The 109,751-nt window shown below is 44.4% G+C and overlaps 2 protein-coding genes across 2 annotated transcripts in view; both read right to left on the reverse strand.

Moving 5' to 3' along the window:
• Positions 1-14,956: 14,956 nt before the first annotated feature.
• Positions 14,957-100,383, reverse strand: SLC13A1 (solute carrier family 13 member 1). The gene is made up of 16 exons (XM_081211645.1): positions 100,218-100,383; positions 64,863-64,987; positions 56,669-56,797; positions 55,595-55,731; positions 46,538-46,725; positions 46,369-46,426; positions 46,223-46,280; positions 42,191-42,354; positions 31,918-32,037; positions 30,098-30,196; positions 29,898-29,999; positions 23,346-23,449; positions 21,775-21,884; positions 19,158-19,319; positions 18,243-18,380; positions 14,957-17,194 (listed from the first exon to the last, which is right to left on the reverse strand). The coding sequence occupies exons 2-16, from the start codon at positions 64,959-64,961 to the stop codon at positions 17,057-17,059; spliced, it is 1,806 nt and encodes a 601-aa protein (XP_081067771.1). The 5' UTR covers positions 64,962-64,987; positions 100,218-100,383; the 3' UTR covers positions 14,957-17,056.
• An 8,703-nt stretch (positions 100,384-109,086) lies between these two features.
• The window catches only part of LOC308596867 (V-type proton ATPase subunit S1-like), a gene marked incomplete at its 3' end in the record, with an annotated part of 59,007 nt that continues 58,342 nt past the window's right edge, over positions 109,087-109,751 (reverse strand). Inside the window, exon 10 of the mRNA XM_081212173.1 lies at positions 109,087-109,296. Within this exon, the coding sequence (XP_081068299.1) occupies positions 109,087-109,296 (210 nt within the window). The remainder of the gene's footprint in view (positions 109,297-109,751) is intronic.

Genomic DNA, 109,751 nt, shown 5'->3' on the forward strand with positions numbered 1-109,751 from the left:
CCAGAATTCAAAAGCATCCATTCTTCGGCGATCAGCCTTCTTTATGGTCTAGCTCTCACTTCTATACCTCACTACTGGAAAAATCATAGCTTTAACTATACTGACCTTTGTCGGCAAGGTGATGTCTCTGCTTTTTAAGATGCTGTCAAAGTTTGCCATCGCTTTTCTCCCAAGAAGCAGGCGTCTTTTAATTTCGTGGCTACTGTCACCATCTGCAGTGATCATGGAGCCCAAGAAAGTAAAATCTCTCACTGCCTCCATTTCTTCCCCTTCTATTTGCCAGGAGGTGATGGGACTAGTAGGAGACCCCTATTTTCATTGGAGAAATGGAGTTATGAGACCCCTGAGCCAAGGAGATAAGTAACTATACAACGTTTAGAAGACATCTAAAAGCAGCCCTGTATAGGGAAGGGTTTTAATGTTTATTGTTTTATTATCTTTTTAGATATGTTGGAAGCCACCCAGAGTTGCTGGGGCAGTCCAGTCAGATGGGTGGGGTATAAATAGTATAATTATTTATTGTTGTTGTTATCCTTGTTATGGAATAGGACGTCCCTATTTCTGTCGAAGAAATGTTGGAGGGCATGCTTCCTTTCCTGTCAACATATAGCTCCCTGGTGAGTCTCTTCTACCCATTCATCCATCACAGATCTGTCATAACACCATTTTGATCCACTAATTAATTGTTCATTTGAATAGTCATGTTGAAGCAGCCATGCGTCCCTTGGGAAGTTCTCCTCTCCCCTAGGCCAGAATGGAGAGGGAGTGGTGGGCCAACTGGCATGGGTCTACAGTTTTAAAGTGGCCTATTCCAAGTCCCTCTGGTAGAGGCAAAGGGGGACCCTTTGGTAAATATTACTGAAATGTGGTTTACATTTCCCATCTGGCCTGGGCCTATTACCAGCTTTGCACAGTCATGCCCTCTCCACCTTTAAATGCTGCTGCTGCACCGTCAAACATGTATAAAAATAGGGCATGTGCCTTTGGTGTACCCTGGCATAGTTTCTTATTATGCTGCTGTAAGTCTGAATTGTGAAGGTGGAGGCGAACATTGCATGACAGCCCGAAGAAGAGATTCAGTTGTGTCTCCAACATAATTATGTGCAGAGTGCAACTTGCAACTTAAAATTCCTTGGATTATGCTGCCCCTGCTACTAAATTTCTTTCTCTTACCTTTCCAACAAATTTAACGGCTTGGCTTTTTTTTTAAAGCTGCAGTACAAATTGACTCATTAGAACTGGGCAGTATATGTCAGCCATCATATCTGACAATTCTATGTTCCTCATATTCATCAGCCTAAACGTGAGCTGGTGTTTGGCTGCAAGCGTGACGAGTTTTCCAGGACTTCAGTTGTATGTTCAAATGTCCATTTTCTTTGTAAAAGCATTGGGAGGGAAATAATAGCGGCAAGTGAAGGAAGAGGGAAGGATAGAAAAAGCAGAAATGAAGGAAGGGACAGAATTGCAAAGCTTATCTTAATCAGCATTGTCCAGGGCAGGGCTTTTCCCAGCGGGAACTTGATTCTATCCCTCTCAGGTGGGTGCCCATTGCCATTATAAGGGAGCAAGGGAGATATTCATGGTGAGTTCTGGCACCTCTTTTTCTAGAAAAAGACCACTGGTCCGGGGTATATTTCTTCATATGATATCACAGATTGCCCAAAGCCATTTCACACATGAGATCTTTTAGGTGCACCCATAAAATGTTTTGTTCCCTTATGCCAGGCATAGGCAAACTTGGCCCTCCAGATGTTTTGGGACTACAACTCCCATCATCCCTGACCAGGCGTCCTGTTAGCTAGGGATGATGGGAGTTGTAGTCCCAAAACATCTGGAGGGCCAAGTTTGCTTATGCCATAGAATATATGGAAACACAATGCATGAACACCACCAATCTGTGTTTAAAATGTTGGGTATTATACAGGGTCAGGGAACCTCTAGCCCTCCAGATGTTCTTGGACTCCAACCCTGTTCATCCCATACCATTGCCCATGCTGGCCAAGGCTGGTGGGAGCCTACAACATATGAAAAGTCACAAATTCACTATCCCCGCTAGGTAGTACATTTACCGGAGAACCTGGATTGGCAAACACAGCTTTTGATCAAGGGCAGGGCTGTCTTACCCATAGACACTAGGGGTGCAGGGCACCCGGGTGCTGGGCTCTCAGGGGCACCAGGTTGAGAGCCCGGGGCCTGAGAGTTGAGTCCGGGGAAGAGCCCACCCATCGGTCAGAGCGCTGTGGCAGGCTCTTCTGCTGCGGGCAACTCTGTGCCGCGAGTTTGGCGGCGACCGAGCCCGCAAGACACCGAGGTGGCTGGCCAGCTCCGTCCTCCTGCGCACCTGGGACTGGGCAATCTGGGGGTTGCACACCGGGCGGATCTTTGCACCCTGGCACCGCATATGCTTAAGACAGCCCTGATGATGGGTCACAGCTGGTATAGTGGTCGGACCAGAAGCTGAGAATTGCCTTGTCCCAGTCATTAGGCTCGGCTCTTAGGCAAGACTTAATCTCTCAGCTTCATTCTACACTGTTCCCTGGATCCATAATATCGTGATAAAAATGAAACTGGACTATCTTACAGAGCAATTTGAAGGATGGGCAAGATTACATCAGAAGTATTTATAATATTCCCTGGGGAACAACAGTGGGAGTGGGCTTTTGCACTCTTGCTAGCAGGCTTCTCAGAAGCATAGCATTGGTCACTGGGTGCTAGATGAGACAAATTTTTGATCTGATCCGATAGGACTCTTACATATGTATGTATATATATGTATATATGTCTATCTATCTATCACTATCTCTACAAACAAACATGGAGTATTGTTTTAATATTTCCATGACTGTTGAATCATAGGAAAATGACAAAGATTTCTGTAGCACATTAAAAATGGACAGAATATTGTGACATAATATAAATTGGTTTTAATGTTCATTAAGTGGCAGATGTGAGGGAAATTAGTGGTCCTATATAAAAAAGCAACACATATTTATTTGCAATGGAGCCACAAATTGCAATTTTTTTTACAAGAGATGCACCACCACCCCTAAGAGAAATAAAATCTTCAGTGACAATTGGTTTCAACACTGAGTGACAGCACCAGGTTCAAGTAAAGGACAGGATTCCTTTTTGCCAAAGGAATAAATTTTAAAATACACTTGATACTGAAAGACAAGAATGGTAGATACATTTTTACTAAAGGGACAAGGAATGATAATAAAAATTAACTGTTGGACATGTATATGCCACAAACTTGGAGCAACTTGATTTTATTCAAAGTGTATTATGTAGATTCAGTAAGGACTCAGTTATGCAGCTGCAAATAAAATGTTTTAAGTACATTCTACAAATGTGACACTAGATGGTGATGGTGAGCTATGGCAAATTCAATATGTTTTTCAAAAAGTTTTTTTGAAAAGCATTTTCACAATGCTTCTTATATGTGTCTAGATTCCACCTAAATTTGCAGAGGGAGAACCCATACTAGGGGGCAACTTCTACCTTAATATACGAGGAGTCTCTCTATAAGACGTGAGAAAGGGAGGAACTTTTTAGTGACCAACCAACTATTTACAGAAAGCATAGTAGAAACCCTACAATTCTATCTGAAGAGAAATGACAATGACAACACCAATTTTACCAACCATTGGGATGCTATGAAAGCAGTGAAAAGAGGTATCCATATTAAAGAAAAATCATGTATTAAAAAACAAACCTCTACAACATTTCCAGACTTGAAATGGAAATTACTGTTCTACTAACTAAATATAAAAGTTCAGATTCAAAACACCTCCTCAGAGTGATTCCAAGCAAAACTACGAGGGCTCCTGATAAGGCATTTAGCTATGCAATGGGTGGTGCTGTAGTCTACACCACCGAGCCTCTTAGGCTTGCCAATCAGAAGGTCAGCAGTTCAAATCCCCGTGATGGGGTGAGCTCCCATTGCTCTGTCCCAGCTCCTGCCAACCTAGCAGTTCGAAAGCACGTCAAAGTGCAAGTAGATAGGTACTGCTCTGGCGGGAAGGTAAACGATGTTTCCGTACGCTTTGGCTTCCATCACGGTGTTCTGTTGCGCCAGAAGCAGTTTAGTCATACTGGCCACATGACCCGTAAAGCTGTCCATGGACAAACGCCAGCTCCATTGGCCTGAAAAGCGAGATGAGTGTCACAACCCCATAGCCGCCTTTGACCAAACTTAATCGTCCAGGGCTCCTTTACCTTTACCTTTTTACCTTATCTGTTAACATTATTGTTCCGGGGTCACATGGAGGGGGTAGTCAAGGCAGAACAGGGAAATCATGGGAGTATTTATTTATTTATTTATTCATTTCAAGAAACTTTATATACAGCTTGATTATAAGGGGTTTACAAAAATATAAAATAAAGCATGAAAATTCTCGATCTAAAACAGTTTGGTATTTAAAGACATTTGGAAGGTGATTAAAGTCAAGGGTAGCTGGAAAGAAAAATGACATAGAAAGAAAAGAAAAGAAAAGAAAAGAAAAGAAAAGAAAAGAAAAGAAAAGAAAAGAAAAGAAAAGAAAAGAAAAGAAAGCAAAAGGTGGCTATTGCACAGTTGATGCCCAGTGTGGAAGCAGCCCTGATTACTGCAATTTCAGTTCAACCTTTGCTGACCTTTTCCTGAGTACCAAACTCCCTATCGATTTAAAAACTAGTCTTTGCTCAGTAAAGTTTACCGGCTTAGGGACTGAGTTGTGAAGTTATGGAACTGAGTGGCTGATCATGGTGGTTTAATTTGTCCTTTCCCAATGAGATAGCATCAGAGCCTCAATTATTTCTCCCATATGGGTAAGCAATCAGAGTGGTTATAAAGGAGCCTACAGACCTACATTAAAGCCCTGCTTTCTGCTGAGGCCACACAATCTAATGTCAGAGACTGAGGGAAACATTAACAAATGTATCATTTATGGACATATTTAAGCACCGTATTTTTCGCTCTATAAGACGCACCAGACCACAAGACGCACCTAGTTTTTGGAGGAGGAAAACAAGGAAAAAAATATTCTGAATCTCAGAAGCCAGAACAGCAAGAGGGATCGCTGCGCAGTGAAGCTGTGCAGCCTGCATTCGCTCCATAAGATGCACACACATTTCCCCTTACTTTTTAGGAGGGAAAAAGTGAGTCTTATAGAGCAAAAAATACGGTATGTCTCTGATCTTCTGGGGCATGTTAATAGTTCATCCGTTGGATTGAAAGAAGCCTCCAAATTAGTCAGATAGTAAACCTAAATGAGAAATCCACCATACAAATGACTCCATCTTTCACAAGCTGCTTAAAAGCAATGTGTTGAAATTCTCACTAAGGATTTGAGCTGACGGACATTATCCACTTTTTACTGCATTTGTTTCAGGGAAGTAAAATACCTGGCTGCCCATGTATGTGGAAATATCTTCATGTGATGGAACAATGAAAATATATTGTACATCTTGCAAGACAGTATGTCAGCTGGGGACACTTTATTCACCTGCCAGACAAATCTCATTTTTTAAAAAAAAATAAAAAAAACCAGCAGTTATTTGTTTAAAATTCTGCTCACTGGGATTGCCTGTTGAGATAACGATTTCATTTGGGTGATGAGAGATGTGCTTATATTTTTCACTGCCAGGAACTATCTAGACAAACAACAACAATAATAAACATACAGCTGAATAATTTGCAGGAGGAAAAATAATAACAGTTGACATTATACCATCCCACTGTGGGTCTTTGAGGATCAGCTGTCTGCTTTGCAGGCCCTTTCCACCTGGCCTGGGAAGGTGGAACCCTGACCATAGGAACCAACTGCTAGGGGCCGTGGGGGCATCAGTCCCCACAATAAAACATTTGAGGGGGCCACAAAGTTGATGGGCATTCCCATTCAAATGGTGTGTGTGCACTGTGTCGTGTGATCAATTACCTAGCCCCCTACAATATTTTATTCAAGTTGGCACCCCTGGCCATGACTGACTCCAGCTGCAAAAAGTTTAGGTGGCTGAACAGGCTCTTGCATTGGGGTATTGATTGACAGGGCATTGTTGTTGGGGGGGGTTTGCTGTTTTAATTGCCCTGTTTTAATTTAAAATGTTTCAAATTGTTTTTCTTTTTCTTTTGGAAAAGTTTTTATTGTTAAAATAATTCAGCGTTAATACACACATATTGCGAATATACAAGCATACAAACATACATTTCATGCAATCCTTAAAAATATTCAAACATACCTACACTCAGTCCCACAGATAATTCCTTTTCCCATCACCATCCACCACCCCTCACCCCACCTTTGTGTTAGACTTCCAATCTACTCAATTGCAATTTCTTTCCATTTCTATTACAGTGGTACCCCGCAAGACGAACGCCTCGCGAGACGAAAAACTCGCAAAACGAAAGGTTTTTTCATTTTCGAGTTGCCTCGCAAGACGAATTTCCCTATGGGCTTGCTTCGCAAAACGAAGCTTGCCCCGGGGACAGCGGGTCTTCTCTTTTGAAGCAAGGGGCTGGGGGGAGATAGCGATCTCCCTGCAGCCCCTTGCTGCAAAAGACGTCCGGGGAAAGCGGGGAAGCGAAGCGCTTCGCTTCCCGCTGCCCCCGGACCTCTTCTGAAGCAAGGGGCTGGGGGGAGATAGCGATCTCCCTGCAGCCCCTTGCTGCAAAAGACGTCCGGGGGAAGCGGGGAAGCGAAGCGCTTCGCTTCCCGCTGCCCCCGAACCTCTTCTGAAGCAAGGGGCTGGGGGGAGATAGCGATCTCCCCGCAGCCCCTTGCTGCAAAAGACGTCCGGGGGAAGCAGGAAGCGAAGCGCTTCGCTTCCCGCTGCCCCCGAACCTCTTCTGAAGCAAGGGGCTGGGGGGAGATAGCGATCTCCCCGCAGCCCCTTGCTGCAAAAGACGTCCGGGGGAAGCGGGGAAGCGAAGCGCTTCGCTTCCCGCTGCCCCCGAACCTCTTCTGAAGCAAGGGGCTGGGGGGAGATAGCGATCTCCCTGCAGCCCCTTGCTGCAAAAGACGTCCGGGGGAAGCGGGGAAGCGAAGCGCTTCGCTTCCCGCTGCCCCCGAACCTCTTCTGAAGCAAGGGGCTGGGGGGAGATAGCGATCTCCCTGCAGCCCCTTGCTGCAAAAGACGTCCGGGGGAAGCGGGAAGTGAAGCGCTTCGCTTCCCGCTGCCCCCGAACCTCTTCTGAAGCAAGGGGCTGGGGGGAGATAGCGATCTCCCTGCAGCCACTTGCTGCAAAAGACGTCCGGGGGAAGCGGGAAGCGAAGCGCTTCGCTTCCCGCTGCCCCCGAACCTCTTCTGAAGCAAGGGGCTGGGGGGAGATAGCGATCTCCCTGCAGCCCCTTGCTGCAAAAGACGTCCGGGGGAAGCGGGAAGCAAAGCGCTTCTTCCCCGCTTCCCCCGGACGTCTTTTGCAGCAAGGGGCTGCGGGGAGATCGCTTCTCCCGGTGCTCCGAAGCCGGGCGGGGGGCAGGGGACACCTCCGGCCGCCGCGGGGACACCTTTTGAAGGCAGGCGGGGGGGGAGCAAAGACTTTCGCCCCCCGCCCGCCTTCAGAAGAGGTCCAGGACCTCTTCTGAAGGCTGGCGGGGGGCAAAAGTCTTTGTCCCCCCTGCCTGCCTTCCATGGGGCTTTTAAATCGCCCCGGACAGCGGAGAAGTCCTCCGCTGTCCGGGGCGATTTTAAAATGCCGCCCGCCAGCATTTTAAGATCGCCCGGACAGCGGAGAAGTCCTCCGCTGTCCCGGGGTTTTTTAAAATGCTGGGGGTGGGAAGAAAAGCCCTTGTCCCCCCCCCAGGCTTCAGAAGAGGTCCGGGGACAGACTGTCCCCGGACCTGGTCTGAAGGCGGTTTCCCTAGGAACGCATTAATTGATTTTCAATGCATTCCTATGGGAAACCGTGCATCGCAAGACTAAAAAACCGCAAGACGAAGAGATTTGCGGAACGAATTAATTTCGTCTTGCGAGGCACCACTGTACTTTCTTTCACACACCTTTAACCTAATTTCATGCTTCTTTTTCTATTACACATTGTTATCCGCCTTATTTAGTATTTCAGTATTCAAAATGGAACTTGTTTATTCTAATAGGAGTTCTGATTTTTCGATATGGTTTTGCAAGTATCCTTTAAACACCTTCCAGTCCCTATCTATCTTCTCTTTTGAGATCCTTCCAATTTCTCCCATTGTTTTGGATATATTGTAGTACTCCAATAATTTGGCAGGCCACTCTATTTTTGTTGGTATAATACCACATTTCCAATTTTTCGCAATCAATAGCCTTGCGGCTACTTTTGCACACAAATATAATGTCTTGTCTTCTTCCTTTAGACTTCCTGGTACTATTCCCAATAGAAAACCTCCTGGTGTTTTCCTAAATGAATATCTAAACATTTTTTTTTCATTTCGTTATATATTGTTTCCCAAAATTGTTTGATGTTTAAACAATTCCACCATATATGTATCATAGTACCTTTTCCAGTGTTGCATCGCCAGCAGACATCGCTACAATTTTTATTCATTTTTGCTATTCTTTCAGGTGTTAAATACCATCTATGTTGTATTTTAAGGTAATTTTCTTTCAATATATAACACATAGTGAATTTCATATCTTATTTCCACAATTTTTCCCATTGTTTTCAAATTGTTTTTCAACTTCTTTTAACTTGTGTGTTTTTAAATTTGGGGTTTTAGTTGTTTTTACATTAAGGGATGTAGGATGTTCCTGGGAAGAGAGGAGATCAGAGGTGACCTTGATTGCAGTACTTCTGGGCAAGGGGAGGTATGGTGTGGGTAGGGGTGGGGCAGGCTGGGTAAGGGGCAGTGACTGTGCTGTGTGACAGCCCCTCTTCCAATCTGGGGAATTGCGGTTGTTCTTTCAGCCAGCTCTCAGGTCTGCGGCTGCTGTTGCTGAGTGCCAGGTCAACTCAGAGTAAGACCTCTCTCATCCATGATCTGATTATGGATTGCCAGTCTCCCCTTCTTGGGCAAGATGATGGTGTGGTCATGGACCAGATCCAGCCACCCTTGTAGGAAACTGATTTTCTAGATCCATTTCAATTGGGGTTTAGGCATGGAAACTGCTTTGGTTGCCCTGTATGATGAGCTCCCTTGGGAAAGAGACAGGGGAAACGTGTCCTTGTTCATTCTCCTTGACCTCTCAGGGGCTTTTGATACCATCAACCACAATATATTTCTGGAGTGGCTGTCCAAGTTACTGTGGTTCTAGCCTTACTTGGATGGTCATTTCAGGAGGGTGATGTTATTGGTTTCAGAACTCACAGGGTTAAGGAGTTCAGTGTGACGTCTCTTTCCTGAGACGTGGTTAGAAACACTTAAGGGAGTGGTTTGACGCTAAGTGTGTCAGTCTGGTTTCGCTTTTGCGGAGAGAGGACGCAAGATGTGTGCGTTGTCACCGGGAGAGATTTAAGACATGTTTTACTTCATGATTAAAGGCTAACAAGATAAGGAACGCCTTTGTGTCTGCTCTGAATTTATTATCCACATGCTGCAATTGCTTTACCGCTGTGTTTACTCTGCTACCGGCAAGAGGCAGAGGCAGGAAGGATCTTGGGATCAGCACGGACAGACAGCAGAGCTGCGCAAAGGGAAGCATGCTGGACTCCAAGTTTGTTTTTCTTGGAACTCATGGCAACTTCGGCCTCTCCGTTGCCATAGGTTATGGATGCTTGCCAACGCTTTGAAGCATTGCAGGAACGTCCCACATGTGGGGGATGCCAGCAGGAAAGTTGCTGGGGCCAGCCGGAGCTGTCTTTGAGGCTGGAAGGAGCTCGCTGGGAGGAGAAGCCGATCTGCCAGAGGCTGGAGGAAGCTGATGCTGTCGTGAGTAAGCTTACCCCGGGGGAGAAGGAGATGGCTCAGTCCCAGGAACATGGCTTTGAGCTTAAGCTGCCATGTGCGAAGTTAACAAGCCAAACGTGGTTGGAGTGGAGTTATTTAACAGAGTTGTCCCTAGTTGGAGCCAAGCTCTGGGAATTGGTCCAACCGATGTCTTCGTCAGCTGGGGCGGTTGCAAGCCAACGTGAAGCTGAGGAGCGTGTGCTTACTTTTCTGGCTGAGAATGTAAGTGCTGATTTAAGGCCTATAGTTCTGGATGCAAGGAAACCTGCGGTCGCTTGGCTAGCTCTCCAGGAAGTGTGCAATGCTGGGGGCGGAAGCAAGGGCCGGGAGAGGGCTGCATCGAAACAGGGAAGGCAAGAGGGCACTGACCACCTTCGTGGAAGCCGGTGCACAGCTGGGAAAGGCTGTGGGACCCCTGAGGGGGACGAAGGGACTATTGCCACTGCTGCTGTTGCTGCCAGTTTTGCAGAGTCTAAAAGCTGTGCAGGTGATGCAACGTGTCTGCGTGAGGAGCTTGGAGAGAGGCAAGCTGCTGGGGGCCCTTTACCCACCACTGGGGGTGCAGGAAAGCGTCCTGGGAGCCCTGGGAGCAGTGGGGGGGCGGTGAGCAGTAAAAGCACAGAAAAGCCTCTTTTTCCAAAGGCTGCCAAGAGTTGTTTGCGTCGTAAGTCGAAGCCTGGGAAACAGGACAGAGCTAGATGCTCCAAGGCCAGCCATCTGCTGCAGAGGGAGATAACGGCTGCAGAGTTGTCTGGGAACTCTGAGATAAGTCCAGTCTTCGGAGCAACGGAAGAAGTTGCGGTTTCAGAGGCTGCCAAGGACAGGGGCGGCAGCGGGACGTTTGTTGGCTTGGCAACGCTACAGAACAATGCCAGCAGGGACACAGCTGTGAGGTGGATTGTTGATTCGGGAGTGAGTCATCACCTCATTGGGGCGCCATCTGCTGGGAGGCTGCGGAATTGCAGGGCTGTTTCTCCTGAAATGACTGTTACATTAGCTGATGGCACAAAACGGACAGTTTCTAATGCTGCAAATGTATATGTTTCTGTTTTGCAGGCGGAGCTGGAGTGTTTCATTGTACCAGGGATGAAGTGTTGCCTGTTATCGATACCTGCTCTGGTGAAGCAGGGCTACAAAATTTGTTTTGAAAATGATAACTGTTCCATTTTCAGAGGGGGGAGACAACTTGTCAACGTGGAATGCAAGAACAATCTCTTTGTTCTGGAAACACCTCTGGAGGGTGGGGGGAATGCTGGAAAAGCACAGGCGCAGTGTGCTAGTGTTCCCAGCCATGATTCATGTGTTCATATATGGCACAAGAGAATGTCTCATGCTTGTTTGGAAGATGTTAAAAGATTGCCCGGCTGCACCAAAGGTTGTAAAATCACACCATGTGAGGGATCCCTAGTGTGCAGGGCATGCAGCAAGGTTCAAAGGTGCAGGTTTCCCGGGGTAAAGAGGGTAACCACAAAACCTTTTGAGTTGGTTCACACAGATCTTACAGGACCCATGAAGTGTGAGAGTCTGGGTGGGGCCAGGTTTCTGCTGACAGTGGCAGATGATTTTTCTCAGAATTTATGGTGTTTTTCTCTCAGGTCACAGAGGGAGGCGGCACAACTCATCCAGGATTGGGTTGCGGAGGTGGAACTAAGGTTCTCCACCAAGGTGCAAGAGTTCAGGAGCGACCGTGGGTCACAGTTCACTGGGTCTGCTCTGAAGGAATTCTTCAAGGAAAAGGGAATTCGTCACCAGGTGACGGGTGCAAAGTCTCCTCAAGAGAGAGGCGTGGCAGAGCACAGGAGTGAAGCACTGGCTGAAGTTGTCAGGGTTTTACTGTGTGACTCTGGGCTGCCTCAGAGCTTTTGGAGTGAGGCTTGGAAATTTGCCAGCTTTGTTTTTAACAGGTCCTACAATCACACTGTAGGTGACACACCGTATTCTCTGTTGCACAAGAGGAAGCCACAGGTGCATTTCTTCCGTTCGTTTGGTTCCAAGGCTTCAGTGCCGATACCAACAGCGCAACGGAAGGAGGGTGGTCCAAGGTTCCAGACATGATCTTCTGTGGGTATGATCCTGCAACAAATGGGTGGAAGTTTGCATACCCAGAGGGTGATCAGACCAAGCTGCTGGTCAGCAAGCATGCTGAGTTCTTTGAGCAGGGTGGTTGGTCACGGCCTAAGGTTGGTTCTGATTTTCTCTCAGAATGCTTGTCCGATTCTGAGGGGGAAGAAAGGGAGGAAGGAGAGGCAGAGGCGGAGCCTGTTGCTGTAGTTGCTGGTAGGTTTCTGGATGAAACATCTGCTTTGGATCCATTCCAGTCTGGCTTCCGTGCTGGTCATGGGACCGAGACGGCTCTGGTCGCCCTAACAGATGATCTCCGCAGAGAGCTGGATCGAGGCGGGTCGGGGCTGCTGATTCTTCTAGATCTGTCAGCAGCCTTTGACATGGTCGATCACGAACTCCTGGACCACCGCCTTGCCGACGTGGGGATCCAGGGCACAGTCCTTCAATGGCTGCGCTCGTTTCTCTCTGATCGGGGACAGAGGGTGGTGCTTGGGGGGGAATTGTCATCGCGTCACTCCTTGGTGTGTGGAGTGCCTCAGGGTGCGATTCTCTCCCCGATGCTTTTTAACATCTTTATGTGCCCCCTCGCCCAGCTTGTCCGGAGTTTTGGGCTGGGTTGCCATCAGTATGCTGATGACACCCAACTCTATCTGTTGATGGATGGCCATCCTAACTCGGCCCCAGACACACTGACCAGATGTCTGGAAGCTGTGGCTGGATGGTTACGTGGGAGCCGGTTGAAGTTAAATCCTTCGAAGACAGAGGTCCTCTGGCTGGGGCGGGACGATATGGGATCGAGGGGGCAACTCCCATCTCTTGCGGGGGCGCAATTAGTGCCAGCACCGTCCGTTAAGAGTTTGGGTGTAATCTTCGATACCTCCCTCTCTATGGAGGCGCAGATTATAGCTATAACAAAGGCGGCATTTTTCCATCTCCGCCAAGCTAAGCAGTTGGCCCCTTATCTCTCTCGCCCTGACCTAGCCACTGTGATCCATGCGACGGTCACCTCCAGACTGGATTATTGTAACTCGCTCTACGTGGGGCTGCCCTTGAGACTGACCCAGAAACTCCAGCGGGTGCAGAATGCCGCGGCGAGACTCCTTATGGGGTCTTCGTTGCGAGATCACATTCATCCAGTACTATACCAGCTGCACTGGCTCCCGGTGGAGTACAGGATCAGGTTTAAGGTGCTGGTTTTAACCTTTAAAGCCCTATACGGCCTAGGACCCTCGTACCTACGGGACCGCCTCTCCTGGTATGCCCCACAGAGAAACCTACGGTCTGCAAATAATAACACCCTCAAGGTCCCAGGCCTCAGAGAGGTTAGGCTGGCCTCAACTAGAGCCAGGGCCTTCTCGGCTGTGGCTCCAACCTGGTGGAATGCTCTGTCACAAGAGACTAGGGCCCTGCGGGACCTGACATCTTTCCACAGGGCCTGCAAGACAGAGTTGTTCCGCCAGGCCTTTGGTCAGGGCGTAGCTTAACTCCCTCCTCTGGCAACCTGCACAGAATTTTGTTTAATCGGTTGCCATCAATTTGATTTTAACTAATTTTATAATGAAATATTTTTAGAATGTGTTATTATTTGATTGTTTATTTGATTGTTGTTAGCCGCCCTGAGCCCGGCTTAGCTGGGGAGGGCGGGATATAAATAAAATTTATTATTATTATTATTATTATTAGACCAGGTTGCTGTTGATGGTCAGGCACAGGGGTGGGTTTCTCCACAGGTTAAGATGGAACCCAAGAGTGAGCCTTCATCTCCTGTTAGCCAAGTGCAGGAGGCCCGAAGACGCAGCAAGTCAGAGGGGGAGTCTTCTGAGCTTGCTGGAGACACACTTGCTGATCCCAGTGGGTCAGGAGGAGCGCCCGAGGTTGTGCTCCGGCGGTCAACTCGGACCACAAAGGGGATTCCACCTGAGAGGTTTCAGGTCACCAGTGCGTGGGTTGGTTTCGCACAGTGTGATTCTGGGAGTGTGGAAGGGATTCAACAATTGCCTGGGATAGATGCCAGTGGGAGGCAAAAGGCAATGGGAGGTGAGTTGAACTCAAAGAGGTCTGTAAATAGGGGTTCACAGTTTCCCTCAGGATTCGTGACGAGAGGGGGTGTTATTGGTTTCAGAACTCACAGGGTTAAGGAGTTCAGTGTGACGTCTCTTTCCTGAGACGTGGTTAGAAACACTTAAGGGAGTGGTTTGACGCTAAGTGTGTCAGTCTGGTTTCGCTTTTGCGGAGAGAGGACGCAAGATGTGTGCGTTGTCACCGGGAGAGATTTAAGACATGTTTTACTTCATGATTAAAGGCTAACAAGATAAGGAACGCCTTTGTGTCTGCTCTGAATTTATTATCCACATGCTGCAATTGCTTCACCGCTGTGTTTACTCTGCTACCGGCAAGAGGCAGAGGCAGGAAGGATCTTTGGATCAGCACGGACAGACAGCAGAGCTGCGCAAAGGGAAGCGTGCTGGACTCCAAGTTTGTTTTTCTTGGAACTCATGGCAACTTCGGCCTCTCCGTTGCCATAGGTGATGCTTGAGGAGTCCTCTTCAGCTTCATGGAGCCTTCAATGTGGTGTTCCTCAGGGTTCAATTTGATACCCCTATGCTGTTTACATCTACATGAAACTGCTGAGTAGGGTTATTTGGAGTTTTGGAGTACGTTGTCAGCAATATGCTGATGACACACAACTCTTCTTCTCTTCTACATCTGCAGGTGTGGCAGTGGCTGTGCTGGACCATTGTATTGCCTCAGTAATAGACTAGGCGAGAGCCCACAAACTAAAGCTCATTCCAAACAAGACTTTTAGTGGGCGGTTCCCTAGACCAAATGGATGGGAGGTTTCCTGTTCCTTATGGGGTTACACTCATTGGTTTGTTTTTGCTTTGGTTCTTGTTTTTATTATGCATTTTGTGTCCCATTATGTATTTTTATGTTGTGAATTGCCCTGTGATTTTGGATAAAGGGCAGAATACAAATTTAATAAAGAAGAATACACAATAATAGTAATAATAATAATACACAACACTCCAATGACATGTAACAACACATTTCACTTGAATTTCCACTTTTATTGTCATTTATAATTTGCTCTGTTCATAAAGGTAAAATGGCACATAAAACGTTATCATACCCAAACAAAACAGCCAGTGAAAATCCTCCCCATCGCAAGTTGCAAGTTTGGTCCATTATAAAAGCCCAAGTGATGCAACAGGACTTTCTGATATGACCTAAGATGACAGGGCTCCTGTTGTTTGTGAACTCTTTTACCTGGTGCAAATTAGCCTGGAGAGTTGCAAGATTAAAAACTGTTTGAGTCCACAGTATTCAAACCACTTCTTCTCAAACAGTGAGGTCAGGGTGTACACAGATGTAATAATAATAATATTAGCAATAACAATAATAAAAATAAAAATATTCACATGCATGCATTATTCCACACACCACATCTTTGTTGCAGAAAACACCAGTGTGATCTTGACATCAGTTGCAATATGAAGTTCTGCTTTGACTGCCTTGCACAGATAGAGTCCTACGGGGACACAAAAGCTGGTCCTGATTCTGACTCTGATCTGGGTGAGCAGAGCCTCAAACCAGAGATGCTTCACATCTGCTGCAATGCCAACACCCTCATGTATTGAAAGCTACACTTCTCTTTGCTGCCTGCCCCATTAACAGTGGATCGATCTAGTCCAGCAATCCCATTTCCCATGTCCCCACATACTACTATATGAATGCTATGCAGAGCTCCCATCTCTGCTAAGGTGCCTTACACCAAGTTGGACCAAGTCGATATTTTCTATTCTCCGGGGTTTTAAACAGGTGTCTTTTCCAACCCTAGCTAAAGAGGTTGAGGGATGAGCTTGGACTTTTTGTGAGTAATGTATGCCTTTGCCTCTGAGCAACAGCCCTTTCCCATCATTGTGGAGGCAATAGAGGGGAACCAGTCTAAAAAATGATACCTGGGCAGGTGATGGATAGATACAGTATGTGTGCCCTACCCAACTTGGTTTTTGTGTGGCTGGAATGTAGTCTACAGCACAAGGGTAAGTGTTGCATGAATTGCTGTGCCCACTCTGCCCCCCCCTTCACTAACATGTTACCCACAGCAGAATGTGCCCCTCAAGCTAAAAGAGGTCCCACACCCCTGGAATAATAGAAAAGGTGCTTAATATTTAGCTCAAGAAATACAGCAATAAGGATCCTATTGTCTCACACTTTGGCACATTTATTACTACGATTGATTCTGGCAGAACTAATTCAGACAGAATCAATACAATGTGGTAAGCTCTTCTGGTTTTAAAATAATAATACATAAACTCCCCATTGGATCATGATGGTTTCCCTCATCATCTCATGCCCATGACTGGATACTGTGTCTAGCTTCCAGTGCAGAACATGCTAGTTACCACACCTAGGTCTTCGTCATTTAAAATAGTTTAAAAAGTTTAAAATAGATTGCAATGAGCACACACGCGATTCCCAAACCCACATATCCCAGCAGCTGTGAGTGGTACGGAGGCAGAGAGGCAAGCTGCCTCTTCTCTGGCCGATGGGTAGTTCTTCCCACAGCATGATCATCTGAAATTTCAGTCATTCATTGATCGTCTCGGAAAAGATCTTCCTATCAGATTCCAGCAGCAACCATCCCCGGGCAAGTAGGCTTACGTGGAACAAGTGTATGGCGCAACATGCTCCACATGAAGTGATCATGTAGCTCTGACTTATAAGGCACTCATAGAATGCTTCAGTGCACATGTTGGGACTGGAAGACACATTGGCCATAAGCTTGAAATAATGGCCTTCCAGCATTTTAAAATCTATTGATCCAGCTATCTGTCCACCCACCCACCACGCTCTTATCCCAGCACCCCTATAGTCATAAACCTATATTATTTGGTGACCCTAAAAACAGTGGCAAATCAGCATTCATAATGAATGTGCATAACCGCCGTTGCAAACTTCCCAACCCTGATGAGTGAAATCCAGACTGATGGGACACTTGCACAGACTCGCTTGCCATTGCAGTATCGAGACTGCAAGAGTCGTGGTTTACCGTCTTCAGTGCAGATGTGTCGATCCTTGGGAAGAGTAAACAAGAAGCACGGCATGGGAAGGTGGATCGAGAAAAAGAAGCTGCTACTCCATTCTTAAAGTCCGGTTCTGTTAGCAATAGCAGGTGCCCAACTAGGATATGTATTGAGTTCAAACATGGGCACCCCCCATGTCATGACAGCAAGCATGACAACAGCAACTCCGATGATATTGATACCCAAACCAGCTTTTACCTAAAAGAAAAGGGGGAGGGTAAGGAGAGAATCCTTTTACCAATTGAAACAGAAAGCCGCAGTTTGATCAAGAAATTTTGCAAACTACAATTCGCACCACAGTTACGATCTGCAAGCTAGAAAATTCCAGGTTCAAATCTCAGAGTGGTCACAAACCCATCAGGCGGTTTTAGACAAGCCACTAGGTCTCTCATGAGGCAAGGATGTGATACAGAGGATGTCCTACAGAGCCAAAAAGGTTGCAGACCCCTGGATCAGAGTGATGGACTAGTATTACAGAGACATGAGTTTAAATTGTACCCAACCATGCAGCTTACTGAGTGACCTTGGGCCGCCTAAACCTCAGCCTAATCTCCCTCACAGGGTTGTTGTGACAAGAGGACAAGAGAAACAGTGTCATGCAGTGAAATTTTCCGTAGGGGGACAGTTAGGGTCAGAGGTGCCAGCTTGCAAGTGCAATTGTGGTGGTGGTGGTGGGGAGACATTGCGTGTGAGCATCGCACCTCCTTCCCAAAGCTGGACAGGCTTTGAGAAGCTGGCAGGAGGGCTTTTGGATCCCCTTGGAGCACCGTGCCTCCTTCTCTACTCTGATTTACTGGGAACTTTTAGGGGACTATCCTAGTCCACTCTCCGCAAGCCACTGGGGAGAACCATGTACTCTGCCTAGAGTTGCTTAGAGGAAAGGTGGTGTGTGTTAATTAAATAAACATCCTAGATGGTTTTTAAAGAGCATTAGACAAAATGGGTGTATGAGTGGCTGTAAGTCATGATGGCTGTGCAGAACCTGAATACTAGTTTCCGGACAGCAACAATAGAAAAGGACTATTGTCTTCAGGTCTTCCTCATGGGCTTTCTAGAGCCACCTGGTTGGTGTCTGTGGAAAGCAAGACACTGGACAAGATAAGATTTCTGGGCTCTTACTTCCTTAAGAATAAGTGAGATGGTGTATAATAAGGGTTCTGAGCACGCTGGAAAAGGATGCTATTATTATTACTCTTATTATTACAAAAGAAGTCAGCATGGTATGTGTTATTTGCCCTCGACTTACCATGTCGATAACTTTCAGGTGACCATATGCAAATACAATGGCATTGGGCGGATTTGCTACAGGTAGAAGGAACGCGAACGAAGTGCAGAGGGTGGAGGGGATCAATATATACAGGGGGTTCACATGGATGGCTTCAGCCTGTTAGAGGAAGAAACAGAAAGTCATGGTTCACATTCACGGAAAGAAGCACATATCTGAGACAGAATTAAAATGCAAGCTTAGAGCCAAAGGCTGCGATCACAAAAGCAGACATGGGGAACCAGGTGGTGCTAGACTACAATATCCACCATCGCCCCTGGCCATTGGCCATGGCTTCTGGGGCTGTCAGGAGCTGGATCTGCAGGTCCACAGGTTCCCTGCATGAACACATAATGTTAACTGAAGTATTTAAAGGACCCTGAACATATATACATACTTTACTAGGCTGAGGAGCAGAGCACCTTACAAGAGCCCATAGCTAAAATAGCCACGATGACCCCAATGATCTGTGGGATTTAAAGTCTTTAAAAATAAAATTGGATTTATAGAGGCAAAGTGAATACAGGCACGCAGAAAAGAAACCCGCAACCCTGAACACATAAAGATCCATGCAGTATCACGGTTTGTGCATTGGGACACATGCTTCCTTGAACGCAGTGGGACATAATTACTGATGCTTTATATTTGATTGCTATCCATAGGAAATATGCATCTTTTATTATTATTTCCTTGCTTCCATAGAACACCTATACACAACATCATACTCTTTAATCTAGAATTAACTAAACTACCACTCTCTGGTTCGATATTCCCAGCTCACTAAGTCAAACACACAGACACCCAATTAAAGCACATTTTGAAAGGGTGGAAACTCCATCTTTTTACTTATCTTTAACCACTTTAATTGTGAATGGGCAAACCAAACCAGTTACTCACCAATGGGGCTAGGATAGGCAAAAATATTGTGATAGTGGCAGGATTGCTGGCTACTTCAGTTATTGTGGTGACAATCAGGGATGAAATGAGGATAGTCAGCCATATGGGCAGTGATCCCAAAGGAGTTAATTTACTTCCTATCCACTCTGAGAGTTTTGAGACCTGTGAAAAGGAACGTTAGCACAGTTATCCGCCAATGTAATTTAATGCATACATATTTTTTCACAAGTACGGCATTTGCAGAATCTGTTAGCCTATCAATACACAGGATCGATACCTGTAACTGAACTCTAATAGGATTCCAGGCCCCCTCAATGTGTTTTCCTCCATATTAAATGAATGCCAAGATGCTCAACTTCTGGCAGATAATACATTTTCACCATGTAAATTGGGACTAGCCGTCATAGTGCCATCCAGCTGTTGTTGGATTCCCATCAGCCCCAGCCAATATGGCCAATGGGCATGGAAGGTGGGAGTTGTAGTCCAACAACATCTGACTACCCTTGATATAAATGGCTATGGGTGAAAGCCTATACACATTTACTATGGAGTAAGTCCCATTGAACTAATTGAGGCTGGCTTCTGAGTAGCACAACCTTGGGTATAAGTAAGCTGCATTCATGGTCAACCATGCTTTAGTCTTATGTCTGAACTTACTGTTGGTTTGTGAGGGGCTGCCAAACAGGATATCAAGCTACAGGCTGAAGCTGGTGAGTTTGTGCCAGCTTTGGTTTGCTGTTGTGTCTGAATTCACAAACCATTGACAAAAGAGTTGAGGCGGGGGTTCAAAAGAGGGCCCTCCAAACTGGTATTTGTGTGTGTGTTGTTGTTTTTGTGTGTGTGTGTTTGCAGATGTATTCTGTAACATGCCTTTGACAGAATAATAGTGCATTAATGGTGGAGTCTGTTTTATTAGTTCTGCAATGCTTTCCCAATGTTACCACATTATTTCCATCTGGATGGGCACTCTTGCACTACAGAACTATCAGGAAGTTTTTAATGTTTGATTATGTTTTTACATGTGTTTGAAGCTGCCCAGGGTGGCTGAGGCAACCCAGTCAGATAGGCGGGGTATAAATCATAAAATTATTATTATTATTATTATTATTATTATTATTATTATTATTATTATTATTATTTCTACTACTACTACTACTACTACTACAGGTAAACAATGCTGGTGGACAACAACAGAGGTTTAAATACACTATCAAGGCTAATCTCAAAAAATGTAATATAAACACAGACAACTGGGAAACACGGGCCTGTGAGCGCTCCAACTGCAGAACTGCCTTCACCAAAGGTGTCATGGACTTTGAAGAAACACGAATTCAGGACAAAAGGGAGAAATGAGCCAAGAGGAAGGAATGGAGGACAAATCCTTACTGTGATCAAGTCCCGCCAAGAAACCTATGTCCCCACTGTGGAAGGATGTGCGGATCCAAAATTGGCCTCCACAGTTACTTATGGACAAACTGTTAAGACCACATTCATGGAAGACAATCTTACTCAGCTACAAGTGATTGCCAAAGAAGAAGAAAAGTTAATGGATTTTAAAAGGAAACTATGGGACATGCACTACTGCAAAAAAAGCAGCAGTCACTGCCCCAAAACATTTTGCAGGAGCAGATGGTATTGCAAGTGTGTAACCACCCTGAAAACATCATAAGCACAAATCATATTAGCCATAGTTGCCATTTATAGTTATGGTTGACTATGGCTTCAAGGCCTATTTGGTTGGTTGCACAAAGGGAGAAGTGAACTGGGAGCAAAGGGGCTAAATGTTTGTGCAAGAAGCTTGTCATCATCTTGGCTTATGAAGCTAACTTTGTGCTGTGCTCATGGTCCAAGCAAGAGGCCACAACAAAGTCCACGCTACACGCACTCATCTTGTGGAGAAGAAGACATGTTGTAGGACCAAGGCACAAACCCTCCAGATGCTTGCTGAACTACAAGTTCCATGAGCATTAGTCAGGCTAGTTGGGGCTGGTTGGGAGCTGGAATCCAACAACATCCAGAAGGTGAAACTTAGTCACCTTCGGTATAGGAGATGGTCCTCTAAGCTACAAACAGCCAAAGCTGTTTGCCCAAAGCAGTTGAGACTATTCTTGACTTCATTGAATAAGGCTTAGCACACCACACTTCTGTGCATAATTTTTCTTTTTTTAAATCCTGATCCACACCTGGGTAATTTTATGGTCATATTTAAGAACAGTTTTATTTTAATGCTGCCAATTGTTTTTACAGCTGTTTTAAATCTTGACATGCTAATGCTTTATTTTATGAATTTGTAGCAAGCGGCAACACACTCCAGAAGGTGGACTAGGAATCTATTTAATGATAACGGTGATAATAACAGTCAAAACGAAACCGTTTTCAGAGACAACATTTTACCTAGCAAAGGAACTAACCCTCCGAATTCCCCCTAACTTCTCGAACAACAATTCCCTTCAATTTCTCACTTAACTGTTGTTCCATTAGACGATAAATATTACTAGTGGAATAACACTGGACAACTTTTCAGCTCTTCCTCTGCAATTTTCTTGCAAACCAGCTACAGCTTAAGAATATTGTTGTTATAATTGTTGATTGAATATGTTGCAAAAATCTGTATTACCTCGCAGCCATCTGCCAGCGCAAACCCTCCACCAACGAGGATGGCAATTTCCCAGGGCATGCAGGCTTGAAATTCTTTCCAAGTTATCAGTGGAGTGTAATCAAAAACAACTAGAGGAGGGGGAATAAAAAAAAAGAATGTTTGTAAAGATATGAGGAGGGAAAGCCCATTGCACTGTCTTTCTACTACTGTTTCACACAGAGCTATTCTGAGTCATCTGACTCTCATGCCTTTGCATTGCAGGAGCTGGTTCATATGGGGAGGGTGCTACATTTGGGCTTCCCATAGGCATCTGGTCAGCCACTGTGAGAACAGGATGCCGGAGCAGCTGGACCACTGGCCTGATCCAGCAGGCTCTTCCTGTTTTGGAATTGGCAACCATGATGGAAAATAAATGATGAACTCTATGAACTTCTACATGCTTATGAGAAAAAGGGACACGAGTGGCGCTATGGTCTAAACCACAGATATGGAAAAGAGGAGGTTTTTGACCTCAAGCCGGTGTCAACTACAGCTATATTATGGGATGCAGGTGGCGCTGTGGTCTAAACCATTGAGCCTCTTGGGCTTGCCGATCAGAAGGTCGGCGGTTCAAATTCCGTTGCTCTGTCCCAGCTCTTGCCAACCTAGCAGTTCGAAAGCACGTCAAGTGCAAGTAGATAAATAGGTACCGCTCCGGCGGGAAGGTAAACAGTGTTTCCATGTGCTGCTCTGGTTCGCCAGAATGCGGCTTAGTCATGCTGGCCACATGACCCGGAAGCTATACGCCAGCTTCCTTGGCCAGTAAAGCGAGATGAGTGCCACAACCCCAGAGTCGTCCGTGACTAGACCTAATGGTCAGGGGTCCCTTTACCTTTTATGTGATTATGAGAGCTCCACATCTGCTCTGCAATGTACGCAGAGCTTGGGATGCATCGGGATTCTGCCTGTAATTGTTTTCTGGAAGCTAATTCTTTTCTCCTGCTCTGGAAAGTAGGACTTGAACCAATGGCTTCAAGTTACAAGAACTAAACATTGGGAAGAACTTTCTGACAGTAAGAGCTGTTCAAGAGTGGAACTGACTCCCATAAGAGGGGGTGGACTCTCCTTCCTTGGAGGTTTTTAAGAAGAGGTTGGGTGGCCACCTGTCATGGATGCTTCTGCTGAAATTCCTGCATTGCAGAGAGTTGAACTAGATGACTCTCAGGGTCCCTCCAACTCTACAGTTCTATGATTCAAGTCCATCCACCCAACAGCAGAAGTCTGGATGATTTTGAAGAGAAGCTCAAAATATCGCCATGTTATAATCTGCTCTCATACAATATTAACTTAGGGTTTATATCCACACTTCCTCTTGTCTCGCTACTTCCCCCCAGGGAAAACTGCTCTTAGTGTTCAATTGGAGCAAATGGCAATTCGGGTTTTCAGTTTGTTCCACTTTATCGCTAAAGAGCAGGTTTTTCCCTGGGAAAGGGAGAGAGGCCAGAGGGGAATTGCTCGTACCCATGCTTTCTAGGCACAGGATGAGAAGGAGTGTGGACGAGCCTTTATACCTGTGCTAAGGAGGAAAAAGTCATGGATGTATACTCAACTGTTTTCTCCATTTGAAGTTCTAGACAATGTTTTTGCTGGAATGATGAAGAAGAGGAGGCCAATCATTAAGGCAGCTGTTGAATCGGTAGCAAATCCTGGGTATCTGGGGAAAGAGCCAATGTTTCAGTTGGTCCACAAATATCACACTAGAAAATTCTGATTCTTTAGCAATAATATCAGACATTACCAGTGTTTGGAAAGATATTTTGAGGTGACGGTAAACACATTAAATTTCTATTTGGCAGGGATGGGAAACATCTGGCCCTGCAGATATTGTGGGGCATGTTTCCCCATAATTCCTTGCCATTGGCAGTGCGAACTGATGAACTGCACTGTGACTCTCTAAGCCATGGTCTAGTAGGGTGGCACTGATCCAGCAGAAAGGCAGATTAAAGCTTCCCTTTAAAAATAACCATACAAACATTAATTTCAAATGATATGCCAATTTGCAATTATATTTTAAAATAGCAATGATTAACAGCATGAATTAACCATGACCATAGTTGAAATTCAACCAAAGTATGCTTAATCTATTTATTTTTGTTTTCCACATTTACAAATAATGCTCAATTTGACTAACAATAAATAACCCAGCAATAGCACAATAAAACCATATAAAAATAAATAATAAATAATAGCAGGTTTTATTCTGAAAAAAGACAGGCAATTAATAGACAATAAAAGCAAAAGATATGAGACCAAAGCACAGAGCAGCTGAGAAAAGCAAGTCACCTCAGTGGCCAGAGGTTTATTTAAATAAATAAATAAATAAATGAGGGGTCGCCTATGGGTGAAAGGTCATCATGAGCCTTCCTTGGTAGGGAATTCCTATCTGAGTAGCGTTACTGAGAAGGGTGTTCTTTGAGATCAGATTGGGTGGGCCAGAGAGAATAACCTCTCCAGAAGAACTAAACACCTGTGCAGGTAATATAGCTGTAAAGGTAAAAGTTAAAGGACCCCTGGACAGTTAAGTCCAGTCAAAGGCGACTATAGCATTGTGGCGCCCATCTGGCTTTCAGGCTGAGGGAGCCAGCGTTTGTCCACAGGCAGCTTTCCAGGTCATGTGGCCGGCATGAGTAAATCACTTCTGGTGCAACGGGACACTGTGACGGAAACCTGAGTGCACGGAAATGCTGTTTACCTTCCTGCCACAGCGGTACCTATTTATCTACTTGCACTGGCATGCTTTTGAACTGCTAGGTTGGCAGGAGCTGGGACAGAGCAACGGGAGTTCACCCTGATTGGCAAACCCAAGAGGCTCAGTGGTTTAGACCGCAGTGCCACCCGCATCCCATAATATATCTGTAGTTGACACTGGCTTGAGGTCAAAAACCTCCTCCTTTCCATTTCTGAGGCTCAACAGGAGACAGAAGTGATGAAATGCAACCTTCAAGAGGGTTAACAAACTGAAGGACACTGTCTCTTTCTATGTTGCTCCCGAAGGAAACATGCTGATGGGGACAGATACAACCCTGCTTTAAGCCGTTTATATAATGTCTTCTGTTGTACAGTGGTACCTCGGGTTGCAGATGCTTCAGGTTATAGATGCTTCAGGTTACAGACTCCGCTAACCCAGAAATAGTACCTCGGGTTAAGAACTTTGCTTCAGGATGAAAACAGAAATCGCCCGGTGGCTGTGTGGTGGCAGCGGGAGGCCCCATTAGCTAAAGTGGTACCTCAGGTTAATAACAGTTTCAGGTTAAGAACGGACCTCCAGAACAAATTAAGTTCTTATCCAGAGGTACCACTGTATATTATTTACTACAAAGCTTGATGACTAAGACTTTTGGGGATGAAATGTCTGATTACTGGAGTGGCGTCCGAACACTGAACAACTGATATATCACAAGTGGACTCTTTATTACTGCGTTTGCAATTATTTAAGATAAAATCTATTTTGGAAAGAGAGAAAAACGAACACCGAACCACTGATATATTACCAGTGGGCTCTTTATTTACTGCATTTGAAATTATTTAAGATAAAACCTATTTTGGAAAGAAACTAACTTTTGCCATCTTATGGGCGTTTATTGTTTGTTTACAGATAGTTGCCTTGGCGATATTATCTTGCGTCTATTGCAGTGACATAAAGTTATCCGAAGCATTTGTGGTTAATGAGTTAATCTGAAATGCCCACAAGAAACAGGAGTTGTGGCGAGCCTCACATGAACTATTCTGTTCAGGTTCTTACCATCTCAAGTGTTGCTATGGTAACTCTATACTTTACAGGAGTAAATGTAAATAACATTTAAAAATGAAATCAGCAAACGATATGTTTGTGTGTGATGTTCTTAATCAGATTTAATAATATATGTAAACGTGCCAAACATTTGAATGAACTTTCCATTTCCATGCAAAACTTTAGCTTGCAGACAAAATATAAAGGGTATTTACACAGTGAGGCTAATAAAATGAAAGCTCATTTAGATATTTTGAGGAAAATTAAAAATGTTAAGTGTAACCACAGGCATATGGATGCAAACAAAATCTAAATGGCAAAAAAGAAAAAGAAAAAGAAAGGGAATGTCCATTTGTTATATCTTGGCATCATTTATTTATTCTCTTGCATTTATTCCCCATCTATAATGGATCTGAAGGCTGCAAACATGTGCATTCTGGGTGAATACCAACACTGCCCAGGACCAGACTCCAGACTATGCCCTAGCATTATAATTAAGTGCTTCTGATTTTATCAGGTTAGGCTGGATATATTATGCTATAAAAATGGTTTATTTTAAAGTAGAACGATACATGCTTACAATTAGTCCCAAATGAAAATGGACTTGGGGAAAACATTGGCGTAATATATATATTACGGTAAAAATGGACAGAATGCAATAATAAATATCTGCTTTTTCATATTAGCAGCATCTGCTTTGTTAAAGCCCATTTGCCATGAGAGCTTTTTGCATCCATAGTCAGCTACAAATGTTATGTGAGATGACCAAGTCAGTGACTTCTTCGATCTCAGAATAAATCACTAGGACTTCTCTCTAAAGGCTCTGCTTTATAACAGGTGAGGATCGTACACCTCCCATACTGCTTTGCTCTTACTTAGCAGAAATGAGGATAGAAGATAAAATAATTGCAATGCGCCAGTCTGTGTGGGGTTTTTTTTATGGTCCCTAAATAATTCACTGATACTTAGAAATAAGATGGCAACAGGTGCTGAAATCCATTCTGTTAGGCCTGAGAATCAGCAATTGCAAACTGAAGAGAAGATGGGTTTTCCCACTGAGAGAATGCGTAGCAATAAACGACAACAAACAGAGACAATCTTCTATGCTTCCATGAAACAAACCATAAAATACATTAATTTCTGTTTGTCCGTCCCTCTCCTTGTGCCCCCTGCCCAGAACTGCTGCAGAAGGTTGGGGGGAAACCCAGAATGTATTTAGGGGGCATGGGGGAGGTACATGGGGAAAGAAGAATGAGGGGAAGTTCTATTTTGCAAACAGAAGTTCTTGAGGTAATGGAGCTATTCATTGGCGTCTGCCCTGACCGACAATATAGCAAATATCAAAATGCCCAGCTGGAGAAGAAGAACTGGAACTATTTCTCTGTCACCTCTTAGGCAAAGTGCTATATCCTGCCTCAGCCACTTTCCCCAGCCAATCATTTTACTCAGCTGAGAAAAGTTTCAGCCATGAATGAGCAGAAAAGGGGAAACTGTTGAAACCTTCCCAACTTATTCAAAGGTTAAAACTTTTTCAGGCCAGGTGCCTGGAAAGTTACGCTGAACAGCAAATATGTTTGAGCACTGTAGGGTCTGCCAACTTGGGGTGAATCTACACACGGGTGGGGGTGGGGAACTTACATATAAATACTGTAAGTCATAAATTAAATCGTTATAACAAAAGGTAAAAAATGCTATGTAAAATCGCACAGAAAAGTTTTGTGCTGTGCAGCGCCATCTGGTGTTGCATGTTTGAAACTCATTCAAAACACTGTTTTTTGACTAACGTAGCTGAGTCCCCAGTAAGTGCAAGAAATACAGTCACACTACATATATAGTAATGACTGCTCCCCACATTAAATGGGGGGTGAACTTTGCGTGGTCATGCACAGCCCCCTTGACCCTATGTGGCACCATTAGCACAGGCTTGGCTTCGCCTTCCCCAGGTGGGATACCTGGAGGTCTCCGCCTACCTCAGCCAGTTGCCCAATCCCGCCTGGGGAGGTGTTGCCAAGGTGGTCAGGCCAGGTAGGGGGAGGGACCACCTGCCCACACAATAGGGGGAGGATCTTACCTGGGAATCGTCAGTTGGCTTCTCCCACCCTACCCACCCTCAGTTGAGACTCCTTTTGCAGGAACGCGGGCGCTGCTACGTCAAGGTCGCTGTTGAAGGGCCGGAAAGGAATTCTCCTGCATTGGAAGGTTTGCCTTCCCCATCGCAAAACGTCACAACTTTGGCGGTATCAGGCCTTGGGCGGGATCCTTTAGTCTATCTTCCCTAAATGGGGGTGGGGGTGTAGCGGTGACCCACACACCCCTGCTCTTTGTGGCGGTGATACCAGGGTTCCCCGTTGAGGAGAGGCTTTGGCCGTACACCTATAGGTTGTCATTGCTCTCCCCTGCGACAGCGGCGTAATGGGGGCGGGCTCTCTCTGCTTGAACATATGTTCTCCAAAGCCAGTCCATCCCCCCCCCCACTGGATAACCCTGATGTTCCCCAGATCCCCGGCAGGACACTGGGAGGGATAAACGCCCAATGCCTGAGCTAAGGTCTACCCACATCTGAAACATAATAAAGTTGTGGACAATTTTAATCCCATAGCACGTTGTCTTGAGTCGTTATTCCACACGCCCAGGGTTTGGGGGACTCCGCCTGTCCATGCAATGATAAATTTAGTACTGCAACTTCCTCACTGAAGCACTCGAAAACAGCCCTGCCCAATGATTGTAATATCTAAACAGCAGGTATTTGAAACAACTGAAGAAGTTATGTGTGCTACCCAAGCAAACATTACAAGGAGACAAGAACTGAGGATATTTGAAGGTGTGATTTATGCTCCAATCCCGAATAGGTTTAACTTGAAGTAGAACTGATTTCCACGTACAGAGTGGAGCCTTAGGCACACATCGCTGTTCATTATTTGAGGTACGGCTTCTTGGGTTTTCAAAAATGAAATATAATGGTGCTTCGGGTTCATTATGGATAAATAAAAATCTGTCCCCATGAGAAGCGGTGCACTAGTTGTGAGGCTGAGTGGGGATGGCATAGACTGAAACAGATATCAGATATAACCACCATGGCTGTGGCTGACTTAGGTAAAAATGGTAGGCACTATTTGTTATGTACTGAAGTTCTCACGCTGGGCCAGCAGGGGGATACTGTAGATAGTTTTCACTCAGGTCCACATATGCAAATAAGGGGTTGAAAGTGACGTTCAGTGATTGGATAGCTATAGAAAATGGTTACTGTTGCGTTCTAGTGGAGCTCTATATAAGCAGGCTGGCTGAACCCTTTAGTTCAGTTCTGTTCTGGCCTGTGAATAAACAAGAGCTGTTTGAAGAATCACTGTGTCGTCTGATATGTTCACCCACAACTTAACACTATTACTGATTGTGGTGCTGGGTGGCCTAAAAAGGCGCACTAGGGGTTTTTTCTTTGTGGGTGATACCTCTGTGTGGTGTTTGTGCTGTGCGTTATATGTGTATGTGAGCATGTACATGCATGTGTGGAATGTGGAGTGGCCAATGTCTAATTCGGGCCCGCTGCAAATTCCTCACTTCTCTGCAATTTTGCAGCTCTTCCTACTCTGTTACTCAGGGGAGTCTGTATGTGAGCATGCTGTATAAATGTGTGTGTGTACAAGAGAGAATTCTGGCCCCGGCCACTTTTGTTGCAGTGCTGTTTCGGTGCATTGAATACCCTCCAACATTTATTTGATGAAAATAGGGGTGTCCTGTTCCACCACAACTTTATTATTTATACCCAACTGGCTGGGTTGCCCCAGCCACTCAGAGGTGGCTTCCAAAATATATGAAAACATAATAATGCGTTTTAACCTGAAGGAGCATCTCCACCCACATCGTTCTGCCCGGACACTGAGGTCCAGCGCCGAGGGCCTTCTAGCGGTTCCCTCACTGTGAGAAGTGAGGTTACAGGGAACCAGGCAGAGGGCCTTCTCGGTGGTGGCATCTGCCCTCCCATCAGATGTCAAGGAAATAAACAACTATCTGACTTTTAGAAGACATCTGAAGGCAGCCCTATTTAAGGAAGTCTTTAATATTTGATGTTTTAGCGTGTTTTTAACATTCTGTTGGAAGCCGTCCAGAGTGGCTGGGGAAACCCAGCCAGATGGGTGGGGTATAAATATGTTGTTGTTGTTGTTGTTTATTTTTAAAAACCCTTCCCTATACAAGGCTGCCTTCAGATGTCTTCTAAAGGTTGGAGAGTTACATCTCCTTGGCTCAGGAGTCAGATATTGTCAGCACATCCAGTACGATAGCTAAACAAATCTTCATTACCATCAACGCAAATTCGTTTGCAAGCAAGAGATAATGCCAACACCTCAAAACTGGACAATGATGCTTATAAACTCACGCTGAAAATAATGAAGCCCAGCCGGAGATGAATCCAGGGTCTCTAGTGAACCATAACAGGGCCATTAGAATGAAGAGGACAAGAGTGATGATTTCTGGGTAGCTGCAACAGAAGAACAGCGAGTGTCAACATTGCCCTTTCAGTATGTTTGCTTTGACATCATTGTAACATTGTGCCTGTGGTTCAGCCGTCTGTCTTACCTCATCGGTCCAAGTTTATTGTATTCCTCTTTAATCACCTGTGCGGAGGCTTGTTCCCTGGGCGACTTTTCCTTGCCACACTTGAACATTTCTTTGAAACTAAAATGGAAATAAGAATAACCAGTAAAGGGGTTTTTACATTTAAAATATGGGTTTCTCTTCCTGTGGCTTGGATCCAAAGGCCTGAACTCAGTGGGATTTTTTTGGCTTCCTTCCTTTGACCAGGAGGCGACTCCCCTCCATTTTATATCACAAATTGCTTTGGAGATTCTGTTTGTTTCAAAAGAGGCTTGCTATGTGGGGATCTGTTTTGAAAATGCAGTTCAAAGCTCCTTTTTGGCAGGAGGAACTGGTTACACATCTCTCTGGATCCAAGCCACAGTCCTTGGAACAGAAATAACCAATGCCTTGTAGTTCAGAAACGTAATGCTTTATGTCAAACTATAGTATCATGTATGGTATGTGTATTGTAATGTATTGGCAAATTTGGTGTTTTGGTGCACATACTTTATAGCAGAGACAGTAAATGGCATGAAGTCAGGTGGGCTTCCTTTATATAAACTAGAGTAGCTAGGTCCCATTTCCCTCAGCCAAAATAGCCAATGAACAGGGATGATAGGAATGATAGTGGACACCATGTTGAATACCTCAAAAGCAAAATCCCTGCTGAAAATCTTGGAAAATATGCTCTCTATTCTTGGGGGGGGGGGGAATTATACCACCTAGTGACATTTGTATGTGAAAAGGGAAAGCAATGTTATGCTGAAGGTCAAATCTGATGTGATATTAACTGTGCAACTCTCAGTTACATCGTTTTCTTTGGTTTTTTGGTTTTTTTGTTTAGTAAATAGTAGCTGTGGGTTGGGGGTGGTGAGGTGGTCAAATCAGGACTGTGGTGTGATGGGCAGGGGATTTAAACCCATATTCTAATATGTTCCTCATTCAGATACCAATTCTATCCGTATCTGCTATTTATTAAACAAAAGCAGCCATGCAACCTCCAGCTGTTAGGATGAATGTCACTTATTATAAATCATTTGTTGTGACTTATTGGTGCTTAATTACAATTAAGCAGTTTATAAATGTTTGGCCCACTTCAGCATAAGGCTGAATTGTGAGCAAACCATGGTTCCATTACCACATCTTTTTGGGGAATGGTATCTGGAATTATAATTCCTCTTTGGGGTCCAAGCTACCTCTATCTTTATCCCTTTAGTTGAGGGATAAACCTTATCAACCCAGAGCATTGAGAAGATTATTCACTGTAGCAGCTTTACAATAGGACTTTTCCACCCGAAGGTGTGTCGGAACAAATATTGGTTTCACCCTATGAGTGTGGGTTGCATATGCAGAAGTCCTGAATGATGACCACCATCAGTCCACATGCAAATATTATTTTGGACTGGGCTGGTTTTGAGTTTCCAAAAGCATGCCTATTTCTATACCACAGGGTTGAGGAACCTGTGTCCTCCAAAAGTTGTTGGACTCCAGTTCCCATAATTGGCCATATTGGAGGGTCACAGCCAAATGTAGCCAATGTAATGCCATCCAGATGTTGTGGACTCCAACTTCCATCAGCCCCAGCTAGCATGGTCAATGATCAGAAAGATGGGAGTCGTAGTTCACAACATCTGAAGTTCACAACCACATAGGCTACCTTTGGCCTTCATGAGTGAAAGGGTGCCTCTAGTAATTGCTGGTGAATTTTCATGAATGAAACCACCCATTCTCATTCTAAAATATGAAATGATTTTCTACAGTATACTATTCTCCCTGCCTCAACTGTCATCACATGGATTACACTGGGCATTTATACTTACTTGAAACCCAGGAAAAGCCACAGGAGCCAAACCCAGGAAAGGGCCAGTATGATAAGAGTGATGGGGATGCAAAGAATAAACCATGTTCCAAAATTGATGCACTGGCAACCTGGGTACCGCCTGAATAAAAAATGAGAAAGAAAATGAGGTTAAGACATCACTATTGCATATGAAAAGCAAGACACCAGTTAAGACAGGATCCCTGGGATGAGCTGAAGTATTGATACACTTACACACACCCTGTCCAGTTTTAGATATGAAAACCAGCTCTATCAGGAAATGAAGATGGAATATGACTTCACCTCAAATGTAGATTTGAATGACAACTGCATTATTTCACATTTAACAACAATAGTGTGAACTCATTGGCCCTGTGTCACTGAGTTCCTGATCTCACTGCTTGACTTCCTATGGTGTCCCTTTTATTAGTACCACAGGTATCTAGTGTGACACTGGGTGGAGCTGGTGGTCTCCCCCTTTTTATGGAAGGTTTCAAAATCATATTAAAATGTCCCCCTGTTCCCCAAGAGCTATTCATAATATGCTGCCTCAGCCTTCATCAACCTGGTGGTCTCCAGAGGTTTTGTACTACAACTCCCATCTGCCCCAGCCAGATGGACAAAGGCTGTACTACATGATAGGATTCGAATGAGGTTCTCAATCATGAGATTTGCATGAGTACAGGAGCCCCCCTACTTCATAAGTCTGCCCTTCAACTTGTAAAGGCCTTGTACAGTTGAGGAATGTGAGGCACCAGTGAAGGGCTGGACTTGCCAGTTTTCCTCTCCTCTTTGCTACATGATTACGATCACATAAAGGAAGTGGATGCTCAAATAGGGCTTATAATGACAGCAATTTTCTTTTGTTCCGTCATATGAGCAAAGTTACATGATAAATACATGGAAGATGTACATATACACATAGATATATAAATATTGAAAAACCAGACATTGTTTCAAGGTTGGATATTTTCTCGAGTCTTACTACACCAGAACATTCCAAAGCTCCACTATATGCTTCATAACCCAGACACTGATGTTGGGTCACCATCTTTTCTTCAGCCATAGCATATGGCTATTTGTGTGGCAGTCAGCAAGTGAATTACCAGTTCCATATCCACTGATAAGATCACGTCTTTGACTTAACCATGCAATACAACCAATGGATCAACTGATGCATCATATTCTGTTCTGAGTTTTACCTCCTTTACTATAAGCTATCCAGAATGTTTTTATTTTATGACAAGATCAGAAAATAGGATTACAATTATCAAATATTATAATGCAAATATATTGGTATAGTGGTACCTCGGGTTACATACGCCTCAGGTTACAGACTCTGCTAACCCAGAAATATTACCTCGGGTTAAGAACTTTGCTTCAGGATGAGAACAGAAATCATGCAGCTGCGGCGCAGCGGCAGCAGGAGGCCCCTTTAGCTAAAGTGGTGCTTCAGGTTAAGAATAGTTTCAGGTTAAGAACAGACCTCCAGAACAAATTAAGTTCTTAACCCGAGGTACCACTGTAGCTGATTGTATTGTATTCTATTGTATTGGGGTCACACTGAAGTTTCTACCAGGTTCTGAAGAGCATTGTTCTTTAACAGTAATGAACTCTGAAGCTAAGGAGAAAACTGCCAATTTACTGTGTTGTTTAATTGAAACTAAACAAGATATTCAGTATTACAATACTCTGCTAATTTATTTAGTATTTATTTATTGAGTACCACACTCTTTGTAATATGGTCTAAGCTTTTTATTGTGTGAGGAACTTCAGCTTTATGGAGACTGAACTGAGAGACTGAAGAGATGTTTACTCTCTTTATGTCACCATACTGCTGGTCTAGAGCTCTTGTTTGCTACCAGACAACTAGGATTGCAAATCAACTAGGGAGCATGAAGCGATCCATCATATCACAACTGCTATACCCAAAAAGAATGTGATAAGACTCTGTCACAAAGCACTCACATAGCTCTTTTAGACATCAGTCCGTCCAGACGATGAAATGAATTCCTGATCCACCCTGGCTAAGGGAATTAGCTCTAGTCATCAGAAACTACCCAATGAATGCTGAATGTACCATGATAGATAGGACCATGAAGCACTTCAATGGGCTTCATTCCAGCTCCATGTACATAATTGATTGAGCTCAGTTAATTGAGCAGTATAATGTTCAACTGACGGGATTTAATGTTACAGCATTTTACAAAAGACCTCCTCCACCTTATCCATGTAACAGAACAAACCACTTAATAATTAAGTAATTGTTAATTAAGTAATCCATAAACCACAGTTTGAAGTTCAGAGGGCCTTCTCGGTAGCAGCACCCACCTTGTGGAACGCCCTCCCATCAGATGTCAAGGAGATGAGTAACTATATAACCCTTAGAAGAACTCTAAAGGTATAGGGAAGCTTTTAAATGTGTAATATTTTGTTATGTTTTTATATATGTTGGAAGCCACCCAGGGTGATTGGGGCAACCCAGTCATATGGGCAGGGTACAAATAATAAAGTTATTATTAGTATTATTATTAGATAGCTTTGTGAGGGGGAATAGGGGTCTTCTAACAACTCTCAGCTCCCTTAACTACTGTCCCCAGGATGATTGGGGGCCAAACATGTGGTATAAAAGTGCTTTAAATTTATAGTGTGGATGGGGCTCAAAGTAGAAAACATGTTGCTGACTGTCTCCTACAGTTCTCTCAACATTTGCAGTGTAACCTCCTGAGGCAGGGATGTATAAACAAGGACCTTGACACAAGTTACACATTGCAAGTTCCCTTGAGTGACAGAACCCTCTCTGCATAGCAATAGCCTGAACTCGCCACATGTCAAAGTCAGATACAGATGCGCAGCTTAACAAACATAAAGAGTTTCTATAATGAGGAAAGGTTTCATTAAGACAAGAGCTTTGTTTGATTTTATTAAGCTCTCTCTGGGACAAAGGTGTCAGACTTGACTTGAGAGCTGCAAAATAGGCAAGGCAATTTCTTTGATGGGACCCTGCTCCTTTGGAGAATCTCTGTGTGATTCTCCCAGGGCAGATAGCAAAAGTAATGTCATCCGGAATGCCAAAATCACCCAGCATACCAAGGTGAACTTGAAAGCATCCACCGTCAGGCTGCAGCTTCCATGAAACAGGCTGAGAGAATTGGCTGCAACAGAAAAAGTCTGGTCTGTGCTAATACTATTTCCACCTTCAATGAAACAAAAACTCATTTCACTGTCGTTAGTTGGCCTGGTAACAAGGGCCCATTGATCATGCCCAACCTTACTGTGTGAATGCACAGGTGGCCAAAGCAAGTGACATCTCCTTGGGTATGGGGGTGGGGAAATAATTTGCTTTCCTTCCTCATTGCTCACTGTTTCATGTTTGAAATGGTAAAGCTACTCTGATGTGACTTCAAGCCAACACTCCTACTGCTTGACATTTCCTCTGAAATGTGCTTTCGCAGTGTGGGATCAGAGATTTACAGTGTCCTCCTGATCTAGCAAAAACTAAAGTCCTTTAGGGCACAGTAAAGGTGTCAGCATTCAGAGAAAATATTCATTACGGTGTGAAAAACGAAGGCACAACATGTTGTGGGGATGAATGCACCGGCTCAAAATCAGGAGGTTCACTGGCCCTGTGTACTTGAAAATACAAAGGCTGTGCTACCCAGTGATGAAGATGGTTTGCAGCGTAAGCTTATGTAACTATAACAGCCAAACTAGGATTGTTCAGACAGCCTCTTTGCCCAAGAAAAACACACTTTGAAGATGATCTGTTTGACCTTAGAGATTTGGACTATCATACTGATAGTAAAGGTAAAGGGACCCCTGACCATTAGGTCCAGTTGTGGACGACTCTGGGGATGCGGTGCTCATCTCACTCTATAGGCCGAGGGAGCCGGCGTTTGTCCACAGAGAGCTTCCGGTCATGTGGCCAGCATGACTAAGCTGCTTCTGGCAAACCAGAGCAGTGCATGGAAATGCCATTTACCTTCCCGCCGGAGTGGTACCTATTTATCTACTTGCACTTTGACGTGCTTTCAAATTGCTAGGTGGGCAGGAGTAGGGACCAAACAACGGGAGCTCACCCCGTCACGGGGATTCGAACTGCCGACCTTCTGATCAGCAAGCCCTAGGCTCTGTGGTTTAGACCACAGCGCCACCCGCGTCCCTTATCGCATTGATAGGATCCTACAAAAACAAGACTGCATAACCTGTTTTAACAGCTCCCTTCTATCTCCACCTTCTTCCTCATGGCTGTTGCCATGCAATCTGCATTAATAAATGTTTGAATTTAAGTGATTTATACCTGCAGTACTGACCTTGACCAAGCTTATCAGGACAGACCTGGGGATAAGATTGTTGCTCTGCAACAGGGCTTTCATTATCTTAAGATCATTCTTAAGGTTTTGTATATTATGTTAGATTAACACACAAAACCACCATGGAGAGTGGCTCTGAATCATAACCAAATGGAGCTTAGAAGAGCAGCTGTAATACGAAAAGCTGACGATATTAATGCCTTTTGCATTTTGATAGTTCTTTACTCTGGCCTCTGTCATGTTCCCTCTGTTGATTGGCTTGTGTTTATGTTTTATGTCTCTCCCTTTATTTATTTAGGGGATTTTTAGCTCACTCTTCATTAAAAAATAATCTCAGAGCAGGGCGCAGGATAAAACAGGAACATATAATGCACAATAAAATCCTGGTACATAAAACCAATAAAGCAGTACACTCATCAGCACAATGAACAACAGTACAAGCCAGAGCGGGAAGCCTACCCAAATCCACATCCAGTTCAGTCAAAGGCTTGGATCAATGTGTGCTTTGGCGCCCAAAGCCCTGCAAGGTCAGTTCTAGATGAATCTGTGAGAGGAGGGCATTCACATGCCCACCAAGTGCCCCCTTTTTTCCAGGGGCAGTCCTGGATTTACAGAAGCTGTCCCAGTTTCTGATTTGATCCCAGAATGTCCCCTTTTCCTTAGGACATCCCCTGTGCTCCCCCCCCCGGGGGAACGCATACCCCTAAACATTTTGTGAATCTAAGTTTGACCTCATTGAGGGGCAGAATTTCAATATGAATAGGAAAATGAGAGTACCCCTAAACATTTTTTAAAATTAAAAAAGCACTGGACATCCCTATTTTCATCAGAGAAATGTTGGAGGGTATGGAGTTGTGGAACCTCGAGCCAAGGGGATAAGTAACTATACAACCTTTAGAATACATCTGAAGGCAGCCCTTTGTAGGGAAGGTTTTTTTTTAATGTTTAATGTTTTGTTGTGTTTTTATATATGTTGGAAGCTGCCCAGAGTGGCTGGGGCAACCCAGTCAGATGGGCTGGTTGTGGTTGTTGTTGTTGTTATTATTATTGAATAGGACACCCCTATTTTCATCAGAGAAATATTGGAGAGCTATGCATTCCATAGCCCTTTTCACATGTTGCTGCGTCATCTGGCTCCAATTCAGCTGCTTTCTATGATTCCCTTTCACCTTCCTTGCACATTTCATTTCACTTCACTCAAGTGGTTTATTAGATTCTGAAAGATACCATGGGCAGCCGGCTGCAACTAGGAAGACTCGGGGATTTGGTTCAGTCCACATTTTCTAAGTGAACTGACCTGACTCACACCTCCTGAACTATTATGCAGCTCAGAATGCAGTAATCCTTCAGCTTTCTTGCAACTCTGAATTTTGCGAGATGGTGCTCAACTAAAAAAAAAAAAATTACCGTGGTGTATATAAAAATATACATTTTAGATTAGAATGCATGTTTTGGGAAAGGCCTATTTTGTGGAGGGAGAGGGAATAAAATGCATACAAATAGGCCTATTTTTGTGGGGAGGGTTCTTTTATTAAGAAGAATTAGAGATGGACACAGAAGCAGGAGGGCATAAACTTATGAATGAAAACATGTGAAACTGACATTGATGCTGAATGGGAGGGCATGAATGAAACTCTGTGAAACTGACAGGAGGTGGCTGATCCACTCATCTCTAATTACAACTCAGAGAATGCACAACCACCTGAAAGTGAGAGGTGAGTTAAGTAATTTTGGACCCTGAGACGACCCCATCTCTTCTCCAACCCTTGGGGATGGGGAATCTCAGGATCGTGGGTTTGAGCCCCACATTGGCAAAAGATTGCTGCTTGTGTGGGCAGGGTGGTCCCTCCCCTTACCTGGCCTGATCACCTTGGCAACACTTCCCCAGGCGAGATTGGGCAACTGGCTGAGGTAGGCAGAGACCTCCAGTGAAAGCTGGATCATAAAAAAGGCTGATCGCCGAAGAATTGATGCTTTTGAATTATGGTGCTGGAGGAGACTCTTGAGAGTCCCATGGACTGCAAGAAGATCAAACATGTCCATTCTGAAGGAAATCAGCCCTGAGTGCTCACTGGAAGGACAGATCCTGAAGCTGAGGCTCCAATACTTTGGCCACCTCATGAGAAGAGAAGACTCCCTGGAAAAGACCCTGATGCTGGGAAAGATGGAGGGCACAAGGAGAAGGGGACGACAGAGGACGAGATGGTTGGACGGTGTTCTCGAAGCTACCAGCATGAGTTTGACCAAACTGCGGGAGGCAGTGGAAGACGGGAGTGCCTGGCGTGCTCTGGTCCATGGGGTCACGAAGAGTCGGACACGACTAAACTACTAAACAACAAAAAGGCTTTGGTCTGATCCAGCAAAGCAGCTCTTATGATCTCCAACAAAAACAATGGTGTTGCATGTCAGTGCCAAAATGATCCTGGAACTGTAATCAAACCAGGGCTCGTAACAAAATGTCCATCTATAAACAAGAAAGAGTTTTGTAGCGCAATTCCAGGCATGCTTCCTCAGAAGAAAGCCCGCACTGTTAGTTGTTCAGGGTGGAATCACATAGGTAATTAGTTGGAGATGTGTTTTCCTCTGGTATGGTTATTATTCCCTTGCCTTGCTTGTAATGAAGTTTGAAGGCTTTAATGTGTCCTTGCTTATTTGATTATATGTATGCTTTTATTTTATTTGCTTTAAAGTAACTATGATATATTTGCCTGTGTAAAATGCAGTTTAGGATGATGCAATTTTTAGCAAATTACAGGTGGCAGATAGACAATATTCCAGGGAACTAGAAATCGCTTTAACAGATTAGACATATTTGGGACGCAGAGTGAAACTGACAGAATGATCCTTGATACTGCGGTTGTTGTCAATTAGTATCAAGTGTAAAAATTGCAGTTGCCTCAGAAATAGCATGAAGTTAAACATCATATATCTTCAGCTGTGAGAAAAGTTTCTTGGGGCCAAACTGTGCCACCATCGTTTATAATTATAAAACATTTCTAAGACAGCCTTGTGATTTCAATGAGTTTGTTAAAAGGAGGGAGAGCAAACCTGCAGAATAATGTTTTTAGACATTATTTTCCTTTTTTCCATTCTGCATTTCTGGCCTGTGTGAAGTGTTCCAGCTGTAATATTGTGTCTATTTGAATGCCGTATTGTCCTGTGAGTTCATGGTGGTTGGACAAGGATCTTTGCGTCTAAATTCCCTTCCCCTCAGCTTCAGTTTACTATTTCTGCAATGGAAATACAGTGGTGCCTCGCAAGACGAAATTAATTCGTTCCGCAAGTCTCTTCGTCTTGCGAGTTTTTCGTCTTGCGATGCACGGTTTCCCATAGGAATGCATTGAAAATCAATTAATGCGTTCCTAGGGAAACCGCCTTCAGACCAGGTCCGGGGACAGTCTGTCCCCGGACCTCTTCTGAAGGCTGGGGGGGGCAAGGGCTTTTCTTCCCACCCCCAGCATTTTAAAAAACCCCGGGACAGCGGAGGACTTCTCCGCTGTCCGGGCCATCTTAAAATGCTGGCGGGCGGCATTTTAAAATCGCCCCAGACAGCGGAGGACTTCTCCGCTGTCCGGGGCGATTTAAAAGCCCCTGGGAAGGCAGGCAGGGGGGACAAAGACTTTCGCCCCCTGCCCGCCTTCAGAAGGTGTTCCCGCCCCCCCCCGCCCCGCTTCGGAACAGCGTTCCGAAGTGGGGCGGCTGGGGCAGGTGTCACCGCCCCCCCTCCCCGCTTCGGAACAGCGTTCCGAAGTGGGGCGGCTGGGGCAGGTGTCCCCGCCCCCCCTCCCCGCTTCGGAACAGCGTTCCGAAGTGGGGCGGCTGGGGCAGGTGTCCCCGCCCCCCTCCCCGCTTCGGAACAGCGTTCCGAAGTGGGGCGGCTGGGGCAGGTGTCCCCGCCCCCCCTCCCCGCTTCGGAACAGCGTTCCGAAGTGGGGCGGCTGGGGCAGGTGTCCCCGCCCCCCTCCCCGCTTCGGAACAGCGTTCCGAAGTGGGGCGGCTGGGGCAGGTGTCCCCGCCCCCCTTCCCCGCTTCGGAACAGCGTTCCGAAGTGGGGCGGCTGGGGCAGGTAACCCCCCCCCTCCCCGCTTCGGAACAGCGTTTTAAAATGCTGGGGGTCGGCAGCGAACGCTCCCGACCCCCAGCATTTTAAAATATCCCCGGGACACGGGGAGATTTTAAAATGCTCCCGACCCCCAGCATTTTAAAATATCCCCGGGACAGCAGAGACTTCTCTGCTGTCCCGGGGAGATTTTAAAATGCTGGGGGTCGGCAGCGAACGCTTCGCTCCCGCCCGCCAGCATTTTAAGATCGCCCGGGGCAGGCGGGGGGAAGGCAGGCGGGGGGGGGGGGAGCAAAGACTTTTGCCCCCCGCCGGCCTTCAGAAGAGGTCCTCTTCTGAAGGCCGGCTGTGGGCGAAAGTCTTTGCTCCCGACCGCCAGCATTTCCCTATGGGCTTTCGTCTTGCGATGCAAGCCCATAGGGAAATTCGTCTTGCGAAGCGCCTCCAAAACAGAAAACCCTTTCGTCTTGCGGGTTTTCCGTCTTGCGAGGCATTCGTCTTGCGGGGTACCACTGTAGTGCATAGTCCAGCAAAAGTTGAATACTTTAAGTTCCATTGATTTCAGCAGGAGGGATTTAAGCGTGTGTTTATGACTCCCATTGAAATAACGATGAGCCTTAAAATTTCTGGATAGATATTGACCACTGGGACATCAAGGACAAAGACAATGGAATTGCAAAGCTTGGAATACTTTATAGAGCCTGGATGGATAGATAGTGATTGTGGTTCAGAAATTCTCTGGCCTTCTGCTTCTTTGTTTACTGCACGGTTAAAATATCATTGATTTGTAAAGTAGAAGTTGTGGTGGAGTGTTGTTGGCAGCTAAACTGCAAGAGCATCATCATGTGACTCACCTGAATATTTAGCTAATCTATGAGACATTTATGTGACCCAGCAGTAATAAGGTCAACTAACCTACAATACCATCACATGGGTAGGCTCTTAAGTATATTTGGGGGACAGAGCTGGATTGGGATATAAAAACTTTATGTGGGATCATCTTAACAGATGGTCCTGGTTGTGGGCAGGCCCTCAACTCAGTTCCCCCACCTTGGCATGGGTGGAGCTATTGCCCTCACACCAGGGTGGCACCACGATTACCCAGGGCTATTGCCCAATCAATTTAAACAGGGTGATCATGGGGGAAAGTATAAAAGTGGCTGCTGAACACCAGCCCACTCTCCCTTTAATTTAGGTGTCCTCTGGCCTTGCTTTGGACATTGGTTGGTGGCCCGTCTTGGGACGGGGACCGGGTAGGAATTTTTTCCATTTGGTGAAATGGCACTGGCCACTTGGTTTTTGCCTACCTCTTAGCAATCATCACAACTTTGTAAGGTTTGGCAGTTAGGCATTGGCTTATAGTTGAGTGGGGGAGGGGAGGTCTCCCCCCCCATTGTCCAAGGGTATTCCATTAAAGGAATCTGGGGCCTGGATCTTGTCCGAAGTCCGCTTGAGGGGCTAGGGCCATGCCGGGCCTCTGGGAACACCGGGGGAGATGCAGGCGGGTTCCCCTGAAGCAGCTCCCCTTTGGGTGGTTTACCCTTACAGACTTTCTGCAAAGGGGGCAGGAGTCCGATATAGTCTTTTGCCAATGCCTAAGCCAATACTGCTCACATTCCCTGTAATCAGTAAAGTTGTGGCCAAAAAATTGTGCCCAATAACCTTAAACAAAAATTCCGTGTCTGTGTGTATTACTTTATTCTAATGGGGGTTGGCTTGAGGGTCTTGACACTCAACCCAGTTGGTATCTGTCTTGGATCTGAACTGATTTTATGTATGTGTCGATCTTTTAAACTGTTTTTTTTATTATTCCCAGTTGTTGTTTGAAGTGCTTTTATAAAAGGAAGGAAGTGAAAACAGGTTTCAGATTTAGAGAAACTTGTTTTTGTCTCTTTTCTTACGTGTTGAAGTGCTCAGCAAATATCAAGTTGGTTGAAGTTCCAGTGATGGTCGTCAGTCCGCCAATAGTTGACGAATAGGCAATGCACAGGCACATGACTTTACATATCATGTGGTCCCTTTTGTTTCGGTATTTTCTTCCGGTATCACTTGGTTCTGGAGTCTCCTTAAATAAGAAATGAAAAGAACAGTAAACATTTTCATTTTCGCCTAGCGACGTGTGAAACCTGCCCATCTTTGTTCAGAAATTGAAGGGGCTGAGATTTTTGCAAATCTTTTTGGAGGTTTTAGATAAAACACATTGTAGAGTGAAGAATCTTTGAAATAACCCATGGTGTATTTCTGATGCGTGTAGGTTTTCAAAACTTGTTGTTATTGTTCCTGGTTGATGAATCAGGAAGAATAGCAAATAATACATCCTAGAGTTCAAGTTGGCAAGAACAGCTTGGCCTGCAGAAACAGAAGCAGCCTCAGCTGCTCTTTCCCCTCCTCCATATTCGCGACTTGGTAAGTTTGTGAAAACATGAGAGAGGACAGAAGAAGGGGAAGAGGCAGATGGAAGATGCTGACACTGAGCCATAATGAGCAGAGGCAAGATGGAAGGGGGCTTGGCTCAGAATGCCTTGGGGATTATTGAGCTAGGAGAGAGCGAGAGTTTCTAAACCGTGCCATTTTATAAAATTCTTCTTCATCCGTAAGAACAGTCTCACTGTGGTGGGCTCCAGCACAGGTAGTGGGAAAACACTCACAGGAGATGAAAATCTGCATTCATCATGGAAAAAGTATTCACCATAGAAGGCTTATTCTTCCCTCTCTGAGTGGTGCGAGGCTGTCACCATGAGCATCTGCCATTATGTGCAGGATTTGGCTTGGGTGTAGTGATGGCATGCCAGGGCTGAATCCTACGCATGCTTGTAACTCCTCAAGATGGCCTTATTTATGAACCCATGTAGCTGGAAGTCACAGTGAAATGTCTTCCCCACCACCCCATAGACCTCATGAGAACAGGTCCAGCTTGGTTGACCTGTGGGCAGGAGGAGGGGATATCCTTTTAAAAAAAAGCCTTGAAACATACTTTTTATCAGTGAAGCATTGACATACTTCTGCCGCATCTCAAATGCTCAGTGATGCATTCAAAAATAATAACTACATCACTCAAACTAAGCTCAAATACATGCATGGTAATTGGAAGAGGCAAATTTAGCTCACTGTAGCTCAACATCTCTCTTGGCTCCAAGCTTTGGGGTCTGATACTGATATCCAACCCATTCTACCCCATTTTTGTTTGATTTGAATGATCTCACATGGAGACTAAATTATGGAGCATCTCAAAGGGATCAAATATTTGATAAGGTCTGTTAAAAAGTCTGTGTGATTCACAGGTTTTCACACCAGAATACTGGTAAATAGAAAGAGAAGAGAGTCATGGTTTGGTTGTAGCAAAATGGCGACAGACGTGTACATTTAAAAGAAAAAATGCATTGATCTCTTAGGTAGGCACTCGTGGATGCTGTACTTTTGGTCCCCACAGCCTGGAGTGCAGGGAGAAAAAGAGAAGGAGGAAAATGTATGGACACACAATTTTAAGACCACCATCCCCAGACTTCAACCACTAATGTCCCAGGGCTCATGCACACTTTTGTTTGATCTGCATTTTGATCACATCGTGTGCCGATTAATTCATCTGGGTCCGAGAGGTTTTCTCGTCGTTCCACAGCTGTGCCTTGTGAAAATCCCACCGAACCAGAACTTATCAGATGTGCAGAGAATTCAGGGGAGGCTTTTCCTTCGCTGAGCTTCAATTCAGCAGGTAAGATTTACGCAAGGCGCAACAACGAGAGAAGCTCTCAGACCAGGGGGAATTAATCAGGGCACAATACAATCAAAATATGGGCCCAGTGAAAAGTGTGAGGAGCCCCCAGGCTAAGAACTTCAACCAAACATGGATTTCTGAGAATGAATTCATATAATTAGTTGGGTTTAGTGCAGTTCTCCTTCCCTGTCATGTCCGTTTACTGAAACGTGTCAGGGAACGACTTTTCATCCATGATGCACTTTAAAGACTCCAGTTACAGGGGGATGGCTTAGAGCCAGGGGTTAATGAAGCTGATTTGAGTCTCGAGATAAGAATTCACGAGTAATCATTACAAAGCAGAGTTACAAATTGCACCACAATTCTTGTTCCAAGACTTGCCAGCAACTTCACAGTCAGACTAGGGCCAGGGGTGAACTGAGTCCAAAGAGGAAGATCTAGGGGAAGGATCTCAGTGGGAGAGAATCGGTTTGGCATGCAGAAGATGGCAGATTCTACCCCCAGAAACTCCAGGAAGGGCGGAAGAGCTGCTTTCAGTCAGACAATACTGAGCTAGATGGACTTAGTGGTTTGCCTCAGTTTAAGGCAATATTCCCACAAGACAAGAAAGAACATGGACGCAGAAACCAGTGGAGAATATTGCAGCAGGAACCATTAGCGGGATGGATTAACAGCTGGAGATACAAGGGTAGCAGGCGGGGCTCAAGAAACCTGTCAAACCCAACAAAACCTATAGTATGACAACACCTTTCTTAGGACCAACTGAAAAGTCACAAAGTCATGAGCAAGTTCTAACATTTGCTCCTGACTTATTGGCATTTCATTGTCCCTAATCATCACCCTGTAGATTTTGGATTTCATCAACATGGCTAGCTGCATCCTTTTCTTTAATTTGGAGACTTCAAAAGCTCACTCACAATTTTGTATTATACCATATTGCAGATTACCCGAAAGGCAGGATATGAATAATTTTAATAAAGAAATAATAAATGCGTAGACTTTGGGGTTTTTTGTCCAGTGGACCAACAAAACCACCTCCTTTTTTAAAAAAGTTATTTGGAAAGCCAGCAAAACATTTCTCATAGTTGGAATTCAACTACATAAAAAGGGAGATGTCTAATCAGGATTTTAAAGCTAAGGAACATTTTGCAGCAGTGGAGACTGTAATAAGGGGCACCCATTAGGCTATGTTTTGAAAAGTTTCCACAATCTTCTATGAGACTCTGATTCCCTCTTGCAAGAGATCATTGTTTAAAATCATCTGGCAGCCCGACACAGACACAGGACGTAAAAAAATAAAATAAAAACAAAAGAATGAGAATCTCAGCCGGAGTAATTAAAACAAGTTACCGTATTTTTCGCCCTATAGGACGCACTTTTTCCCCTCCAAAAATGAAGGGGAAATGTGTGTGCGTCCTATGGGGCAAATGCAGGCTTTCGCTGAAGCCTGGAAAGCGAGAGGGGTCGGTGCGCACCGACCCCTCTCGCTCTCCAGGCTTCAGGAGAGCCGCAGCGCCAGCCCCACAAGGTCGGGGGACAGCGGGGAGGCGGAACGCCGCCATCCCACTGTCTCCCGATGTGGTTTGGAGGCTGACGGAGGAGAGACGCGTGCTTCTCCCCGCCGCCAGCCCCGCAAGCTCCGGGGACAGCTGGGAGGCGCAGCGCGTCTTCCCGCTGTCCCCAGACCTGGTCTGCAGGCGGGCGGTGGGGAGAAGAGCGCTTCTCCCTGCTGCCGGCCCCACAAGCGCCTGGGGGGGGAATAACTTTTTTTTCTTTATTTCCCCCCAAAAAAACTTGGTGCATCCTATGGACCGGTGCGTCCTATGGGGCGAAAAATACGGTATGCATCTGAATGGGCCAAAAGGGCAAACAACAATATAATATGTTGGCTGCTCAGTCTGAAACGGATCTCCACAGGGACTCTTCTTTAGCTCATCCTTCTAAAGAGAATGACCTGAAGAGAAAACCAGTTGCTGCAACCCAAAAATTGGAAGGAAGAGTAGCACTCTTTCTCATTTCCTCTTTCGGCTTTATGTGCTTTTCAAGGCTCAAATTAATTCTGTTGGACCTGAAAGAAGTGACCAGAGAGGGTGGTGCCCACAGCACTCTCTCCAAAATCCAAATGTGTCAATGGACCTAGAGAAATTAGTGACCCTGACCTACTAGGCTGAAATCAAACCATAATTTCAAAATTAAAATGCCACGATTGCTTATGAAATACCTTTTCCTTCTCAATCTTGCACACAGTGTGAACCGCATGAGCAGGCCCGTTGCTATATCTGGAAAAAAGAAACATGCAGTGTTTATAAGTGATCTGCTGTGCTTGAGCAAACTGATATAATATACGTGATCAAAAATAAATTTTACCCATTAATTTCCTTTGTTTTCTCTTTCCAGCCAACTGCTTTGCATTCATCAATATCTTCTGTTTTAAAAGAGAGAGGGAGAGAGGTGAAAAGTTGAATAGGAGGGCTTCAGTTTAGCTGGTCTTTCCCCAGGGAAGGTAAAGGTGGAAAACGTCCAGCATCCTGCGTACCATCGAGTTCCAGCGCGTGATTGGTGGCTCCATTCGCGTGAGTCATTTCCAGGCCATCCACTTCCGCTTCAGCACTGATGATTTGCTGAGCCACTGCCTCTACGATGGGCATCACCATAGCAGCAGCGGAGGTGTTGCTAAGCCACATAGACAGGAAGGCACAGCTGATCATGAAGCCAAGGGTGAGCCTGAAAGGAGAAGCACCTCCATGTATTACTCTACAATCAGCCCTCAGCTTAAAACAAAGGAATGGTTCTTTGCCATCAGAATGAGACCGAGTTATCATCATCTTCATGAAAGAGCTTGAGTTAACACGTTTGCTACCAAATGAAATTTTCCACAATGTGGAACCACTTGAGCTCAGACATGTGCCAACCACGGCTGGCGTTTTGGTGCCTTTCAAAGATTTAACTGTGTTCTCAGGCTTCCACTGATGCTTAGTCCCTGATTAATGTTAATTTGCCCCAGATTGCTGCTGTATTATTACTGAAGAAGTTATTACTTGAAGAATATTATTATTTGAAGAAGTTATTATTATTATTATTATTATTTGAAGAAGTTATTACTGTTTAAATGTTTTAACTCTTTTAAAATATCATCAATTCTCTTCTGATGTGCATTTCCTTGGGATGCTATATGCAAGGCGGTGTGAAAATACATACACAAATAATTCCCAGAAAATAAATCCAGACACAGCACACCTTTAGTCAACAGAGTATACTGTTGCTTCAGGGGGTAAATAATATACTCCAGGCCCACCAGTTGCTGTGACACACACACACACACACAAACACACATGAAAGGCAGGTGAATGAGGCAGGGTTATTAAGTTCCTTGCAACACACATGTGTTAACATCGCATTTCCAGCCACTCCAGCATCACAGGAGTCTTGTAAGGGAACATTAGAGATAACTGTTTTATCTCAAGTCAGACCACTGGTCCATCTAAGTCAGTCTTGTGTTTATAGTAGCTAGTATTGGCTCTCTAGGGTTTCAGACAGAGTATTTTCCTGAACCTGGGTGCTTCCGCATCATGTGCTTCTCACTGAGCTGCAACCCTTCCCTATGCTCACATGGTCAAGCTCCAGAATAACCTTCTTTGCCCTTCCGTACTCAGGAACCAGAGATTATGCACCCATCCAATTAAAATCAACAATGGGAGGAACAACATAATAAGATGTAGGGCAGGTGTAGAGAACCTTTGGCCCTTCAGATGTTACTGAACTACAACTCTAATCTTCCTTACCCATTGGCTGTTGGGAGTTTTAGCTTAGTAACATCTGCAGAGAGGCACCGTTACAAAGAAAATGGATGACAAGACCTCAAAGGACCAGGCCACGGAGCTCATCTTTAGGAGAGATGGTTCAATCTATTCAGACAATAACAAAAATGGTCTTGTAAACTTTCTCTGGTAAAAATTCCCTAGATCACACCCCAACTAACTGCATAGTTATGGAGTACATTCTGGTAAAGGCAATAATTAAAACAAATTATGAAAATTTATAAAATTGTAGTTTCACCAATTGATGGTTTGTTTGTTTTTTGCTGTGAAAAAGGCTTTTCGAAGGACAGCAGGTTGTACAATGGACTCCTCTCGTATATTTCGACACTCTGGGACCAGGGCTGTGTCTTCATGATTTATGATGTGTAAAATGCATGGCTACTTGGACAAGTCTCATTAGAACATCCTAAATTAGTTCAGTGCATCAGATTCCCAATTAGCTTGCTGGCTCAAAGTCCTTCCAGGTAAGCTGATGTTTTCTTCTCTAACCAACAGACAGTTTATCTCCACACAGGTAGGCACTGAAAAACAGTTGCACTGAACCTGCACTCTCAGTTTCCAATTGTATGTGTGACAGCAGTACACTGCTAAATGGGGATCTACTTTACTCCCCAAACCAGTGCCCTGATTCATTCCTTTGCAATAGTCACTCCACATGTGCAACTTGGAACTATACTTTCACTGACTCCATGTTCTTGCTGTGTAACAGGGTAGGGAATCTGTAGCCTTCATAAGATGCTGGAGTTCCATGATTGCTAACCAGCATAGCCAATGACTAGGATTTATGGTTGTTGTAGCCCAGTGGCGCTGTGGGTTAAACCACAGAACCTAGGACTTGCCGATCAGAAGGTCGGCGGTTCGAATCCCACGACGGGGTCAGCTCCCGTTGCTCGGTCCCAGCTCCTGCCAACCTAGCAGTTCGAAAGCATGTCAAAGTGCAAGTAGATAAATAGGTACCGCTCCTGTGGGAAGGTAAACGGTGTTTCCGTGTGCTGCTCTGGTTCGCCAGAAGCAGCTTAGTCATGCTGGCCACATGACCCGGAAGCTGTATGCCGGCACCCTCGGCCAACAAAGCGAGATGAGCGCCGCAACCCCAGAGTCGGTCACAACCAGACCTAATGGTCAGGGGTCCCTTTACCTTTTTAGCCCAGTATAAGTTTCTTTTTCTATTTTGTTTTCCTCCTGCCTGCTCTCTGCTGCTTCAGCTTCTCTCCTCCTTGCACCCCCATCCAAGCAAGCCTTTTCTGGAAAGATTCTCCAGCCATTTCTATTTTATTTTTAGGCTGCTTCTCTGGGCAAACTTCCAAAACAACAAAAGAAAATGAGCATCATTTTAAAACTTTTAACAATCACTCCACACACACACACACACACACACACACACACACCTGGAAACAGCAAAACTCAGACCCAGACTCAAAACCCATCTAATAAACATCAATCTTGGAAGGGGTGTGGGTATGGTCTTCAGGGCCAGCCCAAAAATCTGCAATGTAGAAATTTCACACTGGTCCAGTGGAAGAGAATTTCATCACCATGGGGCCACCAAAGAGGAGGCTCTCCACCTTATTATCTAGGGGGTGAACATACCAGGAGAGACTCAAGTGGATATTAAAGGGATCGGCTATCTTCAGCAATGCTATTAGGTCTTCTGGATAGATTAGTATCCGTTCCTCTTTCCTCACCAAGATTTCACTGCCAATTCCGTTCTGCTGCCATGTGCCCCAAACCATTCCAAATGGGATACTCATTTCTTTGACGCTGCCAACTTGGTAACCTTGCATACTTCGTTGAAGTTGCTCCCACAGCACAGTGCTGGAGATGGCGAAAAATGATTTGGTCAAACTTTAACTTGTGAAAGCACAACCTTGTCTACGTAAGAAACGACTACGAGGTACATGCATCACCTACACCATTTTTACTTCGTAACAAGTGGTCCCAGAATGGATAATTTTTACAAAGATTGCAGAGACCTTTGGAATCAGTGTGGATGGAAAGCACTGCATAAATGTTAATGATTACTTAAGGTAAGGGCAAGCTCCTTGAAAAATGAAAAAATGACTTTACAAGTTATTTGGGTGGCACGACCCACATCCTGGCTGATGAAATCTCGTCTCCTCTGAAATAAAGCTGCTTGCTCCTACATTATAGGGGCACCAAATTGTGATCAGGTTACATTTCAGTTCTGGATAATTTCTGCCTATTATGCCTACCTCTTATTAAATGGATGATAGTCATTATTGCAAAAGGCTCTAGATGAGCCCAATTGAAGGAGTTTATTTATTTTAAGGTCAGACTAAACATAGACTATTAATGGTAATTCTGAAGTTCTGAATGTGATGGTCAAAATGTCCTGCAAATAAATTTGAGGCACTTTCAATCCTCCTACAAAAACTTTGATCTGGAACAGAGCTCTCAGCCTTTTGCCAGTTTAGCAAAATCTTGCCAGAGGCAACATCCTTGCTTCTTCCAGGAACGGGGGAGAAATCCAACCCGTTCGCTTCTCCAAATGATGTATTTATCCAACCAAACAATTCATACTTCTTTGTTTTTTAGCAAAAATAAATTTTAAAAGCCACTTAGAGACCTAAATGACGTGAAAAGTGGGGTATATTATTAATAACTAAAAATTTATATTATCAGGGGACATGGCAAAAATGCAGAAATTAGGCAAAATTACATACAAAAAAGTATGTATGGGGGGCATACAAAAAGCCATACTTTAAATATAATACAAACTCATCGTGTAAACTGAACTTAAGATTTGAAAAGTGAGAAACACAAAGGTGCTGAAATTGGCAGATCACCTGTCCGTGCTTCTTCCACTTTCGGGATAAGGTTATGAAATCCAGTCCTTCCTGGGATTTGTAATTTCTAGAACTAGGCAAAGGCAACTTTGCAAATTCTAGTAGGTATCTGGATATGACCAGATTTCGTAAGCAAGGATAGGGGATGTAAACATCTCGTAAGAAGGCAAATTCCGTACTTCTCCTCCCCTTCTCTTTTGAGGGGGGAAAAACACTACTGCCGTGTGTATGTAACAAAAGAATGAAGGCAAGGATGATTTACAGCAGTGGAATGTGATGCTGTGATGCTGAGATGCTGAGTGGAGTCAGGGTGAGTAAGAGGTGGAGAAAGTCATCTGAGAATGACAGTCGAAGAGGAGGAGTTTGGATTTGATATCCCACTTTATCACTACCCTAAGGAGTCTCAAAGCGGCTAACAATCTCCTTTCCATTCCTCCCCTACAACAAACACTCTGTGAGGTGAGTGGGGCTGAGAGACTTCAGAGAAGTGTGACTGGCCCAAGGTCACCCAGCAGCTGCATGTGGAGGAGCGGAGATGCGAACCCGGTTTCCCAGATTACGAGACTACCGCTCTTAACCACTACACCACACTGGCTCCCCAGACTTTGCATAAAGAGAGGAGTGAGTGGATAGGAAGGAGAGAGGAGAAAAGACTGGTGGGTCAGGATAACTGCTGAAGAGGGAAGTCAGTGTGCTTTGTTTTGTCAGGGATGGGGAACCCGTGGCCCGCCAGGTGTTGCTGGACTCCAACTCCCATCAGCCCCAACCAGAATGGCCAAAGATCAGGGATGATGGGAGCTGTAGTTCAGCTACACCTGCCTGCTCTGCATCCCCGGGCAAATGTGTTAAACTGAAGCATTATTTATTATTTTGCATGCAGCAATGCCTTGTTCTGTGCTATTTCCCCTACACACATAAAATGGGGGATTCTAGGAAGCCATTTCTCATTGCATATGCTGGTTTGGGCTTTTTGAAAGCAGAGTCCTGCTTGTCTCTGCCATTCAATAGATGATGGTAGTAGGGCATTTGTGGGGGAGTGACCTCAGTGACCTTTAGGGGCCAGGGCCTTGAACAGGAACCTGGTAACCTCACCAAATATATGAATGAACTTGTTGGCTGTAGTGGAATGGGAGATTCTAATAAACTGATTTTTATTTTTTAAAAAAGGTGGGGAGGGGGAGGGACAGAAAGTGCCTGCAGAGAAGAAAAAGAATTCTTCAAAAAAGAAAAAGGGGAAATAAAGGAACTGCTTTATTGCAATCTCTTTTTGATAGCAAACAATTTATAAACCAGCATTCAAATGATCATTATGTACCCAAGAGTGTAAAATTATTCCCAATAGATTTGGGAGTTGAAAACTGACTGACGATCCCTGTTCTAAAGCGGATTCCAAAAGACTATTTCACCTCAGTTTCCCTTCATCTACTCTGCCTACAACCATTTGAAATCCATGCAGATGGCTTCATTTATCACTAGGAAAGGTTTCAGTACTGTTGGCCCAGGTAAGCTGGATGTAAATTCTGAGCAGAACTGGGCTAAGACATCTACAAGATCTGAGACATTTCCCTCAAAATCTCTTGCTATTTCACAAATGAGAAGGATGCTGCCCTCTTGGATCACATGCCATTATGATGTGACTCTGCAGGGAATTTTTGGGTGCACATATCAGGTTACTTACTGCTTTAATGACACTATGACATGAAATGACATAACCCGGCTGAACAAACACAGCAGCCTTCCTCTGCCTGCGATATTGCTGGGCAATAAAAACCGATGTGCACCAGCCAGCATAAACAATGCTTTGGAATTATGAGAGTTGGAGCCCCATAACAGGAAGAGCACCTGGTTTGGGACAGCAGCTATAAAGAGCGAAAAACAATCATCTCAGAAAGTGATAGAAAACACTTTCTTATCTTAACTTGACATATTATCTGTCAAGATAATATTGCTGTTTCAGTGCAACTGGGATAACACCCAGCTCAAAGGGTACTTTTGGAGGATCAAAAATTACCTGTAGGAGGAATTTACATGGAGCCACTAGCTTATTTAACATCAGCATTGCATATTTTGCATGCCATTAAACATCATGCAGATGTTAAATTAAGGGAATTGCTGTTTGACTTGCTTCTTGGTTCAAGTCTGAGGCAACTCTTGAGTACCGTTGCTTATTTTAGGGTTCCAGTATTCTTAACATTAAGGGACGTGGGTGGTGCTGTGGGTTAAACCACAGAGCCTAGGGCTTGCCGATCAGAAGGTCAGCGGTTTGAATCCCCACGACAGGGTGAGCTTCTGTTGCTCTGTCCCAGCTCCTGCCAACCTAGCAGTTCAAAAGCACAAAGTGCAAGTAGATAAATAGGTACCGCTCCGGCGGGAAGGTAAACGGCATTTCCATGCGCTGCCAGTAAAGCGAGATGAGCGCCACAACCCCAGAGTAGTCCGCGACTAAACCTAACGGTCAGGGGTCCCTTTACCTCTACCTATTGTTGGTATTGTGTTATAGGAGAATGTCACCAAGTGAAACTAACTGCACCACCATTTCAGGAAAAGCTTCACCTGCTAAACTGCTGTCTGCCACACAGGTGGCTTTGCAAGCGGTGAAGATAACAAACATTCTCAGTCTTCATTTTCCCTTTTAAGCCAAATGGCAACAGTGGCCTGCCTGATGAAGTAGTAATAAGGATAATTATTTTGCTGTTCTTGTTTTTTAAAAACAAAAACAGTGTTTGCGTATTAAAGTACAATATATTATTCCAGGAGGCCAGGTGACCACTGGGTGGCAGGCAGGCATGCTTACAAAATTCTCCCCATCCAAATTTCTTTCTGGTTTCTGGGTTTCTGAATCATCTGGTCTAGTTTGCAAGCCACACCAATGCCTAAGGAAGCCGCCATCTTCTATTTTTATTTTCAGGCTCCATAGAGGCCACTGCAAATGCTTAGCCTGCCACAGTTTTAATTTGTTTCTGTTGGTTCTTTAATCTTCTTAATTCTCACCCTACCCACCACTTGTGCATATTGCTAACACAGTGAAAAGGGGTACTCATCCATTGGATTGCTTGCACAGATCAGTAAGAAAGACGGAAAAGCGATGGAACAAATAAAAAAAAATTAAAGCTTCAGCAAACTATGCCCTTTCCAGAATTAATTTTGGAAAATGCCCATGTTAAATCATAGAATCATAGAATCATAGAGTTGGAAGAGACCACAAGGGCCATCGAGTCCAACCCCCTGCCAAGCAGGAAACACCATCAGAGCACTCCATCAGAGGAAAGAATGAGGAAATCCATGAGAGCAGCCTGGAACCAAGGTAATCCACTCATCATTTTATGGGCATGTTCAGTTGCAGAGACAAAATCTGGAGCAACCGTCTACACCCTCCTTACAGCACTGTTGACATCTTGCTGTGGGCTTAGAAAACACACACACACTGTGAAATCAGCCTTGATCTGTTCATGGGCTGGGCTTTTCCCTGGCTTTCCTCTGCCCTCCCTGCATTTTGTGAAACCAGCCAGACTATCGATGAAGAGGTTAGGTAAGGTATATTTGTGGATTCCATATTTACGGAACGGATGGCTTCATCATCTCTTTCCCATCTCCTATCTTAGCTTTCTAGTTACTCCTAATGGACAGGTTTGGCTCTTTGGCGCCTTACGATCATGATGAGATCTTATTAGGTGAAGAAATAATGATACTCCAAACCAAAACTGTGATCAGTCTTGCAGGCAGGGATGTACACACAAGCATGGTCCTCAGGGTCTCCAAGGTTCACTGAGGTTTCCCACTTCACCCATTCTGCTTTCCCTAACTGTGCTAATTTACCATCATCAAGTGAGAAACTGACAACTCCTTGCTTCCCCTTTCACAGCAGCATCTGGCAATTCAAGAACCAAAAAGCCTGCAATGCTGGCAAACTGCTTTTGGGCTTGCTGATTGGATTGACAGGGGCTACCTGACCCCTTACGAACAATAAAAAGGAGCACAACATGATATTTCATTTCTCCTGTCTTCTCGTTTGTAACAGCTGTCAGCAATATTTTGGGGGGTGGAGGGGGTGGGCTTAGTCTCCCTATCTGTCTGCAATAAAACTGCTTAGCACTACCTCAGCTTTGGATGGAATACTAACGATGAGATAATGTATGAAAGATCTCTCAGTTGCTTAATACCAGTCATTAAGAAGTATGAGTCAGAGCTGTTCACAAATTCATCTGCTATTTTGTTCTGAGCCGTGCGCCACTATTGCCAATAACAGAAGTGTTTCGTGTAAAACTCGTCTTCTCATCCCAACGATATGTATAATTTCAATTTTGGCAAAAGGCTGGCCCTTAGCAAATCTCTTTAGCAGCCAAATAAAACTGTAATTATGGCTTGTAAATGGCAGTGGTGTAGCATGGGTTGCCAGTGCCTGGGGCAAGGGTTAGGGTTCCTGTAGTTGCTGTCAGGGCCGGGCTGCAGTGATGGAGGTGGGGAAGGGTCTTCCCAGCAGTGAGAGTAAAGCTGGGGATGGGAGACCAGTGGTGGCCATTTATTTTATTGTTATTGCTTATTTCATGAAATTTTTACACTGCTTGATTGATTTAAAAAACACACCCTCAAAGCAGTTTATTTTTCTTTTAAAATTTTGCACACACACCCAAAATTTTGCACCTGAGGAAACAGCCCCTCTACTCCTCCCACACACACACCATATACTTTGTGATACTTTGCACACAAACCCACCCAACTTGCCCAAAAGTTGCTACTTGAATTGTTGTGCTCCAATCACAATTACATAACACTGAAAATTCCAACAGGTGAAGCTTCTGTTATTGCCGGAGAGCTACAGTGCTGGGGAGAGTAGCATCTGCGGGATTTCTTCTTATTGTGCAGTTTTATAAAGGATAGGTGAAGAAAAGAGCTGGCAAGTCTACTTGCATAACAGAGCCAAAGGGGTTTTCAGTGTATATCAGTTTCTTTTGTCAGTATGCTACATACCATGCAGGGTTAACACCCACCAGCATCACCATTTTCAAGGCAATTCTCTTGTGCAAATTCCATTTCTCTATTGACGTTGCCAAACAAATCACTCCCGTTAACAGCAGATGAAAATCTTTGAAATAAGCCGATGCCACCTAAAAGCAAAATTCATTTTGTTTAGCTAAATGTGCGCTATTTAGCTACCATGATTCCATCTCAGGAAAATAATGAGCTGTACAATTTGTGGAGGAAAATCGAAACGAATGAAGCCACCTAGATGTATAAAGAGAAACAATAGGGACTTCAGTCCTCACAATTGTTCTTGAAACCAGGAGTTGCTGTTGCTAGAGGAATAAAATTAAACTAAAATTTAACATGGGGTGTGTTTCAAGGGAGGCGGGCATTGACAGCACCATGCTGAGGAACACCTGAATTCTAGCACCATCTCTCTGTCCCAGCAGCAAACCCAAAATATGGAGTTCACCCGCCTCTCTGTATTCTCTAGCTTTGCCCACTCAAGATGTCTATAAATCTGGTGCAACAGTTGGACTTGGATGGGTCTAATGGGAGTTGGTGGAAGGCATGGGAGTTGGGAGCCAGCCTGGTGATGGGCCATAAGAAACTCAGAAGAACGAGAGGGGAATGAAACCAATTTCTCCAGTGCAGAAAGGGTTCTGCAAAGGAGCAGGCCATTTCCATAAAGAGAGTGGTAGCCAGTGCTTGGAAGAAAGTTGGAAAAGCTGAACTTTTGGCCCAGATTGTATTGGGTTTCAGGGGCAAATGGGATGTGAAATCAAGTTTCAGGTTTCATCACTGCTGTCTCCTGTGTTTCGAAGTGGTAGCAAGAGGCATAGTGGTTGTGATTCCCTTGCTGTACTTCTAGACAGCACCAGTCTCCCCAGCCCACCAGAATGGGCTCAGTAGGGATGCTTTGAGTGTGTCCAAGGCCTCGAGGCATTAGGATTTGTATAAATTCACCGTTAAAGAAAGCAAATAAAGCAAGCAAATGGTTTGATGTTTGGGCTACCAAATATATGGGCAGTTGGAGTAGTGGAAGGGAAAGGAAAGGAACAACAACAACAGGAAATTTACCTGTTTGGAAGCCATAATTCCGAACAATGGGAACATTAAAGCAGGAAGTAACGCCGAAACGGCCAGGGGTAATGCTTCTGTGAGCCAAAAGATGGCCACCACAAATAACGTGTAGGCACATTCTGCTTCCTAGAATTGAAAAGAGAAAATAGAAGGAAAGAAAATCAGATTCAGATTTCTGTAGTACAACACGAGCAATCAGACAGAAAACATTATAACCCCTGACTGGAAAGGACGATAAGATATAATGGGGAGACTCTCCTCTTCAACTAGAATCCAGCGATTTCCCAAGTCACATTCACAATGTTGCTGATATAGCAGAAACTTCTGTTCTTTGAGTCATGTTCCAAGAAGGATCACCTGAAGAACGAAATAATAGCTATCTGCCATGGCCATTTGCTTTCAAATTCTAAATATTATGTTTTATTTATTTATTCGTTGTTTTCCACAAACTGTCAATGGAACAAAATAAAAAAATTCCTTCCAGTAGCACCTTAAAGACCAACTAAGTTAGTTCTTGGTATGAGCTTTCGTGTGCATGCACACTTCTTCAGATACCAATGTCAATGTCAAATGTCAATGTCAAATGTCAAATGTCAATGGAACAGACATTTGAGGGGAGGCACTGCGTTGCAAAGGGGCTGCATCTCAATGAAAGAGCAGGGTGCTTTGAATGAATAAGGTTCCGGTTTCGATGGTGGACACTGCCAGTTAAAAGGACCAGGTAGCGAAAGACCTCTGCTTGAAAACAGAGTAGACAATACTGAACTAAGATAGAGCAACGGAATAAAGTTGATTCCTTTGTTGGCCTCACGTGAGGTGGAAGACTGTGCTTTGTCCAAAGAGTCTTGGCGCTTTGTCAAAAGCTATATATCCATTTCCACTCTCCTTCCACCCAACTTTTATGGCCAAAAATAATGATACTTCAGATTCCTCTGGAGGAACATGGTGGGAAACACAACACCTGCCACCTACCTGAATACCTCAGAACAATAATAGCGAGAAACAGGGATCGTTTCTCTGTGAGGAGACTGGCAATTCCGCTGGTGGGCAAATGTCACAATATTTTGTAAATACACTCATGCATAGCCTTATTTTGAATCAGCAATATTTTCACCCAAAATGAGACATCTACATTTAACTTTAAAACGATATGAAAAGATGTTAGGACATCCCTATTCTCATCAGAGAAATGTTGGGATGTCCCTCTTTTCATCAGAAAAATGTTGGAGGGTATGTTTCCAGTCCAGTTGCTGGTACAGCTGATACAGCTGGAAAAATAATTATTTCCTCCTTTCCCTCTGATGACAGCCCTTTAGAATAGGAATTTTCTACTGAGATTCAGGGACATTGGAACTTGATGTTCCCATGCTCAGAATTTCATCTGGTGAAAGCCACATCCATGCCAAACACACAAACCTAGAAAAATCTGTGCCAGGTATGAGTTTTCCATTAACATATATATTTCATTAATACCAAATCAGCACATCAATATGAAAGTTACTGATCCTGAACCATCTGTACTCGTTTATTTAAGGTGGGGTGTGGAGGTCAACCATACAGACTGTCATAGCCATCTCTGAATTAGCGGGACATTTCCCCACATTTTGCCTCAAGATATTTAAATGAAATGCAGAAGCCAACACAGAGTTAAATGCAAAACTGATTTTGATCATCTGCCGGAGCGGGGGTGGGTGGGTGTGCGTGCAGAATCTGGGAATGTGGATTGTTAGAGGCCAAGGCTTTCAAAAAGAAAAGAAAAGAAAAAGAAAAAAGAAAAGAAAAGAAAAGAAAAGAAAAGAAAAGAAAAGAAAAGAAAAGAAAAGAAAAGAAAAGAAAAGAAAAGAAAAGAAAAGAAAAGGAAGTCAAGATATTTATTAACTGAAATTGAGTCTTGGCCAAACTACGCATCACGTTGTGCTTAACGTGCAGTGTTTAGTTAAGTTTTGGTTGATTAAATAACAGGCATGGGGGAAGGTGATTCCACTGTAAACACTTATTTCTTTACTCTTCACCCAGAAAGGAAATTCCCCACAACAATGACTTAGAATGGAAGGCAAGAGGTGGGGAAGGCACCAAATTTTGGCGTTGCACAGGGGGCTGCTGAAATTTGAAAGCCCGCCACTGTGTACACAGAAGCCCATCTGAGTTCCTCATGCTTGGGGAGTTTGGTGACACCCTTTGGTGTCAATGGGAACTTTTCCCTCAGGCTTCAGTCCACAAGTGGCGGGCAGATTTTCATTCCATTTGTGGCAGGAGGGTAAAGAGATAAGCCTTTGGTTGCCGTGGTCCAAGGGCCTCTCTACCTAGCCCTCAGCACTCTTTCCAGGCCACACTCTTCACAAATAATACAAAGTGTTATTTGTCAGGCTGGAATGGGCCCTTGGACTTGGGTCATGGCTCTCACTTGCCTAGTTGGAGGAAATGGTGTGTAAGTTTGTGTAGAAACTAGCTGATTGTAAGGCAAAATTAACATCCCTTGTTCCATACCCTCCAACATTTCTCTGGTAAAAATAGGAACATATCCTGGGCTTCTGACTCTGCCCACCACAGGGATGTGGCCCTGGGAAGGTTACCCAGAAGGGAATGAACATCGTTTCCCACCCCTAAACAGCAGCATTTTATTATGTGGCTGCGTGGTCTGAGACTATTGCTACCCAAGCAATGCAATTGCTACCCAAACAAGGCTGAGAAGAAGAAGAAGAAGAAGAAGAAGAAGAAGAAGAAGAAGAAGAAGAAGAAGAAGAGAAGGAGGAGGAGGAGGAGGAGGAGGAGGAGGAGGAGGAGGAGGAGGAGAGGAGGAGGACTTTGGATTTGATAGCCCGCTTTATCACTACCCTAAGGAGTCTCAAAGTGGTTAACATTCTCCTTTCCCTTCCTCCCCCACAACAAACACTCTGTGAGGTGAGTGAGGCTGAGAGACTTCAGAGAAGTGTGACTAGCCCAAGGTCACCCAGCAGCTGCATGTGGAGGAGCGGAGATGTGAACCCGGTTCACCAGATTACGAGACTACCGCTCTTAACCACTACACCACACTGGCTCTCTCAAGGTCATGTAAGAAGGGTCTGAGGTGCATCGTGGCAGAGCAGCTTTCAAGAGGAGGAATAAAAAGCCACACTATTTCAGCCAACTTGCTGTGCTGCTGACACATAATCATTGCACACTGTTTCCCCATTTGATTGCTCAACAGAAGTTTCAGACAAAACATCCAGCCAGCACATATATGGCAGGGACAATTTCAGGTTGGGTTTATTTTTACTCAAGCACTGGGGATGCTTAAGCCCTACTGTGCTGGATTCATCACAATCTTAAGAACTCCTTAGGGATGCGATTACCTCCCCCAGACATGCTGTGCTCTTATCGAGAATGTATAGCCTCCATGACTTGCCACAGGAAATATTTTGAGGGGCAAACTGTCTTTGTGTATTCCAAATCACTCCTTCTCTCCCCCATCTATTGCATCCGTTTCATTGGAGAAATCCCTCATTTGCATTGTAGGGCAAAGTAGATAGATAGATAGATAGATAGATAGATAGATAGATCACATCAATTTCTCCACATACCTCAGTAATTGAAACATTATTAGGACCAACCATAATTGTCATATAATATTGATCAAGCTTTTGTGTTTCCCAGTACCTTTCAACAGGCTTGATGTTATGCAAAGCAGTGGTGCAGAAGGGAGGAGTAAGAAAGAAACAACAACAAAAAAATGCAGATGTAAACGTCTTTAAATGATGAACGTGTGATATTAAGATATATCTGCTATAGCGCTCTCTCTCTCTCTCTCTCTCTCTCTCTCTCTCTCTCTCTTAAGTAAAGGTTAATAAAAATGCCTCTTTGTATGGTTGAAAAGTGCCCTTTTCAGTTCATTCCAATCTAGTGAAAATTATTTTGAAGAAGCTTTGACGTGTGGAAAACTTGCCATATCTTTAATCTTGCTCTTCTCTGCATTTTTCAGACTGTGAAACATTCTGAGTTGTTATTTTACTGATGCGGCAGGTGGAAAGAGGCCCAACAGATCCATCCGATATCAGAGTGCATGGAATGTCTATCACTTCCTCACATTTACAACCTGCATCAACTCTCTGATCGTCATAAAAAAGTAATTCTGTGGACCATTGATGATCCATAATGAACCTTCCGGTGGTCCGCAGAACCACAGCAGAAATAATGGAGGAAAATTCTCAAGATCTTTTCGAACTTCTGGTGCAGCTTGAGTCTATGTGCAGGGCAGAAGCAAAGGAGATGGATTGCTATATAGTGTAAAAAAAATTGCTAGGTGTATGCACACTCCACATCACAGGTACGTTTGTTGATGAGATACGACAGTTTGGGCCAATTCAATGGCCTTGAATCTTGATTGTGACAAACACAAGGGTAGCCAGCTTCATCACAACTCCATCAGCCCTAGCCAGCATTTTCAGTGGTCAGGGATAACGAAGAGTAGCATTCCAACAACACCTGAAAGGTACCACATTGGCCATCCTTGCACAAATATCTCAAATGTCAGGGTCCTGTCTGACTAGGACCTTGGGGAGACTTCCTCAGAGGAAGAGGCATGGAATCCCACAGAAAACCCCCAACTGGCAACCTGAAAGAACCTGCTCTTGTCCTATGACAACTCAAAGAAGCTGGTCTCATAAACCTCTCACCTGGCCCTCAACAACCTCTCTGATCACCATTTGCACTCTACCTTGACCCCACTATTTCTTCCTGTTCACCAGCTGGACCTCAAGAGCAAAAGCAGCAACAGGCCTGGTGGGTAGTGCAGAGTCAGTGTAGAACCATTCATGTTGCCAAGAGATGTTATCACCAAAGATCTCCTGAAGAAGAAGGGTCTACTTGGGAAAAGTCATAGAACAAGGATGGGGAACCTGTGGCCCTCCCAGATGTGTCTGGACTACAACCACTCATGGTACCCCGCTGATATTGTAAACTCCAGCTCCCATCAGCCTCATGGCTAACGGTCAGAGATGGTGGAAGTTGCTGTCAAAACATGTGGAGGGCATCACAGTGGCTAGTCCTGCTCTGCAGTTTAAGAGATTACTGCGTGTTTCCAACTTCAGACTTTGGAAACCTCAAAAGTTCATTGATCTAAACCCAGTTTATATGTAGGCCTTCTTCATTTACACCAGGCTTGCCCAAACTTGGGTCTCCAGCTGTTTTTGGACTAATATTCCCATCATCCCTAACCACTAGTCCTGCTAGCTAGGAGTGATGGGAGTTGTAGTCCAAAAACAGCTGGAGGCCCACTTTCGGGAAACCATGATTTACACCCACAGTCACCTGGGAGCTTCTTCTTCAAGCTGGGATCATAATTGGTTGTGGTCTGCAACCTTATGGGTTGCAACATTTTCTATCTGATCATCGCCTTTCTAATGATGTATCTTTCCAATCCGATCATTACCTGGCTTCCAAGAGCTGTTTAACATCCTGGGAAACTGATTTCTCCACAGCTGTGTGGCATGAGTGTGATGGAGCAATAGATTGGGACGGACAGCTCTGCCTACTTTTTAATGTTCTGAGTCATCCGGAATAGATTTTGCCATGCAGTAATAACCACAAAGAAGATGTTATTGCCCAGCTCGAGCTATCATTAAAGTCAGAAGCCAACTGCAAGCAAGACAAAACCGAGACACATTATATACATATTAAAGGTTCTGTAGCCAGTCTCTCTTCACCATTTGAAGGATGCCTCAAAGGATCATATTGCACATATGCTATGGTGGTGGGAAGTTTAGCACCAGGATTAGTCATTAAAATAACTGATTGAGCAGAGTTAGTTCTCTGTGCCTGAAACTATATTATCCATCTCTTAGGCAGGGCTACATTTCAACAAGGCTGTAAACAAGAAAAATTTATTCACCTCTAACTTTTATTGCTTGTGATTTATTTCATCAAATCTTTTCATATTCAACCACATTCTCACACAGTTACATAGCCAAAGAAGAAAAAGGAGAACACAGAAAGGCCATCTGTGAACTTATCTCAAATCTTGTCCTAGATGTGAAGTCAAAGTCAGCTATAGCCATGCTGTGAGATGCTAGAGTCTCACAGGTTTCAAAATCATTCCCTTTCCTTTGTAATCATTCACACATAATTCTAGAGAGTGGCCAAACAGTGACCAGCCCTGAAATCTGCTACACACTTTCATGTGTTGAGTTGTAAGGCAACCATATGGTTCTATGAACCATAACTTTGCTGTACTGACAAGTAATGCTAAGGGTGAATTTGCTTGAACGTCATCCATTTTACAAATCTCATCATTCATTTCCCCTGCGTTCTGCCACAATCAGAAACAGAGTGGGGAAAACTTTCCAATGGACAAGAATGGCCAGTGTTCTGCTCACGGTAGCCCCCTTTAATAGAAACTTGCTCTCTGGCTCTCTCTGTTCCTCCATCACATGGTGCAAGGATTAGAATATCCATCCCATTTCTCCTGTCGCATTCCTGGTTGTCCTCCATGACTTGGGAGGTGACCATCTGTAGCAGGGAGCTTGCACTACTTGTGTAGGCTCCCCTGTGCATTTAAGAACCCCGATTTTCATTCACCATATTGTATGTAAATGCCTGCCAATTTCCATCTTTTGGGTAACCTAAAAAGACCCAAACGTTTTAACTCCAGCCTAGGTGTGGCTGCCATTTGTAAGCATCCATGCTTAGCCTGTCAACAGCATCTAAGTCATATTTTCTTTCGACTTAAGATGATTTCAATCAGTGGCTGGAGACACAAACAACGTAACAACACCAGTTTTCCCCAAATATAGAATTGGATTCTCTGCTTCACAGAGATTTAGATGTGCATTATCATGTTAAAGCAGGATGTGTGTTGATTTTCGAAGTATGCTGGTCTGTGTATAGATCAGCATGCGTGCTGCTGGACAGCTATCACATACCTTTAAAAATAAATATTGCTTTCCAGTGGTGTGTATCTTAGTGCCAGACAGTACATATCACATACTGATGCTGGAGGACATGTATCTATCTATAAGTGGTGTGAGCTACAACAGAGGATGGAATCAATTGGATGTCATAGGTTCATCTTTGAATCTGCATAGATTCTATTATTCTCTGTTCTGAAAAGAAATACTTCCTTTGAACATGACCTTGAATGAGGACAAGAAACCACACAATAGTAACAAGAGTTTTGTTTCCTCCCTAAATGAGAGGCGGGGAGTGGGGGGGGGGGATACGATTCTGTGTGTTTGTAGGCAGAGTAGCTCTGTGAAAGTACACTGACATCAAAATTGGCACCATTTCTGAAGAAGATGAAAGGCGGCAGATCCATTGAAATCAACGAGAGTTTTGCCTTTGCCTTTTGTGGAGTCAATACTTCACCCATTAATACCATTAACTTCTGACATATGTCTTGATGAGACAGCAAGATAAAAGGCCATGTTTCTCTGGTGACAAAGAAATAATGAATTTCTGCTCACTTTGGCCTTCTGTGATTAGTCAACACGAAGGCCTTTAATGTAAAATACTGAATTTACGTGCAAGTACAGGATCCTTTATTAAAACACACAAAAGATTCATGACTACTTGCTATGTGGAAGCTGCCACACACATTGATCTTAATCTGTTGGCAGCACAACTGTCATGTGCCCCTCACAATTTTTTAAACTGGTATGACACCGGTTTAAATGTATAATGCAGAGCAATGGAGCAAATGATAGCAAGAACATAATTGATTATCAGCCTATCAATTATTTCATTCCATTCATCTGGGAATGTTGACATTCTCTCTCTTGTTCCAGTTCTCCAAATACTGCAGCAAGTAACTGTCATTACTGAAATTATATCTCCCATAAAGCTAGCCACAGATTCTCCCTCTCAAATTAAAAAGGCAATTAAAAGATAGATCTTCTTGACACCTTGTACATATCTATAATGACAAAGCACACTAAAGCTATACTCCTGACAGTGCCCAGGGTTTGGTACGGAAGTGAAATGTTTAAAATATTTAAAACTGTCTGGGTGACAGCCTATCCATTTTATCTGCTAAGAACACATCAGGAAGACTTTGCGGAAGATTCTCTGTGATTTTTTTTAATCACTTTCAATCTGTATCGCGCAGCAGAGTTTTGTGAAGAGACCAATCTGAGGAAAAAAATAACTGAGAGGAAGATGAAACATTTCAGTGAGGCTTTGGAAACATAAAGATGCAGGGCAGCAGTTATTATTCACTTACTTTGGTTCTGATGACGAGAGGCAATGGGAGAAGCAGGAGGGGAGTGAAGACGATGAGAAGAAAACGTCGGTAGACCAAGAGTGTTTTGATGACCTTCATGGCGGTGGGCTGCAGGCTCTTCTTTTCTGTGAAAACCATAAACCAAAAGGGAAAAGAGAGATCGAACCTTAAGTAGAAGTGTCTGATTAATATTTCTCCAAACTATCACCTTTAGCCTTTGCAACAGAGCCTTCAGTCAAGCCAAGTTAAAAATAAATATAGCTCTTGATTGTTTTAGTGTCTTACCATTAGATAAGAGGTGCCTTTCCCAGTGAAGATATGAAATACTTTCTATTCTGACTGCACTCTTTTTTATTCTTCCGTTATACCAGGAGGAGATCTAGGAACCCACCCAGGCCCCGTTGAGAAGCCTTCTTCTTCACCCTGCTCTTTCTTGAAGCCTGCAGACAAGTTGGGTGGGGCATGTATTCTGAGTCCTGAAACTTCGTGAGGGGGTTGTTCAAGTTTCAAAGCTACTTTGGTTAAATTCAGAAGTACAGTGGAAAGTGAACTGAAATGTAAATGTTCAGAACTCTTGCTTCGTACTCTGATAGCACCATACCGGTGTTCCTCCTTACTGTGAGCGGTGAGAAAGGGATAATTTAAGCACAGTGTTCTTGGATGCCTCTGAACCACAACAGTGTTGTGACCTGTGCCAGAGTGCAGTCACAGGACCTCTCAGGTGGGCGCCATTACAGGCCAGAGCTCCTCCTGCCCTCTTCTTGCCTTTATGTACTTCTGAGAAGCGCAAAATGAACATTTCAAGTCAAAACAGAAACTGGCCGGCGTGTGCGATTCTGCACTTTTTTATCTATGAAAAATAATAATGTGGCAGTCTTTAGCTGCTTCCCATGTCTATATGTGTTTTCTCACCCTGCTGCCTGTTGACAGTTCCCATTTTTAACTGTAGCCTGGGGAGTGCAGGGTTCAGCTGTCTGAGTAATGTATGAAGCATGCTATGATGGCAGAAATGCTGAGTCAATCAATATATCCCCATGATGTGCAGGAATCGTCTTGCTATGATGAAAGCATAGGAGTGGCATCAGCACCCAGGGCCTCCTGGAGGCGCAGCCCCATTATTCTGCCCTCTTCCTGCAGCTGAATTGAGTCACCATTTCCCACAACACGCTCAACCTCTTAGGAGTTGCCAGGAAATCAAATGGTGGCTAAGCCCAGGTGCCCAACACTGCTTGGAATACTGTCACTGCAGCCAGGAATGTTCCTGCTCACCACAGCCAACTGACAGAAGAGGAGAGGGACGCATTGCTCAAGACCCCCTCAGACCTGGAGCCAGCCTATGAAACTGGACCCGCTAACCCAGGGTTTCCCAAACCTGGGTCTCCAGCTGTTTTTGGACTACAACTCCCATCATCCCTAGTTTCCAGGACCCATGGTCAGGAGTGATGGGAGCTGTAGTCCACAAACAACTGGAGACCCAAGTTTGGGAAACCCTGGGCTAATCTGTGGTCCTCCAGATGTTGTTGTACTCAGCTAGTATGGCCAATGGTCAGAGATGATGAGAGTCATAGTTTAGGGACTCAGACAACACAAACTTGTGGCATGGGCCCCTTCCACACATATACAGTGGTACCTTGGGTTACATACGCTTCAGGTTACATACGCTTCAGGTTACAGACTCCGCTAACCCAGAAATAGTGCTTCAGGTTAAGAACTTTGCTTCAGGATTAGAACAGAAATCATGCTCCGGTGGCGTGGCAGCAGCAGGAGGCCCCATTAGCTAAAGTGGTGCTTCAGGTTAAGAACAGTTTCAGGTTAAGTTCGGACCTCCGGAATGAATTAAGTACTTAACCCGAGGTACTACTGTATCACAATCCCATCCCAATGCAGAAATTCTCTGGAGTCATGAAAGGGAACTTTCTGTTTTAATTCTGAAATGACATTTTCGACATTTCTGAAACAACCCCATGGCATGCTCTGAGGGGTTTTTTCCTACCATGCCCCAAGAAACACACACATGCACTCCATTGCACTTGACCCAGAAGGCCACAGCCCACTTCGTATTTATGTTTGATCCAACCTGAAGAAGAGTCTGACAAAGTTTTTGGACATGCCTTAATAAGGAGTGGGGAACATTTGGTCCTGCAGATGTTGCTGAACTATAACTCTTATCAGTCCCATGAAGCATGCCCTCTGTACAATTAATTATTATATTGGGTTTCAATCCTTGAAACGCTTCACGCTTTGCAGTTTTTAAATGTGGGAGTCACGTAGATTTGTTGCCTATGTATCTTGTTCGACAACTAGAAAAGGAAAAAGAAACTGTACAAACCATCCCTGGCAAGTACCCCAAACTAAAGGAGATGCCAGTCAGCCGATTTCAGTTTCCTCATCTTGCTAGTCCACTCTCCCCACCCTCAGTCATACATTGCAGAATCAGTTGTGCTTCAGTCATCAAACTTTGGATCAGCCTGCCAGCTGATCCAGATTTTAATTACCCTGCAAACATGCAACCTCACTGACCCACGACTATTTGCCAACCATAGCCGCTGATGTAATTTTCTTTTGTACTGCTGAACTTCTCGTGCTCCTCTGAAGGAAATGTACTGCAGTGAGTACACAAAGCAGTGGGAAGTGAAAAAGTTAATTAATCTGATTAAGTGCCCATTTCAGCCAGGGTAGCCATTTCCTTGTGCTGCAGTAGTTTGCAGTGACCCAGACAAGCGCGAGGCTAATAGGATTAGCATCTTAACCTGACCAGTCCTGCTCAGGACAGATCGTACGAGTGGTCTTTCGGATGATTTCGGATTTCAACGTAAGAACATAAGTGCATGGACACTGAGTTCCAGCACCGAGGGCCTTCTGGTGGTTCCCTCACTGCGAGAAGCCAAGTTACAGGGAACCAGGCAGAGGGCCTTCTTGGTAGTGGCACCTGCCCTGTGGAACGCCCTCCCACCAGATGTCAAAGAAATAAACAACTACCAGATTTTTAGAAGACATCTGAAGGCAGCCGTGTTTAGGGAAGCTTTTAATGTTTAATAGGTTATTGTATTTTAATATTCCATTGGAAGCCGCCCAGAGTGGCTGGAGACCCAGCCAGATGGGCGGGGTGTAAATAATAAATTGTTGTTGTTGTTGTTGTTGTTGTTGTTGTTGTTGTTGTTGTTGTTGTTGTTATTATCACCTGCTGGATCAGGCCAATGGTCCTTCTAGTTCAGTATCCTGCTCTCACAGTGACTATATGAAACCCACATGCAGGACCTGAACACAAGAGAACTCTCCCAACAACTATCTGAAGAAGTGTGCATGCACATGAAAGCTCATACCAAGAACTAACTTAGTTGGTCTTTAAGGTGCTACTGGAAGGAATTTTTTTATTTTGACTATGGCAGACCAACACGGCTACCTATCTGTAACTCTCCCAACAACTGATATTCAGACACATACTGCCAACTCCCGTGATCCCCAGCCAGAAAGGTCATGGGCCAAGGATGTTGCAAGTTTTAGTCTAACAATATTGGGGGTGGACAGGTTCTTTTATCCTGCAGTGTATTAAGGGCTCTGAACGATGCCACAAGCATCAACCCAAAGTCCCTTCCTCATGTTGCACCATTCTGGGCGATTCTACGCTCACTGTTTTACACAGTCATGCAGTTCCTTCATCATGTATCCAAGCCACAATGTTTTCACTGAATATATGGTGGGTCTACACTCATGGTTTTTAACGTTAAGGAGGGGTTAAGGAATGGTTTTGCTAATGTACATGGACACATGACGCCCTACTTTTTACATGCACAATGCGTTATTACCTTGCCTTTTTATCGTTCAATGCTTAATAAATTTAATGCTTAATGACTGATATTTTAATGTATTTTTAATCTCCTGTTGGAAGCCGCCCAGAGTGGCTGGGGAAAGTAATACAGTGGTACCTCGGGTTACATACGCTTCAGGTTACACACTCCGCTAACCCAGAAATAGTGCTTCAGGTTAAGAACTTTGCTTCAGGATAAGAACAGAAATCCTGCTCTGGTGGCGCGGCGGCAGCTGGAAGCCCCATTAGCTAAAGTGGTGCTTCAGGTTAAGAACAGTTTCAGGTTAAGAACGGACCTCCGGAACGAATTAAGTACTTAACCCAAGGTACAGTGGTGCCTCGCAAGACGAAATTAATTCGTTCCGCAAGTTTTTTCTTCTTGCGAGTTTTTCATCTTGCGAAGCACGGTTTCCCATAGGAATGCATTGAAAATCAATTAATGCGTTCCTAGGGAAACCGCTTGCCAGGCTGGCGGTGCGGAGAAGGGCTTTTCTCCCCACCGCAAGCCTTCAGGACAGGTACGGGAACAGAGGGGAAGGGGCGCAGCGCTTCTCCTCTGTTCCCGGGGCTTGCGGTGGGAGGAGGGTTTTTCCTCCCCACCACCAACATTCAGAACAGCATTCTGAATGTTGGCGGTGGGAAGGAAAACCCTCCTCCCACCGCAAGTCTTCAGGACAGCCTTCTGAAGGCTGGCGATGGGGCGGAAAGACCTCCTCCTGCCGCCAGCCTTCGGAGCAGCCTTCCAAAGGCTGGCGGTGGGGCAGAGAGCCCTCCTCCCGCCGCCAGGCTTCGGAGCATCCTTCCGAAGGCTGGCGGCGGGAGGAGGTCTTTCCGCCCCACCGCCAGGCTTTGGAGCAGGCTTCTGAAGGCTGGTGGTGGGGCGGAAAGACCTCCTCCCACCGCCAGCCTTCGGAAGGATGCTCCGAAGGCTGGCGGCGGGAGGAGGTCTTTCCGCCCCACCGCCAGGCTTTGGAGCAGGCTTCCGAAGGCTGGCGGTGGGAGGAGGTCTTTCCGCCCCACCGCCAGCCTTCGGAGGAGGTCAGAGGACAGTGGGGAACCCTGTCCCAGAGATTTCCCTATGGGCTTTCGTCTTGCGAAGCAAGCCCATAGGGAAATTCGTTTTGCAAAGCGCCTCCAAAACGGAAAACCCTTTCATCTAGCGGGTTTTCCGTCTTGCGAGGCGTTCGTCTTGTGGGGTACCACTGTACCACCATAAATTGTTGTTGTTAATTGTTTTATGCAGCTATACAGTGGTACCTCTGGTTGCGAACGGGATCTGTTCCGGAGCCCCATTCGCATCCTGAAGCGAAGGCAACCCGCATGTGCGCATGTGCAGGTCGCCGCATCTGCGCATGCACATGATGTCATTTTGAGCGTCTGCGCATGCACGAGCAGCGAAACCCGGAAGTAACGCGTTCCTTGGAAACGCTCAACCTGAAGCATATTTAACCCGAGGTATGACTGTAACGGTGAAACACTGCTCATATGTCCCTATGTAGTGTTTTACCTTTCTTTACTGCATTCAAACTCTGACACCCCTCCTATGGTATTCAAGCAAGGAGGGAGGGAGGATTAAAATGTAACACCAGAGGGTGGAGCAGAGCAAACAGCTACCAGCAGCAGGGAAAGAAACAGTGTTTTGGGAAATGGTGTGGCCAGGTATTACTTACCTTTGATGGGAGGGAAAAGGTAAAAAAAATTTAATTAACCAGTATGCCCTGTGATGTTTTAGAACAATATATCTAATATTAGTCTAATAATGGGAATGACCACTCCCCACATTAAACGGGGGGGCGCCCTTTGCATGTTCGCGCGCAGCCCCCTGGACCCTATGCGGCACCATTAGCACAGGCTTAGCTTCGCCTTCCCCAGGTGGCATACCTGGAGGTCTCAGCCAGTTGCCCAATCCCGCCTGGGGAGGCGTTGCCAAGGTGATCAGGCCAGGTAGGGGGAGGGACCACCCTGCCCACACTATAGGGGGAGGATCTTACCTGGGTACATTTGACGGGAGGGAAAAGGTAAAAGACGTTTTATTTAACAAGTATGCCCTGTGATGTTTTAGAACAACATATCTAATAATATTCTAGTAATGGGAAATAACGTTAAACAGGTCGGCGTAGATCCAGCCATTGCTGGCAGTATTTAAACGCCATTCCCTCAGTTTTGGTGTGAACCGAAAAACACCTACAGTCACTTTTCATGTTACACTCTCCCAACCCACAGCTGTAATGAATTTGCTTCCCCAAATTCTCTCTGCAAACCAGGATGTCAAACATTTGCCAGATGTTCTCTGCATCTTCAAACATTTGCAGGATATTCACTGAATATTTCATAGCAATAGCACATCTGATGATATTTCAGTTTGTTGTTTGACTTTGATACTTGACAATATTTAACATCCCCTGATCATATTGTAGAGGGTGAAGCTGGCACCCCAAGTTTTACACGTTTGCTGTAAATTGATCCGCTGCCAACACTTGCGCGGTAGTTTTGTCAATTTATCCTCTACCCTTTTTCGGCTGGTGCAGCTAGCACTGAGCCATAAGAACATAGCCAGCAGGGTTAGTCGCCACTGCCTGCCTGTCCTCCCATGAATTTGTCTAATCCTCTTTTAAAATCATCCGGGTTGAAAGTCATTGCTACTAGTTATATTTGTCTGAATTGGTCACTTGATTCCCAGATCTTTCATATCTATGGATAAAGGCAAAAGTGTTTAAGATTCCTATCAAAATAAAATTAGTTATTCTATGTGAGAAATATTCAACGCAGCTCCTCCAAGTGTCCCTATTTTCCAGGGACAATCCTGGATTTACAGAAGCCATCCCAGTTTCTGATTTGATCCCGGAATGTCCTGCTGGTCCTTAAGGGACCCCTGACCATTAGGTCCAGTCGTGGCCGACTCTGGGGTTGCGGCGCTCATCTCGCTTTATTGGCCAAGGGAGCCGGCATACAGCTTCTGGGTCATGGGGCCAGCATGACTAAGCTGCTTCTCGCGAACCAGAGCAGCGCACGGAAACGCTGTTTACCTTCCCGCCGGAGCAGTACCGATTTATCTACTTGCACTTTGACGTGCTTTCGAACTGCTAGGTTGGCAGGAGCAGGGACTGAGCAATGGGAGCTCACCCCGTCGCGGGGATTCAAACCGCCGACCTTCTGATCAGCAAGTCCTAGGCTATGTGGTTTAACCCACAGTGCCACCCGCAAGTGCCCCTATTTTTGTCAGAGAAATGTTGGAGGGTATGGAATAGGACACCCCTGTTTTCATTGGAGAAATGTCGGAGGGAAGGTCTCTATTTTCATTGGAGAAAGACGGGAGGGTATGTCAACATTACTCCAGCGCTGAACTTGAGTGGCCTGTGCCAGTCACTATGAGATGAAAGCCAGTGTCATACAAGGCACTACACACCAGGGAGAACCCTTAGTTATGAAGAAGTAGATAAAATTCAAGCCACCATAAGTGGCCAAACACACACACAAGATAGAAAGTGACTGCCCTTGTAGAACTTTGGCTACCTGAGACCAGAGCAGATTCCGCAGCTCAGAGAATTATGGGGAAATCTTCCTCGCTGCCACCCAACCTCAAACACCCTTACAACATGGGGAGCCCATTCCCTGCTTTGTGAGGTTATCTGAACCTGGGCACCAGGTCAAGCAGATACTCCTGCTCTCTTACTGGCACAGAGGAAACTCTTGGAATCCTTCCTTGTTCAGAGGTACACTGCAACACTTTGTTACATGTCTTACTGGTATCTTCTGATTAATGTGGGTGGTGGTTGTGCCATCGGCAGCAAACATGTCTTTTGCCCAAGGCTTCTGTGGGATCTCTATGCAACATTTTGGCTCTTCCTATATTATCACTCATAGCTGTAACTCATAGCTTTGGCTACCATCAGAATATCTGAAGAAGGTGAAAGAGAAAGCATTTTGCAATGAGAATTTCCAATCTATGTTTTCTTAGTCATGGTAATAGATGCATGTGTTTAGTGATTATCTGCATCCCTCTAAAAGAAATATCTCTAGTGTGCTGGTTGAAAAATTATATACTCATGTACATATGTACATAGAATTACACTAAAAGAAATGGCTTTGCTTAACTAAGTTACTTTGGGAAATCACACTAAATTCAGACATAAAGGCAAGCCATGGTTTACTATTCCAAGAATGATTAGCAGCAAGGCTTGAGCTCAAATAATTCCTTCTTCCTCTTTCCCTTCCTTCATGTTTGAGTGATTTAGTTCGCCTCCTAATTTGCCATTTCATCAGAATGCCAGAAACTGTGGTTTGTGCTAACCTTTGGTCACCCTCAAGCTAGGGGTCAAATCAGGATCAAACCATGGTTTGGAATCTGGTTTTGAAGGCAAACTACGGAAAAGTTAGTGGAAACCATAGTCTGTCACTTTGAACAAAATAACAGTCTATGGTTTACCACAAACAAGAACCAAAAGCTTCTAAACTCCTCCCCTTATGTTCAAAGAAAGGCAGAATGGAAGGAGGAAGTGTTTGCTCTTGTAACAGTATTTTTTTCCTTATAACAATTTGTTGCTACATGGTTTGTTGTTGCATTAGTCTCCCAGTGCTAAACCTGTAATGTGCTTCGGGACGTGGGAATGAAATCACAGCATATCATTCATAGAACATTTCCATTCCTGGGATAGGCCAACGCAAGCAGCCAGCCAGCTTGAGCAGAATGTAGGAAAATAAAGAGATTGTTGCCTTCAAAATATTTTTTTAGAGGATCACATTTCTGTGGATAGTATAAATTGTCAACATGTAATGAAAATGTCTACACTAAACTATTCACTCCCCATCCCCCAGATTATAAGAAGGTTTCTAAAGTTAGATTCCTATTAGCCTGGTGATATGAAAAATCTAATGGTCTGTCTGTACCAATTTGAGCTATTGTGCAAACAAGTTGGCACCAAAGAGGGGGGAAATCTTTCTTATGCAAAGCAGAGACTGTAACCTAGATCACACTGCTCTTTCCTCTCTCCAGAGCTGTTTTACTTGCTGTCACAATGAATGAACTCAGCAATGTATTGTGTAACAGGTTTCTCTGTATAATTTTGATATAGCAGCATTAATTTTGGAGTGTCAAAACAGAATAGAAAATGAATGGGTTCCTTTTGCTATGGTTCAGTTCTTGGAAACCTAGAGAGGACTCTTTTATTAGATAGTAATTTGCAATCATGGGGAATGAAAACAAAGAATCTAAAGCATGGGGTGTACAAAAAGCTTGTGCATGGAGATTTCAGGCATCTGCACCGAAATGCACAAACTTTTAGTGGCCTGGAAGTGTACTGAAATTGTTCCTGGGTGAGCAGATAGACCTTCAGAGAATTCAGGGGAGATGGATTTGGACTGCAAGCCCTGTTCCTATTTCCAGGATATGAAACTGAGTCTTTTCAAATAAAACTGTACAAGCAATGAGAGATACTGAATTTTCTATAGTTCCTGAACTATACACAGGAACTTGCATGCATGTAGCTCTGCTGAGACTTTCATGCAAATGCTTGGGAGTCATTCCTGAGACATTCCTGGAATAGCATTCCCTATATCTCTGCATAATCTAGCGTTGTGCTTGCACATTAATGAAACTCACATTTGCTCAAGAATAGACTTGCACAATGCAGTTTCTCCCTCTGTAGAGATATACCCAGAGATAGCTATAGGTTCCTGGGTGGCATCACAGAACAGACAGGGAATACAGGTTTTCTGGCTGACTTCCTGCTCATCTTCTTGAGCAAGTCATTATTAGGCTCAGCTTCCCCATGCTTTCAGAGGAATTATTTATACAGGTTCCTTGCACAGACAATTCCACTGAAACGGTGAGGAACCCTATAGTAATAATAGTGATGAGCCAAATGCACAAATATATTTTTGCCTTCTACCTTTTGCTCTTAGAAGGTGCAAAGAGCCACATTTCGTAGAATGGAAAACTTGTCTGAGCAAACTGGAATTTTATTGGCCTCTCCTATTGCAGGTCTCCCTGTGAACCTCACCTCTTATAAAGGTTTCCTCATATTCTGTGACTGGTCTGTACTTCTAAGCTGGCAGGATGACCCTAAATCACATGTGGAGGGGGGCAAAGTGCTTTAGCTTGCATTGGTTTATAGCAGTACAGACAGTTCACTTCAAATATGGACAGGATATGTGGACTAGTTCATTTTATATACCTGGGACCCCCATCGTGGCATCCATGAACCCCATGAGACCTTCAGGCACTCCCCTTGGTGGCATCAAGGACCCTTGTCTATCTCATGTTTTAAAGTCTTTTCAATTGATTTCGTTTTTTACTGTTCGGGGCACTGGCTGACAGCCCTGCAAAAATCCAGAGCAGAGTCTCTAAGATGGTTGGATGGCACTTTGTATGTCTCCTTCCATCAACTCCTGCAGCCAATCTGGTGCCAAACATATTGGTCTGCTTCCTTTGGACCACATCAGCAAGGTTGGGGGTTGGGTCGTGTTGTCTCGACAGCCCAAGACCTCCATACAAATTGCCCAGGCTTGCGCCCTGGAGAGGTCACTTTGGTGCTGCTAGCACAGTGGTTTGACTTCATTCCTGGAGGCGCACACCAGACAGATGCCAACAACAAGACTGAACTTGCCCCAAAGCAGGTATATCAGTTGCGGGAAACCTTTGGCTTTCAAGGTTTCGCTGAACAGCAATTCCCATCAGCCTCAGCAGGCACAGCCAACTGCCAGGGATGATGGGAGTTGTAGTTTGGCACCACCTGGAGAACCACACCTGAGGTATGTGAATCCATCCCACTGATTTATTGTGCAGAAGGTTTGGAAAGAAGCTGATCTGCTCATTTTCCTTTTCCTTTTCAATGGATTTATATATAAGCTAAACAAGCTATAGCTTAGGGCCCCATTCTCTTGGGGGCCCCAAAAAAATGTAAAGGAAAAAACCTGGATGCACTTTGATAAAATGCATATTTTGTTATGTGTGAATGGCTTTAGATACCTATGAGATCCATAAATTACCATATAGCATACATTCAACACAAAAAACAGTGACAATTGGTTGTTTACAAGGACAGCTGGACATATAAAGGGCCCCATTACCTTTAGTAGCTTAGGGCCTCATCAAACCTAAATCCGGCCCTGCTCACATGCGTCATAAGCAGTGTTTATGAGCTACAGATAGGTTGTCTCTTCTGCCTATGTTTAAAAAAGATGCAGCCAGAAGATTTAAAACAAACACACACAGCCCATTTCAGGCTGGGTTAAAGTTGGCCAGATGGCAACTGCAGCTAGTTAGCCTCAGCTGGTTTGAATAGTAAATCATCCCACATGCAAAAATATTTGCATGGAGGGGAAGAGGCCCAAACAGATCTGATGGACGTGTTGGAAAGGAATCTTAAATCTTTGGCTTGGCTTTTGGGGATTCTGAGGCAATAATTCCTAGCATATGTGGCATCCCTCTCAAATCCCCTGAAAATCATCTAGGGCTATGGAAATAATAATAACAGAACTCTCCCAGCCACCTCTTTCTCCCAGAACAGCTGGCCATAGATAAGTTACCACATGGCAGCTCTGCTGTCTGGGGCAAAAGCCTTAGGAGGTCAGATATGAGCTGTCATAAGGCTAGAAAGCCTTTTATGTTCCTCACCCCAACATAATTTGAGCAGGTCATCCATCTGGTGAGGTGAACAGTAATTCTGTGGCCTCAGATATCTGAAACCACAAAAAACTTTTCTACCAAGCCGTCTCAATATTTCTGCAGTTGTTGTTTTTTAAAAAATATCGTCCCTTTTTATATCTTTGAAAACTGTAGTGATGCATGGAGCAAAATACATGGAAATATCCTCATGTTTGCTGTCTGAGCCTTTCAGAAATACTCTGCTCTGATTTCCATTGAGGAAAGTTAACCTCTGCATGAACTGCACCACTTCAGACTGGGTATGTGTGCTCACATCTGGGTGCTTCTAGATCCCTCCATACGTAAGTCTAGAGGAAAAGGGTCCTAGCCTAGCCGGACCACTGCACCTCTTGGGCTTGCTGATCAGAAAGTTGGCGGTTCAAATCCCCATGATGGGGTGAGCTCTGGTTGCTCTGTCCCAGCTCCTGCCAACCTAGCAGTTCGAAAGCACACCAGTGCAAGTAGATAAATAGGTACCACTGTGGCAGGAAGATGGCATTTCCATGTGCTGCTCTGGTTTCGGAGTCCCATTGCTCCAGAAGTGGCTTAGTCATGCTGGCCACATGACCTGAAAAAACTGTCTGCGGACAAAACGCCGGCTCCCTCAGCCTGTAAAGCGAGATGAGCGCCACAACCCCAGAGTTGTCTGTGACTGGACTTAATTGTCAGGGGTCCTTTACCTTTACCTTTCCATATTAAGTTTATACATGCAGGGAGAATGCAGTCAGTGTGACACATTCTGAGCTATTTCTGACAAAATAGTCCTTGCAAAATCAATACTGAAATGCTTAGAGTGGGACAATGCTTCCCACCCCTCAAAGCCAGACTAACTCCTAGGTCACATTCACACTTTATATTTAAGACACTATGATAGAACTGTAAACAATCATGGCTTCCCCCAAAGAATTCTGGGAGTTTGTTAAAGGTGCTGAGAGTCGTTGGGAGACCCCACTATTCCACTCACAGGGTGACAGTTCTTCGAGTTCCTCGGGCAGAGGTATTGATTATTAAACAGCGCTGGAAATTGTAGCTCTGTAATTCTCAATATTTTTTTTGGAATTATAGGGACAGAACTACCTAAATTGTATTGAAACTTATTCATGTATGCTACTACAGCAGCAAGAATATTACTTGCCCCAAAATGGAAAGAAGCAGAAGTCCCAGCAAAGGAAGAATGGATACAAAAACTTATAGAATATGAAGAAATGGCAAAACTTACTGGAAGAATAAGAAATCAAGATAACAAACTTTTTTAAATAAAAGAATGGAAATGGTTTATTGAATATTTACAGATAAACTGTAAACAGATAAAAACATTGGCAGGATTATTGTAAGAGCCTGCAGTTTCATAAGAGTATATATTTTAAGAAGATGAATAAATGAGCAAATTAGGTTATGGTAATTTGAATATGCAGAAGATATTAAATATAAATTTGAGGAACCGCAGAAAGAGGAGGAAGTCAAGTTTTGAAATGTCAAAATGATTGTAAAATTAATGAAATGTATAAAATCAGTGAAATGTCTAAACAAACCAGAACTCGCAGAATTATTGGGGTGGAGAACCATAACTTTAAAGTGGTATCATAGCACTTTAAGTGTTAGTTGAGAATTTGGCCAAAGTCTCTTCTGAACCCCAGTTCCATCATATCAAAAATGCTAATGAATGCCAATTCTGTGACTACATGCTAGAGCTCTCCTTTCAGATGCTGTTGTTGAATGATGGTGATGTCAAGGCTGGCAGCAAAATGCCATGTCACAGTTTTCTGAATATTATCTTTTAAAAAAATGTCTGGCCTGCGTGCATTCATATTAGGATCCTGCATAAAGCCTGCCCTGTTGATCAACATAGACAGAGTAGACAGGTATTTCTGACAGATGATGGAGTATCACACTGACAGATGTGGAACTGAATGAGTCTTGATGGTATGGCTGACGTTTTCCAGTCCGGTTCTGTTTGGGGAGATGTGAGGACAAAGTTGCTGCAGGAACTTGTTGCCAGTTTGTGCCTTGCTTTGCTAGTCTCCCAATCAAACCAGGCCATGAGAAAGAATTTGCTGAGCATGGACTCTGAGGGTAAGTTATTCATTTCCTGGTGAACATTTCCTTACCCCTACAATTGTGATTTGTGGACTCCCACTTAATTTTATTCTGATTTTAAATGTGATTTAGAACTGTATTTTAACCAATTGTTTGACTGGGCTGGATGAATCCCAAACCGGAATTAAGACTGCCAGAAGAAATATCAACAGCCTCAGATATGCAGATGACACAACATTGATGGCAGAAAGTGAGGAGGAATTAAAGAACCTTTTAATGAGGGTGAAAGAGGAGGGCGCAAAATATGGTCTGAAGCTCAACATCAAAAAAACGAAGATCATGGCCACTGGTCCCATCACCTCTTGGCAAATAGAAGGGGAAGAAATGGAGGCAGTGAGAGATTTTACTTTCTTGGGCTCCATGATCACTGCAGATGGTGACAGCAGCCACGAAATTAAAATAGGCCTGCTCCTTGGGAGAAAAGCAATGACAAACCTAGACAGAGACATCACCTTGCCAACAAAGATCCGTATAGTTAAAGATATGGTTTTCCCAGTACTGATGTATGGAAGTGAGAGCTGGACCATAAAGAAGGCTGATCGCCGAAGAATTGATACTTTTGAATTGTGGTGCTGGAGGAGACTCTTGAGAGTCCCATGGACTGCAAGAAGATCAAACCTATCCATTCTGAAGGAAATCAGCCCTGAGTGCTCACTGGAAGGACAGATTGTGAAGCTGAGACTCCAATACTTTGGCCACCTCATGAGTAGAGAAGACTTCCTGGAAAAGACCCTGATGTTGGGAAAGATGGAGGGCACAAGGAGAAGGGGGCGACAGAGGACGAGATGGTTGGATACTGTTCTTGAAGCTAACCAGCATGAGTTTGACCAAACTGCAGGAGGCAGTGGAAGACAGAAGTGCCTGGAGTGCTCTCGTCCATGGGATCACGAAGAGTTGGACACAACTAAATGACTAAACAACAACAACAATATTTGGTGTTAGCCGCCCTGAGCCCGGTTTTGGCTGGGGAGGGTGGGCTACAAATATATTATTATTATTATTATTATTATTATTATTATTATTATTATTATTATTATTGAATCATAGAACTGTAGAGTTGGAAGGGACCCAAGAGTCATCTAGTCCAACCCCCTGCAATGCAGGAATCTCAGCTAACACATCTATGGCAGATGGCCCTCCAACTTCATTAGATGCACCTATGCTATGGATGGGGGAGAAATATGGTTCCATTCAGATTTTAATGCGAACCTACCTGATTCTCACTTTCAGAAGTAATGTGCAAAATGAGGCACAGCTATTCTTTGAAATTTGCACTCTTCTGAATTTGGTGTTTGCAGTTCTCCAACCCAATCAAATGCATATAGTCATGAAAAACAACACCTAAAACGCATTGTGCTAGGGAAATTATGTGCAAAAATGTGTACACCAGGCAAAATTGCATTAACTAACGTGTATATTGGCCCACCCCCACTGCAAATTGCAAAAGGCAGATCAAAGACTATTTATGTATGCAATGACTGCGGCGAGAACATTATTAGCCCAAAAGTGGAAATTACAGGAGTTACCAACGTTGGAGGAGTGGCATACGAAGATGATGGATTATGCGGAACTGGCAAAACTGACCTGCAAGATCTGAAACCAGGAAGAATCAAAATTCCAAAGAGATTGGAGTAAATTTATTGACCACATAAGTAATAACTGTAGGAGTTTGAAGAAAAAAAGCCAATGCCAATGCAATTCTGGGCCTCATCAATAGGAGTATAGCATCTAGATCAAGGGAAGTAATAGTGCCACTGTATTCTGCTCTGGTCAGACCTCACCTGGAGTACTGTGTCCAGTTCTGGGCACCACAATTCAAGAAGGACACTGACAAACTGGAATGTGTCCAGAAGAGGGCAACCAAAATGGTCAAAGGCCTGGAAACAATGCCTTATGAGGAACGGCTAAGGGAGCTGGGCATGTTTAGCCTGGAGAAGAGAAGGTTAAGGGGTGATATGATAGCCATGTTCAAATATATAAAAGGATGTCACATAGAGGAGGGAGAAAGGTTGTTTTCTGCTGCTCCAGAGAAGCAGACACGGAGCAATGGAGCCAAACTACAAGAAAGAAGATTCCACCTAAACATTAGGAAGAACTTCCTGACAGTAAGAGCTGTTCGACAGTGGAATTTGCTGCCAAGGAGTGTGGTGGAGTCTCCTACTTTGGAGGTCTTTAAGCAGAGGCTCGACAACCATATGTCAGGAGTGCTCTGATGGTGTTTCCTGCTTGGCAGGGGGTTGGACTCGATGGCCCTTGTGGTCTCTTCCAACTCTATGATTCTATGATTCTATTATTCTATTCTAAGACATTAGCAGGACTGAAATAAATCTTACGACATGGATTTGTGGAAAGGAGAGGAAACTGTGAGATGTAGATTGAAAAAGAAAGCCTGTGGCCGGGAGGGAGGGAAGTCATTGCTCAGCAGACCTGTGGAAAATGAGCTGTGTAGATGAATATGGAAATTTATTGTTTGTTGTTTAAAGTGAAAATTTAATAAACATGTATTTAAAAAACAACAACTAACATGTATATTGGGGAAAATGTGCACTAAAATCTGGCAGATTTCCATGAGAATGTAAATTTCCCCTCCCCAAGACTGATGCAGAAATGTGAGGACCTTAATGTAAGGCTAGAACAAAATGAGAAACTGGGAGAAACTATCTTTTCACGTTCATGTGCTTGGTTTAAATCAACGCTTTAAAAACCTTGGCTGGTGTGAGCTGGCAGGGCTTATGAACTGGCAGCCTCTCCACCAAGCAATCTTCACCCCTCCATAGGATCACTTCGTTAATTCTAATAAAGCTAGAGAGACTACAATGTGATGTGTTAATGGCCTTGGCAGATATATATAGCCATTAAAAGGGGCCTTAGTGGCCAAAATAATCCACGTGTGTCCTCCTCTATTCCATAACAATAAAGATAACTGCACCTCAAGGAACTCTCAGCATGATTCATTGCTGGGAATCGCCAGCAACCTTAATATATATATTTTCCCCGGAAATGGGTTTTACATTAAGGACTGCATCTGCAGTAGGAATGGCAAGATTTCACAGATCCAGGAAGTGAGAGCAAGCGTATCTTGCCAACATCTCTCTGATAAGATCAATGTCAAAAGATACGTGCACATCTGAGAGGGAGCTTTGCTTAGCAAGACTAACCTTTGGAACTATTTGTGAATACATTTGCATGCTCTTTTATTGACAAATTTCACACCCTCCAACATTCCAAAGTTGAAAATAGGGACATTTCTGTCCTCCCCAACTGACCTTCTCAACCCTGCATTTACTCCCCCCCCCCCACCTCCTGCAGAACATTTCCTGTCAGGGACACAGCACTCTCCACTCTTCTGAGAAAACCTCATAATCCCGATTATATTTTAATAATATAATTTTTATTATGTATACCCTGCCCATCTCGGCATAGCTGTCAACGTTTCCCTTTTTTTAAGGGAAATTCCTTTATTCCGAATAGGATTCCTCACAAGAAAAGGGAAAGGTTGACAGTTACGATCTGGGCGGCTCCCAAAAGAACACTAAACACAGAATAAAACTTCAAACATTAAAAGCTGCCTTCAGATGTCTTCTAAAGGCAAATAGTTGTTTGTTTCCTTGACATCTGACAGGAGGGCGTTCCACAGGGCAGACGCCACTACCGAGAAGGCCCTCTGCCTGGTTCCCTGTAACCTCACATCTCGCAGTGAGGAAACCACCAGAAGGCCCTCGGATCTGGACCCCGGTGTCTGGGGCTGAACGATGGGTGTGGAGATGCTCCTTCAGGTATACTGGGCCAAGGCCATTTAGGGTTCTAAAGGTCAGCACCAACACTTTGAATTGTGCTCAGAAACGTACTGGGAGCCAATGTAGGTCTTTAAGGACCGGTTTGGTCAAATTATAAAAAGAAAAATGCACACCAATGAATATATTTTAGAAAGGGGCAAGATTAGACATGGACTCACCAAACCTTTTTGAAAATAAATTATCAAGACTCCTCGTGCTCCACTCTGCTCCCCCTTTGTCCCTGGCCAGAGTGACCCTGCCCTCTGCCTGCCCCTCAGAGCTGGTGCATCACATGGGGTTGTGGCAGCAGCCTCGTCTCCTCCTTGCCTGTGTGGTGTAGTGGTTAAGAGCGGTAGTCTCGTAATCTGGTGAACTGGGTTCGCTTCCCTGCTCCTCCACATGCAGCTGTTGGGTGACCTTGGGCTAGTCACACTTCTCAAAGTCTCTCAGCCTCACTCACCTCACAGAGTGTTTGTTGTGGGGGCAGGAAGGGAAAGGAGAATGTTAGCCGCTTTGCGACTCCTTTGGGTAGTGATAAAGCTGAATATCAAATCCAAACTCTTCTTGCCTGTTCTCCAGAGGCTGCCATGAACTGCCCAAGGTTGTGGGGAGGCAGCAGCAGCAACCATGCAGAGGCAACAGGATGCTCCCTCACCACCACTGTTCAGAATAAGCACCGGCTCATTGTCTTCTCTAATTGTGGCAGGAGTGGCACTGGCAGGGGAAATAAGGACATTCTGGGATCAAATCAGAAGCTGGGATGGCTTGCATAATTCCAGGACTGTCCCTGGAAAATCAGGACACTTAGAGTGTACAAAATTTCAGATTATCAACTTATGTAGTGAGTGCTGGTCTTGAGGAATTCTCCAGACAGACCTGCCCTGATCTGCTTTCCTGTAATATTCGTTTAGCAGAGAGAGGTTGGTAGGCGAGCTGGACCTCATCAGAGGGTAGCAAAAAGGCACAAGAGCTGACTGATTGTTTTTCAGATGGCCATCACGATTAGGCTGTTTTGTTCTGCAAGGTCTTAAAGTAAGATATAGCATTGATCAGCTTGTCACCCATTTCCAGAATGGCACACGTTCCTACACTAGATGTTTCCCAGGTGTAGCACTGCAGAGAGAGGCCAAACAATAAATCCAGTTGGTTTTCGACTTTTACAAATGGCCAAAATTGTTCTGCATTTCTCATTCCCGAGAAATGCAGAATTTTTGCAACAGATGTGCATCAAATGGAGATGTAAAAGTTTTAAGCTTCCACATGGCAAAAGTGTCCCTGCCTAAAGTGTGATTTGAATTTTGAAGAAAACAAACGCTCGGCAACAGGGACAAAAAAAATCTGCGAGAGATGTTAACGCATCCTGTTTATTCCAGGACTTGTTTGCTCACAAAATGCTATGCTGCAGAAGCTAGACTTTACATCTTGTTTTCTATTTTATTACTGCAGGTCTCCTTCTTCTCCAAAACCCATGAAAGTGCAGAGAGGAATGTTTGCCACACTTAGATGAACTTTAAACAAGCTTTACGCCACAGAGCCGCCTCTGGCAGTGGTCAAATTACTTTTTAACACCCAACACACCAGACAGCCTCCCCTGACAATGCCTGCTCCAACAGTCAAACCACATCTTCCCAGCAATGAAAAAGCAATAGACTTACTAGGGTGAAGGGAGGGTTGTGAAATAGCTGCTCTGTTTCACAGCATAAATGCTGCTTAAGTGCTGCAGTGCAAAGGTGACGCCAAAGCAGAATACGGCCCAATAATACCTCAGCCTGCATACTGGCAGATCACCCCATGGACTAATCAAGACCAACCTGAATCTACATACAGGGGTCGCCAACCATTTGGGACTAGTTGGCGCAGCTGGAATTTTGAAGAAAATCACCACGGGCACCCATAGGAGCCAACTCCTAGGGGCCGAGGTCGCTTCATCCCCCCCCCAATAAAATATTTGAGAGGGCTCCTATCAAGTAGTGGGTTGACAAAGCAGACAACACAGAGATTTATCTAAGTAGTTCTTTATAAGTAAGCTGGAACTGAACTGAACTGAACTGAACAGCTCAGCCGGCCTGCTTTTATAGGCAGCCGGCTGTCAACATTGTAACAACAACACCCCAGGGTTTCCCGCCTAAATTAACTGACGTGGACCTGAGTGAAAACGATATACACAATACCCCTGGTGGCCAGGGTGAGCACTTCAATACATAACAGCTCCCCCCCCCCAGTTGATGGCCATTGCCATTCAAAGGTGTGTGCACACCACATTATGCAGGGCGACGTTTACCTGCCCCCCCCCCAATTTTTTATTCAAGTTGGCACCCCTGTGGGTGCCAGTCACAAAATGGCTGCCATGGAGTGTGTGTTGCGTAACACAAAATGGCTGCCACATCAGAAAGAGCAGGGAAAGAGACAGGACCACAAAATAGAGTGGGCATTCCTCCCGCCTCATCCGCTGCCCCATCACCGGGGGGGGGGCATCATCTGCCATGTTTTAAGGGTCATAATTCAATGTATGAAAGGCTGGGTCTGGTCAAACAGAAACCGAGCAGGAAGAGAAAGCAGGCTCTCGTGGAGTTTTGAGGGGATCTTTTCTTTTGTGGGTGCTGTTGGAGGTACTGGCAAACCTTGCCCTATAAAACCCAACCATCTAAGTTTGCTACTCCCCTCAATCTCTTCAGGAGATGCTGCTGATCAGGCTTGGTTCTCTTTCAACCTGTGTTGGAATCAGGTTTTTGGTGTGGCCTGTCTCTGAGGCCCGACAAAAATTATATATGAATCCATGCAGGTGGCCAATCTAAAAGTACAGCTAAAAAAACAATTCTTGAAAAATTAGCCTGATGATATATAAGGAAATTGTCTACATATTTCACTCAACAGCCACCATCCAAGCACATTTCAGTACTAAACAGACCAAGGGGGGGGGGGATAGATTTGCGGCTGCCAGAGCTAAATCAACGACAGTTTGCACAGCCTCCTTTTTCTCACGGGTCAAGAGAAATGTTCCACGCACTTGAACAATGTTTGTGATCTTTCCAGATAAAATGCTCTTTCACTCCGTTTCATTCATTATCTGATATAGTACACTGAACCGTATCGTATGAGGAATGCCTTAAGCTAGGAAAATGAAACAAAACATGAGCTACGAGGGATGTTTTGATACTGCCCATCTTGATGCTCAGAGGGCAATTGGGAAATAATAAAATCACAGGGAAAGTTGAAATGGTTTTTTCAGTACTACTGCTGCTGAATGGGGGGGGAGGACACAAAATGTGAAAAACACATGAAGGCTGTTTGCGTCATTTTCAGTGGCAGCCTTTGGTATGGCTTTAATAGCACCTAGTTCCATTAATGTGGAAGAGCGACAATATGAAACCTGATAGAAAGCTAGCTGATGCATGTCAGCCTGGATAGCTCAGTTGGTTAGAACGTGGCACTGATAATGCAGGTTGCAGGTTCAATCCCTGTACGGGGCAGCTGCATATTCCTGAATCGCAGGGGGTTGGACTAGATGATCACTGGGGTCCCTTCCAAATCTAAAATTCTGTGATCTGGCCAGCCATCCAGTCTCTGCTGGGAAAGAAGCTACACACAGCAGTCCTTGGGTGGCTTTGACTGAGTTTTCACATCCATTGCCTGAAAAGCAGTGAAGCATTTAACAAATTAAAGGGAATAAACAACACAAGCATATTAGAGGCTTTAGGTGTTGAGTAATCAGGAGTTCATGAGGGAAAAGGTAATAAAGAAGGATGAATAAACAGGAAAGAGAACAATGTTCCCTTAATCAGAGCAAAATTCAGAAAAGGTATAAACTTGATGGAACATTTTTCAGCCCTTAGTTTAATTGGATCTGCTGTCGGGGAGAGTCTGAGCCAAAACTTTTTTTGTTTCAGAGCTGGATTATAGCTGGGGACATGTCAGCTGCCATATTGGGTTAGATCAATGTTCCTAGTAGCTCAACTTAATTACTTCGATTGACAGTGGTCAGCAAAATGTCAAAATAGGAAGTTGACATACAGGTTTTATGATGGAGATATCTACTGCCGATGCCAGGTAATAAGGTATCATATAGAGGTTGCACTCCCTGGCTGCTGTAACCAGAAGCCAGCAAAGACTGTATCATCCACGCAGTTTGGTAATCGTTCTTTTTAAAGATAATGGCTTATCACAATATCTCGGGACAATGACTTTGCTGATCAATTCCCTCTCGCAGAAATCTGCAATTCCTCTTCTTTGATTGGAAGGTGCTTCCTTTTCCTTTTATAAAAAAAAATCTATTTATCGATACTGATTCAAAGATGTACAAAAACACATTCCCATTACAAAGGATCTTTTTTATGATATACTGAGAAAAAATAGCTACTTTAATAATAACAAGAATTTATTATTTATTCCCCCTCCTAACTGGCTGGGTTTCCCCAGCCACTCTGGGTGGCTTCCAACCGAATATTAAAACTAATACCGCACCAAACATTAAAAACTTCCCTAAACAGGTGTTCTAGTTGATTTACTTCAGTAGTCTTTTAAAAGTAAAATAGTTGCTTATTGCCTTGACATCTGCTGGGAGGGTGTTCCCCGGGGCAGGCGCCACTACCGAGAAGGCCCTCTGCCTCTAAGACGGAACAAAGTCAGAAGGAAGAAAAGACAAGGAAAGGAAAGAGAAGAAAGAGAAAACGAGAGAAAAGGAAAAGAAAGAAAGCAACATAAGATTAGAAGGTACTTTCCATACAGTTAACTCTAATAAGCAATTTGGATATGAAAGTAGCATAGAAAAATCCTTTTTTCTATCTAGGCGCTTTCCGGCTTAAGCCAATAACACAATTTCAGCTCATCCTAGTCTAATAGCAGTGAAGCTTCTGGCTCAACTTCTTTTATCCCTGGAGTCTGGTGCCTCTGTAATGCTCTCTGTCCTGGCTTCTTCTTGGGATTTTAAAATGCTTTCTTGAATTCCCAAGCAACCGTCTCTGCTTACTAGATTCACTTATATACACTTTTTTTACACACACACACACCCTAACCTCTCAGCCTACCAGAAGGGCAATAAGAGTTTTTCTAAGTTTAAGTTCCCCATAATAGGCATGCTTTTACACCACCCCTTAAGTCTTCCTTGGCTGACCTTTTGAACCTCCCGACAAGAACAGAAAACAATGATTTTTCTACTAAAAACAAAACCCAAGATGGTTGTACCATTTCATTCCTACGTAAGATGTGAGTAGCATGATAGATGCTCTGTATGCTGCCCACACAGAAAACAAAAATATGTGGACTTTCCCGTATGGGCTAGAGAAGGACCAACTGTCCGTTAGATTTAGATCTCAGAAACAGCAGATAGTGAAGCTCTATCTGGAACACACCACCTTTGACTGCAGTTGAAGGTTCTCATGATAGAAAGCTCACCCAAGGGCAAAAAACAATCCCCACATATTTAAAAACAGCATGGAGGGGAGAGTTAGATTGGAACCCTTTCCCTTTTATCAAGTGTTCTGAGCATAGCTGTCAACTTACAGATCTGAAAATAAGGGACCAGCAGCCTTGAAAATAAGGGATCAGCAGCCTTGAAAATAAGGGATCAGCAGCCAAAATAAGGGATTTTCCCAGCACAGGTATGTTCAACTTCTGAGCCCCTCCGAGCCAAAGGCAGAAAGCCCAGCCAGCAGCCAAATGAAGCCTCAAGCGGTGGTTCCCACAGCGCAGCAACCCAGCAAAGGGGATGCAGCAAGGAAAACCACCGTCACCTCTCTGCTGGGAAGCGCTGAGCAAAAGCGAGTCCACAGGCAATGCAGCCAATTTGATCGGCACAAGGCATGCAAGCTCCACCCCCCAGTCATTCTTAGACTCCTTATTGGGTGAGCAACGCAGCCAAGCAACACTGTTGGAGCCTCCCTCCTCCCTGGCCGGCAGGAAGGGAGGGAGAGGAGCTGCTTCCTTTGAAACCCGGGAAATTTAAGGGACATCATCAATAAGGGACAGCAGCGGGACACAGCCACAGTAATAAGGGACTTTCCCACCAAATAAGGGACAGTTGATAGCTATGGTTCTGGGTTCAGGGAATAATTTTCTTAAACTATAAAGAAAAATACTCAATCATGCAGACACCCTCCTAAATTCTGAAGTAGTACAGCCCGGAAAGAGGCAACTAATTGCTGACCAAAACATTTGGACCAGTGGTTCCCAACCTTTTTCGGGCCATGCCCCACCTAAGCATCTCTAAAATCCTGATGCATGCCCCTTGTGACATATAATTCTGATTATTCAAAAAGTGAACTATTCACATGGAGGAAGCCTAAAAGGCCATTAACTCTTAATAACTCATTCTTGAATTGCCCCCGTTAAAAATCTAATTGACCCCTGCGGGAACCACAGATTTGGACAGTCCCAGGTTGCTGAAAGCTGTCATAATCTATTCCCACTCAAGTTATCGCTACAGCTTATATTGACTAATTCACACAATAGTTTTTGGGGGAAGCTAAGAAGGAGAATCAGAACAGAGAAGACCTAACTGCTCACTTTTTGGCATGTCTGCACATTTTGAGAACATTGTTGTGCTATCTGCCCATCTCAGTCACCAAGGATGTCAAGGAGAAAATGAAAATCGTTTGCCATTACTCATTTACTTAGATATATTCAGTTAGTGCAGTTTTTCTAAATTTAACTAATATTGAGAGAGAGAAGAAAACCGAAAGAAAGGAAACAGGAACAGCAGCAGCATTAGCGCAGGTTTAAACCTAGCCACGTGGTAGAAATAGTGTAAAAGTTGTTTCCACAAGGTGTTATGTCAAGAGGTTGGCTAACAAGTTGTAACTCCCTGTCCATGGCCATCTCAGTTTCATCATGCTTCTTCTCTGCCATTGTAGAGATTAGATTATTTCCAGGTGACAATGGCTGAAGTAGGATCAGTAAGTAATTTATGTTAAAAGGGAAAACAAACAAAAATACGGGGGAAGATAGGCAAAGACTTTGGAGGAAACACAGGTCTGGAGGAGTAAGTTACAAAATAGATAGCATGATAGCATGTTTGGGGCTAAAGAAGGCTGGATTGGGTGCAAATCGGGGCTTGGAGGGTGGAGAAGTTCTGCTAGCCTTTCATATTGTTTGGTCAAGATCTCAGATTCTGAGCTTGCTGTCTAGGCTGGGCACAGCTTATTTCAACAGAAATGTCAATAAACTAGTAACTCCTTACCAACACAGTGCTACATTCTCCTCAATAGTGATTGTCCCACCCAATGAGCTTCCACAACCTGGCGCCTTCCATATGTTTAGGAACAGAACTCCAAAGCAGCTCCACCTAGCATGGCCATTGGTGAAGGACGCTAGGAGTTTTGTAGTCTGGAGGGCACCAGATTGGGGAAAGCTATCTTACAGAAAGAAAGTTGGTTTTGGCCAAACCCTCCAACATTTCTCAGAAGAAAATAGGGACATCCTATTCCATACTCTCCAACATTTCTCCAGAAAATAGGGATGTTCAGTGCAATTTTTCTAGAAAAAGAGGGGCCGGAACTCACCATGAAAGCTTCCCTTGTTCTCTTATAATGGCAATGGTGCCCACCTGAGAGGTGCCAGAACTGAGTTCCAGTGAGTTCTGGCTGGAATAAAGCCCTGGGAATGTCCTATTCCATACCCCCCACCATTTCTTCAATGAAAATAGGGGTGTCCTAAGGAAAAGCGGGACATTCTGGGATCAAATCAGAAACCGGGATGGCTTCTGTAAATCTGGGACTGTTGCTGGGCCCATGGGCTGCAGGATTTAAGAAGCCCAGATCTGGAACCCAAATGCTGCAACAATGAGCACATTCTTGAATGAAGGACGTCATTACACTGCAAATGGGGGGATGGACCATTAATATTGTGTTTAAAATAATGCCTCAGTTTTGCATTCAGGCCCTTTTTGTTCGAGCCTGTTGCCATGGAAATGTCTGAAATAACACAACTTAAACTTTTTGACCTTTATTTCCCAAGCAACCAAGCAGCTTTATCCCTGTGTGAAGGGAGTATAAAGGGTACTTAGGCAGCTCTCCCGCCTGCTCTGTGTCCCCTGGTGACTTTGGAGCGACAGACTCTTAAGCTCTTAGGCCACTCTAAGCTCTTAGATCATCAAAAAGAGGAAAGGGAGGGTGAAGGAGCCAGAAATATTAGCATAACTGTTTATGCTTCAGCTTCCAGTGGACTGCTGTTCTGCCACCTGATCTTGCATAAGGGAAGCAGGTGTTTGCTAAAGTCAATAGCAAGTGTTTTGCCATGTGTGGCAAAGAACCAGCAGCCTCATAGCCAAAGGATATATGAAACACGTTTGATTCTAAATGCATTACGTAGAAGTAAGGATCATGGAGGGCAGTGAGGCAGGGGTGCCACTGAGACATTGTTGTGGTCCTGTAGGGACCATTACAGTGGTGTGGGAGCAGGCATACTTATCTTATGGGGGTTGTGAATATTCAGGCGGGAGCATCCTCACATGTGTTAGTCACCCCCACTCAAATAGTCACCCCCACTCAAATGTGGGCAAGAGCAAGCACAATGCCGTCCTGCTCACAAACTGCTGTTGCATCCCAATGCCCAGAATCTATCAAGGGGCTGTCAGGAATGAAGGTTCATCCACAGGTCAAGAAGAGGACTCAAGACATGAAATGCAATCAGCTTTTATTCGCAAAAATAAAAACACAACAGAGTTCATCTAGGCTAATCTGCCCTAGTTGAAGATGTTACTGGGACTGGCATCTGGTCCTTCTTTCCTTCCTTCTCTAGCCCTCTCCCTTGGGACTCCTCACAAGCAGCCAAAAACTCTGGTGAGGGGAAAGGATCCCACTCAGGGCCTGTTTGGCTCAGCAATGTGATCTGAGTGTCAGTGAAGGAGGAGAGTTAGCAGAAGAAGAGCTGTGCAGCTGCTGAGCAACTAAAGCATCATTTGAAGGTGGTGGCAGAGGTAGGCAACTCAGATTGCGGTCAAAGTCTCCATGTTTGGAATGCCTTTGAAGCCTTCACCACTTTTCACCTGGAAAGCACTCAAAGGCTCCTTCACTTTGAGCAATCATCTGAATTCTTGCGCATTCCCACCTTATCTTAGATGGATTAATTTGTACTACAAAGCTCAGTGAATAAACTATTTCTACTCATTATTGTAACTATGTCTCATTATGTTCCCATACTGTTTCTGCTGCTTTGATTTCAGACCAAAAGTTTCTAAGCCATCTAGAAGTACATGGTGCTACCTCTTCAGGAATGTATCTATGGTTGAGCTAACCTTCATGGGGTCACGAAGAGTCAGACACAACTAAACAACAGCAACAATCTTCAGAAGAAGGCATCTTTTCCACAACGGGGAAAAGAAACAAGGCTGTCTTTGGCACCCAATCTCTCCAACAGCCTGGGTAGTTGGCACTGTCTATTTCCTGTCTTCTTCTTCTTTTTAAAAAAATCATTTTTATTTGATTTTACGGATATAAACTTATAACAAAACCAAATACATATCCATATAAAGATATTTCTCGAGACTTCCCCCCATCCCCTCCATGGGTTCTAATGTCAATGTTTTCAACTGCATATTATGTCATAGTCTATATTTTGTATCTATCCATATTGTCCATAGTATTTGTGACATTACAAGTGAGATTAAAATCCTGCTAATGTTTTCATCTGCTTACACTGGGTCTAATGTTCTGCTAACGTTTTCATCTGCTTACAGCAATAATCTAATTTTCCTCATTCTTTCTTGAAATTTTTGTATTCTTGGTCCCTGAGCTTTCCGGTCAGTTTTGCCATTTTGGTGTAGTCTAACAGCTTAATTTGCCATATCTCTCTGGTAGAGATTTGTCTTCTTCCCATCTCTGGGCTAATAGCATCCATGCTGCTGTTGTCACATACGTGAAAATATTTCCTGTCTTCTTGAATTGTGAAATGCAGCAACTCTAAGAACGTAGGACGCAGCCTTAGAATCCTAGAATTCTAGAATTGTAGAGTTGGAATGGATCGTGAGGGTCATTTAGTCCAACCCCCTGCAGTGCAGGAATTTTTTTGCCCAACATCGGGCTTGAACTCATGACCTGGAAACATGGAGTCAAACTGTTGGTTCAGTATTATTTACATCCAGACTGGCAACAGTTCTCCAGGGTTTCAATGGGGGGTCTACCTCAGCCATACCTGGATATGCCAGGAGTCAAACTGAGGAATCTTTGTGTGCAAGGAATATGCTCTACCATGGAGCCACATTGGTACATTTGATCGCACCAGAATGACAAACCAGTATATGGTAAGGTAATGGGACTCTCCCTGTGCAGTATTCAGATTACTTTGCATTTTCCCAGATCTGGGTACACTGTTCAAAAACTCCTTTGACTCTTTTCATGCTTCCTTTAATACATTGGATTTTCTGGCACATTCTTTAAACAGATTTGTTGAATTCAAAGCAAGGCACCTTCACCTTTAATGGTGGTGTCACTTTGACTGGTGCAATTTCTCCCATCACAGATTTACACTGGTGGGTGATTTCCTTCCCTGCTTTCTGATTCTGGCTGCTCGCGATGCCAGTTCAATGTTATCTTCCAATTCTTCCGTCTATACGCAGCCTCAGCTTCACATCGCTAAGAACCAAATTGCTTTTCTGGTTCATCTGTCTGAATCATCTGTGGACTGCACCAGACATCTCATCAAACCACATTTATAGCTTACTTGGACACTGACAGATGGCCTGAACTTCATGAAAAGAGAAGCAAGAGGTTTTGCAACCTCTTGATATTTCAAGTTCAGTGGTACTTCAGGTTACAAACACTTCAGGTTACAGACTCAGCTAATTAGGAAGTAGTACCTCAGGTTAAGAACTTTACCTCAGGATGAGAACAGAAATCATGCGGTGGTGGTGTGGCAGCAGCAGGGGGCCCCATTAGCTAAAGTGCTACCTCAGGTTAAGAACAGTTTCAGGTTAAGAACGGACCTCCAGGATGAATTAAGTTATTAACCAGAGATACCACTGTATCACCATCATTTCTCTCCTCTTTCTTCCCTTCCAGGAAGCATAATAATTATTTGCAACTTCTTTCCGTAATCTAATAAGGAAGCATAGAAGATCGGATGTGTATCTTGGCAGCACTCTCACTTCCATCAACAAGGTTCGAATTACCTCAGCTTTCATTCCAAGAGTTGGAGGTAGCCAAAAGAATGTGGGTATACAAAAGGTGGCATTGTATTTGACCCCAATTTATTCTGTTGCTGTGGAGGGTTATCAAAACTCCTTATTTATTTACACCAGCTATTGCAGGTTTTGCCAAGCAGGGCTGATAGGGCCTGTAATCCGAACTATCTGGAATGCACCAGCTTGGACGCTCCTGAGCCATTGGAACCAAAGGTCTAACAGGGATATAAGCAAGATCACTAGCACAGATGTGCAACTGTAGCCCAATAATCAGCACCATCCCCAGACCAAATGGTACCCCAAGTTAGGCAAGAAGCATCTTTGTCGTCCTGTCTCTTTGTTGTCTTCCTCCCAGTAAATAGTGATTTTCCAAAATGCCATTTTTAATATTTGCTTTAATTTAAATAATATTTTCAACATGTACACCCACCCACCCACCCACCCATGTGCCTGTCTTTGTGCCTCCCATTTTATGCCTCTCCTGATTCTGGGAGTCAGGAGGGAGGGGAGCTTGCTGAAGCAGGATGGGGCAACACCCGTGACTCTTCTCAACTCTGCCTCTTTACTTCCCTCCAACCTACCTCCTGCTTCAGCTTCAGTTTCTGTCTCTGGATTCTGGACTTCTCTCGGCCACAAACTCTCCCAGCTAACTAAACCATGTTACCTCTTCAGCTTCTGGCACTTCCTCTTCCCATCCTTCTCCCTCTTCTCCCTCTGACCACTTACCATTCTCCCACCACCCATCCCTTCTTCCTTTGGTGGTTCACCAGCTGGTTCCTCCCAGCAATCATCTGCATCTAACCAGCTCCTGGCCCAGCAAGCAAGGCCAGGAGCTTGAAAAAGCTTTTTTGATGCTGGGGCTGCTTGGGTGACCTGGCACGAAAAGCCTTGCTTTGGTGGGGCTAGATCTGCTTGGTGCACAGGCTCTAGAAGGTGTGAGATCTCTGATGAAGTCAAATTGTCCTGTGAGATCTGCCTTCCGCAGCCGGCAAGCAAGGCAGAGGACTTAAAAACTCCCTTTGTAGCAGGTAACCTCAGATGGGCCCAGTGCAAAGAGCTTTCAAGCTCCCCAACTCACTTGTGACTTGACTTGTACAATTTTGACCAGCCCACCCAGTGGTTGAGATTCATGCTCCAGAACCGGGGTGGAAAGCAGGCGGGGGCAGGACTGGCGCAAGTCCCAGGGATGTTGGAACTGCTGTGATGGAACCCCACCAGGATCGTGCTGCTGGGGGCGGTGTGCTCCCCCACCCCCCTCTGCCAGTGAGCCCACCTTCAACCACGTATGGTTGAAATCCTGCAAGTCAAATGTGTGTAAGTGTGCTGGTCCCGTGGGTTAACCGAGAGGTGAGGGCCAAGTCCAGTCTGTGGCCGAAGGTGCAATATAGAGGCAGTCCGTAAAAGCTGAAGCTGGGTGCAGGGCAGGGCTCAGGCAGGATCTGGCAACCAGCAATGTTGCTCCCACAATTTGGGACTGGGGCTGGCTGGTTTTTATCTGCCCCAAGGCATAGGGCGGCCCTGAGCCTCAGGTGACTCGCCTCTCCTGGCCTGGAGGCGAGCACTCCTCCTGTGAGAACTTAGTTCCCTCCGCCTCTCTGCCCTGAGCCTCTGCAGCTCTGGAGAGGCTGGAGGGTTACCAGACCCAGTGGCATCCTCAGCCTCCTCTGATGGGGCTGAGAGTGGAGCACCTGCAGGCAATGGGTCCTCCATCACCTCAGGTGCCAGACCCAGCACAGGTGAGGACCCTTCAGTCTCATGCCCCAGCCCCAGCTCAGCTGGTTCTGGAGGCAGGGAATCCTGTGTAGGCTGGGATTCCTCAGGTTTAGCCTCCAAATCCGAATCCCAGGCCATCACAGTAAGAGGAGGGATTACTGTATTTCATAACCCGAAGAGGGTTTTCCACTAAAGAATTTCATGTATAACTAAAGAGCCATTCATTACATTATCGACACTATTAAATCCAGTCCATTGTATTTTAACTAACATTGTATTTCAGGGTTTCCCGAACTTGGGTCTCCAGCTGTTGTTGGACTACAACTCCCATCATCCCTAGCTAGTAGAACCAGTGGTCAGCAATGATGGGAATTGTAGTCCCAAAACAGCTGGAGACCCAAATTTGGAAAACTCTGCTGTACTTCAACTCAAAGAATGCATTTCCAAAAAAAGGGACACCACTTCGACCCTCTCCCCAGTTGGTTTCTACCCCTTCCCTTTGTAAGCTTCTGTACTGAAGAACTCAGAAGTCACAGTCCTACTAGAATCGTACAAATTCAATATCACTTTCATGGCCAAACCATTTAACTGCCAAGGCATGCTAAGCTTTAAAGCTGCCCTCCAACTTATTAACTGTGTAACTACAGTAAAAGGGGAACTAGGAGCTGTTCACTCTAAACCTCTAATGCTGGAGAAGAGAACGCTTACTCCTCAATGAAAAATAGATTTAAAAGAAAGGAAGGGTTTGTGACACGATGGGTCATTGATGTCGGAAACTGGCAGCCTTGCTTATTATTTAGCTCGGAGGGTTACATGAGTATTGCTGCTAAAGCCACCCTTTCATCTTTTATTGAGCTGACTGCTGGCTTTTCCCCGTTGAATTATTTTGCTCCTGTCTTTTGGATACGCTGCGTGGTTATAGTCGTATCAGAGCTGCAGAACCTTTTTCAGCCCTTCTGTGTAACCGTTTGGGGGCTGCGTGGCAGGGATGGGCAGGGGGCCAGGGGAACAAGTGAGTGGAGCAGTGGACATGCTAGTGGTATGTCCTATGGTTGCGAAGGGAGGAGAAATGTACAGAGTTGTTGAAATAGGAGATGTATCTGTGAAAGGTATCCCTGTATGCCCAAAGGAGCATCTCCACCTCCATCGCTCAGCCCAGACACTGAGGTCCTCCTCCAAGGGCCTTCTGGCAGTTCCCTCACTGCGAGAAGTGAAGTTATGGGTAACCAGGCAGAGAGACTTCTTGGTAGTAGTGCCTGCCCTGTGGAACGCCCTCCCATCAGATGTCAAAGAACCATGCAACTTTTAGAAGACATATGAAGGCAGCTCTGTATAAGGAAGCCTTTAATGGTTGATGTTTTACTGTGTTGGCTGTTTTGATTTGTTGAAAACCGCCCAGGGTGGCTGGGGCAACCTAGCCAGACGGGCAGCAAGCAAGCAAGCAAATAGTGACATGCCACATGCAACTCTTAGCATCACCCTGATGCTACTCTGCCAGGTACCAGGTCTCTTAGTGTAAAACCAGGTCCTTGAGCCTGAACTTCCACAGCCACTGCCCACCACAAACCACCACTGACAGCAGCAGCAACAGCAGCAACAGCAGCAGATATGTTCTGTATTTAAGATAATATGTTATTCTCCTGTTAACTATGCTGTTTTAAATGTGTGTTTTATAGCTGACTTCCTTTAGTAATGTTTCATTTTGAAATATTTGATAAGTTTTTTGGGTGAACTATGTTGCATGTAATGTGTATTCTGTACTCGACCACGGTCTCTACAGCCACAAATGGCGCTGCAACTTTTCAACAATTTTTCTTCACCCCAAAATGTGCACTCTCCCATTGTGTCCCAGGACAGATGGATGCCAACAAACAACAAATGTAAGATGATGATGATGATGATGAATAATAATAATAATAATAATAATAATAATAATAATAATAATAATACCCTGCCCATCTGGCTGGGTTTCCCCATCCATTCTGGGCAGCCTACAGCATTTAAAAAACATAGTAAAACATCAAACATTAAAAAAGTTAGTTGTGTTAACTTTGCTGTGTTAAATGTGTATTCTATGCTGGACCTCCTTTGTTACGTCTTATTTTGAAATCTTTAAGATAACATTTTAGTTTCCTATTGATTATGTGGCTTTGAATTTATGCTCTGTATCTGATTTTCTTCTGTATTTTTTTAAAGTTTCAGATTGTTTGATTTGATGTTTTGAGGTAGGCTGTAAACCTCTTTGGAATTTTTTTCTTAAAATAAAAAGGAACAGTATAGAAATGTATCTATTATTTTTTAAAATGAAATGATAGGAACAGGAACCCGTCATACCTGGAAGGCCACAAGTTCCCTAACCTAACCACTAATTCTACAAAAAAAAGAGAGCTGTTATTTATCAGGTGCATTTGTTCCTGAACAGCCACCGTTCACCATTCTCACAGTAATCTCTGATTTAAGGCTTGCTTAGTCCCATCTCCCCTTCATCTTAGTCTTGGGCTTCCCCAGGTATTTTTTCCCGATGGAACTCACCAGAATTTAGTTCCGGCACCTCTCAGGTGGGCTCCTTTGCCATTATAAGAGAACAAGGGAGGCGTTCATGGCAAGTTCTGGCACTTTTTCTAGAAAAACAGCACTGGGTTTGCCAAAGACACATCTATATCAAAATGATTTCAGGCCTTGTGGTTTTCTCTTTCAGAACTTCTTCCTGAATCCTCAGCTTTGAACTGTCAGATCCAATGTAGGCATATGCTCAGCCAAATTTTAATTGCCTTCCAGCATCCGTTTCCTGGTTTGTTTTTTTTAGCAAACATGTTGTTAAGGAATATGGGTGATAAGGAAAGGTTGTTCTTGCCTTGAGCTGGAGGGTTTCTGGCAGATTGCAATGAAATTGCCATGTAAGTGTGTGTGCCTCATAATGATTACACTGATGCGGTACTTGAAAATGTAATCCACCCTGCAGCTTGCCAGCCCAGTCGTTCCACGGAAGCTAATTCCAGAGTAATAATTATGTGGACATTTCCCAAAGGTGGCAGAGAGAACTTCTTCATTAATCAGAGTGGGTCCGTTGAAATTCATGGGCCTAAGTTAATCATGTCAATTAATGTCACTCGGTCTACTCTGAGTAGCTAACTATTTAGCTCTATCCCCACTATATTTTATCTTTTTACTATGGCAATTGGCTAGTGCAAATTAAGTTTCTATCCATCCATCTCTTCTGAGTAGTGTTAACATAGGCACGCGGGTGGCACTGTGGTCTAAACCACTGAACCTCTTGGGCTTGGGGACTGGAAGGTCGGCGGTTCAAATCTGCATGATGGGGTGAGCTCCCGTTGCTGTGTCCCAGTTCCTGCCAACCTAGCAGTTTGAAAGCACATCAGTGCAAGTAGATAAATAAGTACCACTGCGGCGGGAAGGTTAACAGCATTTTCATGTGCTCTGGTTTCCGTCATGGTGTTCTGTTGCTCCAGAAGCGGTTTAGTCATGCTGGCCACATGACCCGGAAAGCTGTCTGTGGACAAACGCCGGCTCCCTCAGCCTGAAAGCCAGATGAGCGCCACAACCCCCATAGTCACCTTTGATTGAACTTAACCATCCATGGGTCCTTTACCTTTTACCTTTATCTAACATTGGATATAAATTATCATGCTCTCCTTTATCCCTTAGTTCAATTATGGATCTATGTGCATGAAAAGACATACATCTTTGGAATTATCCTTAGATTGCTCTGGGTGGGAGACTTTTTTCAGCCACAGACAAAACTGAACTCTCAGGGGATTGCAGGCCCATTGTAGCTGGGGCCTGAGGCAATTGTGTATGGAGGGAGGGGTTTGACCACAGACAAAAGTGGGTGTAGCAATGGATATGGCTCTTACTTTTGTATGGCAAGCTGCATGCCGGAGATTTCTACAGCTACAAACACCCCTCCACTTTCATCCAGGAAAGGAATAGGCGTTACAATATTTCATGGACACATTTTAACATTCAAGGAAGAAAGCATTAAAGCAAGGTACAGATCAGGGATGAGGAATGTTGTGACCTGAGGGAAGGAGTATGGCCTGGTGAGGGCATGGGTCCAGGCCTTTAGTTCGCCACCGCTGCTGTGTGGCTTCCTCCATTGCAATAAAGACAATGACTGGTTAATGTGCGTCTGGATGACCCACAATCGCACACGGCTCCAACCCTGAGGTAACCGGAAAATGTCACTAAACGCATCACAAAAATGGCAGTGTGAGGAGGAACAGGGTGGGGTCAGGAAAGGAACTCTCACACAAAATGCTCACCACTCTGATCTATGAGTTTGAAAAGGGCTCTACCCCTGTGTTAGAGGTAGTGGACAAAGATTTATAACCTCTGTCGACAGTTTCTGCTCACTCTTTCTCAATTAGAAATGGACAATCTCATACCCTCCAACATGTTGAGTTCCAAAACTGGGGCATGCATCTTCCTGTCTGCAGAAGTCACATGACACACACAAAATGATGGAGCCCCAAAGATGCACTTTTTTCAGGGCCCCAGAAATGCCTGTTTTGGGGTGCCATACAAGTTCGCTGCCCCCCAAATAGTGCTTTTTCTGGGGCAAGTTCTCAGCGCAAAATGGCCGCCATGCTCTTGCAGGGGGAAACAGGATGTCCTGCTTTTTCCGGGACTCTTGCAGGGTATGCATTCTGGAATGCAGCCATTTCCAGTTTGGAGCAGCTTTTGAGATATGAGGCAGTGCTTCGGCTTCACCCTGCTCACAACAAATCTTTATGAATCCTTCAGCCTGTTTCAGAAGCAACTCTTGCAGGGTTAAGCACCATTCGTTAAGGAAAACAGGGTTCTTTTGTTCTTTTCCAAGCACATGCATCCTCTTTGCGCTCAAGCTGAATGACCATTGATCTTAAAAGATGCTTCCCTTAGAGATCTTGAGTTTTAGTTGCAATCCTAATTCCCCTTACCTGGGAGTAAGCCCCATGACTTCTGTGTAAGCAGGGTTAAGATTGCAATGTTGAACAGAAACACTTGGAAGTTGGAACAACTTTCTTGGCTCTTACTCAGCCGCTTATAACTATTTTGCAGAAAATCGATATTTTAGATAAAGAGACTATAAAATGCAAAGCAAACTACCTTTCCTAGCTCATAAAAGACCGTAGATAGGAAAGCCATTGAGATTCAGATTACTGAAGCCACACAGGGCAGGGGAGAGAGTTCAGAAACTTACCAGCAAAGGAGTCAACCCAATCTGGAGCTGGATCCAAGAGGAAGGTTTATGAAATGTCCAAGGGAGCGTGTTCTGTGATGAAAAGAGCTTCACCGAGTAGTATACCAAGAGCAGGTCCTTCTGCCTTGGCTTTCTTTGAGGGAAGTCTCCACCACATAGGAAGAGAGATTAAATAGGAGGTTGGTTTATGTGTCAAGGGAGAGGTGTGGTAGAGGCAAATTAGGACAAGCGGGAACCACCTCTTGGTAAGTTGTTGCTCCATTTTCTTTCTCTTCCTCCAAAAGTCAACTTCTCTGAACAAGTACGTCTTTTGTTTCAGCTTCTGACTTCATAACAGGCAATGGCTTGTTGTGCCCAATTTACTCTGATCACTATAGAACGCAAGTGCTCTGGACAATGAGGCAAAAGGGAACAGAGTGGTTTTTTCTTTTGTTTTTTTTTTTTGTTTTGGCCGTGATCCACATAGCAATTCAAGTTGATTACTTGGGTTTTAAAGATTATTTAGACCCACTGTAATTAAATGACCCTTAGTTTAATTCTGGGGACAGTACCTGATTTACAGAAGCTGTCCCAGTTTCTGGTTTGATTCTTGAATGCCCTGCTTTTCCTTGCGACATGCCTAGTTTCATTGGAGAAATGTTGGAGGATATGGAGTTATGTGACCATTGAGCCAAGGAAATAAGTAACTATACAACCTTTAGAAGACATCTGAAGGTAGCCCTGTATAGGGAAGTTTTTTTAAAATGTTTTTATATGTTCTGGAAGCAGCCCAGAGTGGCTGGACCAACCCAGTCAGATGGGCAGGGTATAAATGCAACAACAACAACAACAACATATCCCTATTTTCATTGGAGAAACGTTGGAGGGTATGGTTTAAATGTTACCCTGAGCTTGTGGTTTTCTGTAAACGGATGGGGTCCGATACATTTTGCTTTTCATTTTGCGCTCCCCCATGCTAGGGCCAACTAGAGATGGGAAAGGCTCTTAATTTCAACCACCTAAATACAGTGGTACCTCAGGTTAAGTACTTAATTCGTTCCGGAGGTCCATTCTTAACCTGAAACTGTTCTTAACCTGAAGCACCACCTTAGCTAATGGGGCCTCCTGCTGCCGCTGCACCGCCGGAGCACAATTTCTGTTCTCATCCTGAAGCAAAGTTCTTAACCTTAAGCACTATTTCTGGGCTAGCGGAGTCTGTAACCTGAAGCATATGTAACCTGAAGCGTATGTAACCCGAGGTAGCACTGTAGATGCACAGACTTCTCCTACTGTACATCATGCAGAAGGTATGAGAGTAGTTACTCCTTGGTTGTTTTGGTCTTCAGCTTCTACAAGCGTTCTACTATTCACAGACAACATTGCTGGAGAGAATAGGCTATCTTCTGAAGCAGATTTTTTTTTATAAAAAAAAACAAGATTAAAAAATGCATCCTTATTCACCATACCAGCACTGAAGGTTGGCCAAGCAGGATGAGTGGGGTGCTACCCCACCAAGAACAATCTGCTTTAAGCCGGCGTCAACTTGTGTGCCTCCTTACTTACAGACAGTCATGTAGGTGGCACCACCTGCCAGCTTCCTTCTTCTCAGTCTCAGTGTTGCCCTTCTAGAACTCAGCAGGGAGAAAGAAGGCGACAAGATGAGAATTTGTTGGTGTCTGTTGTCATTGGTTCTGGCACCACCTGCAGTTGGGCTCCATGCCTTTCATCCTACCAAGACCCAGCAAGCTCCAGTCACCACTACATTTCCACAATTTTCTTGCCATCTTTGAGTTTGAGATACATCTCAGGAAATGCTTTGCACAAGATCTGCCTCATCTTCCTCAGCAGAGGTTTCCACGTCAGAACGAGCTGGTTATCTGAAGGATTTCTTCTTCTGTCAAACCTGAGCTCATGAGACAAAAGTTGGCAGGAGACTTTGCATAATCAACTAGGTATCCATAACAGGTGTTCTTTGTGTGCCACCTACTGGTGGGGATGTGGATAACCAAAGTCTAGATGGTTTGATGTTGCCTGAAGGAGCTTCTTCACCCCCATTGTTCTGACTGGACACTGAGGTCCAGCTCTGAGGGTCTTCTGGCGGTTCACTCACTGCAAGAAGTGAGGTTACAGGGAACCAGGCAGAGGGCCTTCTCGGTAGTGGCGCCCACCTTGTGGAACGCCCTCCCATCAGATGTCAAGGAAATAAATAACTATCTGACTTTTAGAAGACATCTGAAGGCAGCCCTGCTTCGGGAAGTTTTTAATGTTTGATGTTTTATCGTGTTTTAAATATTGTGTTGGCAGCCATCCAGAGTGCCTGGGGGAACCCAGCCAGATGGGCAGGGTATAAATATATTATTATTATTATTATTATTATTATTATTATTACCACTACTACTACTTCTCCCGCTGCTTTACCCCAGGGAAATCTGCTCTTCAGCATTCAGTCGGAACAAACGGCAACGTGGGTTTTCTCCAGATTGACATTTGCCCCGATTTAGCACCCAAGAGTGGGTTTTCCCTGGGAAAGGTGCAAGGCAAGCAAAAAACTGCTTGGACCTACACTTTCTAGACATGGAACAAGTGGAAGTGACCAACCAGGCTCTTCCAAATCTGCAATGGTTAAGGCGCACTCTTAGGAGATCCCATGACACGACACGATATACTTTGCAGCCACTTGCACCAAGCCTAAACTCTGCAGGCCTCTCACAAACACAGAGGACTCTGTGAGAGAGCAAAGCCGCTCACAGCTCTGCCGGTGCATAATAAATACAAGCATGGGCTGGCGAGTTTCCACTGAAGCTTTAATGACAGGTTGTGTGGGATGTGGAATTTTAATGGTCAGGTTAAAGAGCACACAACCCGCTCAAGCCACTCAGACATGTCGCCTGGCTCTTTCTCTCCCTGTCAGGTCAGATGAAAGAGAAACCTGAAGGGGAGAGCTGTCTTTCATTTTCGTAGACATCTGAAGGCAGCCCTGATTTGGGCAGCATTTCATGCTCTCTGTCTTCTTCCTCTTCCTCTTCTTCTTCTTCTTCTTCTTCCTCTTCTTCCCCTCTATATGTTTGAGGGAAGCTGCCCAGAGTAGCTGGGGCAACCCAGTCAGATGGGTGGAGTATAAGAAATGCCATTATTATTATTATTATTATTATTATTATTATTATTATTATACCTTAGTTGCCAAACGCCGTGGAATTCGTACATTTTGGCTCCCAAACCAAGAGTGTTTTCCAGTTTTTGAACAATTTTGGAAGCCGGACATCTGGCTTGGTTTCCGTGGCTTCCGATTGGCTGCAGGAGCTTCCTGCAGCCAATCAGAAACCGCACTTTGGTTTCCAAATATTGTGGGAGTCGAATGGACTTCCAGAACGGATTCCATTTGACTCCCAAGGTACGACTGCATCATCATCATCATAATCATCATCATCATCAGCATCATCATCATCATTATTATTATTATTTTATCGATACTTTGCACTTCAGCCAGAAATCACTACTCCTTTCCTTTAAGCTGACCCTGCTTATTTGAGTATAGTTTTGAGTATATACAGTATAGTTCCCTTTGGGTTTTATGCTACCTTTAATTGTTCTATGCTGATATTAGTTGTAGTTTTTTCTCGCTCTAACTGATTTTACCTAGCCTGGGGAGCTTAGAAACATAAATTGCTTTAATTCCATTCAACTTGCCATTAATGCTTCCCCCAAAAGAATCCTGGCAGTTGTATTTTGGTAAGTCAGCCGGGCTTCTCTTGTTCCAGTTCCTTCACACACCTCTCTCTCAGAACTACAATTCTCAGGATCACCTGGGAAGAGGGAGCAACCATTAAAGAGGTTTACAACTGTGACATAGATTAACTCTTAGTGGGAATTGTACTTTGGGTTGTACCCGACAAAGCCACTTCCGGACCTGAGCGGGGGCTGGTTTCAGCCCCTGCGAGAGCAGGGGAATCCCGGCCGCGTCGTCTGCCCAGCCAGCCAATCGGGTGGCTGGGGGGGCATGGCCTGCCCTATTTAGGGCCGGGGCGGCCAGGGCTCGCCCTCTTTTGCCGGCTAGCCCCCATGTTTTCCCACCCTCCCTCCCTCCCTTTAGATAGGCTTCTGACTTTGCTATGGACTTCGGTCTGTTGCCGCAAGGGGCATGGTAGGAATTTTTCCCAATTGGCGATATGCGGCCATTTGGTTTTTCGCCTACCTCGTAGCAACTTGTCACAACTCCTCGGCATTGGTGGTTAGGCATTGGTAAGAAGGGGTCAAGAGGATGGGGGGGGAACGCCATCACCTCCCCCCAGAGAGCGAAGGGTGGTCCGATAAAGGATTCCGGGGGGCATGGCCCTGTCCGAAGCCTATGGAGGTGTGGGCCTAAGGCATGCCCCCGAACAGTGACCCGGGGGAGCTCCTAGTTGATGTGCCTCAGCAGGAGACTCCCCCTCTATGGTGTTAAACCTTCCCAGTCTTCAGCAAATGGGCTGGAGCCGGATAGTCAATAGGACCAATGCCTAAGCCAATGCCTCTCATTCCTGAATTCAATAAAGTTGTGGCCTAATTCACCCATTTAACCTTAATTCTGGTGTCCAGTGTCTTTATTTATCCTTGGTGGGGGGCGGGAACTCGCCACGCAAAGTCATCTGTTTGTGTAGTCATCAGTTCGCACAAGAACATCTGCAGCAGATATTCTCCCTCTTCTCTCCCTCATCTGCTCCAGATGCTTGGGGAAACCTTCAGAAAAGATCTGAGGAACGCACAGGGGGAGGAGAGGGAGGGAAAGTTATGTCGTGCAAACCGGGCAATTTCACTAGATTCAACCTTTTATATTTCTATTATTGGTGTAAACTGGTCAGAGAACTTGTTTTGGCTGCTGAAATTCATCATCACCAAATGGAAAGAAGCAGAAGTCCCAGGAAAGGAAGAATGGATAAAAAAACTTATGGAATATGCAGAAATGGTGAAATTCTCCAGAAGAATAAGAAATCAAGATAACAAACTTTTTAAGAAATAAAAGAATGGAAATGGTTTATTGAATATTTCCAAATAATTTGCAAACAGATAAAAACATGGGCAGGATTATTGTAATAACCTGCAGTTTCATGAGAGTATATATTTATAGTAGATGAATAAATGATCAAATTAAATGAATTTGGATATGCAGAAGATATTTAAAAAATAACTTTAAGGAGCCGCAGAAAGAAGGGGAAGGAAGTCAAGTTTTGAAATGTTAAAATGATTGTAAAATTAATGAAATGTATAAACCTGAAAAGTATAAATAAAAATTAAAAAAGAAAAGAAATTCTTCATCATCTCTGTTCAGTCATTCAGAAGAACATTGAGAGAATGCACATAGGAGAGTGGTGTGCTATAGATATGTATAGCAAAAGGCCAAATAGCTACTGAATTACTGAACAGAGATGATGATTTTGATGATTTTTTTTTTCCCTTAAGGGTCTTGCTTAGCCAAATGTATGCATGGGGATGGAATGACTGAATAGCTGGGACATTATCTTCCACTGCAATGTCCCTCCACCCCATTCACATTTATTTAACAAAAATCTGAACAACCGAACAGGGCTTGTTTCTACATTTACTTAAAAAAACCCTGGTTCTCCGTGTAACTGGTGAGATGTGGTTTTTCCACCTGCACGATTCATTCATTTGAAACTCTTCTATCCTCTCTTTCTATCGACAGTGTTCGCAGCAACTCACAATAAGGTGTGCAAAGCCATGAAAACACAATCAGCTATGATGTTTATGACTTTATTTTTACAACAGAATTTTCAATATACATTAAGCACAGGTTCAGCATAGACCAAATATGCTAAGGAAAATCGTTAAGGACAAAGTCCAGTCGTGGAAATCTCCATTCAAAAGTTACTTTTATTATGCAACTGGGATTTGCTTTGTTTAATTACAGGCGCAGGGGACATTCCTCAGACCCACAGTATGCAAGAAGAACAGTTTTAGCTGTTTCCTCCCCAGCAATAAAACCTCCCCCTGCAGGCCAATGGGAACTTCTTTTCTAAGCCTCATCGTCACAGAAGGGACCCAATTTTTGACAGGATCACAACTAGATAGAGGTTTTAAACTCCCCTCCCCACATACTGCTCCCTCTGAAAACCACATCTGTAATTATTAAATTAAATTAAATTAAATTAAATTAAAAACACAGTCGCACATGACGTATTTAGTGCAATGTGTAGTTTATTCTTTATAATAATCAAGTTGGTGGGTGTAATGTATGACCAACTTTCTCATGCACAAGCCGTTTAGTAGATGCATAAAGGTAAAGGTAAAGGGGCCCCTGACCATTAGGTCCAATCGTGGCCGACTCTGGGGTTGCGGCGCTCATCTCGCTTTATTGGCCAAAGGAGCCGGCGCACAGCTTCCGGGTCATGTGGCCAGCATGACTAAGCTGCTTCTGGCAAACCAGAGCAGCACACGGAAACGCCGTTTACCTTCCCGCGGGAGCAGTACCTATTTATCTACTTGCACTTTGACGTGCTTTCGAACTGCTAGGTTGGGAGGAGCTGGGACCGAGCAACGGGAGCTCACCCCGTCACAGGGATTCAAACCGCCGACCTTCTGATCGGCAAATCCTAGGCTCTGTGGTTTAACCCACAGCGCCACCCATGTCCCAGTAGATGCATAGCATGCACTAATTATATTCTCTTAGAGCCAAACTAGGCAATATTGTCTGTTCCTTTGTTTAATCCGAGAATCATCTCCCTGTACTTAAAAAATCATCTCCCTGTATTTAAAAATGTCTTCACTATTTATTGAAACATTTTTATCCCACCTTTAAAAATGTCTCAAGGATATGGAATTTCTTAATGAAGCTTTATTTAGCAAACTGTATCCAAAATAGTATTTTGTTTTTTTAATCATTTGTGCAGCTCCTGGCAGCACCTACCAGTCTTCTTAAAGGCTAGCAACATCTGCGGCTGGTTTCTGCTTTACCTGAGGGCTTTCATTTAGGCAGTGATTAAAAAAAAAGTAATGAACAGCTGACAGAATAAACACTGCTGCCAACAGCCTCCTGTTTTCAGGAAAATATTTCATTGCCACAAAAGCTTACACCTTTTATTGATTTTGTCGATGCTTCCTGCTGCATTAATACAGCTGAAGTTCACAGTTCTCCTATGTACATGCACTATGCATTTAAAGCAGTCTCATATCACATTAAGGTAAAGGCACCCTGGGCAGTTAAGTCCAGTCAAAGGCAACTACGGGGTTGTGATGCTCATCTTGCTTTCAGGCCAAGGGAGCCAGCGTTTGTCTGCAAACAGCTTTTCCAGGTCATGTGGCCAGCATGACTAAACCCGCAACACCACGAGGGAAGCCAGAGCCCACGGAAATGCTGTTTACCTTCTGGCTGCAGCGGTACCTATTTATCTACTTGCACTGGCGTGCTTTCAAACTGCTAGGTTGGCAGAAGCTGGGACAAAGCAATTGGAGCTCACCCTGTCGCGCAGATTCGAACCGCCGACCTTCCGATCGGCAAGCCCAAGAGGCTCGGTGGTTTAAACCACAGCACCACCTGTGTCTCTATTAAACAGATTAGACCACATTAAACAGCCATGGTTTCCCCCACAGAGTCCTAGGAACTGTTATGGGTGCTGGGAATTTATAGGAGACCCCCTATTCCCCTCCCAGGGATACAATTCCCAGAATGCCCAGGGAAGAGGGATTGACTGTTAAACAACTCTGGGAATTATAGCTCTCTGAGGCAAATAGGGGTCTCCTAACAACTCTCAGCACCCTTTACAAACTACAGAGGGATTTATATCTAGATGCTAGGATAGAGATGATAAGTAAAACAGGAAGACACAATGAGAGATAAAGGAGGTGCTGTGGGATTGGTGGAAGTCAATGTTTGTTTTTCTTTTTAGTGTTTATATTATTAACTTGTAAGATGTGGATTTGTGGTGTGTTTTTTTTAATGTTGGTTTTTGTGTTTTGTGTATTGTTTTTTTGATATTTTTTGTGTTGTTGTGTGGAAAATACTAATAAAATTTATAACAAAAAAAAAACAAAAAAAAACAAACTAGAGTCGTACCTTGGTTCTTGAATGCCTTGATACTGAATAGTTTTAGCCCCCGAATACTGCAAACCCAGAAGCGTTCCAGTTTGTGAATGTTTTTTGGAAGCTGAACATCCAACGCGGCTTCTGACTGAGTGCAGGAAACTCCTGCAGCGAATCGGAAGCCACGCCTTGGTTTCTGAGTGTTTTCGGAAGTCGAACGGACTTCCGAAATGGATTTTGTTTGAGAACCAAGGTATGACTGTACACCTCTCCGTACTCTTTAGCGGAAGCCATGACTGTTTAACGTGGTATGATACTGAGATGTGGCACATGGTTAGCCCCGGTGTGCAATTAGCTGGTGTAGGAGGGCTTAGCTGGGTTGCAGCCATGACAGAGCTCTCCTGAGTCGCAGAGGGTCAGTGCATCTGTTAACAAGAAGTTTGGTGGTTTGAGCCCACCCAGGAATGGGTGTGAGCAGGATTCCGTCATCGCAGGGGGTTGGACTAGATGACCCTGTGGGTCCCTTCCAACTCTACAGTTCTATGATTCGAAAAAGGGTGGGCCTTTAATCCTTTCCCCCTGCCCCATGCTGTGGTCTGATCAGATTTGGAGGCTCTCACCTGCTATTCACAATGGGAGAAAATCTCCAGTTTGATGCTACTGGAACTTTTCTCCCATGGGAAGGAGATGGAAAGGATGTCCATCAATACAATGGAGAGAAGGATTAGAGTAGCACCCCCATCATACCATGGATCTGATCTAGTTTGGATGCCCTGCAGCTGGCGATGATGATGATGATGATGATGATGATGATGATGATGATGATGAAGATGGCTTGCGCAGCAGGGCCCAACCACGTGACAAATGTCACATCTGCTATTCTCCTTGCGGGACTGACAGAGGTTGATCTTTGGGGTCATCAAACCTATTGTTGGTTGTGAGGTTCACAATCATGTGGATCCCAAAGGTCAGGATCAGTAATAAGACTAGCGAGGTCACCAAACCCATCCAAATTCCAGGGGTGAAGAAGGTTGTGCAGTCACTGGCATAGGAAAATTTGTGGCCTTCAATGCTAAACGCTTGAATCTGCAAAAGAGAAGGAGGGGGGGAGAGGATTGAGCTGCCAGGAATCTGTACTTTATGTCCCATGTCCGCTCGCAATGTGTTCATTAACCACACGCCCATCTTGTTTGTTGAACCATAGGAAAGATGTAAGTTAAAACGATGGAAAATTGAGGGGTATTCTAAGGATACAGCCCTGGGGAGAACGGCAAGCAACATCCATTAACTTCTGCACATAGACATTGCTAGGCCACCTTCACGTAGCTAAAAAAACTTTTCTTCCACCAAAAACAAAACAAAAAAAGCCCCACAGAGTGATAGTTCAAGCTGCCCTTTGAACCCAGCTCCGTTGATTTTCTAAAGGTCTCATCTATCTGAGGAAGACTCCTTAGGACAATGCCTGAGGCTGAACTTGGAATCTGACACAAAGTTGGGGGTCTCCACTGAGCTAAGGCCCATCTCAAACAGGGGTAGGAAAT

This window comes from Podarcis bocagei (genome assembly GCF_964188305.1).
Source record: "Podarcis bocagei genome assembly, chromosome: 10".
NCBI classification, from domain to species: domain Eukaryota; kingdom Metazoa; phylum Chordata; class Lepidosauria; order Squamata; family Lacertidae; genus Podarcis; species Podarcis bocagei.

Coding starts and splice junctions, on each gene's coding strand:
- SLC13A1 (XM_081211645.1), bottom strand. CDS start 64,961: ATGAAGGTCATCAAAACACTCTTGGTCTACCGACGTTTTCTTCTCATC. Junction 30,197..31,917: donor TGGCTTTTCCTGGGTTTCAA/GTAAGTATAAAT, acceptor TTTCCATTTTAG/TTTCAAAGAAATGTTCAAGT. Junction 19,320..21,774: donor CGCTGGCAGATGGCTGCGAG/GTAATACAGATT, acceptor TCCTTTTCACAG/GTCTCAAAACTCTCAGAGTG.